The 144,179-nt window shown below is 40.0% G+C and overlaps 3 protein-coding genes across 3 annotated transcripts in view; 1 reads left to right on the top strand and 2 right to left on the bottom strand.

Moving 5' to 3' along the window:
* LOC119738493 (trichohyalin-like) overlaps positions 1 to 11,907 on the bottom strand; it is a 25,654-nt gene extending 13,747 nt beyond the window's left edge. The window contains exon 1 of the mRNA XM_038213398.1: positions 11,741 to 11,907. The gene's annotated coding sequence lies outside the window, so the exon portion shown is untranslated. The remainder of the gene's footprint in view (positions 1 to 11,740) is intronic.
* Positions 11,908 to 62,020: 50,113 nt separating this feature from the next.
* LOC119737923 (ATPase GET3-like) lies at positions 62,021 to 87,529 on the top strand. The gene is made up of 7 exons (XM_038212586.1): positions 62,021 to 62,157; positions 71,116 to 71,321; positions 74,301 to 74,391; positions 75,916 to 76,066; positions 77,229 to 77,336; positions 85,139 to 85,354; positions 86,132 to 87,529. The coding sequence occupies exons 1-7, from the start codon at positions 62,030 to 62,032 to the stop codon at positions 86,279 to 86,281; spliced, it is 1,050 nt and encodes a 349-aa protein (XP_038068514.1). The 5' UTR covers positions 62,021 to 62,029; the 3' UTR covers positions 86,282 to 87,529.
* Positions 87,530 to 101,466: 13,937 nt separating this feature from the next.
* Positions 101,467 to 124,785, bottom strand: LOC119736370 (QRFP-like peptide receptor). The gene is made up of 6 exons (XM_038210383.1): positions 124,308 to 124,785; positions 105,627 to 106,102; positions 104,763 to 104,886; positions 103,834 to 104,175; positions 103,172 to 103,399; positions 101,467 to 102,754 (listed from the first exon to the last, which is right to left on the bottom strand). The coding sequence occupies exons 2-6, from the start codon at positions 106,073 to 106,075 to the stop codon at positions 102,605 to 102,607; spliced, it is 1,293 nt and encodes a 430-aa protein (XP_038066311.1). The 5' UTR covers positions 106,076 to 106,102; positions 124,308 to 124,785; the 3' UTR covers positions 101,467 to 102,604.
* Positions 124,786 to 144,179: the final 19,394 nt, after the last annotated feature.

Raw genomic sequence — 144,179 nt, 5'->3', positions numbered from 1 at the left:
TGCTTCTCCTTTTTTTGAAACACGTGTGTATTTTTTTTTTTCAAGCTGCTTTTTCAGATGAGCAAGCAACTTGTACTTTGAGCAGTATGTAGACGATATTGTCGTAAACGTAAGCAGGTACGTGTTCATCTTTTCAAACCGTGGACGCAAAATACCAGAGAACAAAGGATAACAATATCGTCCACGATTCCCAGCATACGTCCGCGATTGGGGTCGTGTACAAAACCAAAAAAGAGGGACAATAGGACGTCCACGATCGACGGTGAACACACGTTTGTCTGTTCGCGTGAATTTGACCCTCGATGTAGCCCCAGGCATATATGATGACTGCTTTATGTTGAAGTTCCGACACCCCTACGTTCCGACAATTAACCCGCACATAAGATTGTGTTATTCCCGGGTTTAAGGTAAGTGTTAGGGATAGGAATATGTGCAGTCGGGACATATATGGTGTCAGAGGGGTGTCAGAACATAGGGGTATCGGAACATAGGTGTGTAACCGGCCTGCATTATAAAACTTGGATTTATAATCTCTGCTTAAAATTAACGAACATAATAGTTAAAGGGAAAATACAACATTTGCGAACATCAAAAAGTAAAACTACCTAATCATTTTGAAATACCTTGCTGGACTGTTAGTGAATGACAGTGTAAAGCATCCTGTAAAATCATGGCACCTGGTATACTGTCATTTTCAAGAAAAGTGGTATTTTTGTATCAATTTCCAACGCTGATCGGCCGATCAGCGTTGGAAAAAAACTGGCTTTTTTCAAATACTGGCCCCAATTGACCATCGCACTTGTTTGCAATCGATTACACACCTATGAACGGGTACAAGCCAGCTAGACTGGTTCCCTGACCTTACAATTCCCCAATGTATGTAAATTGCTCTGTTTCTTCTTATATGGAGTCAGGGAACCAGTCTACAGGAAAATGATTGTTTTTCTTGGTTTTTATAGCATTTTCGAACCCAAAACCTCAAAAAAGTCAGTGTAACTATATTTGCTATATATTTCCAACCCCCCACTTCCATCCATTTCTGAAAATTACAGCAAAAGCAAATGATGTATATTCCCTTTAAGATCGTCTCATCATCGCTGGGCGCATATCGGAATAGGTTTCACATTTTAGCCAAAATTGGTAATACCAACTGAGAAACGGTTGCTATTAAAACTCGTATATATCTAATGCGGCTAAATTTACTTCCGATACTTACAAAAAAAGTATAACCACTGAAAAATGAATGAAACTTCATGGTTTCAAACCTTCGATGTAAGTACCACTTAGTGATCATTCTTTTCTTGCCAATACTGGAAGAGAGAATCCACGACAAAACTTGCAGAGAAAAAAAGGTCAAAATAAAGCAAAACAATGAGTGAAAAGGAAAGGAAAAACCACTTCGCCCCAGCTCGCCCACTTTCTGTCTAACTGTCTGGTTACATTTTATGGTTGGAAATTGAAGAACAAAATAGCAAATTATTCTCTTCATTTGACTGGCGGCGTGGTGGAATCAATGATAGTTAAGCAAATGAGGCAAGTGTTCCCTCATTATTGCCACGGGGGTTGTATGAAATCAATACCATCGAGTATGCCCAGGTTGCGTTGAACGCCACTGACCTCGCGTTTCGCATACCCTTTTGCATCACTCTAGCCTTTAGTCAAGTCCCACGCGCCTATACCCGGACCATCCGGACACGTAACGCACCCCGAATGCTGGCACGTAAAAACACTAGCACGAGCGGCGAAGCCGCGAGGGCCTTTACTATCTCGTGGAACTAATCACTCATTCATTTATTCACGTAATATAAATCGAGGAATATAAATTACTCATCTAACGGTGGTTTGCGGATACCAGCAACAGCAAGCGCGCCACGGCGCACGTGCTGTCTGGCGCCAGACGATGGCTGATTTACGTTAGTAATTCTGCATTTTCATTGGTCAATTCACAACGGGGAATGCATTATGCATGTCTACCAAATCGGTAGACAAATGTAAAGAAAAACATAAGCGTTCTCCACGAGATGGTAAAGGCCCTCGCGGCTTCGCCGCTCGTGCTAGTCTTTTTACGTGTCAGCATCCGGGGTGCGTCACGTGTCCGGGTAAGCGCGTGGGACTTGACTAAAGGCTAGCATCACTCACGACTCTAGCGACCAGCGTGCGTCCATCGTGCGTGATGCATGTCACATTTTCCCTGTGAGTTCTCTGTACCTCGGCTGACAGAAATATCAAACAGCTTCGACGCAGTGGGTAGAAAAGGGTGTTCAATTCGCCAGGAATTTCTGATAATGCCATTCACAGAACATTAAGATTGGATAACTCATATTAAAAGTCTTCAATGTTGTGCAAATTAGGTTTGTGATATAATTAGCCACACAAAAATAATCTCTCCATTTTTAAAAGTTGTTCTTCTTCATGCTCATTTTATACCAGTTTGGAATATGTACACTAACTGTTTCTGTACTAATTCGGGAAGTAAAATGAATGTGCTCCATAGTTTCTGAAGATCAGCATCAAAATAGGCTTAACTATAGATTCTTCAAATGTGACTATAAAAGAAAGTTTGCAACCGTCCTGGAGTTTGCCTGAATGAACTCATTTCGCCAGCTTCTTAATTAGTGAAAAGAACCGACAATCCCACTTTCCCTACTATCACAAAAATAAAATGATCCAATTCGTCGGCACCAGATGAAAGCTATCACGCCTGCATTGAGCGAACCTTGGCAACACAACAATGCCGCTAAACATCAACAATCATTTCATTCTGTGGACGATTATTCTTAGGTGTCGCGGCACTGTTCAACGAAATCACCTGCCTTCACACTTATAAATAACCGCCGTGTTTTATTCAACACATCTACGACGCTGCTTGCTTTTCGAGAGGTTTTCATCGCCCGCCTCCCAGTTCACTGCGACCGCATCAAATATACGTAGATTCCGTATATAGCTGCATCTTTTTTTTCTTTTTTTACATCTGTCAGCTGTTCGGATATCCAGATTTCACAGCCGCGCGGCCCCACAGAGCGACAGGTGCCGCTCGGCAAGGCGAGGCATTTTGCGTCCAACCTCTTTCGTCGAGAACTTCCGATTTCGGCTCGTGGAGGGTGGTCGGCACGGATGCTGGAGCATTGTGTGGAGACCAAAATCAATATTTAACGGGAAGTTTGTAGACAGGGGCGCGTGCAAGGCAAAACTTTAAGCCACCGTCGTCTTGAGTTTGAGGAACACGACTGCAAAATCTGACAGGTTGAAGTTAGTTTGGCTCAAGGCAAGGCTAATCGGCTGCGTTTAAATTGTAAAGTAAACAGCTATTAAATATGCATAGTCCCCCCCCCCCCCCCTCTTCAATATTGCGCACGCCACAGTGCGTTCAAAGTCACAGCACGGATGGGACATTTTGGTTATTGAATTGTAAGATCTTTCAAAGTTTTTAGGTTTTTAACTTTTTTTCCAACCAGTACGTTATATGCTCGTTTCACCATGTTCAGAATGCCGCTTCTGACAATACATTTTTTCTAAACTTAGTCTTATCATCATGGTCTTACATCGGTAACAAAATTAATGGTCACAAAAGACTAGAAGATTTAAATTCTGGGATCTTAATATGATTGATGCATACACCGCTCAGAGGAGGGCGCCTTTCCATTCGTGCCTCCTGATCTGATTTATGTCATAACCTATTTTCTAATATCTTCCTTCCCTCTCATACATATTCATCGATATCCTTTGGGTCCATTCAAGGGGATAGAGTAAATGAGGGGGCCCCGGGGAGAGAGAGGGGGGATTGAAGGGAAAAAAATCAATGAAGAGTAGATGTTGGTGGTTGGACCTCAGGCGCATTGGGGTCAAGATGGTTGAAGTGTCTACGTTCGGGGACTAAGGGCAATATTTTCATGAGCATCCTCGTTGACGCCGAATTTTGCTCAGACTGTGTCATTAATATTCCATCTGAGCGAGGCTGGGAGGGGTAAAGCAACATTCTTGCCGTATTTTTAGCCGTTTTTCAGGCGCGTCCCGCCACTCAACAAGGGCCACTCATCGGATATGCGGAATTTAGGCCTAGTGGCAACCTGGAATTCGTGGAAAGGGAATGCTGGGAAATGCCATACACTGGGAGGGATATTTCGTCCTGCCTTATTTCTTGGGTGATATTTAGTTAGACGGGATAGTTAGACGGGAGAGGGCGTAAGCAATGCCAAAGGGAGCTTTTAGACAACGGCGAATTTTGTCAGAACTTAGACCAGAGAAAAATATTTCAACATTCGCAATTTTCTCAATGTGAATTAAAGTAGGTCCTACACATAATGCATATCAACCTCAGAGTAAAATCTTAATTTTGCCCCCTTGTTTAACCATCGGCATCCGCCCTTTCGGGCAACCTTTTGATTGCACGCCTTTAAAAAAATCAACTACTTAACTTATATCCTTCGAAATCATCACAATTTTCTTTAATTGCGGGATAGCAGTTCAACAAATCATCGTTATTAACAAACGTTGACATTGTCTATTGCTCCTACATATATTTTGACCGATTTCAACCAAACTTTGTCAAAAGTATGTTACATGACCAACTTACAGTCAAAGGTCATCATGGGCTCACTGGGGTCAAAGGTTGTTTTACTCAAAAAACTACTACATGTACTTCCAGAAATTGCATGGCACAATCACGTGACTCCTGCATGAACACGAATTCGTTGGCCTGCAGCTATATTTCTGATCGAACTTGTTTTTTTCCCAGATAAATCGTAAGTTGTTTGAAATGCCTCCCATACGTTCATACAAAATACACGACTCGCCTCATTACCGTTTAAATCAATCATTTTGATGAGTCACTGATATCTTCACACGCATAAGGCCAGAACTTCACAGTTGCAAAACTATCGTGGGTGAATTATCGAGGTGACCAACGCAACAGGGTACCAGTCAATAGCGTGCACCACAATGATCAACCCCGGTGTTAAAGCACTGTGACCACATCATCAATTATCAACCGACGACCTAATCACGTCTTGCAAAACAATCTCGCCGGCTACCAAGGAATATGCAAATGACTCACCCCACAAAAAGTCACCACTGATGTTTAAGACAATGACAAATGTTAAACACAATGTTTAAGACCGGTTGGAGTATGAATGCTGATAATGACCCGAGCTGAAGGCGAGGGCCATTATCCGCATTGACACTCCAACCGGTCTTAAACATAGTTTAATACCGACCGAGCACACAATATTCCCATTCATAAATACCTTTTTGCTCAAGTTTTTGCTTTCCAACGATTCGTTCAACAGTTTTTCTTCAATGTTTTTCGAAACACCCCCATGCTATGCTATGGTATGGCCCTCTCGCGATTAGTCATAAACAACTCCTTATAATTATAAAGACTGGCGCGCGTGTCGCGCGTACTGCGTGATGTGGTACAGAACGCAGCTGTGCCGGTGTGGTGTGAATTTCCTACGTGAGGGTTGTAAACGTTCAACCAATAAAACGGTACCAGCCAGCCGGTCTTTATCAACCGTTTAAAATCGGACACAAGACGTGCTCTCGACCAATAGGAATGGGTAAACAAACTGTCTTACGTTTGCATGAATGATGACTTAGAATGCATCTGCTAATTAAAATTGCATTTTAGATTTCAAGTTTTAATGTTGTCTGTTCCTTAGACCATGCTCAGAACACAATAACATGAGTTTATGTAATGCGCATGGACGTAAAGTGCGTAGTTCTGTATCGAGGAGAACCTCAGTTCCTGAACAATGTCAGTTAAACATTGGAGAAAAAACACAGCACATAAATTGAAATGCACTGTCTTTGACATATCAAGTGAGGTTGTAATGGTCCGTATTTTCCCATGTATACAAAATAATGAAGAGTGATTTTGGAGTTTGATTACAATTTGTATTCTTGTCACGCGCTGTGTAAATCTGTGAGGAGTGCTCAGAAAGACAAAGATGCTCCCGATGACTTTTACGACATGAGATGTTGAATGAATGCCAAGTGCCGTTAATAGACAGTAGTTCTTGGGATGCAGATTATAGAGGTTTGATTTTTTATCAAATCTGTCCCGAAATGGGGAAAGCAGGAGGTAAGATTTCTGTGACAAGGCTAAGTGTACAATTCAAGACGTTTGTTTTAACTTGCATCCGCGAAATTCTTGTAGGTAAGCCCTCACCCTTCACCCTTGGAATATGGAAGAGGATGTAAATTTCAGAAAAAGCACCATATTTCTACAATCCTAAGTTGCTAATTTGATATTTTTTGGTTCTTAAAAATAAACGTCGAGACAAATGAAATACATGTCTTCTTCAATTATATTCTATAACAACGGTTTTTTACTTTTTTTTCAATAACTGTCGTCCGGCGTTATCATTATATACAAGAGTAATGGTGTCCCTCGTATTTTGGCATGAACGATTCTTTCTGACGAATGTCCACCATTTAGAATGTTGAAGCCCGACAGAAAATTTGCCGCTGGCGAAGCAGCGTGAGTGATCACTTAGGTATTATAGAAACCATGGATCAGTAAAGCGATGGCTTTGTAGTGATATAGATGGACGACTTTTAGTTGATACCCAGCACATAGTAAATGAGGCAGAGAGTTAGCGTCTGGCTTATGTGATATGATCAACTAATTTACAAACTCATATCAGTCTGGCATCTATGGTACTACCGCATAGTGTGTAGCACCATTGGATGGTATATAATCAGGTGTGTGTGATGAGGCAATACCCTTGGGCCACACGGCCACCGTGAGCTAGTATAGGTGTTTGGTATAACTGCATAATGCCTGGCTGGTTTTTATATCATCGAGAAGTCATTTCAGGTTTAACCAAGGGACCCTCGATCGCTTCGAGTTACAGCCATCCGGATGAACCGGCATATCGTCTCGCTCCAGACAGGTCTACAGGTTACCACAAAGTCATGAAATAACATTTGTGAAGCGGACATGAATGCTATAGGCCTACTGCTGCTTGTCTGACGCACCATACTGGGCGCGACTACATTTCTTGTTATTCAATCTTTGAGTCAATTGTATTTATTAAGTATACCCGTAACTTGGAGTTGACCGAGTACATTTATTTTGGCTAATGGCGTCAATCGCTTCTCATAAGTGTGTGTGTGTGTTGGGGGGGGGGGGACATACCTTGATCAGCACTAATGCGAGCGTGAAGCGCGAAGCCCTAATGGCGTAGGGTCCGGCCGTCCGGGGCCCGCTCATATAAGGGCCCCTTGGGCGGGGAGGATTGGTTTGATGTTCCACAGACAACATTAAATGTGGCAAGCATTGATATTTATATGATATTCCAAAAAACAAAGTTAATTAATTGAGCGAAACAGGTGTTTCAGAAACAAGTTCATCTGCATCTGGCGTTCTAGTCGTCATTAAAGTTTTATCCGTGAATGCATGATTTGTTTTAAATGTAGAAATGCGTGCATCAGAAACAACAGAAAGGGACGCCTGATCTCTTACACGAAATATCAATTACGTTTTTCTTTGCTATTGTTTGTCGAGTTGGTAACATTTGTGTTCTTTTAAAATAACCCGATAATTTTAGCATAAAGGTATGACTTTCGTCTCCTCTCACAAACAGGGTGGGTAAAAAAAATAGAAACCCAAATGTCGGGACCATTGTTTTAGTGAAGTTCTGCATGTAGCACTTTCAAAATTTAGGATATGGAAGCCCAATTCATAAGCTTTCTTTTAGTATAAGAATCATTCAAATCACTCATGTACTTTTCAAGTTACGGAACTTTAAACACAACCACCGTTTCAAGGTTCTGTCCACGGATCACAAAAAAGTTCAGTGTTCTTTCAGCAAAACGAAAACAAATCACATAAGGATGTGTGTGAATTGTTTTCGTTTTGCTGAAAGAACACACATTTTTTTGTGATCCGTGGACAGAACTTTAAAACGGTGGTTGTGTTTAAAACTTGAAAAGTACATGAGTGATTTGAATGATTCTTATACTAAAAAAAAGCTTAGGAACTGGGCTTCCATATCCTAGATTTGGAAAGTGCTACATGCAGAACTTCACTAAAACAACGGTCCCGACATTTAGGTTTCGGGTTTTTTTTTACTCACCCTGTAGAGTGAAGCCCAAGACAGAATTGTTGCCATGGCTTTATTTGATTTGTTGAACGGAGAAAATAATAATTGGTCCCAAATTACTAATTATCCGACAACCAGCGGGAGAACGCACAATAATATTTACGATATATAAGATTTTCTCATATACTTTGTGCCTATGCTGACACCATTAAATCATCCCCACTTATCCCCACAGGGTCAATTAAATTAAACCCGCTGGCGGGAAACTTGGTTTTAGCGCGTGGACATGCAGACTGCAGGGAATTAGGAACTGGATGGCTATAGGCTTATTATAAGCCAGGCCTATACCTTTTAAAAAATTTATTAATTGTCACTTTTCAAACAATAGGAGTGTTTTTCTTTCAATGTACCCCACCCCCCAAAAAAAAAACCTGCAAAGACAGAAAACCATGTATGCGTCAGGTTAAAACCCAGATTCCGACAGAAATATTGTTATGCTCATAGTCTGAGTTATTCTGTTAAGACGAAAAGCTTAAGCGTGTTATTAATTAAAACAGATAAATGATTGCCAATATGTATTTTTTTTTTACTTTTAAACACAATGCGTGTTATTGAGCTAGTTCTGGATGCCGAGCTCCAGTGAAGGGTTTTTTTATATCAAAATGACGCACTCACATTTAATTCGCAAAATTCGAGATCCTTGGTATACTTGCAGAAAAAAATGAACCAAAAAAAAAAATCCAAAGTGACCAACTCTCTTGTCGAGTTCCCTGATGGTAATGTAATTGAAGAGATTATTTCCTAAACGTTACCTTTTAGAATTCCACCTTTCCCTGACTGCCCAAAATCTGTTTCGACGGGTTTAATGTAGTTAAACACAACTTAACGAATTAAAAAAGCGAAAAGTGAAGTTTAAAAACAGATGTCATACTGTTTTTATTCTTTAACTTTTCATAATCTTGGAAATTTCAACCTTTTTTCAAATGGATATCTCGTCTTCGAAATAATTCTTCGTATTTTTAATTCCTGGACAGAATTCAAGCAAGCTGCCTATACGCGTCCCCCTAATATTAGTCCGCGTCCGAATTTCGTTTCTAGAGTTCATTATTGTCTATGTCTTCGCCTTTTCTGTAGTGAGCAAGCAGACAACAGACGTAGTCGTAGCCCTGCAACGGACACGGCATTTGCCTTTCATTGGTCGAAAGAGTCCCCGTCCAAAAATTAGCCACGACCGGTGCACTGTACTTGAGGTGTACCGGAGCCGATAAGTCGAACACACAGCGCGCTTACAATTTCCTCTCAAATTGTCCACAGTTCAAGGGCAGCCCACTGATAGTGTGACTGTTTACTGCAAGCCTCATCTCAACCCCCCCCCCCCTTACCCATATGCGCCCGAGAGAGCGCAATGCTAAATTTCGACCGGACCCCAAAGGGCCTCGGACTCTGAAAATGAGTGTCAGCTTTCGATTGATTACGAATCTGATTCCCACACCTGTCGCCCCGACTGACATACCGGTAGCAATTATCTGATATCAGGTGCCTGCCGACGGACGGTTTGTCCTCAAGGCTATTTCTCACCCCCCACAAAATGTGAGGAAAAGTATGGAATTTGCGAACTTGAAGCTTCGAGTCAATTCCGTGTTTTTCTTTCTCGTCCATCTTCTGATGGCCGTGTCACAGCTGGGTTATGACAGAATATTACTTTGCGACACAATTGCCTAAAGCAAGTCTGCAGTCTGCAATACTCATCGTCAGACTATTTTTCTTTCCCTATCTTTTGCCTCTTGAATATCAGAGAAAGTTTCAGAATAGCCTGGCCCGTTTTTCGAAATAATATTTCGCACCGACGGTCTCGATCCAGGACAGCCGAAGTAGTCTTGGACGCGTAATAATATCCAGACTTCAAATGGCGTTGCCGGTAATTTTGAAATTGACCAGGTCTTCCCAAAATTAAACTTCAACTTTGATATCAATCAACTTCAACGAGTCAACCAAATCCTACGATACATGTTGGCATCGGGAACCCCATCTCATTCACTCAAATCTCATTTTCTTGACATTCAAAACAGCCGTTTCCTTCCCAATCATAACCTCGGAATGACTATTCGCTTTCAATCCAATGGTCACTTTGATAGGTATTTCTCTAACTCGCATTCCGTATTTGCACAGTAAACGTGGAAGATTGGATCTAAAATACCAACGTGAATAGAATCAGTCAGACATTTCTTCGTTCTTTGTTTCTGACTATCCATTGAGTGATTGTCCTGCTGGATATTTTAATCCAGATTTCATGATTTGATTATCCTTAATGAAATATCCCCTTTTTTTCACTCCCTGAAAAAAGGAAAACAAAACCGCAGGAGATTGTTTCTCTAGTCTCAAAATCGGTATCGACTCTGACGAAAGTAAGTATTTTTTTATGCTATTGGGAAAGATCGCAGAAATTTCATCACGTTATCAAAATCGAAATGTTATTTTTTTTTTGTGCCACAGACGGAATGGAAGCTTGTTCATGAAAACCGAAATGAATTTCAGAATTCCGCCAAAGAGCCCCCCAAAAATTGTTTAAAATGATATTTTCATTGGTTTTGGTATTTATAATATAATGTTTGTCACTATTTAACGCGAAATTGTATTTCAATATTTACAAGTTGTGGAAGTCACACTAAAGATCGCAGTTTCACAAAACATTTAAGTGATAAGAGATAAAATTAACTGATACAATGTTGTCAAAATGAATAGTCATATCATGTTTCCGAGCACGTACATACATCAAATTCCTAAATTATTTTGGGTCTTTATTCAGATGAAAACCACACTGCGCGTTCCATTCATTTACAAAATAAAATAAACAAGTAAAAACACACGTGTGCGAAATTACAACGTATGTGATGTAATTGTGAAATGTGTCAAGATTAATTTCTGAAAAAAGTACACCTGGACACCTCTTTCATAAATGGGAATAAATATTAATAATACGTCTTCAGCATGTACAATGAAGCATATTCTTTAAAGAATAACTTACCAAACAGAGCGTGTCGTTACGGAACAGGGAGGGGGTCAGAAATTACAGATTTAAACCATTTTTCCGATTCAAAAAGGTCATTTTCGTTCGTGATATTATTTGAAAAGCTTCTCTCTCCTTAGAACTGCCAGGCTAATCGAAGTCATCAATTTATACTAAATTCCTTGCACGACTTCGATATCATTTGTGTTTTGAGGCTTTTTCTCACTTAAAGAATATGGACATTCAAGGAAATAAATGTCATAAGCCTTAAAGCCTGAAGACAAATCAGAACCACGAGTTCCTGGTACGTTTTGGATTAAACAAAATGGAATACGATTTTCCAATTATATGAGAAACGCCTTTTCCGTACAAGGACTATTTTGTCTGAATGTTCGAGACGGCCAAGTGATGAAGACAACAGAGACACAATTTGTAACTTTTTCGTATCACAATTTGTATATCACTATTCAAGGAACAGAATTTACCGAAAATGTTGAGTTGGGGAAAGGACTAACTCATAACAGAAGTATTGGTCAAGTTTATTGGTCATTTTCATGATGCTTATAGAAGAGAGTTATCAATGAAGCGCTATCGAGACAAATCTTGACATTTTGCAACTGAGCAAATTTGAAAAACCAAAAAGTCGAGCTAAGAATAATATATTTTGAAATAACTAAATTGAACTCACCGAGGGCTTTCCGGAAAGATAGATCACGTCTTCCTGGGGAACGTCTCCTCCGTTCGGGCTCCTCCGATGCCTTTTCAGCTGCTAGTCCAGGGGTTTCCGTCGGTGAAAATTCAAGCGAATTGCAGTCAGCTATCACCTTCTTCGATGCGTCTGTTCCAAGTCGTCGCGTTGATTGAAGTGCGGTCAATCGACTGGGTGCGTTTGGCTATCAACCACCACACTCACTGAATTATTCATGAGCGTAGAAAAGAGTCTGCGCTCCGTGTGTGTGTGCGCGCGTGTGAGACCCACTGCGCATGACCAGTCTAACAGTCACCGGGTGACGTCATTTGCTACCGCGTTTTTGATTGGCTGCTGAAGTTCTGGGCAGTGGGTGATGTAATTCTTGGTTCGCATGTGGTCGAAACAAAAAGCGAAATTAGACGGGTATTAAAACAGAGGGTTAACGGCCTCTGATTTTTCTTCTTCTTAAGCGTTCAAACTTGAAGGACAAGGCCCTTGAACGTTGAAATTACCGGTAAATGGGAGTCAGTCAAGCGGGGAGCGAGAGTGTGCTTGACGGGGGAACATCAGTGACCTGACGGTCGGGGAAAGTGACAGCGACGCGGTCCGGAAGTTACCCTCATCACATACTCAAGAGATTTGTCCTCAAAGCTTGCGGTACCAAACTCATTAAAATATTTGTATTAAAGAACAAGGGATGTCACATACTAGTACCAAACACACCGATCCGAGTAGATTCCGCAGTAGATCCAATCGAGAACTTGAGAATGATTAATTACATTTTTTTTTAAAGCATGATTTTGCAACCCCGCATTTGGATCCTGAATTCCCAAGACGTTCAAGCTGTCAAACACAGACAGATCAATTAATATGTTAGTTTGCTCGGACAGAAATGAACAGTTTTTCTTATATATCTGTCCCCAAAGTCACTGTATTTGTCTGAACTAGCCGTTGATTGCTTTGGCCTATAGGGAAAGACATTTTACCATAATTATTTCCTTTTGCCCCTAGCCATGAGTTTTTCGGATACCTTTTGATCATTGTCACTCACAGTTGATTTCCGTCTTTATCAAATTCCAGATGTTAAAATTTGGGACGAATTCGGAAATGACAATAAGCCAGTCGAGCAGGGGTAATAGAACGTGAAGCACATACATCTGTCAGCAATCGACATACATGACTGTATGATAATAATGTAAATTCATATTTCTATTTCAAAATCAACGTCAGTTCTAAATCTATGAATAATTTAATTATATTCATATTAATATTTCCTCTGAATTACAAATCAAAATTTGCGATTCAAGGTCATGTTTTCTTCAAGGTAAAATTAATGTTAGTTATCAGAGGACCAAAATCATCAGCGACTGCGGAATGGTTTGATGTTTTTCCAATATGCAATAAATTTATTAAAGGGGTTCTGAATCAAAAGACAGTGGAATAATAAAGCAATGTAAATTACTGAGGATCCGGGCAATGCAATCTCCCGGAGCACTTCTTACGACATGCCATCTTATCTCACCTGAAAGCGTCAGCTACGTAGCGATCAAATCAACTTCAACGTTTTCAATTTTCGTTCACCTCGCGGGCCGGTGTGCGCAACATTTTTACGACTCGTTGTATCTTAGCTGCAGCGGCATGTCGTCTCGCGCTTGATACTGCGAAATGTAGCTGTGCCATCTTTAAAACATTTCTAGCATCGTTCGGAGTCATTTACGACATCTGAAATCACGCGTTCAGGATTTTTATGACGTATTTAATAAATCGTAAAACAAAATTAATGTTAACAACACACTGCGTAACATAATGAATTGTAGCTGTTAAAATATCTGTGTGTCAATAATGTGAAAGGTGTGACTCTACTGCGCACATAATAAACACCGTTTTCAGGACGGGACTGGCATGTTGATTTCCACTAAAAAGCTACTGTAATGTTTTTGAAATGCTCGTCCGCAAAAATGGACATGTTATCAAGGAAATATTTATTTGAGCTTCATAACAGACTTTTTGAAAGAGAGAATCTGACGAATAATCAGAGGTTTTCGGTAATATAACAACGAAGTAACCGTTATTTGCGATGTTAAAAAAAATACCAATTCTAAGAACCAAACCTTTTATTAGCTACGCACTCCGGGGACTTGTCATTACTGTAAAAAATGTAACGTGATTGTCGCATGCATTGGTCTGTACAAGGTTCTGCATAGAAAATGCAGGAAATTGACACACAATGACCACCGCCAAATGCAATTGCTGAGAATCAGGTTACATCACTAAAAAATGGCGATGCCGGTCCAGCCCTTTGTTGTTATGCCAAGGTTTCCGATTGTTATTTTCCCGAATGAATGAAATTGCGTCTTACACTGAACTTGGTTTGTGGGTGAATTTACGGAGTAATTGTGGCAAAAAAGGCAAGAGGAGTAATCATTAGTAGGAAGCAATCATTTTAGGTAGCGCATCCAATCTTGAGAAATCATAGGGGCTTTCGTTGAAGGATGGGTTGGCCTGTTAATTTTTCCCCGGTCTTTGGTTTAAAAAAAGGGGCATGAATAAGGGGGCATGAATAAGGCGGACAAGCTTTGTGGCCGCCCACTGAAGCCTCCGCCTTCGATGAGAATTTAATTGTTAGACTAACGTGGGAACTGATTAAATTCACTCGTGAATGTCAGAAAGATGTACAATTCTGCCAATACCCTCTAGACTTCTTACAATGTGACACACGTCAAGTCAGTATCCTCATCATTTATAACTTACTGATGTCCTGATCAGTAAGATATAAATCAAATCTTAAGTTTATTAAGCTACGATTTATCAAGGAGTTGTCTTGCTTCATTGTTGTGCTGTACATGTCCGTGGTTAAATTTTTATATTTTTGAATGTTACTTGTCACTGAAATTCGTCTTCTGATTGTTTTCATTTTTTAATACATTGCCTTTCTGAAGGGTTGTTGGCATGGGCGTCGCGAGGGGGGGGGGGGGGCAAGGGGGGCACTTGCAACCCCCCCCCCCCCCCGGAAAAGCAAAAACAAAAAACAAAAAACAAAAAGGAAGAAAAAAAAAGAAAAAGAGGCGCGAAGACAAAGTGGTGTAAATTTAATGAGTTGGGGGGGGGGCAAAATGTCCCTTCCCCCTCTAAAACTTATAAATCGAGAATGTGTTGAGAAATACAAGCATTTTTTGGCAAAATTTTTTTTGCCCCCCTCTAGAAAAAATCCTGGCGACGCCCATGGTTGTTGGTTGTTACATTATAGTTGTGCGTACATGTACATTTTGTATACAGATATTTTTAAGTTGTACTGGTACATGTACTGGTGTTGTATAACTTTCTATTGTACCATTAGATTCTTATATTTTTGTGCGTAGAAGCTTTAGTTGTAAAAATTGACTCAATTTAGCCATTGGGTACAGATTCAGTTTTTAATGAACCAACAATAATAAAACATTAAAAAAAAAAAAAATTCGAACCGTTTCTTAAGAGGCCAGTCAAGTTGGGCAATATGAACAGTTAAGATCTTCATCAATCAGCCATTTCAAGTTTCAACCAAATAAACTGCTGCTTTAAAAAGATAATAAAAAGTCGCAAAAACCGCAGTGTAGAATAAGTCCATCTGATATTTATTATACTTATCCAACATTAATACCACACGGTGAAGATGTTACAGCGTAGGTTTTTGTTAATGTATATGATGTTACTTCGGTAAAGAATCCTGTCTAGGGACACAAACATCACGCTTCATTTTTTTCAACCGAGACTCTACTACAAATGTTGAAATGATGAGAAAAAAAACCCCAGCAATGACCACTAACCCTCACAGGATTTCTACATGTACCGCTACTCGGTTCTATTATGTGTCCCAGACGCAGTCTACCAAGCTATTTACACGAACACCTCCAGGTTCCTGGGAGAGCCGAGTCCTCCGGTACCTTCTTCCCGGAGTCACCCGGGCCCCGAATCAAACGCCTCTTACGCCTGATCTGTCAGCCATCCCCAACACCTCGACTGGGTCTTTCACACATCTACGTCATCCTCGGATAATTAGCTTAAATGAGCTGTCGACGCGGAACCTTATGATCCCCTAGCTAGCCGCGGCTACCATGATGACTCCCATTTCTTTCTTTAAGTCCTTGCCAGGATCCAGGATCGGACAGTTGAATAATGTGACGTCTACCGCCAGGGAGTGGAGCATCAGGGGGGTGAATTCCGTCCAGCCTCCCCCGGGGACCGATACGATTTCACCCCGGTTGAAGTTTGCTTTGACAGGTCATTACTGATAAACCCGGGGCTCAGAGATCCCGCGCGCGCTATTTACCGATATGGGTCAGCAAATTATTTCCCAAGAAGCCGACGCAAAAAAACAAACGACGGGTATTTTTTATGCAAATATGCTGACAGGCGTCTTAAAAATCTGTCCGTGTATTTTGGGTTAACAAAACGAAATCTTTGTTTAGTTTCTCTAAAACAGATACGGTCCAGCGCGACTTATATTTTTTTCTGTCCATCAGAGACACCACTTCCGCAATGTGTATATTGTGGTATTCAAACAAAATGAAAGGCACGCAGGAACATTTGCAATATTCCACGGAAACGTGCCCACCGATTTAACGAGAAAATCCTTGCTCAGATTGAAGATGAGTCTGGTACCAAACACCCTGTGACATTATTCCACCTGAAATGGTATCAGTCGGAAGGAAACAATCATTGAAGGTGGTTTAAGAAAATGTGCCCGCGGGTACAGTTTTTTACATGCATTAGCAACGGAATCCAGTTACCAGGCCACAAAAATTGTGCACACGTTTTCTCTGTTTTCTCCAAATGTATAATATTCACTGAGCTGAAAGCTCAACGCGTTAGTTTGTGTGCACCTTTCGATTTTGAGCAATTTTGTCGCTTCAAACGAAAAAAAAATGCACAGAAGCAAAGTTCCCATGTACCAAACTAAAGACTTTTCCTTCGCAATTAAGCAGTTGAATGAGTTTTTTTCTTGTAGTTATATAAATCCTGGTCAAAAAACCCCCCACAATTTGCACACGTAATAGAGAAATCCATACCGTCCTTGGTGTAGCGTTTCTCAAACCCTTTGAATACATGTTCATATAAGCAGTGTTCCAACTCGCAGACATGTGAAATAATTTCAGACGGTTCGCACTATACCAGGGTTTGAAATTAGCGGTAGCCCGCCAGCCAAATGCTATAGTCAAAACAGCGGTGGGCTAGTCAAACTATTCCTTAAGTAGCCCGGTTGGCGAGTCAAAATTCAGGAAGAAATAAATCATTAAATTCAGAAAGAAAACATCATCAATTTGTGTCTAGTTTTGTCAACTGTTTTAAACGGTTAAATTATTAGATCTGTTTATTAAAAAACACTGACAAAATTGCCTCAGAATTGAGCCTGAAATTCGCCATTTTGTATTTGAGCAAAAAAAAAAAATGTGGGCTAGTGAAAATGCCCACGGGCTAGTTAAGAGGCTGTTTCAGTTGGCTAGTGAGCAAAAAAGTTAAGGTAGAACCCTGACTATACGTTTCATTATTATTATTATTATTTTGGTGTAGAATGATGAAAGCTTTCACGTTATGTCTATCTTCTGGTAAAATCTGTCCCTGGTTCACGTTGACAAGGACTTGAATATATACACCAAAATAGCATCGTAAGCAAGTGGCATTTCAACCAAACTACATTAATCCCATGGGGAATCATGGTAGAATCCCATGGGGAATAAGCATTACTCACATGGCACATTAAATGACACTGAGACTTTTATGTGGCAGTTATTGTGCGAGAACTCATGATTAAATTTCCCAAGGAATGTGACTCTGATAACGCCTCTATGTTTGTAGCTAGATCACAAATTAGGTCGAACATTTCCCAACCCCTGGCATTAAAAAGGAGCTTTTAAAAACACTTTTCAATTGGGGCTCAAATACAGGGCGAGTCAAAAAACACGAAACCCAAATGTCGGGACTATTTCTTAAGTGAAGTTCTGCACTTTTAAAATCTAGGATATGAAAGCCCAATTCATAGGCTTTCTTTTTAGTACAAGAATCATTCAAATCACGTACTTTTCAAGTGACGGAGTTTTAAACACACTTACCGTTTTAGAGTTCTGTCCACGGATCACACAAAAGGTGTGCGTTCTATCAGCAAACCGTGGACAACACTTTAAAACGGTGTTTGTGTTTTAAAAATCCTGAACTTGAGAAGTACGTGAGTGATTTGAATGATTCTTGTACTAAAAGAAAGCTTATGAATTGGGCTTTATACATATCCTAGTTATTGAATGTGCTACATTTAGAACTTCACTAAAACAATAGTCCTGACATTTGGGTTTCGTTTTTTTTACTCACCCTGTACATTACGTATTTACCGCGGATTTTGTTTCGATTGTTATTATCTATGTTTTAATTTCATTAATTCCATTTGCCGCGCGTGACGGATGGTTGTCGGACTTCATTAGGCCAACTTGACCGACCCAGGGATCGATCCAGGTTTTGGATAAAGAGGGTGGTTTTTAATTAGGCCGAAAGGGCGTTTAGCAGGCATTTGTTGTTGATTTAGCCCGGGCCGATGAGAGTTTCAGAACTAGTTTTAAAGTCTTGATGATCATGGAGAACAACCAGAACCTTCCCATCCACTGCTCTCTGATCAGCTACAGAAACCAAAGCGTCTTCTTTATGTCTATCATGCGGAGGATGCATTTCAGCAACAATCATAATTTGGGTTAAATAACCAATTTCTCTAAAGAGATATTTATTATGGCCGTCCGACCCTGAACTGAACTTTGGTGAACTTTTGTCTGTGTCATTTCTAATGGAGCGTCACCCGGTATACTTTACTTAGTTAAACTAATTATTCCTGTCCACTTGGTTTAAAGGGGATAACTGGAGTTAATACCTGCGGTCTTAATCCAAATAGGCTTAGGAGATTGCGCCTTTAAGGACATTACCGTGAGTGCCAATACGACATCCCCTGTCCAGCAATAAATCCGCACACTTTTTGACCAAGATCATTCAAATGAATGCAATATTTTTTAAAACAAATAATCCATGAGCTCTGAGAAAGGTTTTGGGATTGTCTCTTTAAACCAATCATGATTCAGAGACCGCAGGTGTTACCATGCCTGACGACCACGAGGACTCACCGTCTGTGGGCGAACCAATTGGAAATTATCCCACTCGGCTAGCTCCCTCGGCTAGTTTGATTACAGCTCGGAAAATTACCGTCCTAACCATATCTTATTGGATAGATGAACAAAAGCTGCGCCAGTCTAGTGTGTTCGAGACACAGGGATGCACCGGACTAACAAACTGTGTCAGTATGCCATTTTGGCGCCTGTTTATCCTTCATATAGGTTTGGGGTTTAGTGTCCTTCCTGGATGCCCCTTCTTGAGAAATTATAAAGTAGTTTTTTTCTTCCACTTCTAAAGTTCACCATAACCGTACATCCGCGAATGTCTTCTCATACTTATAATGTGGAGAAATTAAGAAGTCATGAAAACCAATCAAGTGCGAATGACTGGCTATTAAATTACCAAGCACAATGACGTAAAAATACTTATTCCGATTGAACTGTGCTATCAGCACTGCAGGTACTTCTGTCATTATAGTCAATAACCATCGTTACATCCTCACATTAAACTCACGTAATGCTGAGTAGTTTTTGATGGGTGCATACCTATGTTCCCCAATATTATATGTACCCTATCCCACATCGTAACCATCTATTCCTAACCCTGACCCTTACCCCAACCCTAACCCTAAGGATTTTGGAAAAATATACGTATTGGGGAACATTTGGTAGGCCCCGTTTTTAATAACACTTGCACAATCAGTTGGCCAAGTTCTTAGATTTAGAGTTTACAGCCTTCCCACACCTTTAACAATGGATGTGTTTCTTCTATACGTGGGCCTTTCTGGAAAAAAACTATATAGGTCTAATGAGGTTTTTTCTCCTCATCTAAGATTCATCTTAACTGTACATCTGTGAATGTCTCCCAATACGTGATGAAAGCACATGGAAATGACTATGTGTGAATGACTTGCTAAGTAGAACGACATGGCATGCTTCAAAAGTCATTCGTATTCCGAAATGTACTGTGCTGAAAGCACTGCATGTACCTCTGTCAGTAACAAGATAATTACATCATTACAGCGTAATGCTGAGTATAGCATTTACTTGTTAATAAATACAAGCACAATCAGTTGGCCATGTTTCAACATGCCAATCACTTTCTGATATTGTAGGCCTGTAGACCTATGCAAGTTATGATATCAACTCATGCACGCTTTTTGTTTTCGTTCAAATTGACTTTTGGAAGTGTTTCAAAATCCACGACGCCATATGCGCGCTATTCGGTGCCATAGCCGTTTTCCAAGCAGGTGAATTCAGGCAGGAAATGTCGCCAAGACAAACACAGATTCTTCCCCCAAAAGCGTCAGACTTTGAAAACTTGTCAAAATTTAACCCCTACTTAAACAAAGCTCGGCTAAGCGTCTCACGCTTGGGTATTCATATCTGTCGGCAACGGCAAAGCAAACCAATTTCTTCATGAATATTTTAACAGTATATAACCACAGCGCATAGTGGCCCGAATAGGGAAATACACCGGGGTCAAGTGCTCGTTTTCACATTTCAGTGTTTTTATGATAAATGTTCGATGAGCACATTACTTTCATCAATCTTCGCGGTCATGGTGCCTCTCTGCGCTGTGAAGATTAAAGCGTTAAAGTCGAACTTTCGAACTTTCAACACGAATGGATAGATTTATGTTCTTCGCCAGTGTTCTTAAAAAAGTTTAACTCCTCTTTTCTCTTTAAACCTGCTCTGCCGAGGTAAAGCTGTTATCACAACGTTGATGAATAGCGCTCTTACTGAGCCATTGTGAGTCACCGATCGCGGCGGGCATCAAAAGAAACCCGCCGAGATGCGAGGAAATAAAGAAAATTGCATAATTACTCTATTTTTTGTCGTACGCGTCTTCCAAACTGGATTGAATTTATTGTTGAGAGAGCTGAAGATTAGACAATTACGTAAAGGAAGCAATGTTGAGGGTTTAATGCGGTTCTGCAAAACATAAAGACCGATGTGTGATTCGATTGGTAGATATTCATGTATAGACGGACGCACCGAAGTATGTAGTTTGTGCAATGAAAAGAATAACACACCAAATATTCAAGTTATTTCTGTGTTTACTAATAATTTTGGGTGTATTTTTGTTCTTGAAATTTCTGCATCAGCCAAACCTTTTTCTTTTCGAAGCAGAAAAATCAGGTATTCGACATGATTGCCAAACCTTATAACTAAATGTTATTAACATTCTTTTGAAATATTTGAAACCATTCACGATAATGTATATCAACAAATCGATAACAACAATCATTTTCACCCCTTTTTGATGATCTTATAGATGTCAAAGCGACCAGGGGTGTGAGTTACTACATGTTGACAATGGTTCTATAAGAAGGCTTTTTATTAACCGTCTTCATCATTGTCTAAGAAATAAGCCGCAAAACAACAACCCGATGAAGGATGTTTGTTGACACCAGGCACCCACAGGTGCTATGTTCATCCAGAATTTCAGGATGTGGACAATTCTCCTGTCGATATGAGCCGTTCATGTTCCCGATATCGAGACTAGCATTAGAAGCGGAACTCACCCCGCGCGGATGCACGTTTCTCACCTAGGGATAGCTCCGGCCAATTGGTTTGGCTCGAGGTTATTATTGTTGGTAGATTAATACGCTGTATGCAATGTGCATCCTCATGAACGATCTCAATTTTCTGGAATGACTCCTTTTTTTTCTCGACTGGCTGAATCCGTTCGTTGGTCATTAAATCTCACGTTCTTTTATAATTCTGAAGCAGAACGTTCTGAAGTCTCGCAACTTAGCTTTTGCTCTTTAATTCAAATTCGATTTGAGGGCCAGGTGATATGAGGCAGTTTTTTTCAGGCAATCTACAGGAGGAAACCACATGCACTTCAAGCTACTGAACCCTGGGATGAACAAAGTACATTTCCCGTGAATGAAAATTCGTCAGAACCTTACAGGGAGTTAGAATTTGCCTGCCACTTTCTTCTTGGAGATTGCCTGGAGAACGTTTGCCTGATTAAAGCCCTTAGCTTCAATCTATATGATTGTCTTGGATGCACGTTTTAGAAGACATGGTAATGAATATCTTAGGGCTTATAATGTATACCGGTTATCATTCTAGTCGTCAAGCTCATTTTCTTCGGGCCTAACAGTTGTAATTACTCGAGTAAATGACTCGACTCGAGTCGAGTCCGACTCGAGTCACACTTGTTGGTGACTCGACTCGACTCGAGCCCCTGGGGGCAAATGGCTCGACTCGACTCGAGCCACAGCGAGCAAATGACTCGTCTCGACTCGAGTCCCTCATCAGACGACTTGACTCGAGCGAAGGTTAATGAGACCCGAGTCCCAAATATAAAAGCAAAACTTTGCGAAACACATTTCCAATGACTTCCGGTGCAAAATGTATGTTCACGTCACTTTGCGAATACAGGGCGGTACAGCAGCCGCTTGTCATGTAAAATATACGTGTCACAGACTCCCACCTCATGGTTCTAGAACGCACGAAACACTATCCAGGAACTGGATTTTAAACACATTTTCCAATTCGTTGTTTCATCATTAGCTTTGAACGATATCTTATAAACTCTTGGATTCTAAATGTATGCCCTCCTTTTAAAAATTAAAACATGCCCACTTTTAAATAATGGGAAACAGTTTGGTATAATGCAATTTGGTTTTGATGTTGTCAGCGATCAGCGAAAACTAAATCTAGACCCGAAGGCAAACCAGTGAGCATTATAAGATCGAAGTTTCACTTCTCGTTAACTGTATGTGATACAAATGACTTTCTCTCTTGTTTTTATTTGTTTTATAGTGCTCAAATATTCGTGACTCGAACTGCCTCGAGCTAAATATTTGACTCGACTCCACTCGACTCGACCTTCTTAACCTAATGACTCGACTGGACTGGGGCCATTTCTTTAAAATCATTCGACTCGACTCAAGTCACTTCTTTAAAATGACTTGACTCGACTCGAGTCACTTCTTTAAAATGACTCGACTCGACTCGAGTAACTTCTTTAAAATGACTGGTGTCACAAAAATCAGTGACTCGTTACAACTCTGAGCGTTTGGCAGCAAAATCACGGCAGCATAAACTATTCAAAAACACATACGGTTGCGGGAGGTCATGCAAGTAATTAGGGATGGGGACTACTTCACCTACTTATAGCGGATACAACAAAATGTCTATAAATAGACAGATTTTGATAAGTGCTTGCGTAGCACTCGTTGAAAGGCATACTTAGAATTTCGCCCGGCGTAGTTACCGGGACACGATTTCCGAAAGATCCATGCCGGTTATCCGTTGCGTGTCGATAGATGCTTTGATCCTTACCAATTCCGGTAAAAGTCTTACCCTCAAAAAAACGGAGGGAAAACCTGCAGCCGTGGGTGATTGTGGTTTGGTACTGGAAATATTAGGTTTCGAGTTTCATTTTATTCATGTGTTCGAGATAGGATTGCGATTGAGTAGGATGGTTTCGTGTATCATGTCTCCATAAATTGCGCGGCAAAATGCCCTCCCCTTCGTCAATTACTGCCAGATACAGTTTCATGTACTCATGTTCTGTAGACCCTATAAGCAAAGGAGATATCATTTTGTATGTACTTAGTCGGTATGTTAAATGCAGGGGCGTAAAACAGGGGGAATACGTATTAAAGGTACAGACAATAACTATGAAACATTTCATACATGTTATTTTGTGGATCCCATCCCACGTAATTGCTGGTCCCAGACAAGGGCGGATCCACGGAACACTTTTTTTTTTGGGGGGGGGGGCCAAAAAATCTTTGGTCCCCCAAAACGTGGGTCACAAAAATGACGACGTGGGACACGGTGGGGTTCAGGGCCCGCTTAAGGGCCCCGAAAAAATTGGAACATTGAGGTTTCTGCCCGGAATGACATCATAGTTTGGCTCATGAATATGGAAATTTGCATTAGTATGAAAACCAAAAAATGGCACCAAAACACCCTTTAAAATGGAAAAACGAAATTTGAACATAAATGTTAAATCGGACACAAAGGTTCATTTTCAAGGATTGCATTAACAAAAATGCGTAACATTCCATAAATTCCTCAAGTTCTTTTATACAGAATGTTTTTGGAACATTTGGTTCTAGAATTTTTTTAATATCTCTTTGCGCGACAGACTGTAGTCTCCACAACACAGCAGTCGATTTTATCGCTGAACATAAAGCCTTTCTGTATGGACTGCAGCTGCGATGTTATTGCACATTCGGAGTGAAGACCGAGATTTAGTTGAGTGTTGTGTAAACTTGCAGTTGGGCCACTTCTGGGGAAATGAAAGGTGTTAACATCATTATATTCAGGTTATGTCAACGAGATGTGTCCTGCCAAACGCCGTATCCAATTCACACGAATTTGTGAGCGAACAGTGAGTGAATGCTTATAGTGCTGCCGTATAATGTCAAATATCAACGGAAATAAATTTCTCAGAATAATATTGATTTTGGTTTATTGATTTCCGTGCCTTCTAATAAATTCAAAGGGAAGTACATTGATGGTAAACCAGACATACATGAAAATCAATGAACATAAGAAGTAAATGAACCAAATAGTCCAAACAAAGTTCAAATAAACTAAACCGACACATACTTTGTAACTGCATGACAGTAAATAAAATCTAATACAGCATGGAGGCATTTTCTAGAAGCCGATGCTTGTGTTGATATATGTCTTCTTGGAAGCATTTTTAAGCACAAGAATACATACGAAAACAGCACAATTTAAGAAACAATTTCGGACAATTGGTCGTGACATGAAAAAAACGATAGACAGTTGAAAACAAACTAAAACAAAAAACACCCTGACAAACTATACAAATTATTGGAGACAATAAACAAGAAAAAGAATTTGTGAAATTTAAAAAATGTAATAACGAGATCAAAGAAGCCATGTTACATAATTGGAAATTAAAGCCCTCTATATTTTGTGTCAATATGCATCCTATCAAACCAATTATTCAAAAGTATTGCGAAGGATAGGCCTATACGGAAGAAAACAGACAATTGCTCTACATAGGTAAATGGACTCGACGCCCTTCATGCAAATCAAATTAGAAGAAATGTTTTTGAGAAAATACTGTAATGTGAAGCTTCTCTTTTTTAACTGATGGAGAATTGTAATACACCAGAATATCTAGTCATGCTTCACACATTAAAAAAAAAATGCACCTTACGTTGAAATTCAGTGCACTCGGCAAATGGGCCCTATTTGCAGTGAGAAATTCACCGCGAATGTATGACCGCCCATTTCCAATTACCCAAATCAAACTTGTTAAATGACATTTCATAAAGAGACATGACCAAACAGACTAGGTTTATAAATAGCAGAATGTATATATGCTCAGTTGACGGAATGGAGAGCCGGGGTATGGTAAATCAAGTCAGACCAACCCAAGACGACTTGGTGTTTACCAACAGCCACCGGACCACTTAAGAGTCTGCATTTTGTAAACATGCTTGAGTTACCTTTTGTGCCTCGAGGGGGGTACTGAGGGGTGGGGCGGGTTAATGATGAGACGAGGATGCGTCGTGTGTCTTCGAGTTGGACTACAGAGAATAAGAATTATTCAAGAGAAAAGTAAGGTTTGAAGCTTTGCAGGGTGAGATGCATAAAAGAATGAGGTTTTAAGGTAATGACACCGTCTTAGATATCATTGTGTTCTGTGAAGCGATAGGTATTTCTGAGGATGGGCGAAACGTCCAGAAATTACAAGCTTCTCTCTGGAATTAAAACGGTTTTTAGTTAAACGGCATCGTTCGCAGGCCTGTTTCTAGCAAAATGTTAAGTGTTAAATTACCTGCTAACACGTGGTTCGAATGCTCAGTCGGTAGGTCGGTCTATCAGTCGGTCGAGCCTACTATAACCTTAATAAGGTAGTGACTAGAAAGATTGACTGTACTAAAACGGAACCCATTGCATCAAGATCAAGAACCATCGGTGTAACGCACCTGTCTGTCGAACATTTGGGATAATTTGAAGTCTGTGATTCAACAAAGCCTCATGCACCATAAAAGGGAGGAAATGAGGCAGCATCCTTTAGCCTTGGCTGCGGAGATCAGCCAAACGAGCCCCATACCTTTACGAAGAACCTAACCTGGATTCGTGGACAGTCCCAACTGGTGAGCTGAGGGTTTCCGCTACTTTCTGTTTGCATTTGTCGACGTTGGTAAATCATATGTCTTAAAGTAAATTCTTTACGCGTACGTTAATTAAAAACACAACCAAAACACTACTGGGATTCGAACCTGGGCCCCGAGAGTTGTGGCCAACGAACTTGCATGCAATCATTCGGCCATTCGGCTACCCTTAAAGTTTTCTTTAAACCGATGTGCCTTTAATAATAGGCGGAGACTCGAGGAGGATCGTTGCCACATCTACTTGTGCTCAATGAAAGAAATGGAAACTGCATTTTGAAGAATAATATGCACGAGTTGTCTAGAAATTGTATACCGCAGTCTCTTGTTAACCGCGTAATATGCCAAATTATTGGTAAGCATCAATGAACACTACAATGACAAAGGAATCGCATGGTCTAAGCGGGCACGCAGATTTTGTACTTTTTGTATCGAGTCTGATATAGATCCTCACTTCCGTTTGACTGTCTGTGGCTTATTGTTTCCTTTAGATCGAGATGAGTAGGGCCCAACCAATACGATCATGTGTTACTCATGTTCTAAATTTCTACTTTGCATCCTAATTTAGAATAACTTAATACATGTAGGTCAATATCGTTTATGCTATTAACTTTGATATCAAACAGTTGTCGGTTGGTCAGTTGATTTGTTGGTCAGTCGTTTGTCGGTCTATGGTCATTTATTTGGTTGGTTAGTCGGTCACTGTTGAAACAGTGGCACTGTAATATATATGGAGAGAGAGCAATATGCAAAGAATGATTAATTAATAATCACTAGGTCAAATGGTCGGTTGTTTGTTTGGTCAGTCGGTTGGTACGTCGGTCACTTAGTTCCTCGGTCTGTGAGTCGGGTCGGTCAGTTAATTAAGTTGCTTTGTTTGTCGGTTAGTTGTCAGTCGGTCGGTCTCTCGGTTAGCGGGTCGGTTGGTCGGGTCAGTCGATCTGTTGGTCGGTCGGTTGGCTTTATCGGTCGATCGATCTGTCGATTGCTTTCTTGTTCGTCCGTTCGGTCGATTGGTTGGTCGTTCGACCGTGAGCTAGTTGGTCCGTTGACGTATTAGAAGGATTGATTGCGCCCTTGACATTACCCCAACATTGAGAAAGCATTAATTCAAGTCATGAGTAAGCCGTGTCAGGATTCCCTGATGAATGGCCCACATTCATTTCGTGGCAGGTAAACAAACCGCGGCAAAATGATTCACTTCACAGAGCCATAAATGACGCGTTACGATCCATTGTCATTCATCAATCGCGTGATTAATGACACAATCAAACCCGCGGTTCCGTTCAGTTACCCAAGCCAAGCGATTTTCCCTCTTCGTCTGAGATCATTAACAGGCTTGAACGCGTTGGGTTGGCAGTCTTAACAAGTATGGAGGCGTAACGTGTGACTCAGTGATGGCTAGGCATAAATCTACATACATGCCCACAGGCTACGGCAAATATACGAATTTTCAAGCCAACGTTGCAGAGAGTGAGTTGGAACGTGAGCATAAGTATTGCTAAATAGCACGACTCAGAGTGTTTTTGATAAAAGAGCTGTAATGCTGATGACAATTGGGCCATATTGATCGTTTGTATAACGTTGTTTTTTCTTGGGACTCAACAAAACAGCCATCTTTATTTTCAGTAACTTTAGGAAAAGGTACTTATATAGAGATGAATGATCGTCGTTTATTTCGCTTCCTAGGCTACGAGCAGTTCTTCGGTTATAAAAAATATAACTGTTGGTAAATTGAAAGCACCATCCATCCGTCAGAGAGATTTCAGAAGACGATTTGCAGTTACAAAACGCACCTGTCACCTTCAAGAAGATAGACAGGTGCTCATATTGAACTCAAAGCGTTTCTTCAACGTTTCCAACCGTGTGGTCTATTCGTCACCGGGATGCTACCAGTCTCCCTTTTAATATCTTACATGAACAAAACCAAAAACCTCACACCGATGCCAGAATTCCAGTCATGCAAAGCCTCAAATCTTTAGTATACCTCTATAGTAAAGGTGTGTCGATTGGAAAAAGTAACAATGTTGACTACATTTTTTTACCCAGGGTATGCCCAAAACAGTTCAAACTTAGCCTAGTTCCCATACATTGAAATTATAAAGGAACTACAAAGACACAATATAAAACACACAAAATAGGATAAGGGTATCCCTTTTTATTTTTATGGTTCTCATATCTTTCTGCCTCTGAAGTAGTGTCGGTCGGTCGAAAAAAAATCCGAAGGAAAACAATAATTGCAGTTGCAACCGTGTATAGATATCTAACTTAAATGATGCCAAGTGCATAATAGCTTCCTATGTTGTTTTGTTTTTGCTATGAGATTATCATGAGTTGATCACTGAATAAAATAATTAAACCATATTTGGCAAAGTTGACTTGCATTATATCTGCACCAAGCAGCTCACTAACGTGTATTGTTATACCTCTGTCTTGAATACTGTATTTTCATTGGCCTAGAACGATCACGTGTTAAGTTTATAATATCGTGATATCCCACAGGGAGTGTGCTATGACTTTGTACGTACGGACGTACGGTGTGAAACGCTTGTATCGTTGGTACCCACGTTATTTTCACCATGTTTTCACGCATGAGTGGGAGCAGCGAACTAGCAGACGATCAGCTGTTTCGAGCACGCGACGTGCATGTGAGTTGCCGTTAGATTGTCATGATTGTTGTGTTTACTGCTGCTTGTTTTCGTGTTTTTTACATCAAAATCCAAAGAATCCAAGACAGAGGTATAACAAAACAATTGTTGGCTTCGCCTCGGGTGCTTTGCGCCCCGGAGGGCGTTCAAAACGTCACATCCCACATACCAGTAAAGCTATAGAATGATGAGAGGCAACATCCTCTCATCTTCTGGGATTCCACTGGTTGCTATAGGCGTACTTCGCAAAAAGAAAATTTGGTATTCGGTTTCAATAACTTTTCAAATAATACAGAGCCTGATTGCCTGAATTTTGTATTCATTTTTTTTCCATTTGTTATTATTAATTCTGTTTTGGTTAATGGAGTTCCAGAGTACATACAGTGTCGGTGGAAAAAAAAGTTGTTTTTTTCTTGGGTTGGGAGCCCAAAATAAGGTCGGAAATGAGAACCAAACAAATAAAAAGAGACGCCCCAAAGTAGAGTACACGATGGTTTTTAGACTACATGAATAATGATGTATCAAATTAGTCACGCTAATAATTGTATAATCAAGCCTTTTCCATTGATTTAACACCTTGCACCTTGCACCCGTAACCCCCCCCCCCCCCCTCATTAAATTTCCCCTTATAAACATTTCACGGCTTGCTATGTTTTATGATTAATTGGGTCCTTATACTGAAGAACCGGCGGGTTTATCGTAGAGGGCCTGGAGTGAAGTGGGGAGAAGCGAGGCGTAGCTGCGGTAACTAACGTTTACGCACTTGTTAATGACTTGGTATGAGTACTTTAGCCCCATGCGCGACAATGCGCATCGAAAACCATCCATAACCTGCTTTGATTATAGTTCATATCAATATACGCGCGAACTATTTCAAGACATGGGTTTTGTTTGGATTGGACAATCTGCACTTTCGTGTAGAATAGCAACAAGGATATTAAAGCCTACACCCATGTGGCGTTGGTTGGTTGGTTTTACTACTGGTGGCTATGATCTTTTGTTTGGACCGCCTTAACTTATTGAGTAACTTTTATAAGGAGTTCTTTTAAGGATTCCGCTTTCTCCTTATTATATAAAAGTCTCTCGATATTCCGTGTAATTATGGTATCAAAATTACTTAGGGACATAGGGGTACCCCTCCTCCGCAAATCATGCAGGGTATACTAGGGGGAACAAAGTAACAATAGTCTAGTGTGTGTATATGGTAGGCCTATAGGGACAATTGGGCACCCCTCTGTATGCATAGCGTATGCATGGCGCTGCGTGGATTTCACTATGAATCCTCCTTTACAGTGCAAGCTTTGAAGGGATTCCGTATGCTCTTTGTATAAGTGCGGAGCCTATAGATATACAAGATCTGGACTGTCATTCTAATTGGAGTCCAACATGTAATTATTCATTCGGCAGCCTTAATTAAAAGTCATTACTTTGGGGGCATTACGCTCACCCACACAAAAAAAACTCTAGCATACTCACAGGTGGTACGTATGCGCATTCGATGCATCGACCAATGAGGTACTGACTGAAAGTTTCTGAAAGTTTCGAAGTCATCTGGTTTTTGATGATGTCCTCTCTCACTCTCCTTTTCAAATGTTTCGCTTTGAAAAATATAAAATATTACAAGGTATTACTGAGTTGGTACCACACCCGCCCTTGCGTGCATGTTAGCGACTCCACTCTATCCGGTTCGTAAGTGTGACGTCATTTCCACTTTAATAAACCACGCCCACTGCACACGGAGTGGCATGCATTGGAACCATTGTAACCGGCGTAGCGTGAATTTAAGACTCTATATGAAATACGGTTCATTGATAGTATTGCGCATGCCTAAGTAAAGATAATAAGGAGAGGACTGGTCACGTGAGAGGGTTTAACCAATAATAGTGTAAAGGAGTCCGATTTTCATAGGAGTCTGATTTTCATATGACACCGGATGTAGTATAAAGTGGCTTGTTTTAAAGCCAATGAGCGCTAGTAATCCGTGGTGCGTGCGCGTGTATGACGCACTTACAAACCGGATTGGACAAAAGAAGCGTTGAGAACGCGCGTGCAATCTGCGCACGAGCGTGCTACCACCGCAATAATTGTTGCCGGATTTATATAGTACACTGTCGTCCATGGTCCATTCTAGGAAGGAAACTGGACAAACCTGAGTGAGAACTTTTTTTCTATGGAATCTCAACCAATCTAAAGGGGCTTTAACACAAAGTAGTTTGATAAGTGTGAAAACATTGAAATTACTTGTGAAAGTTGGATCTTCTCATGTAACAAGAGATGTACTTTAGTCAGAAATATGAGTCGTACACTGACTCAACACTGACTTCAATTGTATTTTACCGCACTCCCTAACCACATGCGTTTCGTTCACGACGTTACATCAACAAAAACTCATCTCGAAGTACTTCGTGATTCATTCTCGCCGCCACAGCATCAGACTTTGTTTTCCTCTTTTGTTTTTAGTTCCCAACTCCCAACTCTGTGAATGAGTTGACATATCCGTCCACGAGTATTGTGATAATGACCCATTTGGACTTGGCGGTGCTGTGAAGTGTTAACTCTTGAGCGCGTCAAGAGCCGTCGAGTACCGTAACACAACCCATTTGCTCCCGGAGGTTGAACCGTCGGACGCAAACCCCTTTCTCGGTCTTCGGAGAAACGTCCTCGGAGGAATTTTCTCCTTTTTTTCAAAGGGTGATATCGGTGCATTAAATGGCTTTTATGAGCCTGAATTATTTTGGGCATGTTACGTATCTATAGATAACTGGTAGCTAAATATGTAGTTGAGAAATTAGCTTAATTATTTTGAAGAACCAGAGAGTTTGTTAAGTTTATTTGCATAATTCTTTTATTTTTCTGTTTGGAAGTGACGATATTCCACTTGGATTATGCTGCCATGTAGGCCTACATGTTGAAGATGATGTTCCTCATTCGAACATCTGCAATATGCATCTTTTGTTTTGCTATTCATGCGCAGTTTTGTTATTTTGTTCTTTTACATAATGAGAGATGAATTAGAAATAATTACCAAGTTAAGTTTGTTTACCAAACCAATCTTTTTTCGAATCGGAAACATCTGACGCCGTTGCGAGTGACGTAGTGTCCTGTACCTGACGATTTGAACACGAAGACTGTCAAAAACAAAAACAACCGCGTCAAAAACAACCCTAATTAATTCCACGACTAGGTACGTGCGTATCTCAGTCAAGAAAAATGAAGAGTTCAGATTAAATATAAAATTTGTGTCTGTGATTTCTGTTTGAAAATAATGAATTCTTGTTTTGATAAGCAATCATCGTGGTGAAGATCTGTCAAACAAAAGACAACCAACATTTGATTAATCCTAATTCATTATTTCCCCCGACCTTGCCAAAAACGACCAAGGGCCTCTCCATCAAATATGATTTTTTTTTCTCCCTGTATGTTCATGTATTCCCCGTTGGCCATAGCTGACTTTTACAGCGACTACGAGTGGCGATGCGGGCTGACAGAGATTGGATGGCGAGGCAAGCCTAACGGAGGAAAACTAATAATCATTCAGGCAACTTCGTTTACGTCAAGGAAGCGCGCAGTCTAGCCCGGAGCGAGAGGTCGCGAGTTTATCGGACCGAACGCGGTTTAGTGGACCAAGAGGTTTCCTGAGCGGAAGACCCAAGTGTTGCCAGTACAGCAACAGTTTCGACTCCTTGCTTGCTGCCTGAGGCACCCGTCTAAAACCCTCCTCTTTCGACGCCCCCCTTACGACAACAGTTAGTGGATTAGTGGGATTTTGCCAGTATGGCACTCGTAATGAATTTGGTCGGGACTAGCGACGCCGTATTCGGTATCGAATCATGCAAAATATGGCAGCTGCAATAAGTTCTGCGGTTCGCGGCCCGGGTGGAAGCAAATCTCGCGTTACAGCATTTGGATGTCATCACCCTAATCCTTGATCCTTGATCTGGTTTATATGTTGATCACTTCTCCCGTACATACATTATATATCAAATACCCGTACACGCATTGTTTTTAATTTATTTCTTTCCGGTAATGAAACCAAGGATTCCTCAAAATCCCAACTGTAGCTCGCAAGCCTGAAGAAACCTGTGGAGAGAAGACAATGAGAAGAAATTACAGTTTTAGAGGTGGGAGGAAAACCCCAGAAGCATAATATTATTTTGGGAAAAACCCACAGAATCAGGTAGGGACTGAAAAACAAATCAACATGTGGTCCGGGCAGGAATCGAACCCGGGCCATAGCGGTGGAAGGCGAGGAAAGTAACCACTGCACCGACCGGACTCCCTTGTATCGCTAGTATTTATCGCTTCCCGTGCACATACATTACTCTACATATGTTCCAAACCTTTAGAATTTGGAAATGAATAAAAGTGCTGCAAACTGGTAACTGACTGGATTGATGTGAAATAAACAAATATAATTTTGTTTACGGGCCTAACAATTCGGTCCTGGTAGGAACTTTCTCAAAAAAAGGTATTAAGACTGAAAAATTCAGCTCGAAATAATAAATGAACGCTTAGGTTCTCCCAATAGAGAGGCAACATCTTCAGATTCTCCTCTTTGATTTCATTCGCGAGTTTCAGCTTTAATACTGCGCACGAAAAGTCACCAGAAGATGGCTCTTCTTAACATTTTCTCGTGCAAATAGGACCCATTTTTGGACCCTAATTTTATCAAATCTGCTCTTAGATAATAGCCCAAAAGCTAGTGAGATGATCCTCGGCTATATTCGCACAATTCCACTGAGTTTTAAACTAGACGGTCTCGTTTATTTTACAAAAAATTGTGGGGTCACTTTTTATTCAAATGAACTGCGTATACATTTTTGAAACCCTAGTCACTTCGCGAATTTATTGCGCCTGCTGTCGATTTTTAATATTGTGCCATTCGGATATATCGTCTGTCCGGCATTATTAACATTCCCTGTCATTCCTCCATGCTGATGAGACAACACCTTTAACTCGTCATATTCAGGTAAGGCTGATGCTATATCGACGTACAATTATATTGGGGGTTCCCCAGAGGGTGGGGGATTAGTGCCTGGATTTTCACCTGTTCGTGCCCGTGACCCAAACCTCCTTTTTTTATATTGTTTTTTTTTCCATCGGAAGCTCACCTCCCTGGAATATATTATAAGTCCCCGATTAAATAGTTCTTATATCCGTATCGTTAAACTTAACTGCTATTTTGTCTCATGGTTCATATTGTTATATACTGTCAATATTGTTCAATGTTATTGTAGTTCCCGTGCGATCCCACAGAAAATTGTAACCAAATACGGTACACAAGTCATGTAAATTTAAGGCCAACGCAGAATTCTGGTACACTGTACTTATCACTTGTGTAAAATGGTGAATTCTAGTTAAATGATAACGCCCTTCATGTAAATAATAAAGGAATCTTAATGAACAGTATTAAATTTAACAAATTGTCATTCAGAGATTGTCCTGTACTTTTGAGTTCCCGCTAAGGGAAACCTGACTCTTCAAGGCAACAAAATGTATAGTCAAACGAGTTTCCAATGACCAGTCATCATTTTCTCGATTTTTTTTTTGTTCCAAGAGGCTCATAGTTCCTTTTATCATAGGAAAGGAAACACTCGTTAAATAGAACAGTGCCGTGAACCCGTGCGCGTACCCATCTCGAGCTGCGTGCTTGATTCTTAGAGCGTCATTGACCGGCACAAACAAGCAGCTAAGCCTCAGCTGGTAATAACGTCTGAGCAGCTGGGTAAAATGAATTCCAATTAGTCCCCTGATGCCTTATCTGTCTTCCACTTTTATTAATAATAACAGTGAATACATTGTCATGATATTAACGTCATATTGGAGCAGCAAGTACAAAAATTAGCAGTACCAAAATTGATCGAACTAAGAGACACTTATGCTCGAAGGAACGTACCTCGGTTTTTCTAAAAGTTGATTAAAAATTAATGCAATAATTGACGCTATATGAAAATATAATTTACCGTCGAGTATTGTCCCTGTTGATAACAGATGTTCTTGTTGTCATCGTTGTGTTGTTGTCGTTTGTTGTTGCTTTTGTTTGTTTGTATTTGTTGAAATTTAATTTTGTTAACCAATATTGTTTGTAGAAAGCATTTGGTTGTTTTTGTTTTACTAATAATAGAAAAGTTGCTCAAGTTGTTATGGATGATCTTGAAATTAAATTGCTAGGGGCTATGTACAAGACTTGCATTTTTTTTTAGGGGATTCTGATGAGTAGAGGAGCTTTCAATTTCGGAGATAATGTCCAAATAAGTACAGATTTATAAGCATTACTTTCGGCAATTAAATTGTTTACATTTTGGGTTAATATTAATGGACGACTTCCCGTTTTTTATTATTTATTTGAATTGCAGCATCAAGGTTCATTTCCGAGTTTTGGTTGAGGAGCAAATTAATTCCGAGAGGCATTTGACACGCGACAAGCCAATTTCCCGCGGGACGTCATTCCATGTCCTGCTGGCGTATGTGTTCTCTCGCTAAACACCAAAGTCCAACAACAGCTTCCGCCAAATTGGACTCTTGAAAATAATGGTCAAAAACAAAACCAGCCAGTGGCGCTTTTGTCGAGTTCCATCCTTGCAATTTTCTTCAGAGCCTCATCATGTCGAAAATACGAGAGGATTTTGTGATAGCAAAGTCCTCTTTCTCAAATTCCCTGAAGATTATTAATGTTGAAACAACATCTACACAGAGATCGAGAAATAAATCTTAAAATGACAAAACCTTTTACATAATCATGAACACAAACAAGAAAACGAAGGAATTGGAACATATACAAAAATATTGCAAAAGCTAAGCAAAACTTTCGATAAAAACTAGGCAAGACTATTAAATCTGGTCCCAGAGTGCACAATTCTATTAAACTGATCTAGAATGTCAACAACAAAAATGTGTAGAATAAGCTGTAGAGGTACGTGATGGAAATAAGTGACCAGTCTAATCCACAAGAGACAGTCAGCCAGTGTTATAGATAACCAGTTTAAGTTACAACTGACAGTAAGTCAGTGAGATAGGTGACCAGTTTAAGTCACAACTCCCCGTCAGTCAGTGAGATAGGTATTAAGTAACCAGTTTAAGTCATAACTGACTGTCAGTCAGTGAGATAGGTAACCAGTTAAAGTCACAACTGACAGTCAGTCAGTGAGATAGGTAACTAGTTTAAGTCACAACTGGCAATCAGTCAGTGAGATAGGTAACCAGTTTAAGTCACAACTGACAGTCAGTCAGTGAGATAGGTAACCAGTTTCATTCACAACTGACAGTCAGTCATTGAGATAGGTAAGCAGTTTAAGCCACAAATGACAGTCCGTCAGTGAGAAAAGGTAACCAGTTTAATGCATAACGGGGAGTCAGTCAGTGAGAGATAGGTAACCAGATCAATTCGCAAGTGACAGTCAGTCAGTGAGATAGGTAACCAGTCTCATTCACAAGTGACAGTCAGTCAGTTAGATAGGTAACCGGTCTCATTCACAAGTGACAGTCAGTCGGTGAGATAGGTAACCAGATTAATTCAAGTGTGATTGGTAACCCATCTAATCCAAACCTCGTTCCCATGGTGTCGAGCAGTACGCTCCCACCACTACCTGCTCTCTCAGCCTGGCATTGGATCATTTGTATATCCATATTTTTTTGGATAAGTATGAAAAATAAGGAATAGTCTGGTGCCTTGCTGTGTTTTACATCATCGTTTGTTTTTGTAAGCGGTGTCTTCAGGAAGCAAGTTTCAATCCCAGGGCTTACTAACTGAAACGAGGTTAAAAATAAAGTAAGCCCTGGGGACGACGTTGTCACGCAACTGACCTTTCCAAAATTGGCCATAGGGCGCCCTCGAGAGTTTGCTGCAATACAAATCATTAACGAGGCCACGCCAACCTCGTCCCCAGGGTGTCGAGCAGTACGCGCCCACAAACTACCTGCTCTCTCACCCTGGTATTGGACAATTTGCATGTGCAAGATTTTTGAACACGAATGCAAATGAGGAATAGTCTGGTGCCTGCCTGTGTTGCGTTTGTTTTTGTATGCGGTGTCTCGGGTAAAAAACAGAATCAATTCGTCGCAGCGCGAGCATGGCGTGAGTAACGAAAACACGATTTTATTTTAATTAAACTGTTCGATCTTAACGAGACAACCTGCAGTATCACATGTCGTATTAATATTAACAAATTGGAAAGGAAATGAATATTTTCGAGAATGCGTGGACGAATGATCGGGAAAACACGTACTGCACGTTGTGAATAACAACACCAAGTACACGATATAAATCCATTTCTAGCGAATTGCGGTATCGAATCAGGATACAGGAAAAAAGTTTCATATCCAGGGCTTACTATTGGAAACGTGGTTGGAAATAAAGTAAGCACTGGGGACGAGGTTGAGGCCACGCAGATCGACTTGATTATTCCGATATTATGAGCCAGCGCTTGAGACCAATATGCATTTGCACACAATATCGGTTCTCACCGTATGGTACTTTGGTTGCTATATGGGTATAGTACTTTTTGCCGTGCACAGCAAGATAGCAAAAATAGCGAATGCCATGTGACTCGCTTTCGGCCAATCAAGATACAGAATCTGTGGGTGAGGTGTTATAAAAAAAAAATAGCATCCATTGGACACTTCTTGATTCTACATTCCGCTTGAGGGAACTCAGAAAAGTTGCGTGAAATAATTAGGTACATGCCCGCCACACATTCCACGTTGACATTTTACACTGGTTCAGGCGTTTGGTATGTCGAGTAGATGTTAAATGACGCATAGTGTGGCCAAAGTGCATAACTGCATATTGGCTGAGCGTGTCGACCGAACCCTTCTGTGCCCAGCCTCCACCTGGTTTCACACGATGGTAGTTCATGCAAAGAGTTACCTCGAGACGTAGGTGAACTTCTTACCTTTTTAAATACAACATCATTAATTCAATGATGTGTTACATATTAAACACAAAAACGGAGTAACGGAGTGACTGCACGTCTCTTTCAGATTCAAATATTGTACAGACTTGAAGCAAGGTTTAGGCGAGAGTTGTTCAACATGACAAATGAGAGAAGATGATTAAAGCTGTGTCTCACTCCACACAGTGCACACCGTTAACATCTTGAACAGTACATCTTGGAAGTGAAATCTTTAAAATGTTAATAGAAATGTGGAGCAGGCTAGACTTAATAATAGTAAACCTAATCTTCCCTGTTTTAATTTATTCTGGTAATGAAACCAAGGATTACTCAAAAGATCCCTTAAAGGGAATATACAACATTTGCAAACATCGGAAAATAAAACTACCAAGTTTTTGCGAAATACCTTAATAGGATGTTGGTAAATGACAGTCTAAAGCATCCTGTAAAATTATGGCATCTGGTATACTGTCATTTTCAAGAAAAGTGGTATTTTTGTATCAATTTCCAACGCTGATCGGCCGATCAGCGTTGGAAACAACTGGCTTTTTTTTTCAAATACTGGCCCCAATTGACCATTGCACTTGTCTGCAATCGATTACAAACCTATGAACGGGTACGAGCCAGCTAGACTGGTTCCCTGACCTTACAATTCCCCAATGTATGTAAACTGCTCTGTTTCTTCTTATATGGAGTCAGGGAACCAGACTACAGGAAAATGATCGTTTTTCTTGGTTTTTATAGCATTTTCGAACCCAAAACCTCCAAAAAGTCAGTGTAACTATATTTGCTATATATTTCCAACCCCCCAATTCCATCCATTTCTGAAAATTACAGCAAAAGCAAATGATGTATATTCCCTTTAAGGCACTGTAGCTCGAAAGCATGAAGAAACTGTAGAGAGAAGACAATGAGAAGACATTACAGCTTTAGAGGTGGGAGGAAACCCCCAGAAGCATATTCGGGGGAAAACCCACGGGATGAGGAAGGGACTGAAAATCCAATCCACATTTTGACCCAGGCGGGATTCGAACCCGGGTCACAGCGGTGGAAGGCGAGTAAAGTACCACTACTGTACGCCAACCTGCACTCCCCTGCGTACACTCCAAATCATGCAAATAACACGAGGAAAGACTAGTAAAGCTGGTCCCAGAGCACACACAATTCTATTCAATTGATTCAGAATGCATGGCTATTCACTGGAAGTCTTTTCTTTCAAAGCTGGTCAACTTAATGTGCCGGATTTAGTCCATTCATGGGTAATTGTTAGGGCAAAGGTTAGGGGTAGAGTTAGAGTTAGGGTAAGGGCATAAGGGTTTGGTTAGGTCTAGGGTTAGGTTTCGGGTCAAGCATTTAAAAAAAAAATGAAATGGAAAATGAGACGGATGTAAATTTACTTCCAAACATTGTATTTCCCTCCTGTTATTGAAGCGCAACTGCGAAAACTGTTGTTATCGTGCCTTCAGTGGAGTCATTCACATAATTGTACCAAATTAATGGAGCCGTCAACAAAACTAGGATCGTCCACTTCTCACAAACACAGTGCTTGAGATTATGTTGTCGTCTACGAAAGGTAAGCCCAAAGCTTCCAAATCATATGACAAAACACAACGTGCAACCCAACCCAACAAAATGAGTCACCGACCACCAGATCTGCTTTTGAGTAATTGGCCTTCATACAGAATCATATACAATGGAAATCATTAGAAACGGTCAACTTCTCACCTACATAATTTCTACTTAAATTAAAAGGGAAAACCTAGTGATCTATCAAAATGGAGACTAAATATGCGCTTCCTACTACCTGTGAGAAACTAATAGGTGAAAATTAGTCCTTGAGACGGCCTTGTGGGATTCGGTCACATATTAATAGTCCTCATTTCTATTTATCAAGTGCTGTCATTCGCAAACACTCAACCTATATTTACCTCACTCATTTAGGCCAATTATGCAGCAGGATCCATCATAAAATAAAACAAACCGCTGGCACCACAAGGCCACGAGTTGCATCAATTTTATCCGGCAAAGGCTGGGGCGCTCCCATTAGAGCGGGCCCCAGAGGATTCGCTGATGGGTGCCTGCGCGTACCTGGCCCCGCTGACGTCTGGCTGAGAACACGCTGCGCGCTTCCTGCACTGCCTCGGAGGCCAGGAAGCCAGCAAGTGTGTGCACTGTGTCTCAATGGGGCCAGTCGATTGCTCTGAGTCTGTGTGTGTAATTAAAGGGCCATCAGTCATACGAGACGATGCCTCCATGATTGTTCTAAGACCTAAGCCAAGATCATGACCCAGTTTTTCCCATCTTTCACACCAGAGGTCAATTGTTTGCGAAGCCGCGCATAAAAGTTCAATTTTTCTCTCAGTACTCAGGTTACACGCATTCACTATACCTACAACACATAATTATCATAATCATCTGTAATTTAATACACAATTAGGGGGATTTTTTTCCGCATAGTGTTGAGCAGTACGAGGATTCATAAATTTAATATCGTCCAGGGCATTGCCATAATTTTTTTTGTGAATGTGATCGACTGTACCAAATTTACACCCGTCAATTTTAGAATAATGATCACAATGAGGCAGAATTAGGGTGACAGATAGAAGCATACAAGATATGTGTATAATTTATGTTGAAAATATGTTCATACTGTTGAAATGTCTGCATATTGTTGAAAACTCATATATTATTAGTTGGGCGCGCAGTAAGAGTCAAGTACAAAATTATGCTGAAATGTTAAAACTGAAAGAGATCCGAGGTGACAGAAGACAGGTCTAAATTCATGTTTGAAAGTAAAATAATAATAATAATAATACTGAAAAGCGTCAGCTGAAAAAGGGAGTTCAAATTCTCATTTGTAGGCATGCAGGGGAAAACATCAAGATTAAAGGGCACTGTATTGCCAGTGTCTAATTTTGTTTGCTTAAAACTCCTGCCAGATTGACCCAGAAGATGCATCTATATCTGCTCAGTCCTTTTCTAGGGTAAAAAAAACCCACTTTTCTGGGTCAAAATGTACACTTTTCTGGGTCAAAATGACCTATTAAAATGTCATTTTTGACCCGGAAAAGTGTCATTTTGACCCTAGAAAAGGACTGAGCAGATATAGATGCAGATTCTGGGTCAATCTGACCCAGGAGTACTCCACGAGCTTTATGTGCTTTGATACCTTTTTAAATATAGCCCTTCAAAAAATAATGAAAGAGGTTGGCAATACTGGTTGCAATAAGTCGGGGTACCCGCTGATAATTATGTCTTTAATATTCAAACCAGCCAGCCGACCCCGGCAAGCTCGGTGTCGAGTGGTAAGACGTCTGCACTAGTAAGCAAGAGGTCGTGGGCTCGAGTCCCACGGTTCGAGTAGTTTGTGGGTTCCAGTAGTTTGTGAACAATTTTTCTCACAATCAATCAGGGAACAAAACTGAGTATACAGAGTCTATAAAATACGTCGGTAAAAGGGCAAAACCAAAAACTGATAGTTGGTGCGTTCTTCACATTCCCTTTAATTACAAAATAAATTGAAAGTCATGCGTACCTTTAAGATTTTCCCCAGGAGCCGTTGATCCGAACATCCTCGTCACTACGCGTGCGAGAATTCGTGAACGTTGGAGTCGACTCCGAATGTTTGAATGACCCTTCGTGACCACGAACGTAAATAGCAACAATCGATTCGATCGATGAGAATCGATACTGGTTCTTACGGTCCGCAATCTCGGTCGACCACGCACCCCGACTTCATTCCGCACATCGAACCGTGTCTTTCTTGACATATTATGAGAAGTCGCCAGTCTACGCCGTATTTTTTTGCGTGAGTCACCGAACCGACATCACAATGATGAATTTATTGGACTATTAATAGCTGAGCAAATCGTAGAAATGAAAATTGGAGAGCGAAGAAGAAAAAAAGAAGAAGAAAATAATGAAAGAAGAATGAAATATATTGTAATATGATTTGAAAGACAACTTTAATTTCATTATTAAGCTAGCTCAGTAATCTATGTTTAGCATAGAGAATGACATTTCAATGAATTTCTCCCTGCAGGAAGACCCACACAAACTGACGGTTATTTAGTGAAATTTGTGTCTTCGTTTTTTCTTTCTTTCTGTTTCATTGTTGTGGATTTTCTCGATTTTCGGGGGGGAAGGTAGGGGTTTCGCGAAAAAAATATATGTAGACCTATTGGACCGTGAGCTGCAGAAGAACGCAGGATCCGTCGTGTCTTCGTCCCTCTGTAATTTCAGCCACGTTGTGTCATTTGTTTGTATAACCCAGTCCGTTTGTATGGCGTACATTCTTCATATTTAATCCAAAATGGAGATATCTTTATTAATAATAAAGATATCTCTGTTTCGGACGTTCAAAGATATCTTTATTAATAATAAAGATATCTCTGTTTCGGACGTACAAAGTTAACATTTAATTCCTGTACAAGATAATCTATATTATTAATAGAGATATATCTCTATTTCCAATAGCGATAACTCTATTAGAAATAGCGATTACTCAATTAAAAATAGAGATATCTTTATTAATAATATTGATAAATCTCAAAGAAATAAAGATATCTTTAATAATGATAGAGATAAATCTATTTGAAATAGAGATATCTCTATTAATAATAGAGATATCTCCATTAATAATATTAGATATCTTTACTATTTATGCAGATATCCCTTTTAGAAACAGAAATGTCTCTATTCACAATAGAGATATCTCTATTAGGAATAGAGATATCTCTATTTCCTCGTTTAATAGAGATATCTCTGTTAAAAACAGAGATGTCTTTATTATTAATAGAATTATTAATAGAGATATCTCTATCTTAGATTAAAGGTCAAGTATGCACGCCATTCATTTGCCAGAGCGTTTGTAGCTTAGTAGAAACGGATAATAGAAGTGTCAGCCTGGAAAGGCGTCTACAAATAGTTGATGTTTAACTTTTCTCAGCTCCTTGCTCCTTAATTGTGTACTCTTCCTTTGGCAACGATGGTTCGTATACTGGTCATCTTTGTAAACACAAATACACCTCATAAATTATACCATTTTGCTAAAAGCACTCCCAATAACTGTTGGTTGTAGGCCCTAGTTCCAACACAGCCCGATATTTCTAACTGCCGGAAAAAGTCTACACATCTTTTTGAATGCACTGAAATTAGGGTTCGTCATTGTCACCCTTACGGAGAGAACGAGGTTAATTGGGAAGAAGTGAGTCGGCAAATCAATTATGGCGGGCGGATGTTCCCCCTTTTTGAATTGTTCAATTAATGAATCAGACACATTTTTTTAAGTCATAGGGTGAAATGCAGTACATAATTATGTTCATTCCATCACAATTCTTGTGTCACTCTTCATGTATACGGAGACAGTGTTTTTTATTAAATTTGTGATTTCTGTGAATGTCTGGGAGGGTTGTGTATGGTGAATGTTAACGGTAAGAAATTATAGACCTACATATTCAAAATTAAAACAGTGAAGGGTGGTAAGTGGGCGAGTCGGGAAGAAGACATTACCCAAGCAACATTGTCAGAGTTGTTTTGTCTTTCTCTTTTTATGCCAGTACTATTTCGCTAATGACAAATCACTTAATTGATTTGAGTGAAACTTTACTCCATCCCATAACTTATTCATTCAATCAAGTAGACCGAGGTTTTCACCAGAGTTTCGACTGAAGTAATTCTTTTTCGAAGATTTCAATTCAAAATTGGAGTGGGTTTTGTTTTCCGATCTAAATCGTCTGGTACATAGTTTCACTCCTTGAAACTTAAAGAATAGACCTTTATTGTTTATAGTCATCGGGTTTACCACTGGTTCTTCGATCGGGACAATTTTCTGAGTCTGAAAAAAAGAGCCGCCAAATTTGGTTTGCAAGATCCTAAACGTGTATAGGCCTACAATTTGAATAGGTTGAAAGCAGAGTTGTAACGAGTCACTGATTTTTGTGACTCGAGTCGAGTCCAGTCATTTTAAAGAAGTGACTCGAGTCGAGTCGAGTCATTTTAAAGAAGTGACTCGAGTCGAGTCGAGTCGAGTCAAATGTTAAGCTCGAGTCAATTCGAGTCACTATTATTTGAACACTATATATACCAAAATTTATAAAAGGAGGCCATAAGTTTAGCCAGCGTTCGAATCCAAGAGCTTTATAAGAAATCGCCCAAAACCAATGATGAAACAGCGAATTAGAAAATGTGTTTAAAAATCTGGTTCCCGGATAGCATTTTGTGCGTTCTAGAACCATGAGGTGGGAGTCTGTGACACGTTGTATATTTGTACATGACTACTATTCGCAAAGTAAAGTGAGCATAAATTTTGCACCGTAAGTCATTGCAAATACTTTTCGCATGGTTGCGCTTTTATTTTTGGGACTCGAGTCTTATAAGCATTCGCTCGAGTCGAGTCGAGTCTTCTGATGAGGGACTCGAGTCGAGTCGAGTCATTTGCTCGCAGTGACTCGAGTCGAGTCGAGACATTTACCCTTTGGGACTCGAGTCGAGTCGAGTCACCAAAAATTGTGACTCGAGTCGGACTCGAGTCGAGTCATTACAACTCTTGTTGAAAGGTTTTGATGTTGAATTTTACCATAAGCGGGTGTGACAGTGATATACTTGGCTGTATTGGGGTGCACACATCAGACGCAGGTAATTCAGATTGATGATATTCTTAAATCCCCGATTTACCAATACTACACGGAGTGGGTACCGAGTTAAAAAATATAATCTCCTGACTCGGAGGGTCAATATCCCCAATCGAAGTCGGATTGGTTTAGCCTCACAAGAGTCCGCAAACCGAATGATACCCATTGGTTTTTAGGACTGTGAAAAGGCAATATTCCCCTGTGAATCTAACAACTGCACGGTGCTGTATATGTAGTCAGCTACTTGTCACTCAAGCGTTAAATCCGTTCATTTCATTTCCCTAAAAAGACTCCGAGAGAACAGTAAAATGCTACCCTCGAACCCCCTCCCCCCCCCCCCAAAAAAGATCCGTGGTTATTAAGTCTAATTTGGTGGAGATTTTTTCCCCAATCCCCCCGGGCCGAGAAGCTAACGGGATAAAATAATCACCTTCTTTTACGAGCTGGGATTAAAACTGTCGGGCCGCGGGCCATACCAGGCCCCGGTCTGAGCAAGCGATGGACGGCCGCTGGATGTTGTCCCAACCCATCAAAGTTTGGACGAGGTAGCCTGCTGAAAATATAGCCTTTCGTCCGGCTAGGTAATTGCATTAAAGAAGAGATGGGCGATGTAAGTTTGCGCGTCGAGTTGAGCTAGACGAAATGCCGGCATGTTGAAGGATTTCCCGAAAGGGGCCGGGAAAGGGGTGTGTGCAAATTTGTTAACAAGTTTCAAATTACAAACCCATTTTCAAAATCTCAATTTGAAATCGAAACTGGGCCAAATCGTAGTGCCTCTTGTAATTAACACGCTTTTACCGACGTGACGTCACTACTGTGCTGGGAATAGGACATCAGCAATAACATTTAAATCAATTTTTAAAATTCAGTTTCAAATTACGAGACTGAAATCGAAATGGGAACAAATTCCTGATGCTTTTGTAATTGATACATATGCTCTAACCGATGTGACGTCACTACTGTCCGTGTGCTAATATCACCCCAAAAAAATGAAACTAAAATCAAGTTTCATGAAAACCAGAAAAACCTGATATTTACAGGATGAATAACGATGAAATGATGCTTTTAATCTAAATAAATATAGTCCATCACTATAGTTCAGGTGTCACCTTTAAAATTGAAACGGCGGTCAATATACCCCCTCAGGGATCATCTTCTATTTCCCCCTGGTGACATAGTGCATGCCTATGTCCAGTTGTTTCTATTTACCTATACAGAGTGTGTTTATAATCATATATTCCTAGATTGAGGTGATGATTATGGATTCTCCCTAACGCGTTGGCACGGCTTATAACATAGGTGTCCGTTAGCGGACCCATGAGGGGGCCGTCCACCTTCAAAGTGTCGCCATCCACGTGCGTTTTCCCTGCAGATCTGTAGCCCTATTGGGCAATTACTAAAAGGTTACGTAGGAACATAGAGCCAGGAAATGGTAGGATCTTTTAATTTTGCGTGCATTTTTGTTTTTGTTTGAGGTAACAACATTGCTCACAATCTTAAGTAGGGTGCATGGCAACTAACCTTTTGATGTTTCAGCTCAGCGGATACAGTACATTTGGGAAAAAAGAGAGAAACTAATGGTTTGGGTCTCGTAACTGGATTCCATTTCTAACGCAAGTAAAAAGTGTCCGCGGGCACCGTATTTTTAAACCACCTCTAACGTTAGTTTCACTCCAAACGATACCATACCTGATGGAATAATTTCACAGGGTATTCGATACCAGTCCTATCTTCACTTCGTGCAACGTTTCTGTCATTAAAGGGCCCATGTAATGTAATTATTTTTAACGCAGTCCTTGTAAATGCACATTTGTGTCCCATTTAACCTTATTTTCGATTTTCATTTTGCCATTTTGAAGGGCATTTTGGTGCCCTTTTGGTTTTATGCTAATGCGAATTTGCATATTCATGAGCAAAAGTGTGATGTCATTTCAGGCAGAAACCTCAATGTTACAGCTATTTCAGCACAAAAATTTGCCAGAAGTTTGGATATTTTGCTGTCGTAAATGTTCTTTTCTTTGGTGATTTTTTTCAGTAAATGACAGTAGGCCAATGAATAAAGTTTTCTCACAAAATTTTTTCAATGAGCAAATTTTAGGTTCATAATTTGAACAGAAAACCACTCAACTGAATAGTGTCTTCCTAAAACGACGTCACAGCAACAGCGACCTCATTTATCTGGAAAAGCATGGAAATGAAAAATGTTTAAAGAAGTGCATTTTTCAATAATAAGTTGTTTTCATATAAAGAGGAGCAGAAAGTTGCACAAAATATTTTCCCAATTAAACTTCATGTCATGTTCCCTTTAAATCGGTAGTAGTCAGGGGGCTTACGGTCGGAATCGTGACCGACTGGTCCAAAGCACCAAACTTGGCTGATATATTTCTTATAGCCGTAGAGAAGATACAACTTCAAGGAACTCCCTAAAATAAGAGATTATGGTTGTTTATAATATGTTAACGTCAAAAGTTTTCTTATACATACTTAAACTTGGGGATTTCCTTGAACCTGTTCAAGTCCCCCAGGTTAGGCAACCCTTCGCCTAATTTTTAGCCCAATTGGCAAAATATCATGCAGTTATCATTGTCCACATGGTTTTCCATATAGTTTTATTAGGGTGACTGTGTCAGTTGCAACGTGAATTTGAAGCCCATCAATACTGAGATTTGGCAAGACTACCTTATGATATCTGGGGATAAGGTAAATGCGCACAACTTCAGGGTATATAATGATAAGTCATTTTGGATTTTTCATTATGTCCTCATAATTATCCAGCCACTTATATGCAGTTTCGAAAATGTTATTAAAGTAAGGATATGTAAGTAGAATCCCCAACATATACTTAAAAAAACCAATATGGGAATATTTATAGTACACAGCAGGTATTTACGATTTATGCAAATTAGGTACCCTTCCCCCCCCCCCCCAAAAAAAAGCAGGTGTCATCCCTTCTATATATTTTCTCTAGGGCTATAAGAATCTATCTGCCGAGTTTGGTGCTTTGGACCCGTCAGTCACGATCTTGTCAAAAATTGGATGTATACCATTTGACTATAGGCACTTTCCAGGTAATTGCAAATGACACTACGTGGCCTTAATATAGCCGAGAAGATTTTCAAATTATGCTCTGTCAGAAGTTTAGTCTTGGGTGCGACGTTATGAGCTGTGAGTGGGAACAGGCTGAATGTGATGTTTGTCAAACGAGTGAATAAAGGAAGATTTTTGTGTTACAGTTTGCAAGTATTACATGGAAGACTGATGATGAGTAATCATGAATAACAAAATAACTTAGGCATAATCGGACGAGGAGGGCAGAGACGAGAGAAGACGAAGAAGTGCGAGAAGAGGCGAGACTGAACGAGTTGATACGAGGTTTGAATGGGGCGAGACAAGACGAAGTGGGAAGAAGAAAGACGAGAATACACGAGATTGGACGAGACAATACAGCGTGAGACCAGACGAAGACGCAACGTGAACAAGTATAGAAGGTTTGTGGTAACAAAATTTACATGGTGTTACCGCAAACCTTACTTTATTCATGTCCACCATGCAAACCTACAAGTCTCACGAATTTAGGCTGAAACAAAACATATCCAGGGCTGGAAAAAAACACATGAAATTGCTGGACATAATTCACCTCGAAAAAGAAACAACGGTTTATCAATCTCTATCTTTACATTTCCCTTCTCCTAATGGATTCACCAATGCAAGGTTGGATTCTTCATTTGATCCAACCTTGCCGCAAAGGAGGCCGTTCTTTTAAGCCTCTCGTACTAATCTCATAACTTTCCCCAACATAAAATGTTTCCCTAGCGTGAGAACAAAATGGCCCGAGGTTTTCTCCGCGACACTAATAAGTCCAATTCAATTACACGCCGTGTTTCCGAAGCTCTTCGGCCTTGCAATGTTTTGCAGTGATGTGGGCCCTGATTACCAGAGAGATGGCGGCGTGCGCTTCGCGCCTTTGTGACACTGATCCCGCTAGGAATGATGGGATTACTGTGCCCCCTCGTCCCCAGGGATTGTTTTGATGGCCGCTCGCTGGTTCTTGCGTTTCAGTAGACTGGAGATCTGTTCCCATGTAAATGAGGACGAGCAACTCCCTCAAAAGATTCTGCAAGTGTATTGGTTGGTTGTGTGTTGTGACGATTCTACCGTCCTGCAGTCTGATTGGCCCATGCCCAGTTTGCAAGTACGCACACATGCACATTTTTGCGCGTATCAATATTTAGTTGACCCCACGGAGGAGGTCATGAGAATAACACCAAGCTCGCCGTTTTCTGACTCTTTATGAGTACGCTCTTGAGGTATAAACGTAGTATCGGAATCATGTTTCATAGGTTGTCAGACTGATGAAACATCAGCAACAGTGGCAACCGTTGTGATTGTAATTTATACCCACACTTCGAATGAACATTTTTATTTTTATCATAATGTCATTATTTTTTAATGGATTTGAGCTCATGTAGGACATATCAGGTCGACTGTGGGTAAATTATCCACCTTATCGTTGCTGTTGACACTTTTTAGTCATGAAAGCATTGATGGATTTTATGTTTTTGGTAACACAAGATTGCGTGCCAGCGTTCGGGGAGAAAGGAACAATGAACGACAATAAATCTTCTCTGTATGATGATATTTATTTATGTATTTATTTATTACATTTTCATTACCCAGGGTATAACAAATTATGTACCGTTCTTGTTCCATAAATCAACGACAAATGGCCGTCCGTGTACACTGTATATGGGTATACCTTAAAGGTGGGTGGATCATTTGTCATTTGTGCATTTGTTTCGTTTGAAACACAAAAGTTAACCTGATAAAGTTTTAGCTCTGTGAATGCCATAATTTTATATTCCGGGGAGAAAAACAATACTCTAGGATATCGTTTTCAATTCAAAAGTTGCCGAGTCATGTTTTAAATTGCGCCCAAAATCAGCATCCGGGACACGTTCTCAATCAGCCGATTGCAGCTACGCGATGTCACGCGCTGAACTGACGAATAACAGCAACCGCGCACGCGTGTGCGTCGTGTGAACGCTTGGGCGCACCCATTCACTGATGCGCCGAATTAGAACACCAACTACTAACGGAAAATTTCCAAAGATGTGTCAAATGGACGCATAGTTAGAAATGGCCTTCTTTCATTGTTTTCTTCAAAATGAAAGCATGCCAGAAATAATAATTTCACATGGAGTTTAGGGCCATTACTATCTTTAAAGGGAATATACAACATTTGCTTATGCTGCAATTTTCAGAAATAAATGGATTTGGAGGATTAGTATGTTGTAGCAAATATTGTTGAAATGACCTGTTTCACGTTTTTTGCTTGTAGATGCTGGAAAAACCATGAAACCCAATCATGTTCTTGTAGTCTGGTTCCCTGACCCCACTTAAGATGAAACAAAGCAATCAAGACTTTGGGAAACTGTAAGGTCAGAGAATTAGTCTAGCAGGCTTGTACCCCTTCACAGGTGTGTAATCAATTGCAAAGAAAACGCGGAATAACTAATTATGAAAAATTAGAAACAGTCTTTGAAAACAGCCAATTTTCTCCAACGCTGGTCGGCCGACCAGCGTTGAAAAAATGTCATTTTTCTTGAAAATGACAGCACACCAGGAGCCACAATTTTACAGGATGCTTTATAGACTGTCATTCCCTAATAATCTAGTGAGCCTCGGGTATTTCGTGATTATTTGATCATTTCGTTTTGTGATGTTTGCAAATGTTGTATCTTCCCTTTAAACCATGATAAACTTTTCAACAATAACTTCTTCAGTTACTTTTTGGTCAGTTGTAAAAGATCTACCCTACCTTTAAATTTACTGCATAGGCATACGGATTATCAATTAGACGTTAATGTTTCAGAATGTCCTCCCGTCCTTCTCGCCTGCTGGTGCCTGCCAACAGAGCGTGTCAACATGAGTTAACTTGAAAGGCTCCGCCATTTGTATTAAAAATTAACGCTTGCATTTTCAAGCATGCATGACCTTGACGCTGTGTATAACAGGCCACATACTTTGCTCAATGCTGTGGCGCTATGGCCGCCATTCGAATCTATTTTGATATTTCGATATTTGAAAAAAAAAAACTGGAGAGCTACTTTAAGCTTGAGTCTCAGCGAGAAACTACAAGGGAGAATAATAAGCTCTGAGTAGTTTCAAAGCCAAAAATATACCTTAGGCCCTCAGCCTCGACTCCATGGGCGCGTGCGCGTTCCTTGCACTAACTGAGATCGCGCAAGGCATGATGGGAAACAGCATGGCGCAGCAAGATCTCGTACCCATGGGAACGAGGTTGTTAGGCCCTATACAGGTGTGACAAATGGCGTCTCAATTTTAGAACTATCAAAGCCTTTGAATGAGCCAACCATTTTGTGGAGGAAAAGACACACTCGCTTTCACACCCTTCAAAAGATCTAGTGTTCCACCATATCACCCAAATAAATGTAGGTCTACAATACAGCTGCTGCCATAGATGGCATCTCTCAACTCGTTGCCTAGCCGTACCCTGCAGCCCAAAATGTGTGAATGTCACGGAGAGCCACTACACGTCTCATCGGAACTGCTCGCTCTCTGATGAGTAATCCGACAAATTTACGCGCGTAACTGAAGCGCGGGTTGCCATGGCACGATCGCGCGTAATAGAACGTGCCTCTGCTGAACGTGTATCGTCAAAGTTCGTGATCGCGCCAACTTTTTCTTTAAGGAGTAGATGTACTCACTGATCCACTTATAAGACTTTGTTAATAAGGGCATAGGTTGTCCACCGTACTATTATCAAGCCATTTTGGTATATAGTCAATACGCAGACATGTTTTATGCTACTTGAGCCCTCTTGTGCTCAGATGATTTCATCATCGGCTGAAAAATAGATTTTCTTGCTAAATTTACGCAATCTGTTCAGTAGCTGTATGAGAAGTAGCCTACTCCATCTGAGGAACGAATTCAACAACACACGCCCAACACTGCTGTAATCTATTGAGGTTAATATCGAAAGAGCTCAATTTCGACTGCAGATTTGACGGGATAAACCTTATTTATTCAGCAGTTGGTGTTCCGTCGTGTTTCCTTAATAACATAATGAAAACGTATCCCCTTTCCAGTTGCCTGCTCGTCTCAGTGCATGATTTACGATGGTAAACGTATAGCCCCTTCATGTGGAATCTTAAAACCCACGGGTGTCGCGAACAGTGACATCGCAATAGAATGTTCACTTAGGTCGAGCACACGTGCTAGAAAGGGGATGGCGTTGCCTCTGGCCAGAGTACATTAGCATCATCGGAAGGCTTTCACCAGCTTACTAGACTTTCCCAAATTTAAAGGAGACCTTTCGTTTCGCACGCGCCGTTTTTGGGTCTCTAAAGCGTTTTTCTCACGAAAGATTATTGTTGGAAAGCTCAAAATATGTAGAATGTAACAGCGCCAACAACAATCCCTTGAAATGTTTGCGGTTTCATGTAAATTTGCAGCGCGAATGAGTTTTGGGGTAGGCCTACACATTTTTTGTCCTCTAAATCGGGGCGATCCACCCTTTGATTCCAGTCACACGTATATGTGTTCTTTTCTGAAACGTTATTTCCAACACATGCATTTTTGTTAGCGCTGGGTAGACAATGTGACGAAGTGGAGTGGCAGAAGTGTAGAAGAGCTGAGAATAGCGGCGATTGAAAGAGAACAGGTGATGGCGGCGACTCAAGGGATACGCCTCCATTACAATCTGAGGACAAGAGAGCCACGGACGCAAGTCTATGCCGAATGATGATGATGATGCATTTTTTTTTTATTGTTGTGGTAACTTATTTCCCATTGTGAATTTATTTGGTACACATTAGAAAAGCGGCACAAATCTGATGTGGACAGGTTGACCCATACTTCGAAAATAATATTTTACTTTTGGAAATCCGTACGTATTATGCTAGGTTAAAATGGCAGCCGCTTCAGATGCAACCAAAAAGAAGTGGTTTTTTTTCCAACACATTCACCAAAACTGTAAGACACTAGCTGTTTCCGTTGACCGAGACCTTTGAAATAAGTTAACAATCCAAGAGTCTAAAATTTGGCGAGCTACTTTTAATCGACCTATCGCGGTAGAATCGCGTTAGAATCGCGTCAACGCAGCTTGTGAAATGTTGTCCAAATACAAATGGACGCGGAACGCGCAAAATTTGTATGAGACAAACAAAACTTAGTTTACAAAAACTCCATAGGGTTGTCTAAGGGGCGTGGCTAACTCGCAAACGGCGATAGGTCAATTCTGTCTTGTCAATAGCGTTTAAAACAGACCCATATTTGGTCTTAAATCTGTGCCCTTCATCTCGAAAATTAGTTTAGTGTGCCAATTTCCACTGATATGCATTGGACATTTGTTATATCGAGAGACTACCAAATGTCAATGATCAGCGTTTGAAAACTTTGGAGAAAAGTCACGCAACTGCATGACCTTTAATCGAAATTGCCCCTAGCGCGCCCTCAAGAGTTTTCTTCAATACAAATCTGATAACGAGACCACGCAGATCGACTTGATTATTCTGATAAAGGAGTGTAGACGGGGAAAAATAGGATTTTGTTCTTTTTAATCTTAACAATTGCTCTTATTCCTCTTTTTGATATCCGTATTAGTAATTGTCATTGTTTTATAATAGTGATAATGGTACACTTTTAAGGACACACAGAAACTGGAAAACAGTTTCAGTTGAGTTGATATTCTACAAACATGAAGGCAATTTGGTGATAACTCAACTACGACACAAACCAAATTTTAGTCGGTAGTGATCGGGTGCAGACTCCCCCTCGTGGGGCCTCACAATCCTCACATAGTCCCCGTGCCTTGGTACCTAGGAAGAAAATCACACCCACCATCGTCGTGATCTAACTCTCACCGGCACTGCCATAATATGTTTTCCATTTGGGGACCCACGTCCGATCCTCCTTAAGAGTCGACCGCCAGTGGGGAAAAAACCCTGAAACGCCCGCGGGCGCGCTGAGCATTCCATGCCGGTGGGCTGTGGGCGGTTCTCGGCGCAACTCCCCACGCACAAAAACACCTGTCCCGCGCCGGTATCTATCGGTAATCAATGACCAAACCCCCGGTCTAATTTCTCCATCTTCAGGGAACCACGAATAGGCCTTAGAGGGAGGAAAATAAAAAAGATTCAGACAAGGATTGAATTCCTAAAATAACGCCATTCGGCTTTGACGCGATACGGGCTGCGCCTTGGGGCAAACGGATCCGCTCCTAGAACTCGAAATTTGACCTGTGGCTTTTTTTTTCAGCTTTGTGCAAAAATTGTGAAATTAAAATCTCCTCAGTGAAAAAAAATGGGCACTGATGTGGAATCGTGGTTGAACTGAGAGACGTTGACCCTGTTTTGATAGCATGTAACTCGAAGCCAATCTAAAGTTTATGGGAAGAGACTGGGTGGGAATATGAAATATTGTGACTCATAACCAGCCAATGTGAGAGAATATTATTTTAGAACCGGAAAACCGAGGAGAAGCAGTAGAAATTGGAAAATATAAAATTGCTGTAAGGAGGAAAATGAGATCAAATTTCCACAAATGAGCACGGTTGCAATCTAGTGGCTAACGGTGATCCATTATTGCATTGACGGTCTGCGTCATTTTGTATATGGCGATTGATAAGGTTTTGTCGTGATGACGGTGGTGTCGGTTGTGATTAGTTTTGGTTGTACATGACTTGTAGTGGATGTCCACTTAATTCGTATTTTAACTGGGTAGCCCATTCAGTGAAATCCACTGGTCTCCCATGGGGCCCAGTAAAGAGAATACAATGTCAAGAAATGACAGTTTTAGATGTGAATCTAAAAATTAATGTGGCCTGACGTTGCGAACTTAGCAAGTTCTTCTTCAGAGGCTAAAACAGAAATGACTTTGTTCTTCACTATTAAGTTTTAGATGTGGGAAGAAAACCGTGGAGGAATATTCTTAGGGAAACCTACGGAATCAAGTAGGGACTGAAAACTCAATCCACATATCCGCCCAGGCAGGAATCGAACATGGGTCTCAGCGGTGGAAGGCGTGGAAAGTACCGCTTTGCCAATCTGACATCGGCGATGATCAACCCTTCCTTGACCAAAGTGGTTCTTCATCGAACACGGTATCATGAGTCCCTTGTGGGTGCTTACATATTAGGTCATGTCTCGCACGTTCCTGTACCGCACCGCTCGGGTGTGCTTATACAGGCAATAGGGACGTTTGTGCACGTCTTTGTTCTTCACTATTAAATTGTAGCCCCTTAAATTAAGTGGCATTCAGCCTTCTAATTAGCCTAGTATGGAATATCCCCTTACTAAGCAAGAGTCTATGATATGCGAGCAGATGCGGCGATTAATTATGCAAAACAAGACTGCGTCTTGACCTCGAGATTATGACCAAACAGCGGGCGCCTTCTATCGGGTCTTCCGTAACCCGTTGTTGTATAAAAACATGGCATCCAAACTGACCAATCCAGAGCTTATATAGTCCACATTTCTAATCAAAACGACGTCCCGGTTTCTAAAGATCACTACGATTGGCTGGTGCGCGGGTCTCAATAAAGTTTACATGTTACTATTATATCAGACGTCCGTATCGTGGTTCTGCCCACGTGAATCCTCAGACCACCTTCCAATGGGCGACTTCCCTATAACGAATGCATGTGGGCATTCTTATTTCAAAGTTTGGGCCAAAGTGAGACTAATGCAAGTCTAATTCACAAGTGAGAGTCAGTCAGTTAGTCAGTCAGTTAGGTACACAGAGGACTGTAGGCTAGCCCCTCTGGGACCAGCAAAAGGAGTGATGATGGGAGTTAGATGGTGCTGGTATCTGGGATTGTTATCTTGGTGAAAGTGAATGTGGTGAAGAGGATGATGATGAAACAAAGTGATGATGTCTTGGTCTGGGTGCGTGATGCACAGTTATAATGTAGTTATTTGGTATCGTTTCGGTTTGCGGTAACATAGTAGATATTTAGTTCTGAAAAGGACTTGTCTTGCTTATTATCACATTTCGCTAAGTAGTTTTAGTTCTGATAAGAACAGTCCTGCTTTAAGTTCTAAAAGAACTTGTCTTTGGTCTCAACGTTTCGACTAGCCTGCTCTAGTCATCGTCATGGAGTTATTTGTTGGGATGCATATCGTGGTGATAGTGATGATGGTGAAGATGGGGTGACGGTGGTGATTGTCATGATGATGACTGGAGGTGATGATGGTGATTTGTTGTCATCATCAAAATAAATCTCATTTCTTTTTCATCCTTGTACGAGCCCTTCAACAATCCCTATATTACTTAGGCCTATATGCGTGTTAATTTAAAGGCGTACAGGATCGTTTGAATTTATAACAAAAGTAACCCACCGAATTATTACCCAAAAAAGTTTCCCCGAAATATAGATAGTACTGGCACTTAACAACCCATGAAATTATTCCGTCTGGCTAGCTGTCATTTTGAAGAAATCAAGAAATTAAGGTAATTTTGTTTTTAAAAAGAGTTAGGCCTAGGGCCTATACAGACGAAATCATGTTTCGTGATCAAAAGGTTGTGAATGGTTTTTCACTGTTTTCTTCAATAATGCCGTATCCACTGAGCTGAAAGTTCAACAGGTCAGGTTTTGAACATTCTTCTTCGGATTTTTGAGTGTTGTTATTGGAAACGAACAAAGTGCACGAAAAGCAAATGATCCTATATGCCTTTAATCTGCATAATTCCACTTAACTAGGCTCAGGTGGTTCGTCATGACGTCATTCATCTGTAGTCACCCCCAGCGCACATCTGGTTCAACGCCGCGAGATATCACAATGTCAACCTGCATGCCAACACAGTAAAGGGCAGACTGCAAACCCCCTTTTAGCCCCGGCTGAAATGTTTTATAAAGGTTCGTATTCCCGGGGACAGTCAGGCGTGAACGGCTCCGTCGAGTAGGCCGACTACAAGGCTCAAGCACCGTTTAGACAGGGGCGTTGCCTTGACAACCAAGAACAGGCAAAAACGAGAGAGAGGGGGGGGGGGATAGAGGGAAGATGCCCGGAGCTAGTTTCTTCATGGCGAAGTTGGCAAACACGCAAAAATCATTATGCCGAATGGTTGTTAAGGCAAGGAGTTATGCAAGCAGCTCGGACGGGGCGTATACATAATAGACGCCAGGATCATGGACTGACTAACTTAATTAGTTACTCAGAAATCAGATTAAATATCAGAGAGTCGGTCTGAAGTCTGGTGAATTGTTTTGGTATTCTTGTCCGATTTGTATTCAGAGTGACAACGTTAGTGTTGTGTATTGTGTGCAAGAGATTTATAGCCTTGTATGTATACGCGTGTGCACTCCGATGTTGATTTAGGTAAAATTTACGGAACCGTTAAAAGCAGAGGTTCACTCCTGCTTTTAACTGTTTAGCAAATTTGTGTGTCAAGGAAAAAAATCAGGAACAAGCGAGGAGCAGTTCATATATCACATACTATTTTTAGCTGGTGTCCTGTTCTTATTATTAAGTGACAATTTGATTTTTGTGGCAATATTGTGTGCACAACGTCGTCAACAAAATGTAGCCCCAGTAGTATAGTTCGTAGCAAACTTAAGAAAATCCGATTTTTGTTCTCATGAGGGAAACATAGTGAACTTTGTCTTATTAGTGTGGTCTATTACCTCCGCCAAGGAGGTTATGTTTTTATGGGATTTGGTTAGTCGGTTGGTTGGTTTGTCTGTTAACAAGATAACTCAAAAAGTTACGGACGGATTTGCATGAAAGTTTTTGTAGGGGTGGTACTTGGTACAAGTACAAGTCGATTAGATTTTGGAAGTGATCCGGATCTGGGTCTGGATCCAGGAATTTTTTAAAGGATTCTTCACCATTTATGCGAGTATTTCTTTTGGGTGTACTGATAAGATGGCGAGAAATTGTTCAGCCTTGGCGGAGGTTCGCGCTCTCTGGGTGCTCAGTTCTAGTTTCTCCTTGTTTTAAATGCACGTTGGACTCTTACACTGGGCAAGTTTTATTCATCGTCGAAAAATGTCTAGAGAATTTTAAATCACATCGCGTTAACATCCTACCAGCTATTACTTACAATTTTACCCCTAAAAATGTACGTTTATTTCTGGATATAGCCATTACCCTGGCACGCTAAACAATGACACAAAGGCCTGGGATGCATTTCCCAGCGTTAAAATCAAGTTATCGTCCATGAATTCGATTTGTTGGCTGTCGATATTGAGTCCAGCTCTTATGACTTCCAAAAAGGACTCGGAGATGGTGGTAATTTTGGTCATGATGAAAAAGTGAAACCGTCATAAAATTTTAGTCATCCATTTTGCGAAACAGTATTTTAGGAAATACAATTTCAGTTAAAAAAAAGGACATTTTCAAATTAATGGGATTCTCTAAAACCAGTCATTTGACTTTTGGTTTTGAGTAATCCCCGCTCAAACATTTTATCGACTCCCGTTTTTGTTTTCGGTGTACAAGACAACTTACAAGAATGAAAATCAGACCCTCCCATGTAAGTCCTAAAAGGTAGTTGCGGGAAATTTAAAATGTTGGTGTAAAACGCGAGCCGTTGATAAAAAGACGTGGTATGACATATCGTCGTTCCTATGTTAGTCGTATGTTTCTCCTACGTACTTTTACTTATGAGTTGAACTGTACTTAACATTAGCCTATTTATTAATATGTAATGTATGCAGGGCCCCGATGGAAACCAGTTTTGAACTGTTTGGACATACCATGTGTAAAGAAATGGAATAAATAAATACAATAAGGCCAAAAAAAATATATATTCGGTCTCTGGTCCGACCAAAGTTCCGAAATTGACGCGGGGACGCGGCTTTTTTTTTTGGGGGGGGGCTTTTTTTTTCTTCTTCAAGCTTGGATTGTACGGACAAGGTGGGGTACTATTTTGATTTTGGTGTCCTCATGTACATTGGTGTCCTCCATAATTTGACTTGGTGCTCTGGATCATTTGCCTTGGTGCAATTTCCCATTCCTTGGTGCTCTTTGGTAAAAAAAAATTGAGGAGGTGCGGCAATAGAGGGCGCTGTTGGAGCTGCCGCGGAACATTTTGGAAAAAAAATTGACGCGCATGATTCAAATCGACGCGCGCGCTGACCAGAGACCGACTTTTTTTTGGGGGGGGGGCCTAAAATTGTGCTTTTTTTCGGTGCAATGAGCGCGCGCTGTGAAGCCATTTTGTGTCCAAATGGACGAGTCCTACATAGTTGTCACAAAAGTTCATCTTATGGTCTCGTGTTCTGATTAGAAGCAATAACTATTGTTCAGTAAACGTTCCAAGCGAAAATCAGTAAGCCGAAGACCAGTGACATGCGATATCAATTGCATGACATTTTGACTGGTAACCGGTGTTGGCCAATCCAATTATTTTCTGCGATGAGAAATGGTTTGTGCCTAGAAACCCCGTGAAATTGGTTCCGATCAGCCAGGCCCGTCTCCAAGGGCAAAAGCATGTATTTTTGTATTTTTTTTTTAAACTTTAATGTGTGCCCCCAGTTGGTACTACGCCCCCCCTACCTCTTAATGCCCCGAGTTGGCCACGGCGCTGTTAACAGCGATGCAGTACAATATTGGCGCCAATATTACTAGTCCTAAAAGTAGGCATATGTAATTAACGAGGGCACTTTTGTACCGCTTTGTGTGGGTATTGAGCCATAAATCCACCGTTTTAAACGAAATCATCCATAATTCAGCTCTTTAGTGTTGCTCCATACAGTTGACAAAATATGGTAAGGGAGTGATATACATAAAACATAATAATACTGAAAAAATTATTGTTTTCTGTCTGGACGTCGCACAGTACCGTAAAAACCTCAACCTTCAGGCTTTACTTATTCAAGTCTAGCTCTTGTAAATTGCTCCCGAGAATGTTCCGCCTCTTGTAAATTATTTCAGAACATAATGCTTCCGGGATTTGGACGGCACAAGGACGAAAGTTATTCATTGCTAGGCCCTCGACAAGGTTTGGAGAACTTGGAGATGACGCTGAGCCCGTCTCTGGGAACGCAAACCATGCCAGGAGGCAAGATGGGTAGGGTTGGGAACATGACATTTAAATGCTATTTTCTCTTGGGTTCGAGAGCAGGAAATCTCGAAAGGATTGGGCACTCGCTATTGGTACTCGATGTGCTCCGTGGGCGGACATACCGAGGGTGTCATGAAAATGCAGGCGGGTACACATTTACGTCAAGGGGATCGGGGGTCTAATCTTGTTGGGCGTTCCAGGCTGCTTCTCTGCACGGTGAAGGGTTGGAGCGCCCCCTGTTGGCGCTAAAATTTAAAACAAGATTTGGCATCCTGATATTTCTCGAATACAACACATAGCAGCAGCTCTCTACGAAAACATCACTATGACACGAAAGGACCATTGTTAAAACGATCTGAGGTGTTTGGGCGTGTAATCAACTTGCTCTACTGCTGTTCTGTTTGGAATGAAGTTAAATTATGGCAAAGCTTAGCACCTGGTCATTTTTACTCTTCCCGCTAATGAACGTTGGGGGCGCTGTCTGTGTACAGCGGCCATAAATCGGGGGTGGGGTTGGAGCCGGAGGTGGGGGTGGTGAGAGAGACAGTAATCTCCGATATTCCATTGCATGAATTTGAGGTTGGCCTTCCCCATTCCTTGAATCCTTGGACCCATGGCCTCCTACATACGGTCCTGCGGGTGTCCACAACAAGGTATATGACCAGACTAGAACAATTTACTCTTTCATTGAGTTAAAACAACCCATCGCATCAAGTATAGAAGACAGACATGTGTCCGTCTGTCAAATATTTGGAACAGTTTGAAGACTGTGATTCAACACATCTTAACTAAACTGGGCTTTTTTAATACACGAAGTCAAGTATTTAAATTAATTCATGCAGAAAACCATTGTTAAATGAAAGTTACAAATCATTATGTAGAGTGTGGTTTTCTTTACTTACCTGCTAGTGCCAATATAGAGGGCGCTCTCGTTTGGGACTGTGTATAGGGGTGCATGCCTGTAAGTAGGCCAAATGTTCTATACTAGAGAGTTTTAAGAGCCATAAAATTGGGGAATTGAAGTGATATGGTAATGAACCTCTGGCCCAGACTTGGGACTTCCCATTCTGAACATTTTGGATGCGATTGGGCTCGAAACTGGCGCTATTTTGCCATGTTGTGGAGGGATCGTTTTTCAAGATGGCTACTTTTCCGCTCAGTTGGGGAAAATAGGGGTCGTCTTCTTTGGGTGAGAATATCTCGAAAAGTCAATGGTCAACCCACCAAAAAAAGAAAAGAAAATGAAAGATGACACATCGATCATCGGGTTTTTTTCGGTGCAGCTTGAATACCTGTGAGAGTTTTAGTATTTTTAAAAGAATTTTGAAGAATCTGCATTTAGCACTAGTGTCTATGGGATTTTTTTTGCAGGGTTGCACCCATAGGACTCACTACATACTGGCACGAGCTCATTAATATTTTGTGATCCTCACCAGACGATTTTGTATTAGAGGTCCTTGCGGCCTATACATGGGACAGATTCTTGGGATCAAGCAGTTTGGGACTTGTGGCTTCCAACTCGTTTTACAAAATATTGTTTTTTTTTTCGGATGAAAATCAGCAGAAACTATACGGGAATGAAAAAGTCAGCAATTTGATGAATCATGCGAAAAATGCAGAAAATGAAATTAACGAGTTTGCCCGCAATCGATTGCGTTAATGCTTTGGGCCAAAACCCTAGCACTGAATACTACTTTTCACTTTTGGGAAGCATTTTCTGTATATAAAAAAACCTGATTTGATCTTGCTGGTAGTATTAAATTATTTTTATTACAATTTCTACCATACGAAAATTTTCCGTTCATGTTAAAAAAAAACAGTGAAAGGAGAGATAAACAAAAAGTTATTTGGTGTTGAATAAGCATTCAGGGGTCGTACTTATGATTAAACTCGATGGGGCCGTATCATAAGTCCGACGCCTCATAGGTCGGACGCCTCATAAGTCCGAACTTATGAAACGTCAGACTTATGAGGCATAAATTCCGCCTCATAGGTCCGACGCCTCATGGCCGACAATGGACAAACGCTGTTTCGGACTTATGAGGCATCGGAGCTATGAGGCGTCGGACTTATGCGGCGTCGGAGCTATGAGGCGTCGGACTTATGCGGCGTCGGACCTGTACCTATGAGGCGTCGGACTTATGCGGCGTCGGACCTATGAGGCGGAATAAATAAGTTATATGCCCCATATTAAGACGGACGCCTCATAAGTCCGACGCCTCATAAATGAGGCGTCGGACCTGTGAGGCGTCGGACCTATGAGGCGTCGGACCTATGAGGCGTCGGACTTATGAGCGGACCCCAACTCAATGAACCCATGAACCGACTCCCAATTTAGGACTCTTCTGACTCTCGGGTTTCCCGGCCCACGGCAAAGGGTCAAGCACCATACTCTTCAGAAAATGTAGTAAATCTTACTTGCGGTTAACAAAAACCTAAGATTTGAAGAACTTTGTATAAAATTCCCTAGTTTTCCGATTCGTTCCCTAATTGCCAAATGGGAAAGAGCCAAAGGAGTTGCCATCCCATGTCGGACCACATTCCGGCAATTTTTTTCTCAGTTGCCGCATTTTCTTGTAGTCTGGCTCCTCTGTAAAAATGGCCGTGTTACAGATCAAAGTGTCAACAGAGAAGTTATTTTCCCACTCCTGTCTCGTTGTATCAATTTCTCATTTTTAAATATTGACAGATTTTTTGTTCATACTCAAAAAAAAAAATTGTAAACGACAAAAACTATTAATGTTGCTGCAGTTATGATGAGTCAGATACCGTTTGCGTGACGGTCACGGACCGCGGAAGCGTAATACCGCCCTCTATTGACTAACAATTCAATCAAGATGGCAGCCCACATTGATGACGATGGCTTAGCTCCCCTCGAACCTTCTTTGCGCAATATTATCGACCAGACTTCGTTGAAATGGGTTTTTGTAGGCGGAAAAGGAGGAGTAGGGAAAACTACTTGCAGGTATGGCTAACATAAACTCATTGTAATTTATCTGTTTTGTGCAGTACGAGTTTTATTTCAGTGCCTTGAAAAGTGATATCTTTTCAGTGGCAGTGCCTCACGATCGGATGATCATGATGTCATCACATGGAAAATGTACATTTTTATTAGTCCGAGTGCACGAGTGGGTCCTACTAAAGCGCGTCAACAAGCGTCAACAAGCGTCAACAAGTTTTAGTAGTCGTTAAGTGCGCGTCAACAAATTTTGTATAGGCCTTTGAACAATAAGAACAGCTTTATAATGGTAGAAAAAGCAATAATGAACATCTTCTGCATATCAATTAAAGTTAAAATTACTTAAAAAGTGGTTTTCCAGCTCGAAATCTATGACGGGTTTTTCGGTTTAGCATTGGCCGCCATCTTGTTTGAGATCTACATACTACGCATGCGTGGAGTGTACCATTCACGCATAGGGGTTTCTTTATACGTTACGCTCAGGAATTAGGAAAACTATTTTTTTTTCAATTATAAATTATGCAAAACTTGGTCACGGTACTTGGCTTATTATTTAAAAAATATGCCGACTGACACTGTTCACAATGTCTGCCAAAAAATCCCAATGCAAAAACCAAACAAGGTTTCGCTAAGCGTAACGTATAAAGAAACCCCTATGCGTGAATGGTACACTCCACGCATGCGTAGTATGTAGATCTCAAACAAGATGGCGGCCAATACTAAACCAAAAAACCCGTCGTAGATTTCGCGCTGGAAAACCACTTTTTAAGTAATTTTAACTTTAATTGATATGCAGAAGATGTTCATTATTGCTTTTTCTACCATATAAAGCTGTTTTTATTGTTCAAAAGCCTATACAAAATTTGTTGACGCGCACTTAACAACTACTAAAACTTGTTGACGCTTGTTGACGCTTGTTGACGCGCTTTAGTAGGACCGGTCCGAGTAACTTGGACCCAACTTATCGCCTTTTTTAACATTTGGACATGGTCTGGCGATAGTGGGGTCCAAGCTAATACCGCGACCTGGACAACATCATCCTGTCACTGTCCCAAAAACCAACATTTTCCAACAAAAAACATCAGATTTCACCTTCAAAACGGCTTCCAAATTACCAGATATGCCACCTGAGGTACAAGTAGACATCGATAATTAAGATGGTTGTACTGAAGTTTACTTACGATCCGGAAAAAAGTGAAATTTTCCGTTCATTTCGGAGAGCTCCCCTCGCGATCTTGAACACGTTAAATTTCCGATCGTGTTTAATGTTTGAACGACGCGATTTCTTCTACATGCCCAGCGTACATTCGATGGTCCCCGTATCCCGAGTGCTATTCCGTTACCGAGCGCGCACGATACATCGATTATGATAATGAGTAGACTGGATCACGTTTGTAAACACATGTGCATTTCAAACGATAATAGGGAGTCGGGAACTAGCGCAGCTTTTATGGCGGATACCAGTTCAAGCTGGTTCCCGATTCCCTTTTACAGTTCGAAATGCACATGTATGTGTTTACAAACGTGACTCATTATCATAATCGATGCATCGCGCGCGCTTGGTAACGGAATCGCACACGGGATACGGGGACCATCGAATGTACGCTGGGCATGTAGAAGAAATCGCGTCGTTCAAACATTAAACACATCGGAAATTTAACGTGTTCAAGATCACGAGGGGAGCTCTCCGAAATGGACGGAAAATTTCACTTTTTTCCGGATCGTAAGTAAACTTCAGTACAACCATCTTAATTATCGATATCTACTTGTACCTCAGGTGGCATATCTAGTCATTTGGAGGCCGTTTTGAAGGTGAAATCTGATGTTTTTTGTTGGAAAATGTTGGTTTTTGGGACAGTGACAGGATGATGTTGTCCAGGTCGCGGTATTAGCCTGGACCCCACTATCGCCAGACCATGTCCAAATGTTAAAAAAGGCGATAAGTTGGGTCCAAGTTACTCGGACTACATTTTCATGTGGTATTATTAATCGCAGTGGCTATCGTTACGGCAGCCGTAACGCATTTCCCATTTTCTATCGTTACGGTAGTCTGCAACTTTGATAAAAACATGAGAAGAAAATATAAAATTAGAAGGAAAAAAGTGAATTTGAACGTTATAAAATTCGGACTTTCTTTATTTCCCTTTTTAAAAAATCCTCCAAAGCCTCAGGTAAGAAAAGGAAAAAAATTCGAGTGCAAAACTGAGATGCGAACCCGCAACCTCGGGGTGCAAAATCCTACCCTCTATCGACTGAGTTGTCGCACTGCTCGCTAAAACGTGGGGAAACAAATAATTATAGGCTATACGTATACCTGCTTGCGTATCAAAAAAGTATCATAGAGGGCGCTAAACAACGGCTGCAATAACGATAGCCACTTCGATTATTAATCGACCACATTTTATTGTGGGGATTTCAAGATTCATGTGTATATTATCGTTTATGAAAAAAATGCATATAACTTTCAGTAATTAAATTATAATTTAAATAGGCATAGGGTCGGATAAGTATAGTTGTTGCACCCATATTAGGAATCCACCGAAACTATGTAATAACGCCCTCTGTTGTCCAATTTCTAGTTTCGTTAACGCATTTACAAATCCGGCGATGCTCAGATCAGCGCACCCAGCTGGCTGCAGCCAAGTAGACCTGCTCAAGTCTGGGTTTCGCTTGGTCAGTGCGGGAAACGCACGCCGTAGGTTGCGTATTTGTATGGCCGTAAAAGTAACATTGATTAATCAGTATCAGATACTAAATTGTATTATGCAAAATGTAATACTTTGTTAAGCTGCATATTCATGTCGAAGTTTGCTCTTATTTTCTTCCCCTCTTTTTTGTTAACAAATGCTTGTGTGCGTTGCTAAATAAATACAATGTATCGTGCTTATCTCAGTCCCAACAAAAATCAGCAATACTACATTGTACAAATACGAAGACGGTAAAAGCTATTTTAAAGATATAGTTCATGGTAATGTTAAATGTTTGAATGGAGGACTTGCGAGATTTGTGTTACAATATTGTTCTTTTTGTATGGAGGAGAATAATTTAGTTGGAGTACCTTTTACATGTACAGCTATAATAATGACAATAATAATAATTTTTCCTCAGGAAATTTTAAGATGTGTTTAAAGAATGACGCCAGTTATTGCACTGTTGGGTTTTTTCTTTAAGGGGGATGAGGTGGGTACGGACGCACGGTTGTGATGGAGGCGGTGGTTTCATTTCGAAAAGCATCTACGCTAACATCAGGTGGCGGGGGGGGGGGGGGGGAGGGTAGATTGCAACGGGATGGACTGATTTTAAAAGCGAAATATAGAAGCTAATAAAAGCAAAATTGAAGTGTAGAAAAATATTCAAACGGGAAGAAAATTTGATTTTGCAACAGGCAAACAAAACCATTATGGGTAATCAGTGGGATCTCAAATGGGGATATTAGTAGTTTCGTTGCAACGAAATTAGAAATTTCTAGTGTTTTTCTTAGAATTTCTCATCAAGGCCCACATTTTCAAATGGTTTACTTAGGGTCTTGACAGTGTATGAAAGAACATTGGCAGTAGTGTGTTATTTAATGACGCAAATGGGGATATTAGTAGTTTGATTGCAACGAAATTAGGAATTCAGTGGTTTTTTTAAGAATTTCTCATCACTGCCCACATTTTCAAATGTTTCACTCATTTTCAAATGGGGATATAGTGTGTTAATATGACGCAAAATTAATGGGGATATTAGTTGTTTCTTTGCAACAGAATTAGGAATTTACATTGCTTTTCTTAAAATTTATCACGCCTTTATTTTCACATTAATGTCTTGACGTTGTATACAAACATTGTCAGAAGTGTGTTGAGGATGTTAAGAATTGTTATTTTTTTTAACGTAATTTGTTTTAACGTAATTTGTCATAGAAAATGACAAACAAATGAACTGTGTTGTACTTAGGGTTTCCATTCTGGCCCACGTTCAAACGTAATACTCTGCGGGTTCTTGACATTGCATTGGCAGTAATAGGGCACAAACAGGGCAATTTGTTGCAATGAAATTGCCGCACAATTCATTCTTTTTCTTTGAAAAATGTTCAAGTTCACTCATGGTCCAGCGTTGTAGTCAACTTACAAAGGAAGTTACCGGTAGTGGATTATATCGTAGAAGAAATAAAAAGTATATTGTTAATTTTGGATTACCCGTTGGAATTACGCTGGTGTTTTTCTTCACATTGTCTATATAACTGCTTGCTGAAAAAACAGGTAAATTTCATGCAGGATATTGTCTTGCTGGAATTCTTTGCTCTTGACACATCTGAAATAATCAGTAAGATTGGCGGGTTATTTGGTGTTGTATAAGTTCATTAGTATGGGCGTCGTTAGGAATTTGTTTTTAGTTATAGAGGGGCAAACTACATTTTTTTCACCAAAATCCCTGTACTTTTTCCAGCGTATTCTCGATTTATCATTTCTTTCGAGGGGGGTAGGGACATCCCCCAAACCATAGAACTAATATTTTATTTTATTTTCTTTGCTTCAGAGGAGGCAAGCGAGGCCCATGTATCCTTAGACTTTATTAGAATTAGTTGATTGTTCTTGTTTTGTTTGAATTTTTTTTACGAACACTTATAAATTAACATAATATTAATGCTAAATGACCCGTCAACCTCATAACAAGGAAGCGATATTTAAGTGGGTTCCTAGAGGCCTATGTATTTTAATGTAAACTGTTCAATCTGACATGTCTGATGGTGCCACATGGTATATTTCAATGTAGGGTATAGGCCTACAATCAAGGCCAAATCTCGCTGGGCCACCAACTCCCAGCTCAGCTTTTGATGTGGGGGGGGGGGGCAACCACACCAAAATGTAGACATGTTTGTTTTTTCTCAAGACACTTCAAAAGGGGGGGGGGGGGTTGGTACCCATCTGCAAAATAGGGGCGCTTTTCCAAAATGACCATTAGTATGCATACTGCAAATCATATGCCCATGCATTTTCACGGCGCATTGTAATGGTTTTTGAGCGGGTTTTATTTTGTGGGATTCATTGTCAGAACTCTTTAACCATTTCTTGAAATTATTGCTGAAAAAAAAATTGTTAAAAAAAAAAAAAATTCCGTCGGGAGGAAGGGGGGGGGGGGACATCCCTTCTATTAATAAATAGTAATGAATATAATCCTTGTTTTACCGGCCGTGCCATAATATGTTCGTGAACGAGACAGTACCGTACCGGATCTACAAATGCGATACCGAAATTGAAATTCCTAGTTTCGGCGCACCGAATTTACAAATCCGTTGATTCCTAATATGGGTGCATCATAGTTATTCCTTTTATTTCCCACATTTTGGAAAGGGAAAGGGGGAAGGGCCAACTGTGTGTGTGTGTGGGGGGGGGGGAGTTTTGAGACCTATTCTTCAGCTTATTGGAGTGTGCATAAACTTGTGGTTATTTTTAATAGTTTACTAGTTTATATTTAAAGAAGGCCTAAAGAAACAGAGTTTTACACTTTTTTATCTTAATTAAACGGATATGTAATGTAGCACGATAAAAATCCCCCAAGAGCATGTATTAGGCCCAAAAAAAATATTCGGTCTCTGGTCAGACCAAAGTTCCGGAATTGACGCGGGGACGCAACTTTTTTTAGCTGTTCCCAATTTCAATTGGGAACAGCTATTGTTTTCGTTAAAGTTTTTTTTTTTCCTTTTTTTTTTTTTTTTTTTTTTTTTTTTTTTTTTTCTTTTTCCACTTTTCCCATAGGTTTTGTACACGTTTTTATTCTACAAGCCACTTTTGCAATTATTTTAAATCCGATCAACTTTAAACTCAGCATAGTTATTAACCATCATCTGAGGATGTATGCCGAAACTTTTCGTCATGCTGACGTCATCACGTGATTTATTATAGAGTTTTGAATATTTAATTTTTCCCATAGACTTTGTACACAGAAATTTTTTTAAAAATGTCAATTTTTAGAGGGCATTTTCGACTCTTTGCCAGTTATTTATTTACACCAATCTTTGTCCAAGCAAAGACCCTAATTCAAACAACATTGTGTAATGATGACGTCATGATGACGTCATCCGGTGTTTATTTATAGGCAATTGAATTGTGACAATTTTAATATTTAAAAATGCATAAGAAATCAACCGTACGCGTCCGCAGCATTCTGTTGCCGGCAAGTGGTAGAATAGGTTAAGGTCTTTATTTTATTCAGTGTGCGTGAAATCACGTGACCTTTGCTTCCGGTCGAAAAAGGCCAAAACCGGAAGTGGCTTATTATTTAAAAGTGGTAATAGATATGAACTTGCTTTTAACGGTGTTAGTCTCTTGACTGATAGTATTCTTCAAATCATCTACCCATGACGTCATGCAATCTTCGAGCGCCCTCTAGCGACAGGTTGAAAATTAGCAAAAATGTATTTTGAATAGATGTCTGTGGCGAAGGTTGTCGGAATCGCCTAAATATTGGTGTATATGATGACCTTGACCCACTTAAGACGTGTGCAAAGTTTTAGGCGTATGACGTCATCAGACCGGAAGTTATAATGAAAATGCCCTTTTTCCTTAGAAAATTCCTGAAAAATCAATCCGTACAGATATAATCTTGAATCGCCCATTAAATGATAGCATAAACATTTGCCTCAACAGTGCCAAGTTCCCAGCTTGTCAAATTGTTCACACAGTTGACGCGACGTCGGCAAAAAATTCCCTTACCCAAGTTGCGGTAGAGAGCTTTAAAACGTGCACAGGACTTCCACAATGTGTATAGCACGTACACGTGGCTTTGAAACGTCGTTCAATGTACATTACGTCCCTTCATTCTCGCCAAAAGAGGGCAGTACATAACTTTAATAGTTGTACTTAAGGCACAGAGCCTTAAGTTTTATGGGATCAAAATAAGGACAGCTGCGCGTCACCAAAAAAATATAACGGCACACCGTAAAAAGTGAATGGCGCCCCCATTCGCCTATAAGTAGACTTGTCTCAGTCATTTTTGATCTGCTTTAGGGGAAGTTGGACACATGCATTTTCAAATATATATCACACGTTTTTATTCTACAAGCCACTTTGGGAACTATTTTAAAGATGTATGCCGAAACTTTTCGTCATCGTGACGTCATCAGGGGTCACGTGACATCTATTTATAGATTCAATTTTTACAGCCTTATAACTATAGAACTATTTGACCAATTGATCTCAAATTTGGTAGGTATACAGACAGGGAAGTGTTATAAATGAAAATTGATAAGTCAAGGTCACATGACCTTCACTTCCGGTTTTACCGGAAGTGGTTATTTTAGACCCCTATATCATATCTCATGAATTATTAATCTGATTGGGTTGAAACTTCACATTGATACGAAGCTATGTTGACAAATAATTATATTGCATTATTTTTTATACTGTGCACTTAATTATTGTTATGTTATGATGTCATGAATATTTAATGAGGCAATCTTTACAGTCCTATAACTATACAACCATTTGACCGATTGATCTCAAACCTGGCAGGTATACAGACTGGGAAGTGTTACACATGAATATTGGTATATCCGGGTCATGTGACCTCTACTTCCGGTGTTACCGGAAGTGTTAATTTAAGACCCTAATTATCATATCTAATGAATTAGAAATTTAATTGGGTTGACACCTTATATTAGTATTAAGCAACATCAAAGGATAAATATGTAGCATTATTATTAATGGGCAGTTTAATGTTTTCATGTTATGACGTCATGAATATTTAATGAGGCAATCTTTATAGTCCTTTAACTATAAAACTATTTGACCGATTGATCTGAAACTTGGTAAATATATAGACCGGGAAGGGTTATAAATGAAAATGTATATGTCAAGGTCTCGTGACCTTTACTTCCGGTTTTTACCGGAAGTGCAATTATGTAAGATAATAATTTCAATTTTACAAGTTAGAGATTTTTGCAAAAATCATTACATTATTTTCTACTATCCAATAGACAATCAAAAACAAGTTGGGAACAGCTCTGTGGTTGTTCAGTTACAACCACATCTAGTTTTTCTTTTCTTTTTTTTCTTTTTTTTTTTCTTCAAGCTTGGATTGTACAGACAAGGTGGGGTACTATTTTGCTTTTTTGGTGTCCTCATGCATGTCATGTACATTGGTGTCCTCCATAATTTGCCTTGGTGCTCTCGATCATTTGCCTTGGTGCAATTTCCCATTCCTTGGTGCTCTTTGGTAAAAAAAAAATCGACGTGCGAGCAATAGAGGGCGCTGTTGGAGCTACCGCGGAACATTTTGGAAAAAAAAAAAAATTGACGCGCATGATTAAAATCGACGTGCGCGCTGACCAGAGACCGAATTTTTTTTTTTGGCCTTAGCGTTAGAAGAATTCAAATCACAAAAAAAAGTTGTTATGGTTGAATCTTTTTTTTTTTCAAAGAAGGTAAAAAAAATAAACGTAGTGGCTATCGTTACAGCAGTAGTAATGCAATTTTCAAATGCTATGGCATTGCAACAACACCATTGCGAATCTATAGGCCCCTATCACATTTACAACTACCAGTTGAACCAGAATGTTTCAGTAGCACAATCGGTTAAACGTTCAGCTACTGTGCGGAAGGTTCTGGAATCGACCCCAGCACTGCGCATTTTTTTTTTTTTTATATATATATATTTTTTCTCATAATAGTTCAGTTTTGTCTTTACTTTTATGTTTTGATCGAATCGTTCTTTTTATTTAAGTAGATTTCGTATTCTTCTTTGTAATCAGTGGCTTTGGAGAATTTTTTTTTAAAAAGGGAAATAAAGTCCAAGAACCATTCTGTTAATAGTCTGGTTTCAGCAGCCAAAAATCCTGACGTTTAATTCTCTTAGGTTAGGAACGGTTCCGTAATGATAACTACTGCGAAAAATACAAAATATACAAAATACAAACATATAAAATGTACATTCTCTTACAATTATGTAATTTTACCTTTTTTGCTTTCCATTTGTTGTTTTTAGTTGCAGTCTTGCCATTCAGCTGTCCATGCATCGGGAGTCGGTTCTCATCATATCCACGGACCCCGCCCATAACATCTCCGACACCTTCGACCAGAAGTTCTCCAAAGTGCCGACGCAGGTCCGTGGTTACACCAACCTCTTCGCCATGGAGATTGACCCCAACCTGGGCATGCATGAACTGCCGGATGACTATTTTGAAGATGGCAGTAGGCATCCCTTTTTGAATATTTATCTTGTACATGTATACGAAGTTTAATATTAGCTTTTGCCTTTCATTGTCATTTTTAGTATCAGGCTGTCCATTTTCGAATAATTTGTTGTTCAGTTAGTTCAAACTGCGTTCGACAGAAAATTTGGATATTCAAAACTGCCAGCTGCAATTGCGTGCTGCGCAGTACAAAAGTTGCATGAGGAGCGCGCCAGTTAAAATTTGCACACGGCGAGCGATATGGGCTGCTGGAGTAAGTATTTTATAACTGTATTAATTCTAACGTGCTATAAGGATGGGAAAAATGAACAGCCGTCGACAAAAAGTTACCATCAACACAAAAGTGGCACCTGACTATAAAGCACCACACTTTACGACAAAATAACATCACAGTCGTGTGTACGTGCCTATTTCTTTGGTTTTCCAATATTCTTACCTGCAAAAAGCTATTTGAGAGTACAGTTGGGGGTGACCGCTCGACGCCATCTTGCCTGACTGAAATAGTTGCTGCGAAGAGTGCGGCCACTGCGTGACATAGTACAAATCCCCTGGTGTACGTGCGTCACACACAAGGAACGGTGCGCGCGCGTCAACCAGGGAAATTAATGTGTCCCGCCCATGGGACGTCGTTGCTAGGTAAAAGGGCCCCCTCTTTTGTTGGCGCACGGAGCCATTAGTATACTCAGTGTTGTCTGAGGGCTTGCAAGAAAAAGCAAATTCCCAAGCTTACCCAAGTGGGACTCAAATCCACGACCTCCTGCTTACTAGTGCAGATGTCTTTACCATTGTAACCATCGAATTGTGAGGTTTTTTTTGTTTTTTTGTAGCTCAACATTACCCCTTTCAAAATATATTGCCATGCATTTTGCACAGTGTGTGCATATTTTTCTTCTCAATTCTTTGAATATCACGTTGTAAACCAATTATGACCTAAAAGTGCCATACTAATACACTTGTCGCTGTGTTGACCAACTCCTTTATTTGGTGTTGAGTTTACTGCATTTGCTCAAAAAGAGGAGAACTAAACTGGCATTTCTTTCGCGGACCTTTTCGACGGCCGTTTCAGAATGGTCAATCCAGATACCTGCCACACCAAGTTTTATTAATTTTTGATTTAAGTGCATGATCAGTTTTTTGGTCTGAAATATTTAGGAGCGACTAGGTCAAAGTTCATCGCTTGTAATTACTACAATGTTAAAGCCCTGTCCGCACTGGACTTTTTTTGGTCAAACTAACCGAGACTATGGGTACTTTTCCCATTTTAAGTCCAGTGCGGACAGCCTAGGACGTTTTCCTCTCGGTTACTTTTCCTGAGTCCAGCGGTTACTTTTACTGGCCAACTGCTGCCCAGGAAAACTTCCCACGCGCCCAGGAAAACTGACCAGGTCACTTTCCCCGAGACGATAAGTCCAGTGCGGACAGTGCGAGTCGGTAAAAGCGGCTCAGGAAAGCGTACATCCAGCCCGAGCGCCCTGTTATGCATACAGAGACCGCACGAACCTGCACGTGCAGTGGCCGAACATTTTGTAGAAACACGCTGCGGTGTATCATCAAGTCCGAGCGGTAAAATCTGGTTAAAATATATATTTCAACGGACAAATACATACACAGAGAAGAGAGATCACGTTCTGAGAATTAATTTGCGGAAATTCTCTTTCTCCACCGATGTATGTTATTTTCTACGATCCAAATTCGTCCTGATACGTTACTGTAGTCATGCACGGAACATCATGGTCCGGTACCGTACGTAGGCCGTAGTCACTGGTTCCTGGCCCACATCATAGCTTCGATTCTGTAAGCATGCGATGGGAACCAACGAATACTGATGGCACTGCTGCGCTGCCGCACGGAACATCGTACAGCGGCATGGCTTCGACGACGTGCATCACAAATGCGTCAGAATTATAGGCCTTTTCGTCAAGATTTAGCGTGTCAAGATGAAATAATATCGTGTAAACGATTATGTTGTGCATGCAAATGGCGTGTGTAATATTACTGTGCGTATCGGCGGCTGAAAATGTGATCGGCAATTTATTTTCTGTGTACGGTGAGTCATTATACTGACACTGTGACAGCTCGGTTACTTCTCCCACGTGGTCTGGGTAAATTTTCCCGTGTCGAAAGTCCAAGTGCGGACAGTGGTCACATTTGACCATTTCTCATTTTACCATCGTCTCGGTAAAACCTTCCCAAAAAAAAGTCCAGTGCGGACACGGCTTAAGTCAATGGAAGATCAATGCATAAGTTCACCTGCCCGAAAAAAAAACCCCATCTTTTTGGGTCAAGCAGGGATGTAGTCGAGTTCATCACAAGTAAATCACGTGTCACAGGGGATGAGCAATAACAAAGAATTGCCTTTGCCACCGTTCATTTGCATAGCTTGTGGGGCGCTGTGGTCCAGTGGTTAAGGTGTTCGACTCGTGTGCCATGGTACATGGGTTCAAATCCTGACCGTGGGAACATGGTGCTTGTGCTCTTGAGCAAAGCACTTTACCATTACTGCTTCGTCCTTCGGATGGGACGTAAAGCCCTAGGTCCCGTGTGTTGTGTAATGCGCGTTAAAAAACCCAGTAACACTTATCGCTAAGAGAAGGGGTTTGCCCCGGTGTTTCTGGCAGTGGCTGCAATATGCGCCGCAGTACCTTGTAAACCATTATAAGGTGCTACATAAGTGGTCTCATATTTCTCATGAACTTTATTTATCTTTCTTTAATAATAGACATAATTGCTAGCGCCTTGAGTACCAAATTGTTGGTACATGTAGATACGTGCGCTATTATAAGACTCCGATATTATTATTATTATTGTGATGAGTTGACATGGGACTGGAGAACTTGTGATGGACTTGCAGGGACTTGTGATGGACTCGACAACATGCCTGGGATCAACCTGAGTTGCTCCTAATACTATATGGTTCAGTGTTTCTACTGCTGCATAGATGTATACTGTGTTATTTCTTGTGAATATTTCTTGACAGGTCCTTGGGCAGTCGGTAAGCAGATGATGCAAGAACTCATGGGTGCATTCCCTGGCATTGACGAGGCAGTCAGCTTTGCCGAAGTCATGAAGTAAGATGTCTTCATTTGTAGTGTACTTGGATAACAATGTGGTGCTTATATAGCGCCTTATACCAAAGGTGTCAAAGCGCTTTACAATTATTACCCCTGTTCATCAGGCCATGAGACCAGTTTCTGCAGCAGCTCATTATCAGCGCATATGGCCCGTACCTTCGCAGGTATCCATTTACTCCTGGGTAGAGAGAAGCAATGCTCAAGGGCACATGCACCATAACCCTAGGCTGGACTCGAACCCACAACCCGCAGCTTTACCTGCAGACCACGAACCCAGTGCCCTTAACCACGAGGCCACAGCACTGAGGCCAGACGTAGATTTGTCTGAGGCCACACGTAGATTTGTCTGAGGCCACACGTAGATTTGTCTGAGGCCACACGTAGACTTGTCTGAGGCCGCACGTAGATTTGTCTGAGGCCACACGTAGATTTGTCTGAGGCCACACGTAGATTTGTCTGAGGCCACACGTAGACTTGTCTGAGCCCGCACGTAGATTTGTCTGAGGCCACACGTAGATTTAGCTGAGGCCACATGTAGATTTGTCTGAGGCCACACGTAGATTTGTCTGAGGCCACATGTAGATTTATCTGAGGCCACAGGTAGATTTGTCTGAGGCCACACGTAGATTTGTCTTTAGCACATTTGATTGTGGGTGGCCATCGCTATTAGGGGAACACAATGCCACACTAAGAGGTCATTGGGCATTTCTATAGGCAAAGTTCTTTTTCATCTAGTCTCTATTGTTATTCATACATGTATATTCTTTATCAAATTGCCAGTGTTGTGAGTGTTTTTTTCAGAACCATGCGTCATAGAAGAGATTAATTCCATAATCGTACCCAACAAACGTACCACTTTATTCAATTGTCACACATCTTCACAAGTAATCACAAGTCTATCGCAAGTCCTACAGTCCCAAGTCCAGTTAGAAGCGCTTCAAGCAATCTGTGATAAAGACATTCCTTAGTGTGCATCAATTGGGACTTGTAAATTGACTTGTGGAGTAACTTCCGATTCACATGTGGCCGGACTTGTGACTAACATGGAGCGCCATGGCCTCATGGTCTGGCGCATTCGTGGTCTGCTGGTAATTCTGCAGGTTGTGGGTTCGAGTCCAGCCTGCGGCTATGGTGTGTGTGTCCTTGGACAAGGCACTTTGTCACTCATTGCTTCCCTCCACCCAGGAGTAAATGGGTACCTGTGAGGGCAGAGATGGTTATTGTGGTTGATTTTAGCTGCTTTGCGCCGAAATGGCAGCATGGAGCTGTATACTCCCCAGGGAGCTGAGATGGTATTTGGAATGTTTCATTGGCCCAATGAGCAGGGTAATAATGATGTAGCGCCTTGAGCACCAATAATGGTGGATACATGTGCTTTATAAATACACATTATTGTTATAATTATTATTAACTTGTGATGGACCCCACAACATATCTTCAGTTTACAATAATCCTTACAAGTTCCTTTTTTTTTCAAAGTTTTTCAACTGAAACTGAGGGCTTTATTTTCTCCCTTTTCAGGCTGGTGAAGAACATGAATTTCTCGCTTGTCGTCTTCGACACGGCGCCTACCGGTCACACTCTCAGGCTGTTGTCCTTCCCGGCGTTGGCAGAGAAAGGACTGAGTAAATTGCTGCAACTCAAGAACCAGTTCAACCCCTTCATCCAGCAGGTGCCTATTATAGGGAACTTAGATATCCTTGTCTCTTGGCTCAGTCGAAGAGAAGAGGTGGCTTCGTAACCATTCCTGCTTGGCGGGGGAATAATTGCTTCGATCAACTGATTTATGGATGAAAACTTACCTTCATACTCAAAAACCCCTATTACCTGATATGCACGAGCAACCAGTGGCGCACCCGGGAGGGGGGGGGGGGCTCGGAGGGCTTTGAGCTCCCACCCCCCCCCCCCCCCCCCAAAAAAAAAGGTTGTCAATAATTTTTTTTTTTTTTTGGAAGTTCTTTTTTGTCCCAGGATTTTTTTTTTTTTTTGGAATTTTTTTTTTGTCCCAGGATTTGTTTTTTCTGTGGCCAAAAAATGTTGGCCAATTTTTTTTTGAAAAAAAAAAATAACCTCTAAAAAATTTGGGGAAAAAAATTTGAGCCCCCAAAAACCAAATCCTGGGTAGGCCACTGCAAGCAACCAGTGAACACACGCTCAGAGACTAGCTGCCATAGGCCAAGAAAAAAACACCTGTTTCCTGTTACCCCACCCAACCTAGAAAATCACTCAGAACCTAAATCTATTCACTAAAACAAATATGGTGACGCCCCACCTTAGTAGGCCACTTGAAAGGGGTGTCAAAAGTTGGAACACACACTGAAGAATACAAAGGCGAACGTTACAAATGCAGTATATTCCTATAATTAGAGCGCTGTGTTACCCAAAAATATAAAGTCAACTGGAAAAGACATATTCTTAATTGTATTAACCCTAACAGAACTCAACCCATCAAAACCAAACGGCATGTTTTGTTGGAATCTGTCAGGATGGGTACAGTACCCCTAAACTGACAGTCTTTTACATTGGGTTGGCACACCTCCAGAATCAAAGTCAGAAATATGTGTGTGCAGTTTCCCATATGGTGTTGGAATTTGCCAGGATGGGTATGGTTCCTAATAAATCATGCTAGGGAGTTAGGGTTAAAGCGGTTCCATCATTAACATGGCCTACTCTGGCGAATCCAAAGCTTATATGTATTTTTTAATATGTTGTAATAATTTATAAAATAAAGAAGAATTCTTGAGTTAAGATAATCAGTTTTCACAGTTTGTGTATTCTTACTTAAATTTAGATCTAATATTTATGAAAACAATTCTTGCTTTCTTGTTGCCCAGATTGGTGGTATGCTTGGTCTGCCAGATATCAGTGCTAATGAGGTCCTGGGCAGACTGGAAGACACAGTGCCAATAATCAAGGGTGTCAGGGAAGCCTTCAACGATCCGGTAAGTCATGAATATTCATAGTTATTGATATACATTAATATTCATAGTCATCGATATGCATGAATATTCATAGTCATCTATCCTCAAAAGGCAGTTGTGATTTTGTGGAATTTAATTAGTTGGAGTTATTTTTGGATAGCTAAGTAGGAGTTTTGCCTAAATTGTTAAGCCAAAAAAAAAGAAGTTCTGCTTCCGGTTTCCCTACCTACTATTCTGACAGCCCCTACCCTATTTTTTTATGGGAAAAATGAGGGGGAAAACACCCAACACCATCAATTACTAGTTTTACCCTTGACTACATGCAGACGCCTCCATATGATCGTACGCAAAAAAAATTGCCAAAAAAAAAATTCCCTACCTACCTACCCTATTTTCAAATGCCATGTAATCGAAAGCAGAACTATTTGGTGGGTGTTTTTTTGGCCTTGGGGTTCGTGACTCATGATCAAAAGGTTAGGGGTTCGATTCCTACCACTGGCCATCTGTTGTGTCCTTAGGCTAGCTACTTCACCCTCACTCGCCTCTCTTTACCCAGGAGTGTACGTAAATGGGTACCGGTGTTACATTGTGGTTAACCTGGCATTCCATCTATGGGAATAGAAATATTCTTGGTCGTTTTATGCTTAGGAAACTTGAAATTAACACCGGGCTGAAGGGCCATTTAGGGGTTTGAATCTTGCTACTGGCCATTTGTTGTGTCATTGGGCAAGCCACTTCACCCCCACTGGCCCCTCTTTACCAAGGAGTGTACGTAAATGGGTACCGGCATTACATTGTGGTTAACCTGGCATTCCATCTATGGGAATAGAAATATTCTCGGTCATTTTATGCTGAGGAAACTTGAAATTAACACCAGACTGATGAGCCATTTTGGCTTGAGACATATTTTACTTAGATACATGTATAAATGGCAAGAGAAGTTGTGTTTTGCACGCAAACCAGTGATGTGCAAATTGTGTCAATCCTTGGAGCTTCTGTGAAGGCTGTACAGCGCCATCTAGTGTTGCTGCTGAGAGTCTGCATTTTTGAAACACAGGCTTGATCTCCAGCTTCACCTTCATCCCTGGCTTCAGAATCGTTTGGAAGTAACGTCCAAACTACATGTAAACAGAACTTCCCAGAACTGGAGCCCCTCTTTGGAAGATTTTGTGTTCTTTTTAGCTAAAGATGGAGCCATTTTGAGAATGAGACAACTAGGGCTGAACTCTTGTGTAGCTGAACCTTAAACAAAGCCGAGATTTTGAAAACCCTCCATGACTGGTCAGTGAATCAGCATGCTGCCCTCTCTTGGCAGACCTTGACACAACTCATTTGCCCTATGATTTCTATAAAGGGTCGTTAAAGGGATATAAGTATTACGTCCTGTAATGCGCCAAATTGGGCTACAAAATGCATTTCAAACGAAATGATGTTAATTGGAAAGAGCGTTTAGAAGTAGGTAATAAACGTCCACACAACCATCCTTTGAAAACTGGGTGTTTTTGTGTTATTCTTGCGAGAACCATGCAAGAATGATCTTTGGGGGTCATAATTTTAACTCTCAAAAATCGAGCTGTTGAGTGCTAGTTGAGAATCCTGCCGCATAGTGTTTCGCATTCTGCAGACTTGTGAGAAACATCATTTGTGTATTGGTGCTGTGTGTATTGTGACACACACACACAACGTGTACCATACACTGAATGGTCACGGCGGGAAATACATATGTATCCGTATGCCACAAAATGGCCGCCGCGTCTGATGTAAACAACTGGTTTTTTTTTTCCTTTTCTCGCGAACGTTCTAAGACATGGGTTAATTTCCTTTCAACCAGACCTTTGAAAGGGGATAAATAAACAATCCAAACATAAAATTTTCGGGGGATTTCAGGCGGTAATGCCCTTTAACCAGAGCTGTTTGCAGTAACTTAACACAACTGACATCATTTTTTTTGCTTAAAGGGAATATACAACATTTGCAAACATTGGAAAACAAAACTACCAAATTTTTACGAAATAGCTTACTAGGATGTTGGTAAATGAAAGTCTGAAGCATCCTGTAAAATTATGGCACCTGGTGTGAAGTCGTTTCCAAGAAAAGTGGTATTTTGTGTAAATTTCCAACGGTGGTCGGCCGACCACCGTTGGAAAAACCTAACTATTTTTAACTACTGCTCCAAATTTACCCTTTTTTCAGTCCAAATTTTGGTTGCTATTGGTTCCATGTTCATGAACGGGTGCAGACCAGCAAGATTGGTTTCCTTACTTTACAATTTTCCGGCATCTATAAATTGATGCATTTTATCTTAAGTGGAGCCAGGGAACCAGACTACTTGAACATTTTTGTTTTTCCTGTTTTTTTCAGCATTTTCGAACACAAAACCTCAAACTTGTCAGTGTAACAATATTTGATCTATTATACTAACCCCTCAACTAGTTCATTTCTGAAAATTACAGTAAAAGCCAGTGATGTACATTCCCTTTAATAGCACTCTATAGAATTGGGACCAGAGTGTATACTTTATTTTCTTATCCTCTGTAAATCTATCACCTCAAACCAGCAAATTTCAACAGAACAGAAATATCCCCCCCCCCCCCTCCGGCATAACTCTTTCACTTAGGTAATGTTCCCTTGGTGACTGTAAAACCTGCAAAGTGAGCATGTTCATGCTGTGAGAATGTGGGTCATTTAAACATTAATTTGTTCTGCAACGTCAGTTTTAACACTCTCTCAATATCCATCAAAGTTCAGATGTGTAAGAAATGAATGATGGGAAACAGGTGAATTGAAAATTAGATTTTGTGACACTTCATAACCGACACATACAATTTGAGATATTTCTTTCTATTGGAATTTGTTATTTCACATTTTTAAAAACAATGAAATTATTATGGTATTTGTATGGACCATTTTTATGTAATTAAAAAATGTATGTTTGATTCACATGTTTTTGGTAATTTGTAAAGAAATTCTTCCAAACTACAGTACCGTGCACATTTAAACAACATTGTGTTTGATTTGTGGAATTGATTTACATTTAAGATAATGATGAATGGTCAGACTTGTTTTTGAATAAATTTGACTGCAGAATAATAGTGAGAGTTTTACTTTTTTTTAAATGTATTTTGACATTCCTCAAAGTTTTCCCCAAAACCACCTTTTTTAAGGGCAATTCCTTGTTGTATAAGTAAGAAGTTTTTTTTAATTTGCCGGGCAACTACTAAGCTGATGTATGTGAGAGCATAGCAAGATCAAAAAGTAAAATTCAGGCATTTTTTATGATCCTCTTTATATTCAGGTGTTAATATCTTAGTTTCAACATATATTTAAAAAGAAATTATAAGTTTAAGTAATTAAGTTACAAGTAAAAGAAAAAAAATATAACCTGGTTGCAATTCTGTTAAATCTCCAAATCGTTTGAGATTTTTATTTCACACACTGTACTTACAAATTTTAAATTTGCAGAGCCTTAACAACGTAAGCGCTGTGCACTGATGATTTTTTTTTGAGGGGGGTGGTGTTGCGGGGTTCAACAGCTTAGGTTCATACCATTTAACTTGAAAGAAAAAGAACAAAACTGTGAATAGACTTCAAAAAGCTTGTTATGTTTGGCATAGTGCCAAATAATTTATGCGATTATGAACAATATTGCAAAGTTTTAGAAATAGAAATTGTTATTGCATCAAAATGTGGAGAATTATAAGCAGCCTGTATGCTAACTCAAGCTTATCAATATGGCATGCAAGTCTCGCCAGTCTACGTTCACTTTGTATACAAGTGAATGTCTTGGTACCGGTACCAAACACTTACTGGTCTAGTCACAGACTCACATGGTTTAATCTACCCACTCTGCGTTATCCATGGAACGGAAATTGAAGTCAACATTTTTAATTTATAATAGTCATCAATTTGCAATATTTTCAGCTTGCCATAAATTGTAACGCTTTTCTTTGCTTTCTTTAAAAAAATAACCTTGCCATTGCCCTTGATTGGATGGGCCCAGTCAGGACACAAAATAAATCTAAAAAAAAATAATAGGACGTTAGGCCAAAAAAAAGTCTCCGGTTCCTGGTATGGAGCTTGCCCAAAAAGTGGTGCGGCGACGCGGCTTTTTTTTTTTTTTTTTTACCTGTTTTTTTTTTGCTTCAAATGTCGGCTGATGACTGCAAATGGTGCCCGACTAAACTTAGTGCAAATATTATGGGAAACCAGAGAGGCCACATAAAGCTCATTCTCGATCATAACCCCATCTAAAAACACGTTAAAATTGTGCAGCAGCTGGATTCCAGTCAAACCAGTGAATTTGGCGGTTTTGAGACATCATCTTTCATAGAAAAAAACTTTTTCATTTTGCCGACGCGCATGGCTACGGTGACGCTCGCGCATACCAGAAACCGGAGACTTTTTTTTTTGGCCTTACATACGTTGTAGATCCTATTACATGGTGCCCAGATGTGCTGTTTTCTTGTAAAATCTCGCAGGTTTTTGAGATCAACCTACACGCTCTTGTACAAAACTGTGACCTCTTTCCGTTAACAAGAGCTCCTTCAACGATCATTGCCAATTTGTCATATTTTTCAATGTTGGTCGTCTTAAATTACTGAAATCAATCCCAAGACTTTGCAATCCATCTTGAGTTGTGTCCTCCTCCATTTAATTTCCTGCAAGAAACAACCTTGGCATATCTCGTTCTTGTGGCCATTCATCAACAGAGATCCGGGATTTCTAGGCGATGGAACGCTTCAAGAAATGTCCGTGGCACCCTCATACTAAATCAGAATATTGAACCCTCTGAGGTGATCAAACAACAAAATGAAGGCCCACATCTCATTCATCTTTTACTTTTCTTTTTGAATCTGTGGATTTGTTATTAAAAGCCACGAATTGGAAGAAAAATTTAAAAACTAGAAAAGCCAGTTTTGACTCCAAAATGGGACTGTAATAGCCCAACTGTTTATATAGAGGACTGTCTTTTGCATTTGTCGTTCAACACTGAATTTCTCCAGTGATAGTGGACATACTGTGTGTGTTCTGACCTGATCAAATTGATTCTTGTCTTGAAGTGACTTATATTAAACACAATTTCTGCAACGCAGTTTCCTGTTCTGTTGAATAAGTGGCTCTGGAAAACAGGTCGTTGGAATTAGAGCAGAGACCTTGATTATTTGTCTGATTTTAATTGAATTTTTAATTTTAGACCAGCACAGTATGTGACAGGGGTACCCTCCCCCAAAAAAATCTCCCTATACACGCCCTAGACTATCGTTACCTAACACACACCCCCTAGATACATGTATCTTAAAAGAATTCCTGAGATTCTCATAACACAATGATCAACACAAAAGAGGGGGGGGGTTCCATCTGTCTCATATCATGCTAAATAAGTTTAACCTTGGGTGATGTGGGGGGAGGTATGCAGTTTTTTGTGTTTTTTTTAATGGAATTTTCCTTTTTTTATGCTGTTTTCGTCATATTTGCTGATCTTAACTTCCTTGTCTCATATTTTGTCCCTTCAATCTTTGACCTCAAGGTCAGAGTAGTACTCGGACCAAAAATCTTGTTCATAAAAACCTTATTTTTAAAACTGTGTGGTCTTCACAAAGGCCCAGAAAGTTACACATCTACTGTCTGTAGACCAGTGGCGCACCAAGGGGGGGGGGGGGGGGGCGCATTGGGGCTTGAGCCCCCCAGAAGAGGTTTTAAAAAAAAAACATTCAGTTCCCCCCCCCCCCAATTTTTTTTTTTTTTCTGCGGCCAAAAATGTTCGGGCAAATTTTTTTAAACAATTTTAACTTGAAATTTGAAAAAGAAAGTTGAGCCACCCCCCCCCCAAGTTAAATCATTGGTGCACCACTGCTGTAGAACTTGATGTAAGAGTGAAGAAGTGGACCTGCTGCATTTTTTCTCATCCAGAATAAATCCTTGTCTTGATCTTCCCTCAACCTCCTTTCTTTCAATTTGCCCCTCTTTCTGGGTAAATCAAACAAACCGCGTCGGGTCCTTGTCACCGAAATGCACACCTTTAGCCAACTAACGATAGAGATTTTAATTAAGAAACGGCTGATAAAAACCCCAAGGCCTGCTTATTGCACTCTTAGAAACTATTGACACTGTATCCATATCCTGATGAGCCAATATTGCGGTCCCTTGTGCCTCTCCTCATCCAGAAAAACAAGCGAGGATAATGGGAAATTCATGTCTCGAAACGACCAAGGAGTATTTAATGAAGGTCTTAGTCATTACGAAGCCTACGGCCTCTCAAATCAGTGCACACAGCTGTGCACATGAGTGATTTCTCAATATTTATTGTGCTTTTCCAGTCGGGCTAGCTGTACCTAATATTTACACGTTTGTTTCAATGATACCGGCCATTGCGGCGTCGGGTTTCATAAGTGGGGCAGGGTGTTGTCATCATTAGGTAATCAAGGTGGTGGGGAAGGAAGGGGGGGGGGTGGGGAGGTTTGTGACGTGGGAAGCGGCATGGTTTGTGACAGGGTTATGTTACTGAAATTGATAGGTCTTGCAACATTGTCATAGTGTCTACTCTCACGATTGCAGTCCTTTTCAAATATTGTGTTTTGTCCATCACTGACATATGTTAAAATAAGAATTGTGTAAAGATTAACATTTCTGCGATGGAAAATTCCATCATTCTAGATATTCCAGTTCATCATTGTAGGAGTAATAGGTAGTCATTTTATATCCCCGTTAATGAGAAATCCCATGTAAGTTTTGCCCCATCTTCGTTTGTTAATTCGTCATTCTATAAATTTAGGGGCCAAAGTATGTCATTTTCCCTGTCCCTATTACCTACGTGATCGTTATTTGCCGTTGAATATCATTTTAAAAAAAAGGTTTTTATTTGTTGGGTAGATTTGTTGTGTCGCCTAAATTAAGTTGTGGGAGACGCTAACCAGCCCTAAATTCTGTAGGACCGTAGACCCATATGGTAAAGTTTTGAATTTTCTTTAATAACTTCTACATACTTTCATGGATTTTGACACAACTTGGATGCAGTGACCCCTGGGTGGGAAGACACAATTCTTCATTGGATTACCGAGGTCAAAAGTCATGTAGAGGTGATTAGAGGTCATTGCTCAAATATGCTTCAAATGTTTCTTTGTCTAAGGAATTTGATGGATTTTCATGTAACTTGGATGGAGTGATCCTTGGGTGGGGGTTCATCACAACTCTTCCGAAATGGGAGGTCAAAGGTCATGTAGGGGTCATTTGAGGTCGTTGTTTAAAAATGCACAAAATGTGACTCTTTTTAAGAACACAAAACATATAGGGATCGAGCACCGAAAAAGGCGTCTTTGAGGATGACTGGATTAAGGAGTGCATCAGAATTATACAATTTTCCTTGGCATGAAACAAGTAAAAAATATTTCTGTTGCCCCTGGATGGCATGCCAGTCCATCGCAGGTTACTCCCCAGCTAATGCCAGTACCAATTAACCCTAAAAGAACTCAACCTATCAAACCCCAACAGCATGGATGGGTACAGTACCCCTTAACTGACAGTGTTTTACATTGGGTTGGCACACCTCCAGAAACAAAGACAGAAATATGTGTGCACAGTTTCCCATATGGTGTTGGAATTTAGGTTCCTAGTAAATCATGCTAGGGAGTTAGGGTTGGCAGAGGGAGGCAAGTGGAGGTGAAGTGGCGTGCCCAAGGACACAAAGCTGCATTTGAACCCCTGATCCTCTGATCACAAACCCTAACCACCAGGCCACACTGCCAAGACATGACCTCAAATGAAGAGTGCAAGTCTTATGACCGGTCTCATGTTCTTGAACTGTCCAAAAACTTTGCCTCTTTCAGGATAAGACAACGTTTGTCTGCGTCTGTATCGCTGAGTTCCTGTCTCTCTACGAGACGGAGCGCTTGGTCCAAGAGCTGGCCAAGAACAACATTGACACCCACAACATCATCGTCAACCAGCTTTTGGTACCTGAGGAAAAAGAGAACATGAAGGCATCCTCAATGTGTAAGATGTGTGGCGCTAGGATCAAGATGCAGAACAAGTACCTGGACCAGGTGGGTCTTAAGCTTTGTAAAAGTACTAAGTTGTTTGTCTTAGATTATGTCTTGTGAGTTTCAAACATCATCTTTTGAGTTGAAGTACTATGTTGTGATTTGGGATCCTATCATGATCAAGATGGAGAACAAGTACCTGGCTCAGACACATGTAGGTCTTAAACTCTTAAACTTCTTAGTCTAAAGTGATATCTTGTGACTATCATTTGAGTTTAAGTACAATGTTGTAACTTTGGATTATACAACTACCATCAAACTGGCGAATAATTATCTTGATCAGATACATGTATGTGTTTAAGCTCTACTTAAAGTACTATCTTGTGATGTTGGGTTGTGTTATGCAGATACAAAACCTGAACCAGGCTCCCCTAATTTTTTTAAGATTTATATCTGTTGACTTTACAAGTACCATCTTGTAACTCCAAAATGTTTGTCTGGGTGTGTTTGTGTGTGTGTTGAATGTCAAGTACTATATTGTAAGAGTGCTATCTTAAAGTGCTAAGTCGTAGGTTTAAAAGTGCTATCTTGTGGATGTTCTGTCTATGGAGTCTAATACTGCTTGCTATTAAGTTTAGAAAAACGTTGTGAGTTAAAAAAGCAAATTCATATGTTTCTGTGAACTGAGAAATCTGAACACTCAGATGAAATCTCTCTTGGTTCTTGTTTGACAAATTTGCTTTGTTGAGAAGGTCACTGTTACTCAAATAACATGGAAACTTTTTCAAGTTACACTTAGTCTGTTGAACTAAAATTGTTTTCCCCTCTCTGTGTTATCAGATTGAGGATCTGTACGAAGATTTCCACATTACTAAACTGCCGCTGCTGCAGCACGAAGTGCGGGGCCAAGAGAAAGTGGCCGACTTCTCAACGAACTTGATCGTGCCGTACGGGAGTTTTCGGAAGAACGCTGACGCTGGTAATACATGACGCACTGATCCAACAGGGAAAGCTTTATTTGAGAATTGCACAAGGGTAATAACGAGAAAACCGTATTGTCTTTGTAGGGGGTCCGTGCATAGATAGGGCATTGTAGGGCGCTTTCTTGGTCTGGCACCCAACTTTTCCTCAGATCCGCTGATTTCCTCGTTTTTTACTTCTCATGAATGCCATTACGAATTGAAAAATACTGTACAAAGTCATGTGTGTTTTGGAGTTTCCTTATTTTTAAGGCCGGAGCTTCTTCATTTTTCTTGGTAGTCGGTCCGTCGGTCGGTCTGTCCCCCCAAATTTGACCAAAAGTATGGTGTTCCACATGTGCCATTGGCGTCACATTTTTCGGCGTGGCATTTTTCAGCTCTTGGCAGTGATCATTTTGAACGATTTCATGCGAGACTTTCATGCAAGACTTCTTGCAACACGGCCAGAGCTTACTGTGCACTCGCACTTGTTTTCTAAATTGTGAACCCATTTAGTTCCTGTACCGCCCCAAACCGCCCAAAACTTTGTATGAAATTGCATGGAAAGGACACGTGAACCACCGAAATATCAGGGTCCTTAACTTACTTTGAAGAGCGCCCTCTTTAGAGTGTGCACGGAGCCCAATAACTTAGATATTGACTTCACTACCTCCCTGTGTGGCAACTACACACCATATTTGTATATAAGCAGGTTTTTAGAACAAATCATTTCTCATCATCTCTTTGGGTTAATTTTGTAAAAATAAAAACTAGTTCAATGTACATGTATAGTTTGCGCTATATTTTCCTGTGTTTATGATATCATTACATCATTGCATGTTCCATGGAAAATCTATATCTTCAACTTTACACAAAGTTGGCAAGTTTTATATTCAACCCCTCCCTACCCCCCCCCCCAAAAAATATCATTCAGCTTAGTTACCAAGGCTGAGAGGTGTGACATCATATTCCTATAGACGATTGACCAATGGGATTTATATTTATTTAGTGGATTTGCTCATAAATACGTATGAGGTGTATTGAGGTAAGCTGCATGTTCAAAATCAGTTACTAAAGAACGGAAATATAATGTGCGTTTTGCAAAACAGAAAATTTCTTTCTCAAATATTAAAAAAATACATATAATATGCCTGTAATCGGAATCACTTTTAAGGTGAGCAAGGGAAAGTAATCAGCTTTAGAACTGTATAGGTTTTATGTTAAGAATGTGAAAAATAACGCTGTTATCTCCAATAAAATAATTGAACAAAAAACATTATACCACTGTTCGCTTCTTTGAGTGCTTGTTCTGTTTTCTTTTTTTATATTTTTATGCGGGGGTCCTTTCTTTCAATAACTTCCAAGGGCGATTCTCTGCATACGTCCGACCACATGATGTACAAGGTCGTTAAGGTGGTGGTACCTTAGTTTGGTCTGTAATTGTTTTCTGCTCAATTAGATGTCACATTATTAGTGAGCAGCTCATTAAAGTGTCTATAACATATACGTCCAAATTTACGGAATTGTCCCTAACTAAAACTGTTAGTTTATTGACCGCTTCCTTAGTCTTATTCTCAGTCTTGGTAATATTGGCAGTGTGTGCATTAGCTTGAGTACAGCGCTTGTGACGTATGCTCGGAATTTCCTGGGTAGCGCTGCCAATATTGCCATTGGATTGGAATCATCTTGTTGATAGCGACCTCGCTTGTCACGGACCGGCAGTTTAAGGGGAATACAATCCAAAATTCAGTCTCGTACCAAGACTACCCTTCCTCTGTAAATTGACTCAACCTGATTTTGTTATCCCACACCTGGAAAGGCTTGGATCGTCTTCTGGATCATAGCGGTAGGACTGTTAACAATATATTTATTCCGTAGGGGCCGAAACCATTAATTTATGGAGCTAATGGCATGCCTTGCAAGTTAATGGTCGAGACGAGAATAGACATGGTGGTTGTGTGACGCTTCTTCAGATTGCCTCATCTTTCAGAAAAGAGCAGCGAGTGTTGTTTGTCTCCTTAGAAGCCGGTTTTTTTTAAAGTACTTTTTAGCATTAAAACGATCCCCGGTAATTGTGTGTTACCCTTGAAAAGCGGTCAAAGCCTTGTCTTAATTGCAAGCACGTTTTTAACACATCCTGCTGGCAAGGTTGTGAAATTTGTCGGCTTTAAACACTGCATCGTCACCAAAAAAACTAACCACTTTTCATTGTAGAATAACGTTCCTGTGTTTTTTCCTCATTATACAGGGTGGATTAAAAAAAAAAAAAACCGAGATATTATTGCCAATTGGAACAGAAGTAGAGAACATGTGAATCAAAGGGAGATATCCTCTGTTAGGGTTGAATCTCCTCTTTAAAATGACACCCTGATCATGTCATTACATTCACGGTTGACTGAGCAGTGACCAATTTTATGAAAGGGTCTATTTAGAGAATTGCGCCACTTTTCAATTGTGGTTTTTGTGGCGTCATTTGTCACAGAGTGAAAGGCTATGGTTGCCAATCAAGGCAGGTGGCGAAAAAAAGAGATTTCACCATGAAAAGGGATTGTTCCAAAAAGGTTCAAGGAAAAGCTACATAGAAACGTCATCGATCATCAAAAAGCTAATAATTTGCTGTTAAATGTCTTCTTAAAACGTCTTAGAAAAATTATTTCTTTTTGTGTTGCAGACAGTGCAGTAACCAATTTTGTTATGTGGTCATCAGCTAAAAAAACGTAATTACCTTAAAGGGAATGTACATCATTGGCTTTTGCTGTAATTTTCAGAAATGGAGTATTTGAGGGGTTAGTATTATATATCAAATATTGTTACACTGACATGTTTGAAATTTTGTGTTCGAAAATGCTGGAAAAACCAAAAAAAACATGAAATGGATCAATTTACAGTTGCCAGAAAATTGTAAGGTAAGGGAACCAGTCTAGCTGGCCTGCATCCGTTCATGAACATGTAACCAATACTAAACAAAATTTGGACTGAAAAAAGGGTAAATTTGGAGCAGTAGTTGAAATATAGTTAGGTTTTTCCAACGGTGGTCGGCCGACCACCGTTGGAAATGTATACAAAAATACCATTTTCTTGAAAATGACTTCACACCAGGTGCCATAATTTTACAGGATGCTTTAGACTGTCATTTACCAACATCCTAGTAAGGTATTTCTTAAAAACTTGGTAGTTTTATTTTTCGATGTTTGCAAATGTTGTATATTCCCTTTAAGCATTGAACGAACTTACTTTCTCTTGATATGGTTTCTGTATGTAAAAACGAAACAGGCTGAGACAAGCGATATCCCTAGATGTACGAGTGGCCGTGGGTGGAAAACATCGTGAGGTGCAGGTCCTGGAATTATGTTCAAGATCTGAGGGATGTGACTTTAAGATTCGGCCTCAGATTTATTTGTCTGTCCATCCAGCGCACGGTCGGTCTTTATCGATTGGTCTAAGCAAAGGTCACTCTTTATTCCCTTGATACCCCTGGCTTAATCAAGTCCGAGTTCCTCGCTCTGAAATCCAGATCCGGACTTTGCAGTGTCTTAATTACTCACTGTTTGTAGGCCCAGCGATATTTAGAAAGATTGTTAGTCCAACATCCCAAACGACCCGTAGAAGTCCGAAGAAGCCGCGAAGTCCGCGAGGGGTCAGCGTGATTCCTTTTTCTCTCTGTTGTCTTTCACGGCGTGCATTCGTCCACTGAGATGGTCGCATCTCTCTGTGAATGGACTTTTTGTTGGCCTACAGCCACGGCAATTTTAACCACTCAGTGCTCTGACCGTGTGTAATGAGTAACCTAGACATAAGGATTGGAGCACGCATCATTAAAAGTATTGCGAAGCATTATGTTCGTGATCAAGAGATTGTGCATGGTTTTCACAGTTGTATCGAACAGACCCTGATATCGAGTTGCAACTTCAACAGGTCAGGTTTTGAACATTCCTCTTTGGATTTTGAGTGGTAAATTATTATTGGGACAACAACTTGAATACATAAAAAGCAAATGATCCTATATCTGCATTGATTATAATGGAGCTGTTGAATATCTGGGGTAGGCCTAAAGCGTTCCATCAAACGACGCCAAGAAAACACCAATCGCCTTGGAAATGTCAAAGTGAATTAAAACTACTAGTAACTTCGCTCATTTAAGCAGTTCACTGCAAAACATGTCACTGTGATGTCCTTCCTTGCTTGGAGTAATTTGTTTTACGAGTAGAAGGGGGTCGAGTCGTGTATACTGCACAGTATCTATGCGTATACCGGTTTTCCCCATCGTTTAATTAATCTGTTTATTCCGTCTAAACGATTGTTACAAGAAACCAATGTGTACTTTTGATTTTAAAAAATCAATCAAATTAACAATGATTGGAATCGAACCCCACTGCGGATTGCCGTTCGAGCTGTATGACAATTATATCATGGAGCAAGGATTATATCAAACTACATTGTACCATGATTGTACATGACTCGGAAATATTTAATGAACGTTAATGTAAAATAGCTAGCTACTATTCTTTTTTTTTTGTGGTAGATAAAGCTATTTTCGTGGCAAATCAAAGTAATACTCCCAGTAAAGAGACGATTATGGTAAAACATCCTGCTAAGGGACATAATGGATTCGTCCAAATACCAGTGTTGTAGTTCTCGAGACCGGTCTCGGTCTCGGTCTCGAGACCCCTTTTTGCCGGTCTCGGTCTCGGTCTCGGGAGCTGTGGTCTCGGTCTTGGTCTCGGTCTCAGTCCCCTTTGGTCTCGATATTTTGGCTGGTCTCGAGTCGAGACCAGCCAAAAAGTGAGGGGGGTGGATTCCGCCCCCGGCCCTTTTAGGGTTAAGTAAAGAATCAGTTTAGGGCAAATGTGACTGCAGTGTGATGTTAATGGACATGTCTCTCTTCACTTTCTAGTGAGTGAGGCATAGTCCAATAACCATTGCTCCTCTTCTTATTTCTCGTTTTTATTGTGGGATGATCTGTTGAAACAAGCACTTTATAGCCATCCTCATTGATTCCAAATACAACTGAGATTTAAATCTTATGAATCAAGACTGAAACATTATTTTTACCGTCAGATTTTGTATTTTGAATATGGGGAACAACTCAACTCTTTTTCCCTAGAAATAGTGGTGATTTTTTTTTGTATTTTCCTTTTCAATTTTTCCTTTATTCGTGGAAGCGGGAAAACGTTGGGTTTTTTTCATTATACTTATTAATGGATATTCATCAATTTGTAGACCGTTAAATTGGTATTAGTGGTGGACAGCTGAATTTTGTGATCTCTTTATTAAAATAGACACGACTTGGGAATAGAGTATGAAAATTACGTGAAATGTTCACAGTTACTACTCAATAACATGTTCTTTATCCCAATTATATTTTTTACAAAATGGAGCGTGCCAATTTTTTTTTATCATACGGTCACTTTCTTTTTGACTCGCCATGTATTCATCTTTTCATCTGTGATAAAAACAAATTGAGCTACTGCCATGGTCACACAAAAATAGAGTCTAATTGCCTGCCTCGTCTCCTTCCTAAATGTCAATTGCATTTGCATGAGTCAAGAAGAATTGTGTTCCATTAATCGCTATATGCTGTTTACGGCCATCACAATAAACGATTAATATATTGGCAATATGTCGTACTTGTTAATCACTAAAATATTCAAGTAAATCGCCCAGCAAAGTAGCCGATGCGGGCGATACGATGGCACGGTCAAGGGCGGATCCAGGGGGGGGGGGGGGAGGGAGCCAAAGGGGGCAATGCCCCCCCCCCCAAAAAAAAAAACCCCGAAACCAATTGTTTTTGTTTTTATGTGACGTCGCAATAAAGGCATGCAATGAGTACACCACCATCTTTTCCTAAAAAAAACATTGGCTAAAGTGGTCAGAAATTGCCTCAGATCGCACCACAGAGCATCGAGAATCCAAAAAATTTTCGGGGCCCTTAAGCGGGCCCCGAACCCCACGCCGTAATTTTTTGACCCACTTTTTGGGAGACACCAATTTTTTGGGGGGCCCCCAAAAAAATTGTGTTCTGGATCCGCCCCTGGGCACAGTACAAACACACAGAGAGGCGTGGGCACTGAGCCATGAATCCTAAAAGTGCATCTCACCCACCACATTCAGTTTGTGACAGCGCCCTTCTATTGTGTCGGCCATATTCTCAAATAGGCTAATGATGATGATGACAGCGGGCAGATTAACAGAAGATAGATCAGGCAAATATGGTTCATCAATCTTCTTTTAATAGTATATGTAACATTATTGACATTAAACAAAAATAAAGTGGCATTACATTTCAGCCTTAGCCAGGCCTTCTTCAGAGGTAAATGACAGAGGAGCAAGAAACAAACATGTAGGGGACACACAAACATGCAGGGTTGGAAGGAGAATCACAAAGAGGGATGGGGGGGGGCAGACCAATCCATTTCTGGCTACCATCTCTCAATTTTTTGGTCTACATGTACAAATCTATATTCCATGACTGAAATTTTAAAAAATAAATCAATATTTTCTTGCTCCAAATTTTTTTCGAATCAGGTTTACAAGGAGGTCCCATGTAAAATTCAAGTTGCATTTAAATATCCGTTAGTGGACATTGCTGAAACCAAGGGGTGGCTGTGGAGTTTAGGGTCCGAGTTCCTATAACATATGAAACATCCACCTTTAACTTTTTACTTTTGTCAAGTCTCAACATGTTCAAGTTTTGCAAAAACTAGTACAAATTGTCGTACTCCTAAGTTAGAGTCTCTTCATCAGATTTACACTTTATAGTAGATAAGCAATATAAAAAAATATATATTTTTAAAAAAGTGGCAAAAATATATGGAGTTCATCAAATAAGGTTTTCCCCTTCTTTAAATTAGGTTGTTTCCATTTTTTTTAATTGATCGTGCCAATAACAAATTCTGTTGCCATGTTGTAATTTAAGGCATGAAGCAAACACGAAGAGCACTCGCATGACACAATTAAGCAGGTACAAGTGATTCCTAACTTTCAATCACTTCCTTCACATCCCTATGAACATCAACATCTCAAGGACAGACTGTTCAGCTGTAATTAGTGTCTTGTTGTTTATTTAGATTATTGTTATTTATTATCCGCGGTCTCGGTCTCGGTCTCGGTCCGCCTTGAAGGGGCTGGTCTCGGTCTCGGTCTCGGTCTCGTAACTTCAGGTCTCGGTCTTGGTCTCGGTCTCGGACTCTCCGGTCTCGACTACAACAATAAGGTTTTCCCCTTCTTTAAATTAGGTTGTTTCCATTTTTTTTAATTGATCGTGACAATAACAAATTCTGTTGCCATGTTGTAATTTAAAGCATGAAGCAAACACGAAGAGCACTCGTATGACACAATTAAGCAGGTACAAGTGATTCCTAACTTTCAATCACTTCCTTCACATCCCTATGAACATCAACATCTCAAGGACAGACTGTTCAGCTGTAATTAGTGTCTTGTTGTTTATTTAGATTATTGTTATTATTATGCGCGGTCTCGGTCTCGGTCTCGGTCTCGGTCTCGGTCTCGGTCTCGCAACTTCAGGTCTCGGTCTTGGTCTCGGTCTCGGACTATCCGGTCTCGACTACAACACTGCCAAATACTATGTATTTCCAAATACGCAATTGAGTAATGCCTAATGCACCAATGATTCAATTATAAAATGGTGTCCATCAACATCAAAACACGCCTCGGATTCGAAGCAGGTGGAACTGTAACGCGCCTGGCGTACTGTGTATAGGCTTAGGATGAGCTCCAGGCGATAGGATCTTTATGGCAAATCTCGGTTACTGGGAACGCACCTGAGATTGTTATTTGTTTGCGTGAATTCATGTGTATTATGGAGGCTTATAGAGTGATATCAACCCACGTGCTCTTAAATCCGCGCGTTTTGTGTAAAGGGGTCGGATTATCCAAATATAGGTCGTCTGGTGGTATCGATTCCTTGCTTTTATCACCACCAGACGACCTATATTTGGATAATCCGGCCCCTTTACGCAAAACGCGCGGATTTGAGAGCACGTGCGTGGATTTTGTCTGGATTAAGGGGAATTTTTTTCCGAGGTTATAGGCCTACAGTCCCCTTCTGGTGGAAAACCTTTTTGTGTGTGCGGGGGAAGGGTTACAATATGACGTAGGATAGGCTAAACATGTTTGTCTTTCACTCGGTGAGACTAAATTACTACTTGGTTTGTTTCATTCAAAAAATTGGCTTTTAAAACCAACCATCTTTTAACCAGTTCTGTTATTGCACTGGGAATTTTGTGTGTATGCGTTAATGACGTCAGGGCGATTCAACTTTGTGGAATGCATGGAGCGGTAGTTTATTAGAAGTGGTAATTGCAGTAAACTAGCTTGCTCGGGGACACGCCAGTATCCCGATACATTGCTTCAGGGATATTCTCCATTCAAAGCAGAGCGTTTGTACCCCGGTATATGTAATAACTGTTCCTTGTACTTTCTTCCTTGTATCTTGACCTGTTATAGACCTATTCTTAATTGATGCCAGGTAAGCAGAATCTGCAATATCCGCGCGTGCAGAATTTGCCGTAAAATACACTCCGTCCTCGTTCCGTTTGTCTCAGAATCCCCTGTTGGGTAATCCTGGTCGGACAATCAACAGTGTAATCAGGTAAGCGAGGTCCAAACCTGGTTAATTACCAAGCAAAATTGATTGATATCTTGAGAAATAGTCACCGAGCATCCGGGCGCAGGTCTGTCGGACTGCATTTCCGCCCCATGCTTCACGCGGGGTACGCAAATTAGCTCAGTCCAGTTAAACTCCCATCTTTTGGAAATGAGGCCGAAACTTCGGACCCCCTTCTACTCGCAAAACAAATTCCTTCAAGCAAGGAAGGACATCACAGTGACATGTTTTGCGATGAACTGCTTAAATGAGCGAGGATAGTTTTAATCCACTTTGACATTTCGAAGGCGCTTATTGGCGTTTTTTTGGCGTCGTTTGATGGAACGCTATACCCCAGATATTTAACAGCTCCATTAATCATTAGATATAAGTAAAGGCATAATATAGGCTTTTTATGTATTTTGTTTTCCCAATAATAACACCACTCAAAATCCAAAGAGGAATGTTCAAAACCTGACCTGTTGAAGTTGTAGCTCAGGGTCTTCTCGAGAAAACAGTGGAAAACCATGCACAATCTCTTTATCACGAAACATGGTTTCGGCAGTAGTACTCTTTATTCCCAACACTAGTCAGTTGATCATTGGAAATCACCGACATTTCTGTATTTCTTCTAAATGACAGCAAGCCAGACGGAATGATTTCACGGGTGTTTAGAACCAGTGCGGTCTTTAATCCAAGTAAGCTTTTTTATAATAATTCGGTCTAGGTTACTTTTGGGGATTTAATGCAGAAGATCCTATGTGCCTTTAATAATAATGTGGCATAACATAATTACTGAAGTCACGTGTTCGGATCTTGTGCAGGTAATCCTTTTTTTACGCTGACGTATTAAAGTGGTGCACGGTGAAATAATTTAAAAAGAATAAATTATTTTAAAAACAAGAATTTTGTACGTGCACATTGGACACGTGTCTAAAAAGAAACCGGAAAACTTGTCTAGTGTTTTGATCAAAAGTTTACCTCTAAATAATTCGGATAACTTATCCTTTGACATTTGTTTTAAAACATGAAATAAAATTGCTTGTCGTAAGTAATAATGATAATAATTTATATAATAATTTGCGCAAATTATGAATTATGATCAAATGTACATCACAATTTTTATCACTGTTCATCAGAAATGAGACCCTGAACTAAAAGATAGCTCGAGATCCGTGCAATATGGTCTCTACCTTCACATGTACCCATTTACTACACCTGGTGGGTGGAGAGAGACAATCGTAGTAAAGTGCCTTGCCCAAGCGCACAAGCACCATGTCCCGGCCCGTCAGGGTTCGAACCTATGAACCACGGCACACACAAGGGCGGATCCAGGGGGGGGGGGGCAAATGGGGCCATGCCCCCCCCCCAAAAAAAAAAAAACGAGGCCAATTTTTTTTTTTTTTATGTGACATCGCAATACAGGCAGGCAATGAGTACACCACCATCTTTTCCTCAAAAAAACATTGGTTAAAGTGGTCAGAAATTGCCTCAGATCGCACCACAGAGCATCTAGAATCCAAAAAAGTAATTTTTTGGACCCACTTTTTTGGGGTCCAAATTTTTTTTTTGGCCCCCCCCAAAAATTGTGTTCTGGATCCGCCCTTGGGCACACAAGTGGAACACCCATTCTAAAATGTGTATCCTTGTGGAGACATTTCTTTGTTCTCGTGTAGTAAAGTGTTCAATTTTGAAAGTGAAGTTTCAAAATGCTCTTATGTTAACCAGAATTAGTTTCCTTGGCTGAAATTTGGACTTGATATCCCTTTTCTAAAACTCTTCCATTTGCGACGGATCAACCCACCTTGGAAATTCCTAGTTTTTGAGTAAAACCCATATATCTATTTCGTGAAAACCTTGTGGAGACCTATTCATCTATAGAAATTGCCCTGTGGAGACCTTTACAATGTTTTGTTCCCTATTGTGTGTGTGTCTCCACTAGGATACGAATTTGTGGTCACCGTAACCATTGGACCACAACACCCCACTGTTATACAGCATCAGTCCCGTGAATCAATATTTTGCTAGGGTATTGCAATGCATAAAACGTTTGGGTGGAATCCGGAATCCGATTTCTATTTTGCCTGACATTATTCGGGGTCAAAATGTACACTTTTCCTGGCCAAAATGACACGTTTGCCAAATCGTGTGCCCGGCAGAAGGACAAAATGTGCATATGCCCTTATGCAATGTAGCGTAATGACCAAAATGTTCCCAGCAAAAGGGCATATGCAGAAAACTGCCTCCATTTTAATGAAATTTTAACATTTTCGTCAGAAATTAATACAAGTTGTTCCTAAACCTATGATTCATACGTTTGACAAATTTCAAATTCGTACGATTTATATTACGCGTGGGAGAACATTAAATACATAATGCGCGCGAGGGAACAATGAAACCTTTCAATGCAATTTTCTTGAAAATGATTTTTGCGTCAGAACGCTCATATGCCCTTCTGCCGGGCACCCGACGCAATGTTCTCGATTCAAAATGATCCAGTGAAGTGTCATTTTTTTTACCCGGAGAATGTCAATATTGACCCTGAAAATTGTTAGACCAAATAAAAGCCGGTTTTCCAGTCAACCTGGCCATGATGATGCATAGGCCTATCTGTGAGTTGAGTGCTGGGAATGATTAATTCACGGAAGGTGTTTCTGTAAGTATCGACTCGGAAAGTACATACTCGCCTCTTTTCAATCATCTCTTCTGATGCTCAAACTTCCAGCATCCTCAAACCAAACCTGAAGGAGATATTGTTTCTTCCGAGTTCCTTCAGAGGACACTTGAAATCCTCCCCTTCCGTCGAGGATGCCAGATCTTTTGATTAGAAACCACCCGGGCGTTTCGGTTAAAGTGTTGACATCAAGCTGGGTATGATGGATGAGGTCTCTATCAAGAGCCAAGAGCGCAATTCTGGGTGAAAGATTACGGACAATTTCGCGCACCGTAGACGGTGTGAATTGTGTCGGTATGTTTGGCCTCTTCACACACTATCGTCGTCTTGTGATCGCCGTGTCGCGCGTTTTGATTAACAAGCAGACTGGTGATTGAAACGACGAAATTTGTGATGGTCTTTTGGAATAGGTCGCTAGAGTTGAGGCGCAAAAGGCGTGATAGAAATGCCTTTACCCTGACACAAACTTACAAATACACCATATCAGATCGCTCTGAAACATAATCTGCGTTGTCGTTTTCTTTTTAATCCCAGTGTGATCCGTATCTGGTTAATCTAAAGCAAGATTAAACAGTCACCCAATGAAAAAAAATAGCATTCTTTGACGTGTTTTGATATGGTTTAATAAACTGAAATGAAATAAGATACAAGTTTAATTGTTTCATTTATAATCGGAAATATATACATATATTTGTTACAAACAATTTAATATATCTAAAGTTGCAGTTCAATTTATTTAGATAAGTAATATGTTCATTAAGTAGAATTGCAATAAGTTAAATTTAAAATAAATCCAATAAATATATCTTAAGAATTCTGTATTTACATGAATATATTATTTACAAAATTCGACATCCTGGAAAACATTTACATTTATTGATTGTTAAAGAGAGTGTAAACTTTAAACGAATTTAGGCCACTAAACATCACTTTAGTAACGATGATAAAAACAGAGAAAAATAGACTCAACTTGTATTAATTTAAAGTTCTGTACAGTTGTAAGATTTCCCTCTCTAAAGGGCGCGTCTTACCCCTCTCAAGCCCCTTCGCACGACACCTTCTTTATGTGCTCATAGAGTTATAGTGTTTTTGACCGTCCAGCATAAAACCAGTCGGTAGTCGAACGGCCATAATTTCAGAGTATAATGCACTGTACATATGAAAAACTGAATTATCGAAATTCAGGTTTAGGCGGTAAAGGCTAAATAAATTTTCTCGATTGTTCAAACTTTCCGAGGCGCGATAATAGGGAACTGATACAATCCAATAAACTCCGTCCGGTTTTGTCCGACTTGCTGTATTCGGATTGGAGAGTTTATTCAATGTCCTTTCCAATGAGCCCTAAATCCCAGTTTTCAAAAATGTATCCGAGTGACTAGTTTGCGCAGAAAGGGTCATATTTTTGTCCAACTAAGAATGAAACTCGCGCATGAAGCACTGCCCTCATTATACTGACGTGGGTAAGCGCTCATTAACCCATAGGGGTGCAGACCAGTAAATCGGTCCGAAATTGCCTACGCCGGCCAAATCACGATTTGCATGCCCTCAAAATCTTCGGTATTTGAGCATGCTGTGGGCTGTGAACTTGAGGGTTTGTAAAAAATATGGGTGGAAGCCGTGTACAGGACTGGGAACTTGCAGTTCTGTGTAATTTGGATGTAATTTGGACCCTAAAAGCGCTCTATTTTGCAATGGAGTGTAGGCATCGTTTTTCAAAATGGCGATGGGCTTCAGAACTATTTTCAGGGGTGATCATCTTCAGATAGAAATTTCTCCTAAAAGTCATCAGTTGACCCCCCAAAAATTGAAAAGAAAATGAAAGATGATGAAATAAGCTTTAATTTGATGTGTGTCTCAAACACCTTGGAGAGTTGTGAGTATTTTTCCCGAATTTCTGAAGTGGGAGCATTTACCATTGGGGTCTATGGAAGTTTATTTACTGGTCTGCTACCATAGGCCTGAGGTTTCTGGGCGGCCATTTATGGTTCATCCGTAGTTTTACTCATGCCAGACGCGTGGCGTCGGTCACGGCAGCCTTACCGCCTATCCACGTCAGTAATAGAGATTAGTGATATAAATTGGTACTGCCAATCAACATGGCGATGGTCGCGGATTGCATACGTACACGATGACGTTATATACCATACACAAATTCCAACAATTCCAACACAATTCAATATCGGTGTGAAAATTACCGTATAAGAAAAAGCAATAAAATTTACTATTGGTAAAGACAACGGTGTCAATTGTGAATGCAGTATCTTCACTGGTATTCTGTGCTTGGTAATCCACGAAACTTTATTAGATCGAAGCTCACTGCACCTGTACCTTTTTTAATTAATCGTTTGCTGCAGTAACCAATGGGCCAGGGGTTTCTTCGTTTATTTTCTTGTGTGTTAGATAACTTTTGATAACTTCCTTTCGTTTATTTTGTTTTCAATACACAAAGATCCGTCTTATATAAATACACGCTATGCAATTTAAGTTGTTTAACCTGTTTTTCTATCATTTCAGAAAAAAACACAGGCTTGGTCAATAAGGCAAACTTTAAGTGAAAACTATAGACAAAGATATTTGTTTGTACCGGCCAATTGTAATGTTCCTCGATTCATTCAAGAAGGAATCATATTCAGTGGCGTAACCATGGCCGACCCCCCCCCCCCCCCCCCCCTCGGCGCTCAAGAAGACCCCTCACCCTCCTGATGTCCCCACATTGAAAAATTGCCTGGTTTAATTTTACCCCAAAAAGGGTGAAAACTGCAACTACCCATTATTGGGTTGTTTTATAACCAATTGTTTGGGTTAGAATTTCTGATAAATTCAACCAAACGTTGTAGTCATACAAGCCCAAATTTAATTTTGGTATCCCATTTTACGCAACTGTGTTTTTCTTTTTTGGGGGGGGGGGAATGATATCCAGCAGTTCTTCCGAAAGGCATACATTGGTCTTTGAAATTTTACTTACGATGCATTTTGTTAATCGAGCAATGATTACATTCGCAATTTAGGTTAGATAAATTAGCGGCGTCTACCTTTTTGTGGTGTAGTGGTTTTTATTTTCTCTGGTTTAGAGGAAGTGACCTGCACAATTTCAGCGCAAACATCTCTGCATGTTTACGGTTCGTTAGGCGAGCTCGCGTGCCGGAACCGCACTTCCTGATGAAATGAAATTAAAACTAAAAGGGGCAGTTATGAATCAACCAAACGCACCGTAAATTATGTCATCAAAACGACCTTGACTTCTTTTTGCCCACAATTAGAAATTTAGATAGACCCCCCTCCCTCCCAACCTCGCTTTGTATTGACGTATATATAAACGATTTTCGCTGACGAGTTATTTGTCACTAGCTTACGCAAAATCACTTCGTATATCGACGGGTTTTGAAGCTTTACTCGACTGCCTCGAATTCCTGCCGCATAAACATTTACTTAATTTTAAAGCAGTCGCATTTTTTTCACGGCTCTTTCGCGCTGCAGTTTTTTTTTCTTCAGAAAGCAGACGAGTTTCGATTTTTTGGTTTATCACTGTATTTGCAAAAGTATAGTATACCATTGAAGAGTGGTTGTTGTCTGACGTTGAGGGCGTAACTTGACAATTAAAAAATGATTATTGATATTGCGGATTGCCAAAACCTGTGCGGTGTGTATTGAATAAAGCTTGGTAAATGTTTTTCTTTTAGCCTTAGCTGTGCGAGCAAATCAAGACAGAAATGGTGCTAAATATAAAACTGGATTAATTGCGACAAAGCTGGCAGACGAAAAGACAAAATTTCGGCGAAAATTCTTTTAAAAATCGGAATGAAATAGATTATATTTTTGTAATAAGTTGAAATCAAAAGTTGAAAGACGATACGGTTTGATATCGCGAAGCAAGCATCGTGTTACACTTTTGTTGACAAGACCGATTCTTCCTATACCAATTGGAACGCTGACGAGCGTCTAAATGTAATAAATGATTTGTTATGCAGCCGACACACCCAGTCGTGTGGGGTTTTTTTTACTATGCTTACGAGGACCCTTATTGTTCCCCTCCTTTGTTCCTATGGTTTGGACTTTAACTTTTTCTCTACTTCTCCCGTAAGGTTTGTACACAAAAAAACTTCCGAGGACTTAGGCACAGGTCCTCGGGGTTATTGTTATCGAAAGTAACCCATTGTCCGCTGTCCTCGAAAGGATAACAACATCTTACTTAAGTCTGGTATAAAAGTTCACTTGGTAAGGCATGTGCACTATATAGAGCGTGGTGAGGTAGAATACTACCTACAAAATAGGGATTGTTTTATCTTACAGACATCTTGAAGTCATTTGGCGTAGAAAAAATATATACACTAACCACAATACACTCATTATTATACATCCCGATGAAACACAGTTGACAGTTTAGTCTGAGTAAAATAAATAGTTTCTCGTCCGGCTTTTTTTCAAAATACTGAAGGAGCAGGGCTCTTTTTTTCCCTCAAGATGGCGGATTTTCCAAGATAGCGGATGGATTCTTTAATTTTCTCGACTATTTTTCTGAAACAAACTTGTGTCCAAAGGAGCCGTAACCCTTTCTACATGGCTACATTTTTGTTGGAAACAATAAAAAGACAATATACTGACAAATATGAGCAAATTATATTACAAATGTGTGAATTTCAAACCAACAAACAGAAAAGGAGGTGGCCAGGAAATTCCAGCTCTGTGGAATCCGTAATCTTGGGTCATTCCATGAATTTGGGGCTCAAAAGTGTGACAATGTTGTGACCCTGCTACACCTGACCTGTGTAATTTGCCATTTCAAGTATCATTAAGTAATTGACTTCAAACTAGTTTTGTATTTGTTTGGCAGCTACATCGCTTCACGATATTATTCTTGGATATAAGAAGGCATTGAAGAATGTGTCCTGAACTTACAAAATCTTATATCTGATGTAACAGGGACAAAAAACACATTTGACCCAAATTTATGGACTGACTACTTTCGCAGCTCTTATACTCCAGTGTCCTTTAATAATTATTTGTACATCTTTAATATTTGTACAATTTTCTACATCTTCCGACATTTTCAAGACTTTGTCTGTAGTTGTTGTTCCTTAGACTTTGTCTGCAGCACACGCAGACGACACACTGACATTGTCAGTAACAGTGGACCCGCCCGTGTGGCTCAAACCGACGCGACTGACTGTCGTTGCCTTGGAAACGCCGCTCGGTCTCCGGCGGACCTTTCGAGACTTGCAGCAAACCTACGAGAATGTAAAAACATAAGCTCATGAAAAAAATACAGCCAAAATTCGAATTCGTTTAGTTAAATCACTTGCAGTGCCTTTCAACAAACAATGCGCTCACGTGATCACTGTACACACATGTGGCCCCCTTCAATGGAGAAACCATTGTGCATTCTATTGTACAAAGCAACTGCCCTGTGACGGATTATCTTAACAATAGCTAACACTATAGTGTCGCTACTGAAGGGGCCTTCGTACTATAATTGGCGTGCTGGGTTTGGTCTCTAGAGAGGTAAGACGAGTGACAAGACAAGTTCGCACATAAACGCAAAGGCGCAATTAACGTCGCGGAGTGACGTAAAATTACGTCATTGGGCCTATAGCGCCCTCATGTGGTCAAAGGTACAATGAACAGTTTAATACCGAGGTGCCTACCTTCAAGGCCCAGATACAGCTCTGTCGAAAGCTCGCAGATACCAGGGCGTAGACGATCGGATTGATGGCGCTATTCAGGAAACTCATCAAGTTGAAGACCATATCCGTTATATGCCACCTATTTTCGAAAATGTCCACCAATTCGAATCTCTTGACGATCGTGAAGGACAGGAGTGGCCCCCAGCATATGATGAACATGACGACGATAAGCATTATCATTGTCGTCATCTGTGTATGTGGGGAATTGTATACGAAACAAGTGACTGATAAGTGGGATTCGAACTGGCGACGACCCTCAACCCAACTGAGCGATACCCCTAATTTGATTGTCCAAGAGCTATCAACGTCCTTTTCTTTATTTTTTGACAGGCACTACTCAGAAATCATGTGTTTCAAATTTTGTGTGGACAGCGTTGACACCAAAATGAAAATGGTGGCAATGCCGGTGTGGAAGGAGATTAAGTCCCCACAGGATATTATGTCCCTCAGACTGATTTTCCCGGTTTTGCAAAGGTATTGTGTCCTGGGACCCGACAGTTCCTCCCAAGGAACAGTCCCCCAGCTGCTCCCCTACCCAAGTTTCACCCAAGTTACGCTGATGACCAAAAGTGGGACAACATCACCGCCAAGGTTCAACTGCAATGCGTATGTGCTTGACTAACCTGTCTGATTTCTGCCTCCTTGTTCTTGGCCGATTTATGATTCAACTTCTGCGTACCATTGGCCACGTACACGGAGCCAGACATGGATCCGTTGCGAGCACTGCCTGCCTGGTATTTGCGTGATTGGCTCATGGCCACGGCACCAGACTTGGTGCTCTCGCTTGGTACCCGGCGGGTGCAGAGCGTGTGCATGATGAAGGCATAGGCCCCTGTGATCAAGACCATGGGTACGCCGAATACCAGGAAAAACTGGTAGAGAGCGTAGGCCCGATTGCCTGTTTTGGTCCATACCAGCTGGCATACGTCAAACGGTCCTTTGTCGTCCACATACGTCCTAGTACCCTGACCCAAAAAAAATAAAACGGGGAATTATTAAGGTTTAGTTTTTGCCCAGGTAAGGGACGAAATAGAGTACCGGAGTTTTCCTCGTGAACTAGCGCATGAACCACAGTCGAGACGAGTCGCGTGAACTCGAGTTGAGTGGAATCATTTGCTCGCAGTGACTCGGGTCGAGTCGAATCATTACTCCTTAGCGAGTCGAGTTACCAAAAATTTGGACTCGAGTCGGACTCGAGTCGAGTCATTGACTCGCGTCATTATAAGAGACCTTATTCACGAGGAAGCCATTTTCGATCGTGTTCCCTGAATTTATTTGATTAATTGTAAGCTGCTGAATGGGGTGGTGCCAGACTATTTTATGGTTAGAGTGCGAGCCTCACTTACAATTTTTTTTATTATTATGGCTTAACACATTGGGTTGTGTTTAATCACAGCAGACTAGTTTTAATTTGAAATAAACTTTTATTGTATTGCTTTCACTTCAAAAATTAAGAGTTGACCTCGCTTTCAATTTAATATGGCCGAATCGTTAATAAAGTCTATTGGAAAAAATCGACCAGCTCTGTAAATACGATTTTCTCAAAACTCACCACCTGGAAGAAACTTGGTATGCTTGAGAGTACCGCTGCAATCCAGACGAACGTCACAATCTTGTAGGCGTTTCCCACAGTTAACACGGTACGGGACCTCAACGGGAACTTGACCGCATAACAGCTGGGGTGGACGCATGAAATATAAAAAAAATGCGATCAATGATTTCCTGAGAGGATCTAAGAATGGCAAACTGTTGAAAATCCAGACTCTAAAACGTCCACGTTAAAAAGTGTCCCAGAATCCAGGTTAATATGACCCTTATATTATGACCCAACACTCTAAAACGTCCCGGTAAAAGTGTCCCAGAATCCGGGTTATTATGACCCGATACTTTAGATTATAATCCAACACTCTAAAACATCCAGGTAAAAGTGTCCCAGAATCCAGATTATTTTGACCCGATACTTTATATTACGACCCGACACTCTAAAACGTCCCGGTAAAAGTGTCAGAGAATCCGGATTATCATGACCCGACCCGACATTCTAAAACGTCCCGGTAAATATGTCCCAGAATCTGGGTTATTTTGAACCGATACTTTATAGAGTCGAAATTACACTTTTCTGGGTCAAAAAGACACTTGTGCTTAGGTGCTGGGTCTTCAGGTCAAATGGACCCATACAATGGTCCACAGAAAAGTATCAGTTCGAATGTGATAATTATTTCGATACTTCAAAAGACACCGTGCACCTCTAACATCCCACTGCCCCTACGGCCAGTAATGGCTATGGGACCTTTACCTTTTTTACTGTTTACGTACCGTTTGTGCGAAACTTGTACTGATCTTACTTGTAAGTATATCTTAAGTTAAAATAGATGTTTCTTTGAGGTGAAATCAATCTTTACCTTGAGTTACTCACCGTTCTAAGCTGATGGCAGTGAGATGCAAAACCGAACTGACTGCGGACAACATGTGCAAATAGGTGGGTGCCCTACACATGAAGTCCCCGTACGGGAAATGCCCGTAGACTAGGGAAATGTTGAGCTTCCACGGTAACACCAAACACAGCATGATCAAATCGGCCATGCAGAGGCTTGCTATCAGAGTGTACATGACCGTGTGAAGATGGCGACACCTCCAGATCGTATACACGACGATGAGGTTGCCTATGGTACCCAGACTTATGGTTATGGCGTAGATGGCAATAGTCAGGTGCCGCTCCAGGTAATACAGGAACCATGCATACTCTAGATCGTAATCGTCATCGTAGGCTGGTGTCGTACCATTATCTTGGTTTCCCGCAATCAAGTCTGGTACCCCATCGGTCGGATGACCACCCAGTGACGTCATTTCTGTTGTGGGATCCATGGCTGACGTTCTTTGATACTGAGCCTCCTGTGTGGAGAACACAATGAAACTGGGCGTTACATATATAGGAAGTTTGGATGAAAAATAGTCTCTATAGAAACACTTGTATAAATTGTGTTCTAGTATGATGTCGAACCAACATCACTTAAGAAAGTTCATCACGTCTCATTGCTTCAGGGCGCCGTGCTTCGCGAGATAACTCATTCAAACAACGGGAAAGAATCAACAGCCTCACATGTAAAAGCGAATCACTTCAGAGGTTTTTCCCTTCAAATTTTGGCCAGCTGTTCTGTATCTGTATCTGTGTCATATAGTCGGCAAAGCAACCCAGGGGAAACATCACACCAACTTAGAGAGAAGACAATGAGAAGAAATTACAGTTTTAGAGGTGGGAGGAAAAGCCCAGAAGATATTCTGGGGAAAACCAACGGAATCAGGCAGGGACTGAAAACCCAATCCACATATTGGCCCAGGCGGGATCGAACCGGGGTTGCAGCGGTGGAAGGCGAGCAAAGTACCGCTACACCAACCTGATTCGTTCACGAACGAATCACCGAGACTAACTGCTAACACTTAAAATTCGTGTCACATTATCGACTGACGTGATGAACTCCATGTATCGACTCTGGTCGACTACTTTAATCCAACAAGCTCGGCGCGCGTCTCACTTGTACGGTGGCCCTGGAACGACATTTTAATATTGACCTTTTTAATATGAACCTTGTAACTTCTTAATATTGACGTTGTACCTTCGCAATATGCACGTTGCACGGAGCTTAATATCGCATTGTGGAAGTTGTTCCTTCTTAATGTGAATGTTCCAACTTGTTAATGTTCACGTTCGAACTTGTCAATGTACACCATTGATCATGCTTGATGTCAACGTTGCACCTTGCTTCTTCGCAATATGAACCATGTACCTAATTCATATTGTGAACGTTTGACCTTGCATCTTGTTAATATCATTGTTGAACCGTCCTCCTTCGCAATGTGAATCATGCATTCTAAAAGTACGAAGTCCTTGTCAAGCCCTATAGTTAAACAACCAGTTATGATGGAGTTTCAATCTGACAGCTGTTTAATGTCACTTAACCTGGGTCTACCTTGTAGTGATTTTTATCATGAATCAAGGCTCTCTGATATATTTCACACCTATTGTTGATCACTATGTGCGCATATTAATTGAAATATTGTAATACAGGGAGTTTCCATAAATATTATGATAGGGTCGCTGTAAGTTGCCGTGCATCTTGGAGTTGCAGCACTGCTGACATGAACTGACACAATGGAAACCGCATGCAAGCGTGAAGTGTACACGCTTGCAGACATTCAGATGTCCACATGAGCCAAGTTATCGCAACTGTAAAGTTCGCTCAAAATCGTATACAAAATAGTGGTTAACTATATAATTATTTCTATCACACAGAGAAAAAAAAGTGTTCATCAAGAACCATTGAGTTTTTAATTTTACATATAAACTTTACTGATCGAGACCTATACTGTAGTCTTTGCCCGAGGCTGGATGCTGTATTTTATTCTGTATTGACAAGGTAATGCGTGCGCGGAGTATATGCCTGAAATCTCCTGGGTAGCGCTGCCAAAGTTCTTAAGACAACATAACTGTTGACAGCGTCTTCTGCCGCACGCCATGGCAGCTTCACCGGGCTTGTCAGTGACTGGCTGGGTTCCGTAATAAACTCCTAATCTAGAGGCCAAGACTGCACCTACCGAAGACTATCCGTTGCAGACTCGTCTTTGTCGTCAGTGCGTGATCAAGTGAATTATCACAGATATAAATATATACTCGGCCAGCAACACTCGCTGGTGAATAAAGCTAGACCAAACGACTTGTAACGTAACGACACTAAAGGGAATATATAGATGTATGCGAACGGTGTCAATTATAAGCCTGCATTGATCCTAGGTATTTACTCGGAAATATTTCCGGAAATGTTTTGTCGTTTCGCTTTCGATGTTGGCTTCTTCCTCGAATCCTGACCAATTACAGATGAGGACGTGTAACCAATATGATGTGGTTGAATAACATGATGGGGTTAGACTAGAATTGGAACATTTTCTGGAAAGAAAGGAAATCTATACGGTGTAGATTACATTTCTTTCCAGAAAATGTTGCATGGATGGCTATACATAGAAAAAGAAAACCGGCCAAGATGTAAACCAAAACATACATTTTTGAAATTAAAGATATATTCGTCTCCCGATGGCAAAATATCGGTGTCTATGATTGCTTACTATATACAGGTGACCCAAACAAATGCAACCCTGAAACATTTGTCCCTTTTTTTCAAAAACGTGATCTATGAATTTTTAAGTTTTGGATAAGAGATAAAAGCTGAGAGTTTTTTCTCTTGTATACTGAAAAATTGCGTAGCTGAGAAAATGCAAATTAAGTAACACCACTCCTGGTCCATTTCAATGACATTACCACAGTTAAGAAACATTTATTTTAATATGTCTTTCATTAATTGTGCAATTTCTTTAGTCTTTGGACATATTTATGATGCTGAAAAGGTTTAAAATAGGACTAAAAGGATAAGATACCTGTTCGGGTGGAAAATAAAAGGTATTTCCATCAAATTCATTCGTACTCTTGTCATGTGCCGTGTTGTTTGTAAGGATTAGGACACAATGCGCTACACGTATTTCATGCACAAAATTGGTACAGTGTAATTCCCTTAACTGTGGTAATGCCATTGGAATGGACCATAAAGGAGTTGTGTTACATAATTTGCATTTTCTCAGTAACCCAATTTGCTGTTTTCATGTTTTTCTTTTCAGTATTTAATGAAAGAAAAACCTCTAAGCTTTAATCTGATATCCAAAACATAACAATTTATAATTCATGTTCAGGCTAATGAGCGCTGTTTCACTAGAAAAGATGTGTTCAATTCATGAGACTAATTAATTTCTTGACGGTATACTCTCCGTCAATTACAACAATGCAAAACGGTGTTCTGTGATCACGTTAAGAAGGGTTTTATCATAATACTTTACATCCTTCAAGCCCTATTCAGATTTTTTGTGTGTTTTTAATCATAGTTACGAGAGATTTCCGATGGTGTACATTGACAAGATCGAACGTGAATATTAATAAGTTGGAACATTCACATTAAGAAGGAACAACTTCCACAATGCGATATTAAGCTACGTGCAACGTGCATATTGCCAAGGTACAACGTCAATATTAAGAGGTTTATACAAGGTTCACATTACAAAAGTAAATATTAAAATGTCGTTCCAGGGCCACCGTACACTTGCTCTTGGTCGTCTTTTTGCTCTTGGTATACCACGTGGAATGTCGGCTGATTTACCGAAGAGAAGTAAATACGAGATATAATGCGTTTTAATAAATTAAAGTAATTAAGAAGTTCTCATCAGTGCTTGAAATGAGTTCTCGGCCTGGATTATTTTTGCCGCCTCGCGGTTGACTGATCAGTTGGGATTGACCACAAAAAACAAGTCTGGTCTGGATATGGTCCGAGTAAGGTCTCGTAAATACAAGAAGCTTTCATCGATGCTCCGAGGGCTTGACTCGTATCGGGGTATCAAAACAAACCGATTACACCCTTAAGGGGAACTGGCCAGGTTGGATTAATTCGACTGCACGGAACATTGGCCATGACTTATGATATTGGGACTGACCGCCCCACCTCACTCCGTATATTGGTCAATTAATCCCAACGCTGTCGTAAACAGGTCGTTACTTATCACACCGCAATATCCGATCAAGGCGTCCTGACTGAAAGGTCATTCGGGTCGGTGAAATAAATTTTCAAGTTTCCATTTCTCACAAACTCATCCCAGTAAGAGAAAACTAGCTGCTTGTTATCAGGTGTATGTAAAATCATCGTGTACTACGCAAAAAAAAGAGAGAGAGAAAAAAATCCCTTTTTTAAGCCTATAACACAACTGGACAAGGAGAAAAGAAAATTGCATATCCCTCCTTTAAAATAAAACCTATGCGACTGATGAAACTCGACACCTCGTTTTAACTGTCCGGTGTCACGGTCTCACTTCTCCGGCGTGCTGGATTTTCCGGGTGAATGCGGCGGATAATTGAGCACGTTACAGAGCACGTTACATGAGCACGATACATGCTCATGTGTCCGCTGTGCTTACTTTTCCTCGAGCGGTGCTATCATAGCTCCATGAGTCTACCAAGTCCACCCAAGAATGTGTTATGTGACACTTCCTGTGGGTCAAGCTTAGAGAGGACTGGAGTATTTTGCCTGGGTCATTCCATGGTCTTGCAACAGCGTGGGTGTGTACGTGTGTGTATGGAAGAATAATTAAGAACGAACTCCTTGGTCTGTGCATGGCTCCTTGGTCTGTAAAAGGTCTGTGTTCCTTGCTCGTTCGTGGCTGTCTTTATTTTTGCAACCATGTGTATCCTTCACATCTTTACATGTACAGTGTATTGGGAGTTCCGCGCGCCACGAAAATTCTGGATTCGACTGGTACCTTGTAACGTATACATTTGTACATACAAATATCCAAAGATCTCATGTGCACCCGTACAACCCCAAAGGACTCAGCACACAATAAAGTTGGCGAAAGGTACACTACTGCGCAACTTGCGCATGCGTGTTTAGGCGAAATTTCCCTCTGCGGAGAAGCTAGCACGCCGGAGAAGTGAGACCGTGACACCGGCATGTTTTTTAATAAAGCGCCAATCGTGATTGAATGACGACTGTTTCCTGTCAATTAGAAGTAAGAAGAATTCCGACGCTTTGAACTTTGATTTGCCCTTCCAATCGGCATTCCTTTAACGTCCCCTTGTAAATTACACCTCTCGAGGGTGATGCCAACTCATTTGTGTCTTGAGTGAGTCTCTGGGCTATCTTGGAAAGCACTTAGTATACCAATTCATCTCCACACTGCCTGTTGACTCGCAAAGACATCGCGAGGGCAATAATTGTTTCCATAAAATTCCCCAAGGTACACAAGTCCACAACTGCCTGAAACTGAGCCGCGGAAATACTAGTCCAGCCCGCTCCCTTGCATGTCTCCGTAGTACATAAGCCTGCGGTCATCCTGCCGATTTACGCTAAACTTCACTGCAAATTGGAGCAGTTTTTTTCTCACTCTCTATCTTTTTTTTATCCTCGCGCATCGCCGACTGACAAAATTGGATAAGAAGAAGACACACAAATCTATGTACGGGTTTGTGTTTTCGTGGATGATTTGACCCAATTGCATGTAAACAGTGCAATGCTAGTGAGATAGGCTCTGTGGACGAGGCGAGGCGGCAGTGGTAATACGCTCACGCCTGGCTTGACCGCTGGCTGTATTCGGGTGATGACGCTTTCTATTTTTTTCCACCTGTAAGATAACTACCTATACCAAAATTATTCAAGTGACCATTTATGGACACAGCATCGTTTATCCCCAAAACGCAATATATCCATAATGAATCTTTAAAGTTTTCTAGCAGCATAACAGCTGTTTTTAAAGCTTCATTTTTCGCTTTTAAATATTGTATATTCATAAAGGTATATATCATTATATCAGTATATCATTTGCAACTACTGCTACATGTATGGATGACAACAAAACACAGGTAATTTGTACACAAACATTTGGGGCTGTGAACCAGTTGAAACTTTCATTTGGTTTCTCATTTATCCAGAATTGTGTGGTCATCTTTTCACTCATTGTTTGACTGGTGATTTGAAACTAATTATTTCTTTTTAAAAAAAAAGGTAAAATCTTTGCGTTACGCTGAAGAATCGTTATCAGTAAGTAATGTAGTAATGTCTGTCACGAGCCAATGTGACCTATCAGGCCGGTGTTTATCTCCTGCAGAAGCACGAAACGACTGAGAATATTTCTACTCCCCTGCACGGGATGCTAGTCCATCGCAGGTTACTCCCCAGCTAATGCCGGTAGCCATTTATATATACTCGTGGGTGGAGAGAGGCAAGTGGGGTAAAGTGGCTTGCCCAAGGACACAGCATATGACCAGCAGCTGGATTGCGAACCCCTGACCCTCTGATCGTGAGTCACGAATCCTAACCACTAGGCCACACTCCCCCACAGTAGCTGAGTGTAAAATTAAATGACATGATTACAATAACACTAACAGCTGATATTTACTCCAAGAGTATCTATGACTGTTGTTATACTGGAGAGGCCGTTTGTGATGACATCTCCAGTCCCATTTTTTGTTAAAGTTTGATATATTGTGTTGCATTGCCAGTTTAGGGGGAGAGACAGGATAAGCGATAAGTAAAATATATTGAGTCAGCCCAGTTATTTATGACTGGATATAAAATCCGATTGACCGATTTTATGTCGGGATAAACATCTCATTTATGTCTAGAACTCGGGAAAATGAAATAACGAATTACAAATTGGCGACAATGTTAGGCGTCTAAAATGTTGTGCATTATGACTCCCGCGGGCGCGGGGAACATAAGCCTGGGCACTTAATATTATATGCTCCACATAAATCCGGGGTTTTTTTCGTATAAGAAAGCCAATTACACGGCCTCATTCGTAAATGTTCTGGATATAAATTTGATGCTGGTCTAAAAGAAAATCGCAAGGAGTTAGTTTGCATTCGATTGTTTAAACAACTTAATTATTGTTTAAATTGGCATAGCTTCCGCCATTCTAAATAACATATTTATTGTGCGCCAAAAGACTTCTGGCGCCGTTTGAAAAGAAGCTTTTTTCAAATTAATCATGTCTCCAATTGGCTATTTTAATTGTTTTCAATGGTTCAAATTTGATAAGCACATTTGCATAATGACGTAAATGACTGAATTGTTATTATAAGGTTTTGATCAGATACACCGTGCCCTCTGGAGACATGCACACAATAGGGGAAAAAAGATTGTATACGTCTCCACAGGGCAATTTCTATAGATGAATACGTCTCCACAAGGTTTTTACGAAATAGATATATGGATTTTACTCAAAAACTAGGAATTTCCAAGGTATGTTGATTTGTCGCAAATTGTCTTATAACTAGAAAGCACTTCAGGAAGACCTCCCATAATTTGTACCCGATTGTCAATGGACCGATCCAGTAAGCTCCGCCCAGTGCGCACGTGGGCGAATTAACACGTGCTCCTCTCCAATGCCACACTGCATTTTCCTGCCGTGCGCATACGCGCGCGTGCACGCATGTCGGACTTTTGTGCACGCATGTCGGACATAAATCACGGCTGTGGTTGGTCAGAATACCATGGGGCGGTGCTTACTGGATCGGTCCATTGGGGACCTTCGGGAATCGTGGACCCTATTGTCCTCCTGTATTGCTCAACGTCCCCTATTGAATGCAAAAAAAGGACTGCGCTACCTGACGGAGCGTACTTCCTCATTTACAAAGACCTATCCCTATACGGTGTAGTTTTATCTGGAAAGCTCACCAATGGCTACATGTTCCGTGACAGGGGCAATGCGAGAATTATTAGACATCATCTCGGTGTCGAATACTGATGTTCGATATCCGGTCTCGAATTCCCATACGGGCTCCGATAAATTTGAAATTAATATTCCAAGTATGAACCGTGTTATTTGGAAACGTGAGACAGCATGAAATGGAGTCATACCGTGACACGGCTGTGCCGTAATGTACACGCAAAAATGTGACAAACTGGGAAGAATGTGTTCATTCGAACCGGAAACCAGGAAAACATGCTGCGCTCGGCGTGCGAGACGAGGCGGTGTGAAATGTTAATGAAATATGCGTGACTATATTTCGAAAACATTTCGAAAAGCCTGCGTTTCCAAATGCATTCAACCATCAATATGCAGGTCACGATGGGTGGAAGTTTTCAATGGCATTTCACAGAGAAAAACAAACAAACAGAAGATGCAGGAACATTGCGTGCCGAAGGCTAAAAAAGCCGGACAGACCTTGGTATTTCTGTTACCTTGTAGTTACACTTATAGTTACACGAATTTGATCTCTGATTTGATCTCTCTAGAGTTACACTTAGGCACGATCCGTGCTGCCGGAAATGCTAGCAACGACACAAAACGGTGTTTTCCACCCCATGCACTACGGCTAATTAACAACATCTGAAGGCTAGCCTTTAATTAGCTGGATTAAAGATGTCCTCGATTCAAAATCCACAAGAAATTATATCGAAAATCCTGTGAGTGGAGTAGGTAAGTCCAGTAAAGCGGGGCTACCTGATGTCCACCAAATACCTATGCTCCCCAATACCTATGCTCCCCAAAATCCTTAGAGTTAACGTTAGGGTTAGGGTTAGGGTTAGGGTTGGGGAACATAGGTATTGGGAACATAGGTATTGTGGAACATAGGTATGCACCCCAGTAAAGCTGGTCTCGGGCCAATTTGGACTAAGTCTAGGTAGCTATCTGAGTTGTTTTTTTCGGCCAAGGTGAGACTATAAGCAAGTGTAATCCACAATTGACAGTCAGTCCGTGCATGAGTCAATGAGATGCGAAGAGGACTCTGGGACAAGCGTCACTAATTTATGTTGAACTTTTTCAAAGTATATAACAAAATGAAAACCATAAGCTCGCGTGTCTGAGTCTGATGGTCCTCAACGACATGCAAAAGCAGAATCTTGAACAATTAAGGAACGAAATTTTAAAGATATATCATTCAACTTGGTATCTAAAGCTTGATGATAGAACCGTTTATCCGATGACTAACATTTTGCAACCAACAACATTTTGTAACTTATTCTGCCAGTTGTGACATGATGTGAAGTTTTGTCAGCACGTTTTCTGCAAGGCGTCTTGCAGGGCGGATCTAGCTTTCAGGAAAGGGGGGGGGGTGATGTGAAGGGGGGCTGCCGAAACCACGCCCTGCTAAAGGGGAGTCTGGGGCCGTGCCACTGATCTCTATATAAAGACTGGATAGCTAATAAAGAGCCACAAAATGTACGAATTTGATGCCATATTGGTGAGACCGGCTGGTGATCTACAAAGGACAAGTTGCCGTCTTTATAGACAGCTTGATTTCTTTTGTAACGTCGCGGCTCACTTGACTTATATTTTGGCCACCACCACTGACCAAGGTTTACTACAATTTGCGGGTCAACTGTTGATACAACGCGCGCGTATTTACGCGTAGAACGTTCGTATTATAGGCGGCCATCTTCGTGAGACCGGGGGCGAATTGGTCAATATGCAAAGTCTACTGTGTGAATGTTGTATGCATATCCGCTATCCAGTCTTTATATAGAGATTAGTGGGCCGTGCCCCCCGGAAAAGTTTGAAATCTCCTGCATTTTAAAGGCGACTTGAGGTACATTGAGGAACTTTAGAATTCCATTTATTATTTTTGCCCCATTGTACTATAGATTTTCCCGGCTAAAAAAAAATCATTAAAATTCAGCAGCTCCATCGTTTAATTTCGTCCACGAAAAAAATTCACACGCTTTAAACAAAACCAACTTAATCATTTACCATTCAATTTTAAAGTTTGGCAGCCCTCTTTAGTCACCAGGTTGAGAATATTCGTCATTGCAGATCAAATTCGTCTAAGCTTTTGCCGAATGGCAGCATTCAGAGATCGAATTCACTGATATAAATCAATTAGACGGATTTGATTTCTGAATAACGAGGTTTGGCGTAGACGAGGTGAAATCGAATACTCCGGGACGAAAAAGTGTGTTCATTGTTATTGCTTGAACCTGTCAAAAGACGAAATTAAACATTGGAAGTGCACTAAATCGATGTTGATTAACAATTTGAATATTAGAAACGGTGAATCGATGTACGTTTTAAAATATCCAGGAAAACCAATAGTATCATAACGTTATTCAGCAGCTGAACGGGGAGGTGGGGCGGTGGAACCCCGAAACCATACCCCCTACATCCGCAAACTGGAATGTCTATTGAATTGTGAATTTCACACCGGTTGGGAATTTTTTTTTTTCCGTCAATCCGAGCGTGTTGTCACCGGTTGAGAAAATTGGATGGAAATAATCTTCAAGTTCGAGTCTGGTATCGTTGTTCAGTCCAATCCCCTTTTTATTTATGGCCGTGACAACGAGAGGCACTCTGGCGCCGCTTGAGCCATTACTGTTATTATTACGGATTAACTGCGACAAAGTACAATCATCTCTCAAGGCTAACCCCTTGAGGGTTAATCATTATAGGACAATCTGGAAATGTAAGAATCCCCTTTTTATTATTATTATTATTATTTTTATTATTATGGGTTTTCCCTGCTATTTTAAAACATTTTTCGTTCGAATTCACCGATTCTTACATTCAAATTCGTCCAGCAACATCGACTTGGTGCACTTCCAATGTTTAATTTCGTCTTTTGTCAGACAATTTCAAATTTAGTCCAAGCAAATTCGAACAATGAGCACACGTTTTCGACCCGGAATATTTGATTTCGTCTCGTCCACGCCGAATCGTGTTATTCAGAATAAAATTCGTCTGATTGATTTATATAAGACGAATTCGTTCTCTGAATGCTGCCATTCGGCAACAGCTTAGACGAATTTGATCTGTAATGACGAATATTCTCAACCCGGTGACTAAAGAGGGCGACCAAACTTTGAAATTGAATGGTAAATCACTATATTGGTTTGGTTTAAAGCGTGTGAAGTTTTTCGTGGACGGAATTAAAACCTGTCAATCCTAACTTGAATGGTAACATACAAAAACGGCCGTTTCTGAGCGGTTTATACTCCACCACAGACTTCGGTCTAAGAAGAAAGTATATTTACCACAATACCAGTTACAAGAGTCAACATTATCAGCTGGAATGACAGTTTACCTTTCCCAAGCCGACAACGGCGGTGACGGCGTAAAACGGTGTTACCGGGATTACCGGGAACTCAGCGCTCAATATCCCGGTACAGAATCGATCCGTGTCCTGGTCAAAAAAAAATATTCCCGGTACCTGACGGCAATATTGCCTGCTGACGCGAAGTAATTACTTTCAATGTACCTAACACCTCAACACTCAAAAGTAAGCATGACTGAATGAATGTGACATGTTGTTTTGCTGCTGTTGAACATCATGAGCTGTATATCATGTTCTGAAATCGAAATATTTATACAGGGCTTGAGATTGGATAGGTTATGGTAGGCAATAACAAATGGACGCACAATGTGACAGGCGACTTAAATTTGCGCGGCAATATTGGACTAATTACGTTTGTGTGGAATTGAGAATGTGTGACGGAAAACTGAACCTCTTTCTGTACAACTTACTGTTTTTGGCCTACCATCTTTTGTAGTTTAAGTGGTTAGTCATCATTGAGTTATGTTCATTGTACAGATTCGTCTATGGAAAAAAAACCTTCTCATTGGTTTAAGTTTCATGTATAACGTTTAGCTGATGGCTTCGCTAAATCTAGGAATTTTTTTTAATGATTTGATCCACTTTAAGCCAAAATTTTAGTCAAAATACCGTACTCATTTTAGTAAAAATACCGTCGGATGGCTTAAGTGACGGGGCCTACCAAAAATTACCAGACAACAAAATTCTCCTGTATTACTGAAAGTGAATATTTTTAGGGCCACGGGTTTTTCCCGAGTTGGGAAGCGGAAAGTTTAGAGACACACATTTTTATCCAATAAAATCGCGTCTTGTGAGGCCATTGTGTTTTGTTGAAATTTTTAAGGACCATGAGATAAGAAGGACCATTGGCTACAACGCGATGCATTCGAAAGCAACAACCTCCAATCCAGTTGCAAGGTGAAACATTAACGCGCGCCTGAAGCGTTTTCATTGGCCGCTATGTACGCAAGCACCGCCCACACTCGGCGATTTAGACGCGGTCAGCAAGAGCGCAAATCCTCCACACGAAGAATCACGCTTAAGGGCGCCAAAATCGATACTGCTCCTAAGTGTCACGAATCGTCCTTGTTTATTTTCGTGCTCCCCTAGATTGATTCAACGATGACAAGGGTCCTTTCACTACTTCCGCGGGTCGCTCTGTTGCGACAGATTTCGCCTTTTTGCAAGCTGAAGAAGGTTTAAGTGCCGGCTAAATACATCTCACCGCGGTAGAGAATGATTGGTTTTTTTGGCTTGCAAGGAGGACACGGCTTGTTCACTTAAAACTACCCTCAGCCTTGGACTGAGATTGTCTCTTCACTAAGAAGTGACACCTCGGTGCTGAAGATTAATTGATCGGACTTTTCAGATCGAAATGAGTTGTCATATTTTGCACATCCAATTTTCCACTGACGATATATTAGTTTGTTTCTTTAATTTGGTAAAATCGTTCCCTTTGATGCCTGAAGAAGTCTGTCAATGCAATGAGCGCCTTGCAAGTAAACAGGATGTTTATGCATTCTCTATAAAAAAGATATTCTGACGGATATTTTTCTTAATCCAAATTATTAATTATACGACTCAATCTCCTGGATCTTTTTAGAAGATTGCGAATTATGGCTTCATCTTTTGGAGAAAAATATTTAGTATGATATGAGAGCATCGGTTTGTCCAATCATAGCGTTGCATTCTTATCTGTCACTGAATCGTATTTAGTACCGTTCACGCTGATTGGCCGAAAGCTGTCCAAATGAAATCCCGAATAAGAAAAAACTCCAACCCACGTTAAAATTGCTCGCTGTGAACTATATCCACACTTTGTTTCCACAATGTGATTAAAAATGATATTTTGACCCAGCTTATTTAGGAGGTGAATTGAGTTGTATACACAGATGGAAAATATGGCCCACGAACACTACCCCCTGAAGACTCACAACCACATGCTAATACGGAAGTTGTCACGCAATATGACTACACACCATGCTCTTGGGGCGAATGGATTTTAATATATTCCTCCTCACAAACCACTGGACGGCAGGAGCGATTGCCACAAAAAAACCAAATAATTTTTAAAAAAATTGTTGATAGATAGGTAGCCCCGACACTAGAATATTTGCACAATCATATTTTTTTTCAGGACTTAAATTTGGAAATGTCTCTAACTTTTGACGAAACATGGAGCAATTTCTACAAATCATGTTGGTCTTATATTACGTGACGTGTACATGTATTATTGTGGAAAGTGATTCCGAACATTTTTATACGTTTTGCAACAGCGCATCCGTTTCCTGTCTTAGTCCCCCGATACGCAGGGGCAAAGAATTGTGCTCACTGAGTTGAAGCCAATTAATTTTCGGTCTTGCGGCAGATCGCCGGTCAAGTCGGAGTCTGGGGCTTGCAAAGATGAGGACAATCTGTCTAAAATGTCCCCTCTGATTTAGTTCAGTATAGGGGTCGTACGAACCGCACCATGACATTGTGTATCTTTGACTTTTCATAGTGTAGTGAGGCGTTTAATTGGGCCGTTGAAATGAACGGTAGTAATACAAACGTGACTTTATCCAGAAGTGCTTGGCAGTTCGGAATAACTTTGATATATTTATTTATTTATTTTTTATTTATTTATTCTCATCATGTAAAAACATGAAACTTGTCTCCTCGTTCTGCACACAAATATGATCAAGACGAATACCACGATATGATCAAGACATTGTGGCCAACGGTGGCGGTTGTGACAACCGTGGCCATTATTGTGTGACAATCGTGACAATGAATACCACGATGCTGACAAACGGAGCAATTGTAACCGTTGTAACAATCATGGCAATTAATACGATGACAAGCAGAGTAATGGTAACGATTGTGACAATTTGTCGGTTCTGACAATAATCATTGTTGAAAAAATATACAAAAATGACAAACATAGCGATTATAGTGGTTGCGACAATCGTGACAATTCTGACGGTTGTTGCAATTAATACGATGACAAACAGCGACTGTAACGATTATGACAATCGTGACAGTTGTAACGCTTGTCAGAAGCGTGACGATTAATTCGATGGTGACAATCGTAACGATTGCAACGGTTGTGACAATCGTCATAATTTGTTTACGGCTATGACAGTCATGACACAATGTTGGCTGAATTATAATGGTTGTGACATTTTTTTGAATTTTCTTTTTTTCAGTCCTCCCATTTCATCCTCGGAGTTATGCTCAGTTCTTTCCATAAAATGCGGTTTTTTTATTGCCATTACGATTTTGCCCCCCAAAAATCTACATTTTCATGATTTCAAGCAAGTTGACGATTTCCTCTGAACATAGACGTCAATCGGTGGGGGACGGCGGCAAATCCCCCTCCCCCACTTTTGAGAAGCTATCGACGCCCGTGCCTCGAGTTTATAGTCGATGACCATACGTGCGACAGACATCTGCACACTGAAGGAAAGGGTTGAACTTCAAGGCCACTTATCATAATTAAAATGTTCATCATGAGGCGTCTTGTTTCGTAAGAAACGCTCAGCTAATACTACAGTCATCTTTGATGGGTGGACCAGGGCCTAATTGTAGATATAGCAACAGGTTTGTTATATGCTACAAAACCAGCGTTCAGTCCGATGGGACGCACTGCAAAATCTAATAACAATAGTGGCAGCTTGGACGGCAAACACTGCCGACGCGGCTCGGCGACGTTAGGCCAAACAAAAAAGTCTCCGGTTTCTGGTATGCGCGCGCGTCGCCGTAGCCATGCCCGTCGGCAAAATGATTTTTTTTTTTCAATGAAAGATGATGTCTCAAAACCGCCAAACTCACTGGTTTGACTGGAATCCTGCTGCTGCACAATTTTAACGTGTTTTTAGATTGGGTCATGGTCGAGAATAAGCTTTATGTGGCCTCTCTGGACTCCCATATATTTGCACTAAGTTTAGTCGGGCACCATTTGCAGTCATCAGCCGACATTTGAAGCAAAAAAATCAGCTAAAAAAAAAAAAAAGCCGCGTCACCGCACCACTTTTTGGGCAAGCTCCATACCAGAAACCGGAGACTTTTTTGTGGCCTTATAGGCCTAAGTAGTTTTACTTTTCGTCCACTGTTCAATTTTTAATTTCAAGCCGGCGCGCTACGATTAATGCACACGAGAATGGACAAATAATTGTTTGGGCGCACTTATGAATCAAGGAATTCCACGTGAATGGGTGTTAAATGATATCTAGACGAAAAAAAAAAGTAATGGAGTGATACCAAGATATCTTGAATTGTGGCTGATTAAATATTCCGCTTGATAGCAGATGTCGGTATTCTCGCCAAAGGTTTAGGTACTCGGCACATTATGTGATGACAACGATATAGGTCTATTATTATTTTAAGCTTATTTAATTCTGCTCCATTTCATACAAGCACCAAAATAACATAAATAACCTCCAAAATGCATCCATGCATATGAAACAAAGAACACAATGAAAATACATCTATAAATATCATGTATTCATAATAAATCAAAAAAAATAATAGCGTAGTATTTCACTAGTATTCAATTGTTTCATTTAAAACAGCAACGATGATCATTCGCGTTCTTTAGGGATTGATTGGTTGTCAATAAAAAATGATGTAAGGCCAATGTTATTAATTTCCTAATTTAACAATGAATTAACTTAGAAAGTCCAGCAAATGTGATGTTGCACTTGAAATACAACAAATGAATAATCGTACATGTCGATAGTGCTTTCCGGTTGCTCGCGATTAGAAAGCCTACACAAAAAAGTGAGATTCGAGAGGGTTGCAGGCTGCGTACCGGTAGTGGGTCTATACGTTTTCTTCAGTCAGATAATCAACGTATGTTGCATTTTAATATGGTAGCAATGCACTTTTTTATCGATCGCATTATACGCTTACTGCTGTATCAACGTCTGACGCCAATATAACCTGTATTGCCTGGTTATTAACATTGATTAAAATTAATTAGAACTAGTGGTTTGGTGGGTTTTTGTTATCAACCCGATCGCCTGATTCCGTCAAGTTTAAAAGGTGATCTTTTTGTGCCCGATTAACCAACAAAAACAAAGAGAAGGGGTTTGCCCCGGTGTTTCTGGCCTCCTGTTATTACTCCCATGCGGAATCCTTAGTAAAAGACTAGAACCAACCAAGAACAAACCAAGAAGAACCACGACAAAACCAAAGGGTAATCGGAGATCAGCCCGATCACCCAATAAATCCAGCAGTTTGCTTACATCTACAGAGTAACGAATTGGGTTCATCAGCTGTACCGTGTTGGGTGGTGCAAAAAAGAAGGAAACCCACTTTTGACAGCAATTTTCACCTACTCTTTGATCATATTTCAAAAATTCAATTGAATGGTATTAAAGTATTGATTTTTAACCATAAGTGACGAAAAAATTATTCCAAATGCATCTCTGAGATATGGTAGTTTAAAACTTTCAAGTGCCAAACCTGTTTGTCCACGGACGGCTTTATTCCATGCGCTTGACTGAGCTCCGGAGCTTGATTTGAAGACCGTAAAGCCTGCCGGTAATGCTGAGCCTGCATACTGCCAAAGTTACCAGTGGCATCCCTACTGCAAATAGGACCCATTTTTGGACCCTAATTTTATCAAATCTGCTCTTAGATAATAGCCCAAAAGCTAGGGAGATGATCCTCGGCTATATTCGCACGATTCCACCGATTTTTAAACTAGACGGTCTCGTTTCTTACAAAAAATTGTGGGGGCACTTTTTATGCAAATTACCGACTCGGACGCGTAGAAATTTTTGAAACCCTAATCTAAATTATTGCGCCCGCTGTCGGTCTTATTGCGCCATTCTGATATATCTTGTGTCTGGCACCCCTCCCCCCCCCCCCCCCAGCCAGCCACTCCCCCCCCCCCCCCCACCACCACACCAAAAAAATAATAGTAATTAAATACTGTTAAAAATATGCTCGTTTATTTAGAAATTCATGAAGCATATTCAAACTGATTGGATTTTTCCAAAGTGTCTTTGCCATTTGCAAAAGTTCTTTTTAAAAGCCCATCAACCGCAAAAAAACACTACACTAGACTTACACGTAGACAACAGTGAGTTTAGTGACTTGTATTCAAATTATTCTTGCGATTGTTTTAATGATTTTTTTAACCACGTTCAAATAAGTTAAGTAAGTAGGTTAAAATTCCTGTCAAATGTAAAAAAATTCCTGTATAAAATATGTTTATGCTGTCGACACAGGCCGACGGGGGGGGGGGGGGAGGGAGGGGAGGGGAGGGGGGCGTGTGGAAGGTAGAGTGTGAATCGTCCACAAATCTTTGCTCAAAAATGCTTTCAATGAATTGTTCTTCCTGCTATATAAATCATTAGTATTGATAAATTTACATTGATAAATTGTTCTCAAAAGCCAGCTAGTCAACCAAATTATGAAAAGGAAAAAACCCACTGTTTGATCGCTGTTTACTTTATTTGAACTTTGAACGGTTGTCTCGGAAGGGGTAAGATACATAATGGAAGACATGATCTAATAGTTCGCGGCTACACTGTATTGTAATTAATTGATTTATTTCCTTGTAATGTATGGATGTAAGAAAGTACTGTATAGGCCTATGTATACTCATACGAATGGGAATATTTTTGCTGTTAATTTTATTTCTTTTCAATTTAATTAGTATAAGTGTATTTACCTGATAGAATTCAGCCTATTGAATGTATACATATTCATTTATTACCTTACTTTGTAATTACGGGTTCCAGGTCTTGTACAAGCATATGCTTTTTATCTGGATCCCTCGTATCATATTTTGTCATTCTTTATATAGTTTCCTGTTTATTATGTTTTTTGTGCTATGATATGAAAATAAACCATAACCATAACCATAAGTTTTCTGCATTAAGATACATTAAGAGGAAAACTGGTGAGGCACGAGTTTGGCGATGCCACTGCTTCCGATGTGATCCCATGAAGAGTTCTTTTGCAGAAAATAGAACGCTCCCTGGAAAAGAGTTGCACTATAACCCGAGTCAAAGTAGTCTTTATTCATTTTAGTAGAAAATGTGTGAACATGTTTCTTCATTTTATTCATGAGTAATGATTGAAACAAATAGGCAACTTGTTTGTAATTTGATGACGTCACACTTGGATAAACATATCAGTATTAGGGTTGATGTTCATATTAAGTTTCAAATTAATTCGTCGTTCCGTTTGAAAGAAACTCTATACGGAGAATTATCGTCTATAGAAAAAAAAACAGAAAAACATACAATGAAGAAAGACAAACCCAAAGGATGATAGGGGATCAGCTCCATCCACCATCAGCCAATAAAGCTAATATCCTCAAGCCAATGCTAACATTCAACCTCCCAGTAATGGGATGTTGGTATCGTCAGACACGACGGTCAAACATTTACCCTCCATTTTTTATTTCACGTTGTTTACGAACTTAACTTCTGCAAACGATTCCATAATTGATGGTAGGAGAAAGATCACAAACTTTTTTCTTACCTGCTTTTTGAGAATCACGCAGTTCTTGGTCACTCGCCGATTAACGGATGAAGCTTCTTGAAAAGTCGGATTGATGTCAAACACTCAGCTTGATCAAATTTGTTTATCGTGCACCGAGAAAGTCCAAGCAATACGTCTAACCAGGCTTTGAACATGACATTTTCAGTAGGCCTATTATGGGAGGCTCAACTGCTGCAGAATTGACTTTGAAAAAGATGAAACAAAATTGGCTCCCGTTGAGAGAACGCGTCACTTTTAGACGAAGCCTTTGGGTAGTATCTGCAAGCTGGGATTCTGAAATACCGACAGTCTGGATCACGCAGTGAAGTGTGGAATCGATATCCGGTATACGCATGCCCCTGACACTATTTCAACAAGTCCTCAGCTGGCTGGGCACGGTGCTTGTTTTCCCGCCAATTTCATCTGACGGTTTGATCTCCGTCCGCAACTTCTGAGGTATCATGATCCTCGTCGTGTCCTCGTCCCAGACGATTTTGTGATTGACACCGTGTAGCTCACAGACTCTTTAACACAGCGCGCTTCATTCAGGCAGCGCGTGCCACCGCGCATAAATGAATAAATTACAGCTGCTCCACCTGGGCATTCATGCGCACTGGTGACGTCTGTGATTAGTATTCACGCCCACACGCAGAGGTTTGATAGCTCTCGTTTTAGATTGGCAGACACAAACTGGGTCATTGGTTTGCGCATGAAATGGCTAGTCGCATTTCCAAGATAGTTGGCCCTGTGCGTGACAGAGACAAATACCTGTACCAAAATCCCCCTCCAAGGAACAAGCCTGCAAAACATTTCCAGGAACAAATTTACGTCCTCTCAATTCCAAATTCTATCCGGAAGGGTACACCCCTAGAAGACCTAAGTGACTTCGGTCAGTGACATCAGGGACTAATTGAATTGGAAAGAATTGTAATAGGATCCGACAAATTGATGGACCGCAGATGATGTATTACCTATAGTTGCATAAAGGATTCTGGTGTAATTTAGCTGCAGTTGAAGGCGCGTTCCCCGGGCTGTTTTCGAGTATAACCTCGCAAAAAGATATTTTCTTGTCCAATTGATATTTTCCTAGCAATATAAATGTTATTCACTTTGGAAAGAGACACTGAACGAACCAATCCACCGATGTCTGCTTTTTGAACCATTTCTTTACAAAATTTGATAGTAGTTGCCAGACAACAATTCAGCTCTCGCAGGGCGGGTTTATTTTGTGCGCAAAATAAAACTCCATTTAAAATTCAAATAAAATTTGTTTGGAGAATTTTTTTTTTAAAAGAACACGGGGCATGCAGCTTTATGTTCATTTTTTATTATAGGTACTCAAATTGATAGCCTTGTTTTTTTGTTGCAGTCAGATAAGTTAACGGGTACTGGCCGTGCTGAGTTTTGTTTGTTGACTTAATTATAGAAATGTGAAAACCATTGATGAACAACGTGTATACCTTGCATGCCATCTGGTCTATTACATATATAAAATAATGTAATGCCTCTTTGCATAAAAAGGAAACCAGACTGTCTTCAGCGTTGCGTCTTTCTTGCATCTGGCGCATGCGCAGCTGATCTCTTTGAAGTATCAAATATATCTGCCTGCATGGGAGTAATTATCTTTCACGTGACCAATACTTCACCAGTGAGAATGGCCAGACCGGAAGATATCATTTGTTAATTGAGTATAAATCACGGACATAATCTCAGCACCGTCTCCAGCTCTGGGCATTAGGGGGCAGGGCCACAGTACAAACTAGGGGCATACAACCATAAAAAAACACACTTGTGGATAAGTTGTGCGCTTATGCTTTTTGCCCACTGGGGGAAGTTGCTCTCCACTCCCCCCCCCCCCCCCCGCCCCTTGGCAACGGGCCTGCGCACACAGTCCACCACCATAAATCAAACATTAAACAAAATTAACGATAATAACATTGGCGCCTTTTATTTCTCGGAATGAAAAAAAGACTTGGTTTTTTTTCAAAATAGATTGTATACCCACACCGAAAGAATGAGCAAATTGCAACTTAACCTGAATGCCAGGGCGTCAACCAAATTGAATTTCTGATGTTAGAAATCAAGACTGACAATATGACCGTGAGGGTCCTTGAATTGAGGCAAAGACATCGGCAAGATAAGATAACTATTTTTTTTATCTAGAGTATAGACTCGACGCTGGGACATTAAAAGATAGTCGATTAGCCTACTTATCAGACAAAATCAAAAGTGACAATTGACGTGACCGTGCCAATCCTTGACCTGCTATTAAACAGAAAATAAAGAATGTCCTGAAATAAGATTTTAAAATGTCAATCAGTCTTCTCAGTAAAGATGAAAGTGCGAGAAATGTCTTGATAGAACAAAAGGGTGATACGTTATGATATTTTCTTTTGCAAGATAAACATCATTTGGAAATAGTGCTGGATAGGTATAATTTAATTTATAGCAAGCGTTGAAAAATGAAATCAATGTCATTCCTGGCAATTTGAAGAAATGAAAAGTAGTTACATTTCACGATAAAAATAAACTAACTATATGTTTTCATACATTCTTTTTATGCAGTTTATTGGACATTAAAATTGCTTGGGAACATGCATGGAGACAAATTTAAAAGTATTGTGCAAGTGTAATAGTGACCATAATATGTCAGGGACCAATAGAATTGGTGCGCGTAAGGGAAATGCAGATCACATAAACATTTTGGGGGTTATTTTTACAGGCCCACAACATCTACATCTCACTGTTTGCCCACTGCCGACAGTGCCCAATAAAATAACCACGCGAAATGGTGATTTAATATATTTGTTTTCCACTGAGCCGCATACGTCTTTCGTCATTTCTAATGGTCCACATTAAGTCGTGACGAACGGAAACTTAACATTTTCGATCAACATTTTCGATCAAAGTTGTTGGTCAGAGTTATACGTGGTAATCTATACCGATGAAGTTCGAGAAAATCACATCAAGGTTGAGGTGTGGTAGTTGGGCGTAAAAGGAACACTTGGGTTTTTCTCTCGGGGGGGGGGGGGGTTAAAGGGAGTGTTTCATAAGTCCTTGGACTTCTTACAACTTCCTTATAACTTCTCTGCTTTTCATTTATTTTTGTTACTTATCTTTGTCATTTACTTATATGTTTTGTTTATCTATTAAGTTACGTACTTTATATGTTTTCATTATGAAGTTATGAAATAAAACTAGATTGATTGATTGATTGATTGATTGATTGATTGATTGATTGATTGATTGATTGATTGATTGATTGATTGATTGATTGATTGATTGATTGATTGATTGATTGATTGATTGATTGATTGATTGATTGATTGATTGATTGATTGATTGATTGAAATGGGTTTTCCGTAACTAACTCTCTCGTCTTCCTCTCATCTTCGGACAAGCCAAGAGACATTCTTTCATCATGTTATGGGATTTTAACCATGTTCCTGGATAAATAATCCACATTGAATTTCAATCCACGCGACGTGCTCTGATTCCAGAATGATGAATACAGCTGTCGTAGCGATGATGACACTTGTGGAAGTAGGCTAACCGTGTTTTGACTACAAATCGCGGTCGTACGTGGCTGGCGCGGGCGAGTGTGCAGCGCGGAGAGATGATTTAGGCCCGCTACGAGACAGGACTCAAAAGTCAGCCTGATTATGGTGCGATATGGTGTCGGAGTTATAAGAGGACGGAATGAAGCGGTGGATCTCTACGTAAGGGATAGGGGGTCTACCCCCTTCGCCCTCCTTGGGCCGCAAAAATAGGAAAAAAACATTCAGAAAACCATAGCATATGCCTGGTATAAGCCCTCCCCACTGTCTGCTAACCCTCCGTGGCAGCTTACCCCAAGGAGCACTGGGGGAACAAGTACTCACATCGCCCCCACCGCCACTATACTTACCTGTACCTCCAGTTCGTACATATCATAAACATTATACTTCAATTTTGAAGTGCAGTGCTGAGGGCCGTTCACCGTGACATCGACGTAAGCTCTCCTCTCGCGGTCTGATCCAGCTTTTGGCTCAAGAAGGGATGAGTTGGCAAGGGGGGGGGGACAGGGATGTGCTACTCTTTCTGCGTGATTTTCTATTTCTTGCGGCCCAATGGGATAGATTCGCTCGAGTCGAGTCGAGTCTTCTGATGAGGGACTCGAGTCGAGTCATTTGCTCGCAGTGACTCAGTCGAGTCGAGTCATTTACCCTTAGGCACTCAAGTTGAGTCGAGTCACCAACTGGAGTCGGACTCGAGTCGAGTCATTGACTCAAATCATAACAACTCTGCATGGGCGTAACTTGGGTTAATTTCGCGGGAGGGGAGCACTGGGGCTTAAATATTTTCAAGAGGGGGCACTTAATAGCTTTCAAAGAATCAAAAGTTCTTAAGCCTTCCCCAAATTCAGAGTAAATTATGGTGTACTATAGGAAGCAAGTTGGGAGCCCTTCCCCGCGTTCCTTCTTTCTTTAGTCACGTACAACATGTTCTTGTTATTTCCGAGTGTTGAAACCTAAGAGTGGTAAAGGGTCTACACCCTCCCTGTGAGAGTATTGTTTTGCCCTTTAGAAATAAGCACTGGCGAGATTTCGTTTGTTTTTATAACAGATAGAAACTTGGGCCTACGGCGATGTCTGTCGAAGAAGAGGCATGTGAAGCTGCTGTCATTTACTCTGAAAACAGCACCGCAAAAGAAAATTCAGGCCATGAACGTGTGAGGAATGACCTCACAAGAACTCTAATAAAGCGACCAATGATCACTAACAACAAAATGACATAGTTTGCTGTCAACAGGTCATGTATAGGCCCAACAGATGGACTGGTGGTATATAATGGTCCTTGAAGAGGTAATTATAATGGGTATATAATAGCCGGTCAATTTAGGTCGATCGAGGGTCAGTAAAGGGTCAATAATATGATTAAAGTGCATTTATTTATTCTAAAAATGGCATAATGTTTGGCCATTTCGTAGTACCTTGCATGTGTCTCATTTTGTGTAAAACACCGGTGATTTCACGATTATCGTGTTAAAATGCAAAACTGTCAATTTTAATTAATAAAACAAGCAACAGCTCAGCAAAATACTGAAAAGTGAGTTTTAAAATTACACAACCGGTGTCAAAAAATTGAATATGATTGAATATTCTATTTCATAGGCCATTTGATAAACATGTGTAAACATTATTTATAAAACATTCAAGAACAAAATGGTCGCACTGGCATTTTCAACAGCGAAAATTGTTCAGCGAAGATTAATTCGTTCTTGTTTGACATGTACACGTATATAGATGGAATCGAATGCTTTTGTTTCTCAGAAACTAAATGTTCCGAACGAGGAATGTCGATGGGAATTTTAATTCTTCCGTAGTGAGTGATCATAACCAACCTGGCGGCGCGGGGGACGGGTCGGCCTGACGCCGGTGACCATCTTCCCAACGCCATTAGGCCTACTTCTCCTCCAACTATATCATGCTGTATAGTGCAATTCACTCAATTACAGATTTTCCTGGCCAATTTTACACCTTGCTCATTCATGCTCCCTCATGAAAAACTTTCATTCAAATTTGCACACAAATGAGAGAGCGTTTTCACATTCGATTCAATTTAGCGACAGTTCAAATATATTTCAGGGGAGCTGATGCAATGAATTATACGTAACTTGTGCATTAAATTTCGTAAGCATTGGGTAAAACGTTCAATCAAATTGGGCAGTTGCATTAGCAAGATGTCCAAATTGACTTGTGTTAGGCATACATAGGGTGATTCAAAATAAACTTTTGACAGCAGTTTTCACCTATATACTTTATTTCAATAGTTATATTATGCTAATTTGAATACAAGTCACCAAAATCTGTCTTGTTTACGCGGTATTCTATTTAAATTTGACGCTTTTGTAGGTCACAAAAATTAGAAACATTGTCAACAAAAGTTTTGACCTGATAACTTTGATGGAGGCTGTCTGATTATTCATGTCAGTGTTAAGGCATCTACCCAAGGAGCTGTAGGTTTAAGTTCACTGTTGCATAACATTACATAACAATCAAATGTAACGGTTGTTACCCTTTCAAATGTTAACATGGGCTTTTGTGTCACTTATGCTTAAATGTCAGTACTCTGATTAGCTACTAATCAAACATTTAAAATAATGTTTAAAATCGGTGAAAATTGCTGTCAAAAGTGGATAACCTTTATTTTGAACCACCCTGTAGTGTTAAACCAGGGTCTTAAATTGCATGACTTTTGAGAACTTTGTTTATAAAGGAAAATAGGAAAGCTAGAGAAGAACACATACAAAATGCATAACAGGCCTTTAAAAGGGGCAGTTGTCAAAGTGATAGAAGGAAAGTGTTGGACAGTTGCCAATAAAATACTGCGTAAAAATACCAAAGTGACCAGTTTTTTTATTGGTGTGTTCACTTGGAAGAAATGTCACATTAACAAAAAGATATGAAAATCATATAAATTTCTTTAAATAAAGCTGATTTTTTTATCGCGAATACGATTGACGTATAGCGAAATGCAAATACCAAATTAGGTTGATTCCTAATTCCATTGCATTTTCTTTAAAAAATGAATACTTCGATTGAAGTCAACCCACTCGGTGCAAAGTCGAAAACCAACAAATGAAATGGGATTTTTTTTAATCGCACGAAAAAATTGGACCACACGCTATATTTCGAAAAAAATATCAACGAAAACGAATGCTCTATAACAGCGTATAAGAAACCGCATTCGTACTCAACTCTTGAACCACTTGAAATGGAATGAACATTCTTTCTGATTGAATGAACATGCTACGAAATTGGACGGGAAAACCTATATTAATATTAAATGTGGGCGAATAATGAGCTTTTTTGTCCCTTTGTCTCCAACTCGACGCCACTGCCGAGTAGTCCCATTAAAATGCATCCGATCATTACTTTTTTGGGTTAATACCAGGACAAAAACGCCCTTATACCAGGAAATTGATTGTTCAGAGTCCCACAATATTATTTTATAAAATGAAATTCATCATGACGCTAGTCCGCTTCATCTTTAATTCATTCTGTAAACCTATTGCTGTCGCTTCGTTGTATAGAGTCATGTATGTCATTAATCATATCGACATTATTTTGTGTCATGGACTTCCAGTTTTCCCTTTTATTTGGTGCTTTATTACGCCGTGAAATGGCGTCGCCGACAAACACACTCATGTACATATACTTGCATGCCACATGGAATATTTTTTCTTGCACACAAAGTGTTTTATTTTGTATTAATTGGTTATATTTTTTAGATGATCGCAACTGTTTCTCAAAAACCTTCATTATTTCTTGTTATCATACCAAAAATATTCCATGTTTTCTTTACAATAGCTTATACAGATATTATAGTATCTCAAAATGTCACTACAGGGTGGTCAAAAAAATGTTTACACTTTTTCAGACACAGATTTCACAAAATTGGGGATATGTTGAACAACTTTTCAGATATTCCTAAATTACAAGATCTCGGTGGCATATGGTGAAAACGGCGTTGAAAATAAAGCCTAAATTATGAAATGGCGGCCATTTATAGAAGGAAAAAATGGTCAAAAACCAGTTGGTCCACACGCGTGTATCAGATTATGGTCATCGTTATGGCAGTTCTTTGTGCACGCAGTGCTATTGTTTTTACCATATCTCAGAGACACGCGTTTGGACAAACAGGTTTTTGACCATTTTGCTGTAAATGTCCGCCATTTCGAAATTTAGGCTTTATTTGCAGCGCCGCCTTTTACCATATACCACCAAGATCTTGTAGTTTAAGGATATCTAAAAACAATTTCAACATGTCTCCCCAATTTTGAGAAATCTGCGTTTGAAAAAGAGTAAACATTTTGGAGGGAACCCCTATGTATTTCTCTGATATCTTACATCTTGCAACATCTTACATCGTTCTCGTAGTACATCTTAAATAATACAGAGCTAGCATTGGCTATATACAGACGCCGAAAACCAAATGTTAAGAATCGATCTCACACCAGTGACGTCACTTTAATGGACATGTCACCTGGCAATTGAGTTAGGCCGCTTTAATAACATATCAAAAAAATGAGTTCCACATGGAATAACATTCGATTGAATGCAGCCATCAAATAAATGCCCTGTCATCGTGGAATGCTGTGTTGCTGTCAACGGTTCATATCTAGCGAGGTGATCAACAACATTAATGTTATTCAACACATGAATGTTATGACATTCATAAGTCGTACTGTTCCTCAAAACTTACAATACCTCCCTCTACACTGGTGGAACAAATCAAATGTCAGAAACACATGTAAACACGTAGAATATTGTCTGAATTCCAAATCATGAAAATACTTCATCGCCAAGAACACGATGGGGTGCATGCGCATGCGCAGTCAGCCGCTCGTGGACCACACAAAACGTCGGTCGCTGTGGGATGTTTTCGTTTCAACAATTTAAGTCAAGCAGCTCCGAACTTTCATGTCAACAGCCATTGGCCAAAAAATGATTGAAATTCCTCAGTTTAATAATGATTATGATATCTGTGTTGTTGTTTTTGACTAATTGCAAGACTACTTTTCAGTATGGGGCTGAAATGTTCAATGTTTGTTGGTCCATATGACTGCAAGGGCGGATCCAGGGGGATTTTTTTTTTTTATTGACTTCGCAATAAAGGCAGGTGATGAGTACACCACCATCTTTTCCTCAAAAACATTGGTTAAAGTGGTCAGAAATTGCCTCAGATCGCACCACAGAGCATCTAGAATCCGAAAAAAATTCGGGACCCTCAAGCGGGCCCCGAACCCCACGCCGTCATTTTTTGGGACTCACTTTTTGGGGACCAATTTTTTTTTTGCCCCACCCCCCAAAAACAATTGTGCTCTGGATCCGCCCTTGTATGACTGGGTCTACCTCCACCACGTGGTAGATCGATTCGGTATAGCTTATAATCACAAACAATTTACCATCTGACCCATTGTTTTACAACCATAAAACTCTCAAGGTTTCTGACATATATTTGCTCCAGCCTGGCTCATTTATAAATCAGTTTATAGCAAATGACTTACCAAAGTCTTTTCAAAATATGTTCATTTTAAACACGCATTCGTATCATACCAGATCCGCCAAAGATTTTCATATTCCTTATGTACGCCTTTCCAAATCATTTAATTGTGTATCATTTCAAGGTCCTAAATTTTGGAATTCTCTAGGTAATAATTTTAAATCAATTAAAAGCATATCCGTCTTCAAGAAACAAATCAAACTCTGGCTAGTGGGTAACTATTGTCAAGACTGATATATGCAATATGTATTCTGTTTATTTCATATACCTTTGTGATCACCTGCATCCCTTAGATACCTTTATTGTCGAACGGACTTGTCAGCCTCTTTGTGTTATCTTGACGTGTTTGTCCTATGTCTCTTTATGTGTAGCATTAACTTAAAACAACTTAAATATTGTGTACGTTTATTGTCATTATAATTCATATGCCATTTTCAATGTATGTCAGTACACAATTTAAGGGGATCTCCGGTTTACAAGCTCTGCTGTTTTGGAGACCTCTTCCACTTGCTTAATTAAAGTTTCATTATTACATGTACTTGTACTGTTATTTCCAATGAAGTGAATAAGTGGAAAATAAATGAACTGAACTGAACTGAACTGTCGACCAGACGATTATATATAGTTTTTAATCGCTTAATAACACCTAATAAATGAGACAACTCGTAGAACTTTCATCTGCACTGCTCCATCAGTTCCATTTTGCCTGAGACTTAAATTGGTGTCCTTGAGATAATTGTTATTAAGCTACAAATAAAAATTTAAAACACATTTTAAAAAAAACCTCGCCGATTAAATCTCAACGAGCAACACCGACCGACCGGATTTTCTTGGCGGACGTCTGTCTGATGAGCGCTGGAGAGTGCGGCTCGGTATAAGTCGTGATTGACTACGGAAGTACTGTCTTCATGAACCTAACCGTTCCTGCAACATTTTGATACAAGTACGGTACTGTGCCGGCATGCATTGGTTGAACATTAATCAGACTTGTTAGGTGGATGTTAATAGGAAGCGATGTAAGTGGTACACCGGACGTACGAAGGGAGAAGTGTCGTTGAAATACGGGGTGCGTACGGCGTCAAAGCCGGGGTTAAGGAATGAATGGAGACGTTACAAGACTAAGTTGGGTGGTCGAGCTAGTATACAGTCATGTTTATGAGTGCAATGGTGAGAATAATTTTATGAGGTGACAGATGGAATGTTTCATTCGACGAGGCGAAGCCAAGTGGAATGGAACACTCCATCTGTCACCTCGTTAAAATATTTTTTTTTCCATTGCACGAATGTGAAACATTAATGATTTGATTGACACAACACACGAATAAATCGTCGTCATCTGTATTGGTCAAAGCCACCAATAGTGTGACCGTGCAATGGAAGTTCTATTCACCGTTAAAAGTACAACTTCTACTTTAGGGGTGCATGGGTTGGGACTAATGCAATGACACGTGACCAACAACCTACCAATCAGATGAGATGACGAGGATTTATTCAGGCATTGTATGAAGTATAATTCCAAATTTTTGACAGCAGTTTAGATCGTCATCATCAGTCAGTCAATCAGTCGGTCAGTGACCCGGTCAGAGGAAAGAAAGTTGCAGAAACGAAACAAATTTGGCATACAGGATGAGTAAAAAAAAAACGAAACCCAAATGTTAGGACCATTGTTTTAGTGAATTTCAGCATGTATCACTTTCAAAGTCCAGGATATTCCTAAGCTTTTTTTTAGTACAAGAATCATTCAAATCACTTAATAAAGACATGTACTTTTAACTTACAGAATTTTAAACAAAAACACCGTTTTAAGGTTCTGTCCACGGAACACAAAAAAAGTTCAGTTTTCTTTCAGCAAAACGAAAACAAATCACATAGGGATGTGTGTGAATTGTTTTCGTTTTGCTGAAAGAACGCACATAGAACTTTAAAACGGTGGTTGTTTTTAAAATTACGTAACTCGAAAAGTACATGAGTGATTTGAAAGATTCTTGTACTAAAAGAAAGCTTCTGAATTGGGCTTTCATGTCCTAGATTTTGAAAGTGCTACATGCAGAACTTCAATAAAACAATCGGTTCTTTTTACTCACCCTGTATTGCGGAGTAAATTGCAACCATGCATTTTCTTGTGTATGTTGACGACTCTGCAGGGCTTGGCACGTTTTATTGAAATTACCGAGTTCCTGAGATGGGCATCAAAAGTGGGGCCTAGAGATCAACAAGTTTCATGAAATTATAATAAAAAAAATTTAAAAACCGGTTTCGCAACTATAACCTGAAATGTTTCGTCTATTTTAATTGTGAAAGGGGCATTACCACCTGAAATTCCAGAAAATTGTATGTTTTGGATTGCTTACTTATCCTATTTCAAAGGTCTGGTCGAAAGGAAACTAGCCTAATATCTTACCGTTCCCGAGAAGAGACGAAAACCCCCGGTTGTTTGCATCGGACGCGGCGGACATTTTGTGGCACACGCATACGTATTTCCAGCCGTGTCCATTCAATGTACGGTACACGTTGTGTGTGTGTCACATCACCAATACACAAATGTTGTTTCCCGCACGTCCGTAGAATGATGCAATGTGCAGCAGGATTCACAACTCAACAGCACTCAGGAGGTCGATTTTGGAATAAAAAATGTTACCCCCAAAATTCGTTCTCGCATAGTTCTGGCAAGAATAACACATAAGCGCCTAGTTTTTAAAGGGTTGATTGCGTAGGCGTTTATATCCCAATTTTAAATGCTCTTTCAATTAACATCATTTTATTTGAAACGCGTTTTGTAGCCCAATTGAGCGCATTCCAGGAATTTGTTTATTCAGGTTTTGCATTTGTTGAATATTGTCAGCGTTCCAGACGACATCGACGCATTCCTATCAAAGGTTTCGTGACATGAACAAGCACAAGTAATCAATGAAATCACAGAAAAAGCCAAAGCGATCACTGTACTTTTGTCCATCATTAAATCAACAATGTCAGCGTTTTGGCTCTCTGTATCCGGGTCGCTTTACTGTGCACATATTTACACACTTGGCACTCACGACGATGTCTATAAAAAAACAAACATTGATAAATGGATGGCCGGCGCCGGGATTAAAAATTGTTTGGGTTGAGCTTTTGGGCGGGTAAAATAAAGTCTATACGGGTTAGTTGGCGGGAAATAAATTGGCGGGAAATACATTGGCGGGAGTTTCGGAGGCTGCCAGCCGCACTTAAAGGGTGCAGGCCAGTAAACAGGCCTACGCAGGCAAGGGCAGATCCAGAACACAATTTTTTTTTCCGGGGGGGGGGAATTTAGTCCCCCAAAAAGTGGGGCCAAAAATTACGGTGTTGGGTTCGGAGCCGGCTTAAGGGCCCTGAATTTTTTTTTTTTTTAATTCTAGATGCTCTACCGTGCGATCTGAGGCAGTTTCTGACCACTTTGAGGAGAAGATGGTAGTGTACGCTGTGTCTGCCTTTATTGCGACGTCACTTAAAAAGCCAAAATTGGCAAGGGGTTAACCTTACATTTCTAATTCAAATTTGGCAAGGGGTTAACTTTACATCTCGAATTCAAATTTGGCAAGGGGTTAACCTTACGTTTTAAATTCAAATTTGGCAAGGGGTTAACCTGACATTTCTAATTCACATTTGGCAAGGGGTTAACCTTACATTTCTAATGCAAATTTGGCAAGGGGTTAACCTTACATTTCTAATTCACATTTGGCAAGGGGTTTACCTTACATTTCTAATTCACATTTGGCAAGGGGTAACCTTACATTTCTATTTCAAATTTGGCAAGAGTTAAACCTTACATTGTTAATTCAAATTTGGCAAGGGGTTAGCCTTACATTTTTAATTCAAATTTGGCAAGGAGTTAATCTTACATTTCCAATTCAAATTTGACAAGGGGTTAACCTTACATTTTAAATTCTAATTTGGCAAGTAGTTAAACTTACATTTCTAATTCAAATTTTGCAAGGGGTTAACTTACATTTTGAAGTCAAATTTGGCAAGGGCTTAACCTTATATTTTTAATTCACATTTGGCAAGGGGTTAACCTTATATTTTTAATTCAAATTGAGCAAGGGGTTAACCTTACATTTCTAATTCAAATTTGGCAAGGGGTTAGCCTTACATTTTTAATTCATATTTGGCAAGGGGTTAACCTTACATTTGTAATTCATATTTCGCAATTTTACATTTCTAATTCAAATTTGTCAAGGGGTTAACCTTACATTTCAAATTCAAATTTGGCAAGGGGTTAACGTTACATTTCTAATTTAGATTTGTCAAGGGGTTAACCTTACATTTCAAATTCAAATTTGGCAAGGGGTTAACCTTACATTTCTAATTCAAATTTTGCAAGGGGTTAACTTTACATTTTTAAGTCAAATTTGGCAAGGGGTTAATCTTATTCTTTTAATTCAAATTTTGTAAGGGATTAACCTTACATTTGTTATTCCAATTTTGCAAGGGGTTTACTTTACATTTTTAAGTCAAATTTGGCAAGGGGTTAACCTTATTCTTTTAATTCAAATTTGGCTTGGGGTTAACTTTACATTTCTAATTTAATTCGGCAAGGGGTAAACCTTACATTTCTAATCCAAACTTGGCAAGGGTTTGACCTTGTATTTTAATTCAAATTTGGCCAGGGGTTAACGTTATATTTCTAATTCAAATTTGGCAAGTGGTTAGCCTTACATTTTTAATTCATATTTGGCAAGGGGTTAACCTTACATTTGTAATTCATATTTCGCAATTTTACATTTCTAATTCAAATTTGGCAAGGGGTTAACCTTACATTTGTTATTCCAATTTTGCAAGGGGTTAACTTTACATTTTTAAGTCAAATTTGGCAAGGGCTTAACCTTATATTTTTAATTCAAATTGAGCAAGGGGTTAACCTTACATTTCTAATTCAAATTTGACAAGAAGTCAACCTTACATTTTTGATTCAAATTTGGAAAGGGCTTAACATTACATTTTTTTGTTCAAATTTCGTAATTTTACATTTTAAATTCAAATTTGTCAAGGGGTTAACCTTACATTTCTAATTCAAATTTGGCAAGGGGTTAACCTTACATTTCTAATTTAGATTTGTCAAGGGGTTAACCTTACATTTCAAATTCAAATTTGGCAAGGGGTTAACGTTACATTTTTAATTTAGATTTGTCAAGGGGTTAACCTTACATTTCAAATTCAAATTTGGCAAGGGGTTAACCTTACATTTCTAATTCAAATTTTGCAAGGGGTTAACTTTACATTTTTAAGTCAAATTTGGCAAGGGGTTAATCTTATTCTTTTAATTCAAATTTTGTAAGGGATTAACCTTACATTTGTTATTCCAATTTTGCAAGGGGTTTACTTTACATTTTTAAGTCAAATTCGGCAAGGGGTTAACCTTATTCTTTTAATTCAAATTGAGCAAGGGGTTAACCTTACATTTCTAATTCAAATTTGACGAGAAGTCAACCTTACATTTTTGATTCAAATTTGGAAAGGGCTTAACATTACATTTTTTGTTCAAATTTCGTAATTTTACATTTTAAATTCAAATTTGGCAAGGGGTTAACCTTACATTTCTTATTCAAATTTGGCAAGGGCTTAACCTTACATTTCTAATTCAAATTTTGCAAGGGGTTAACTTTACATTTCTAATTCAAATTTTGCAAGGGGTTAACTTTACATTTCTAATTCAAATTTGGCAAGGACTTAACCTTACATTTCTCATTCAAATTTGGCAAGGGGTTAATCTTATTCTTTTAATTCAAATTTTGTAAGGGGTCAACCTTACATTTCTAATTCACATTTGGCAAGGGGTTAACCTTACATTTCTAATTCAGATTTGGCAAGGGGTTAGCCTTACATTTCTAATTCAAATTTTGCAAGGGGTTAACTTTACATTTCTAATTCAAATTTGGCAAGGACTTAACCTTACATTTCTCATTCAAATTTGGCAAGGGGTTAACCTTACATTTTTATTCAAATTTGGAAAGGGGTTAACCTTACAATTCTAGTTTGGAAAGGGGTTAACCTTACAATTCTAGTTTAGATTTGGCAAGGGGTTAACCTTACATTTTTAATTCCAATTTGGCAAGGGGTTAACCTTACAAATTTGGCAAGGGGTTAACCTTACATTTCTAATTCAAATTTGGCAAGGGGTTAACCTTATTCTTTTAATTCAAATTTTGTAAGGGGTTAACGTTACATTTCTAATTCACATTTGGTAAGGGGTTAACTTTACATTTCTAATTCAAATTTGGCAAGGGTCTAACCTTAAATGTTTACATTCAAATTTGGCAAGGGGTTAACCTTACATTTCTAATTCAAATTTGACAAGGAGTTAACCTTACATTTTTAATTGATGTTTTTTAAGAGATTGACCTTATATTTTAATTGTAAATTAGGCAAGGGGTTAACCTCGTATGCTTAGATCAAAATTGGCAAGGGCACCTTAACATTTTTTTACCAGAATTTTGAAAAAGTTTAAACTTACATTTTTAATTCAAATCATGCAGGTGAAATATGCATGAAATATCGCAAGGGATCAGCCTTTCTTAAATTCAAATTTGGCAAGGGGTTTACCTTATACATTTTTTATCAAATTGTGCAAGGGGTTAACCTTTATGGGTTTTTTGGGGGTTTTTTTGCACAAGAGGTCTACTCATGCGTGTCCCTGTGAACAAAAGTACACACCCCGAAGATGGCCGCCTCACAAACGGTCTATTGCCATAAAGTCAGTTACGAAGCTCATGCTTAAACATAGTCCATCATTTGTAATTTGTGCATTTTGTTCGTTTGAAGCAACAAAAGTGTTCAAAATCTAATGAAGGATACTGAACAACTAACCTGATGAAGTTTCAGCTCAGCTTTCAGCTGTATATTCCGAGAAAAACAGCATTCTAGAATCTCAATTTCAAATCAAAAGTTGCTAAATCATGTTTTGAATTGCAGCTTTACGCGATGTCGCGCACTGATCCGACGAATTATAGCAACCGGAGGGCGCCTGTGCGTCGTGCCAATGCTTGCGCGCTGCGCCGAATAACAAAACGAACTACTAATTTAAATTTTCCTATGGTGCTTCTTAAGACGCACCGTTGGAAATGCCTTCTTTCGTTGATTTCTCCAAAGTGAGAGCTTGCCAGAAAGAATAATTTCACAGGGAGTTTGGTCCCCTTACTATCTTTCAACCAAGTATGTTTTTCAACAATAATTACGCCAGTTACTTTTTTGGATAGCTGCAAATGATGGACTCCGGCTTTAACCCTAACCTTATCTAAAGCTTAATACCACTGAGTATGACATGTACATGTAGCATGTATTTCTTTCCATACAATTGTGCACAACACATGTAGTATTCTGTGGTATTTGGTACTTGACCCCTCAGGAGCCCTCAGGAGCCCTCAGGGAGTTAGCTGGGACCGTCTTTTAATACAGAAAAAAATGCAATGTCTTGTCATTGTTTGGGTAAATTAAAGACATGAAAGGGAAAAGGACAAAGAGCTTGGTGGAAAAAAGAAACATTTTTAACCGTCTTCATTCAGAGGCTCAATGCTTTGTAGTAAAACAGGGATACATGGATTTTTTCCCATTGAAAATATATTTTTTTTGATAATGTAATTAAGACAATCTCCCCCTGGACGTCTCCATTATGTCCTTGTCCTTGTAATTACGGGGAGTATGTCATTCAGGATCTCGGTCATGTTGTCTTGCGGGAACATTTCGTGAAATTAAACTGGATCGAATCTGATTAACCGTCTTCTCATTAACCGAATGAAATGTATTAGAAGGAGACATGTAAACAAAACAAAAAGGAACAATAAAGACGGACAATAACGTGTGCTGGAAATGTTTCAATGCTTTCGGTCTTTGTCTGCAGTGATGCCTAGATCCCATTAGCTGATGAGAACCTCCAAATACAATACAATGTATATGAAAGGGCTCGCGATTCAGAAAATTATCAAATGTTATAAGAAAGAGTGTCACTCCTCTATTTTTTTGTACAACTAAACCATAACTTGTGTAATATTGAACGGTTGGCGACTGTTATCTGTTCATATCAATGTGTCGTTATAAGCACTTCAGATATTTGTTTTGCTAAATATCTTTCGGCATGGAGTTCAACATGTGCCTTGTCAGAAATTTGTCAGAATATTTGATCTTGTTTAATCCATTTTAAGTAAGCGTTAATTGTTAGGAAATATTTTGTTGAAATAATGACTAACCCTTAAGATTCGTTTAAGGAACTGAGCTGCGGGAAGCATATTCCAATATAAAAACACCTTTTTTTCATCTTTGTATTTTCATTATTCGAGCAATATCTAGGCTCGATACGTCACACAATATAATTTGAATATCTAAGCTCGATACGTCACACAAATTGTTATGCGAAGCATGCCGACTACTTCGAATCATAAAGTCGTCCTCAAAGATTGATCATGAATAGCAAACTACCTACCCAACAAATAAAAATCGTTCAAAGTCATTCTTGATGATATTTAAATGACCACTTACAAATTACATGTACTGAGGTATAAGAGGGTCAGAAAAATGTCACACTTTTGGACCATAAAATGACCAATATCTTTCTGTTAACGCAGTGACCAGATCATCCACCATTTTAGTGTACAGTAAAGCTGTACATTGAGATTTGAAGGTTTGCATGGTGGAAAGACACTAAGACAATCTAAGTTTGCGATAGCACCATGTGAATAAATCTCACTGTGTACTGACACGCTCCAGTGATCATTTAGCATCCTTCTCAGCTTCACCGGTCTCGAGCTTCACCAGTTTGCATCCTTCTCACGCCTCACCGCACCCATCCTTATAACATCGCTTCATCGTTGGAATCCCTCATTCTCCTGACGATCGGCAGAGCATACTGTTCGAAACGTTGAGTCCCTCCGGTTCTTTTCAGAACCACACATACTCACAAAAGAGATTTATTCACATGGTGCTACCGCAAACTTATCTTGTCAAAGCTGTACATTTCTTGATAAAAGTCTGTATGTATTTATAGTAAGGTAATAGAATTTAAAATAAACAGAATAGACACAAAAACTCACACAGTGCTTCCAATACCGAAATCGGTCGATTTCTTCTTAGGTTTTGCAACTTTTAATAGACGAATCAAAAAATATTGTCATGTCCGGCCCGATTCATTTCGGATTATGTACAGGAGGGACAGGCTTTCGATAACACGGTAATTAAAAACAACATCTGTTATTATGTCATCCAATAAATATGAATAAGAAAAGTTCGGGGCGTCTCAATATTTATACAACCCCTTTTTGTAATAATAAACACGGCTAGAACTTGGAATAAAAAAAAGTCAGATGTGTTTTTTGTTTTTTGTTTTTTACAATGACAATGCTACTCGTACACCACAAACGTAACACTAAATGCGAGAATAAAAACCTGTTCAGTGTGCTGGTGTCCTAGTGAAATATGTGTCAAGTGAATCTAACCTGGACAGACCCAACCTTTGTATTGCGGTCAGTATGAAAGTTGCCAGCAATTGATGTTCAGAGCAATATTATGATGAACATTTGGATGAAATTAAAACAAGTTAGCGTTACATCACAACTCTAAAATGTGCATGGACCAATTCCCACAGATTTTTCCAAGTTTAACTGTATAATTGTGTTTGGTAAATTGTGTTTCTGAAATAATTAAAATCCAAAAACCGCTGTCAGATTTGATGAAGTTATTAAATTAAAAACTGCCGAATCAAATCCTTATTCAATGGCTAAACATGGAGAACAAATTTGTGCTTTTGACGTTTTGAGAAGCACGTAACAAAGCTCAATAAATAACATTTGAAACTATTCATTTGAATATAAATAACAATTCAATCAGAATTTTGCTGAAAACTTCAAATTTAAGAAGTATTTTTTTCCCTTTGCATTCTACTAAAATGTCAATAAAAATATTTTACAAATGATATTTAGTTTAAAAAAAAGACAGTGAAGTATAAGTTGTCAGTTGGCAATTTGTTGGATTGTGATCGTCCAAGCATTTTTTTTATATTAAATTCGAAACAAGAACAAGTTAGGTTCAGACATTGAAATGTATCTTTTGTGTACTCGATCAGTACAAATACTAACAAAATATTACTACTTCATTCAGAGAGAAAGCCAAAGAAATAGGAAAAAATAAGGGAAGACTGTAAATGAATTGATGTAGCCACATTTTGGGAATGAACAGAGTTTTTTTCTATTTTGCCCCTGGTTTTTTCCCCCGTTTCTTTTGTTTCATTTTATCACAGTTCATAAACGTATTAAATCAAAAACCTGATTTGTCTATAAATTAAGAGAAAACTCTCTGCAACAAGCTCTGGGCCGAAACTGAGTGCAACAAAGTTGAATTCTTGTCACATCACAATTCTTTTCTTTTTTGCTTTCAGGTTTAATTTCTACTGTTTACTCCCAACTTGGATATAATTAACCTAAAAAAATAAGAAAGTTTCAATGTGCTTTTGATTTTTGGCAAACTTTACACTGTGTGGTTGAAGGCAATGGCACATTGTTTGTAACTGAACTATCAAAGTCCATATTATACAAATAATGAATGTTTATGAGTGCAATGGTAAGAATAATTTTGTGAAATTATTCTTTCCACTGCACAAATGTGAAACATTCATTATTTGTTTGATACAACACCTTAGTCAATCCTTGTCATCTCATTGGTCAGAGGCACCAAAAGTGTAACCGTGCAATGGAACTTCTATATACTGTGGAATAGAACTTCTATATACCGTTGAATAGAACTTCTATATACCGTGGAATAGAACTTCTATATACCGTGGAATAGAACTTCTATATACTGTGGAATAGAACTTTTATATAC

The sequence above is a fragment of the Patiria miniata genome, unplaced genomic scaffold, assembly GCF_015706575.1.
Source record: "Patiria miniata isolate m_02_andy unplaced genomic scaffold, ASM1570657v1 HiC_scaffold_3, whole genome shotgun sequence".
NCBI lineage: Eukaryota > Metazoa > Echinodermata > Asteroidea > Valvatida > Asterinidae > Patiria > Patiria miniata.
Note: the sequence above shows the minus strand (reverse complement) of the source record. Positions and strands in the feature narration are given on the sequence as shown.

What these genes read in the sequence shown, in the direction of transcription:
- LOC119737923 (XM_038212586.1), top strand. Translation starts at nt 62,030, where the DNA reads ATGGCAGCCCACATTGATGACGATGGCTTAGCTCCCCTCGAACCTTCT. An exon ending in GTAGGGAAAACTACTTGCAG is followed by an intron (nt 62,158 to 71,115) that starts GTATGGCTAACA and finishes TGTTGTTTTTAG; the next exon opens with TTGCAGTCTTGCCATTCAGC. An exon ending in AGCTTTGCCGAAGTCATGAA is followed by an intron (nt 74,392 to 75,915) that starts GTAAGATGTCTT and finishes CTCCCTTTTCAG; the next exon opens with GCTGGTGAAGAACATGAATT.
- LOC119736370 (XM_038210383.1), bottom strand. Translation starts at nt 106,075, where the DNA reads ATGGATCCCACAACAGAAATGACGTCACTGGGTGGTCATCCGACCGAT. An exon ending in ACTGCCATCAGCTTAGAACG is followed by an intron (nt 104,887 to 105,626) that starts GTGAGTAACTCA and finishes CGTCCACCCCAG; the next exon opens with CTGTTATGCGGTCAAGTTCC. An exon ending in AGGAGGCAGAAATCAGACAG is followed by an intron (nt 103,400 to 103,833) that starts GTTAGTCAAGCA and finishes CCACATACACAG; the next exon opens with ATGACGACAATGATAATGCT.